This window comes from Pagrus major, chromosome 8 (genome assembly GCF_040436345.1).
Source record: "Pagrus major chromosome 8, Pma_NU_1.0".
Lineage (NCBI taxonomy): Eukaryota > Metazoa > Chordata > Actinopteri > Spariformes > Sparidae > Pagrus > Pagrus major.
In genome coordinates this window covers 21,613,846-21,758,024 of record NC_133222.1, presented here as the reverse complement: position 1 = coordinate 21,758,024, position 144,179 = coordinate 21,613,846, and the positions used below count along the sequence as shown (strand labels likewise).

At 40.9% G+C, this 144,179-nt stretch overlaps 6 protein-coding genes across 6 annotated transcripts in view; 4 read left to right on the top strand and 2 right to left on the bottom strand.

Moving 5' to 3' along the window:
• Window positions 1-13,455: 13,455 nt before the first annotated feature.
• On the bottom strand, window positions 13,456-28,441 carry tes (testis derived transcript (3 LIM domains)). Its single transcript, XM_073472932.1, has 7 exons — window positions 28,254-28,441; window positions 23,448-23,533; window positions 20,323-20,791; window positions 18,363-19,124; window positions 16,297-16,512; window positions 16,025-16,183; window positions 13,456-14,893 (listed from the first exon to the last, which is right to left on the bottom strand). Exons 1-7 carry the CDS (start codon window positions 28,278-28,280, stop codon window positions 14,702-14,704), a joined length of 1,911 nt encoding a protein of 636 aa, XP_073329033.1. The 5' UTR covers window positions 28,281-28,441; the 3' UTR covers window positions 13,456-14,701.
• Window positions 28,442-34,329: 5,888 nt separating this feature from the next.
• Window positions 34,330-42,518, top strand: LOC141000670 (carboxypeptidase A1-like). Its single transcript, XM_073471443.1, has 11 exons — window positions 34,330-34,423; window positions 37,373-37,454; window positions 37,624-37,758; window positions 37,881-37,988; window positions 40,055-40,156; window positions 40,305-40,406; window positions 40,519-40,629; window positions 41,014-41,104; window positions 41,585-41,784; window positions 41,885-41,969; window positions 42,199-42,518. Exons 1-11 carry the CDS (start codon window positions 34,359-34,361, stop codon window positions 42,384-42,386), a joined length of 1,269 nt encoding a protein of 422 aa, XP_073327544.1. The 5' UTR covers window positions 34,330-34,358; the 3' UTR covers window positions 42,387-42,518.
• A 2,247-nt stretch (window positions 42,519-44,765) lies between these two features.
• Window positions 44,766-50,189, top strand: LOC141000671 (carboxypeptidase A1-like). Its single transcript, XM_073471444.1, has 11 exons — window positions 44,766-44,854; window positions 47,050-47,131; window positions 47,301-47,435; window positions 47,586-47,693; window positions 47,913-48,014; window positions 48,149-48,250; window positions 48,363-48,473; window positions 48,634-48,724; window positions 49,199-49,398; window positions 49,597-49,681; window positions 49,872-50,189. Exons 1-11 carry the CDS (start codon window positions 44,790-44,792, stop codon window positions 50,057-50,059), a joined length of 1,269 nt encoding a protein of 422 aa, XP_073327545.1. The 5' UTR covers window positions 44,766-44,789; the 3' UTR covers window positions 50,060-50,189.
• A 355-nt stretch (window positions 50,190-50,544) lies between these two features.
• On the bottom strand, window positions 50,545-57,113 carry cep41 (centrosomal protein 41). The gene is made up of 11 exons (XM_073472287.1): window positions 57,031-57,113; window positions 56,647-56,710; window positions 56,478-56,525; window positions 55,115-55,176; window positions 54,707-54,773; window positions 54,472-54,616; window positions 53,338-53,504; window positions 53,190-53,257; window positions 52,936-53,050; window positions 52,415-52,630; window positions 50,545-51,947 (listed from the first exon to the last, which is right to left on the bottom strand). Exons 1-11 carry the CDS (start codon window positions 57,061-57,063, stop codon window positions 51,820-51,822), a joined length of 1,113 nt encoding a protein of 370 aa, XP_073328388.1. The 5' UTR covers window positions 57,064-57,113; the 3' UTR covers window positions 50,545-51,819.
• Window positions 57,114-57,713: 600 nt separating this feature from the next.
• poc1b (POC1 centriolar protein B) lies at window positions 57,714-103,202 on the top strand. Its single transcript, XM_073472231.1, has 12 exons — window positions 57,714-57,942; window positions 58,773-58,857; window positions 59,538-59,709; window positions 59,960-60,139; window positions 60,553-60,660; window positions 61,051-61,166; window positions 61,375-61,508; window positions 61,645-61,713; window positions 61,852-62,004; window positions 62,308-62,385; window positions 100,910-101,215; window positions 102,424-103,202. The coding sequence occupies exons 1-12, from the start codon at window positions 57,919-57,921 to the stop codon at window positions 102,580-102,582; spliced, it is 1,584 nt and encodes a 527-aa protein (XP_073328332.1). The 5' UTR covers window positions 57,714-57,918; the 3' UTR covers window positions 102,583-103,202.
• A 36,063-nt stretch (window positions 103,203-139,265) lies between these two features.
• The window catches only part of dusp6 (dual specificity phosphatase 6), a 4,978-nt gene continuing 64 nt past the window's right edge, over window positions 139,266-144,179 (top strand). The window contains exons 1-3 of the mRNA XM_073472789.1: window positions 139,266-140,299; window positions 140,621-141,055; window positions 142,597-144,179. The exon at window positions 142,597-144,179 is cut by the window's right edge and continues 64 nt beyond it. Coding sequence (XP_073328890.1) covers window positions 139,897-140,299; window positions 140,621-141,055; window positions 142,597-142,910 — 1,152 coding nt within the window. The 5' untranslated portion in view covers window positions 139,266-139,896 and the 3' untranslated portion in view covers window positions 142,911-144,179. The remainder of the gene's footprint in view (window positions 140,300-140,620; window positions 141,056-142,596) is intronic.

Sequence of the window (144,179 nt, the reverse complement as noted above, 5' to 3'; positions counted from 1 at the left end):
TCAATTCTTATGACCATACAAGGCAGCCTCACATTCCTGCCTCGGACATTTACAGGCTCTTAAACTTTGTTCCTGGTGCTTGCCAAAACTCTGGGGAGGAATTCTTATCTAGCTGGAGTACAAGAGACTTTTTATTTATTTCTTTTACTACATGGAAGGAGTAATGGGAGCATGATGAGTGGTGGCAGGAGGGGTGTGCGTATGAAAAAGGTTAATGGGAGCATAAAGAGTGGAGAGAAAATGAGGTCAAATAGACATATGGGAGTGTGAGTCTGGAATGGGAAGTTTCCTCTTAAAGGCCTGCTGACTCTGACTGGCTGATTGGAATCAGTGGAAAGATGATGCATACAGTACACGATGATATGTCACTATGGAAACAGTGCAATTGTTATGGGGATTTGGGTTTGGAGGAAACAGGATTTTCTAAGAGGTCTGCAGACATGGACGCAGGAAGTAGAGGTGTTGAGGGGGCTGCAGCACCCCCTGAAGCATTATTAAAACTATCAGTTTATAAAAAGAGATATAATGCAGACTAGCAGCAGAGAAAGAGAGAGAGAGATGGCTCATGCGAACGAGCAAGGAAGAGGGAGTGTGAGAACATGAACAGAAGTGTCCACATGATATAAAACCTTCCTTTGAACATCAAGCCGAATGAGATGCAGTCAGTCAGTCAAGTTTATGGACTACACCGCAGAGTCTCTGTTTACAGTGTGGCAGATCAGCATTAAATACGCTTATCTCCTCGATGAAACATCTGTATCCTCACTGCTCATAAACTGTGAGGACGTTAATCCCTGGAAATAACGTTTCTTTGTCGTTCCAATCACAAGTGGAAAGTTTTAAGTCATTCAGTTCACAGCTGACATTATTCATCTCGAGTGACCAACTGGTCTCGCTCCACTGTTTTATATGCCAAATGAACACGTCGGCTTCATTGCTGGCACAAACACACGCAATGTTTTTTTTACCCAAAGGAAGACAGAACCTATTGGACATTTGCCGGATTTACAAGAAGGCCCAAATAAGAGAATTTTTCATAGTCAGTGTGTCACAAAGCTTATTAAGCATCTCCGAACTCAATAATTGAGCGATTTTATGAGGGAGTCTGGGGGATTTCTCTCCCTCTTCAACTCCTTGCTGTTACTGACTGTGTAGTTGCATTGGCTGCTTTGTGTTTACGATTGCTGTCCGTGTAAAATGTTCTCAGATTGTTATCCTGTCCATTCAAATTAATACAAAAAACATAAATGTTTTGCACGATTTACATTGACGTCATTATGTAGACTAACCTCTCAGCACCGCCAACTGTGACTGACTTCCAGCCATAACAGAGACTTGAAGCATTAAATCCATATGTGGGGATGTTGGCATAAAAAGTGATTTAAACTGGATTCAAACACATAAAAAGTGTTGTGTTTTACACTATGGTTTTAAGGACATGATTGAGTGTTTAAGAGGTGTTGCTCAGATCACTCAAATCTTGACATCTTCCAGATACGATTCATCAAAATCCCACTTACACCTCCCCAATCAAAGCAAGTTCAAATCTAATATTTTAAATTCCCTTAATTTGGGTGGACATTTTTCTGTGCTCACACACTTGTTAAAGGCATCTTTTTAATGATGTCAAAGAAGTCATGATTACATATGCGGGTCAGTAGGTTAATCAACGTTAGTTTAGGGAGAGACGTTGGTATGTCAGCTTAAACTCCCCCTCACAGACAAACACATGCACCTCTTCAGTATCAGAGTGCTGTTCCATTTCATGAGTTAAGAGTCTCTTCTGTGCGTGAATGATTTTCCACTCCTCTGTTCTGCTCCGCCAGGCACAGCAGTGGAATCCCCTCATTAAAACCAGATGTAAAAAAAAAAAAGAAACAAAAAAAAGAGACAAATCCAAGAGGCTTTTATACTGACACTCGAAAGATAGCATTTATGTGTAAAACTGGAGTGCATGTAAACACCTACAGGGTGTTTGATGACACTGATGAAACACACACATCCATACGAGCACACACAGTCAAAATCCTCCGTACGACCGACCGTAAATGTCTTATTAGACCTCTTCTCACAACTCTGTGGGTATGTACAGCCTGAGCCTGGTTGATATCTCCTTCAATCCCCTGGTGCACCTGTTAAGGCAAGAAGATTTACACCTTATCATTCTTTTCACTTCACTGAGTTATGTGGCCTTATGTAATACCAGCCTCGGTCCTTCGTGGATATGGAAAGCCACCTTTAGTTACAAGGATCTGAGGGTACCACCATTGCTTTTATGTTACACCACTGCCTGCTTCTCAGTAAATGTAACTCCAACTCCCCCCACTGACTTTTGTACTAGCATTTATGTGTAAAATTTAGATAGGTGTTTCTCTCCTAATGTGTTCATGTTCACACCAATAGATAGTTTTTTTCTGTTAAGATTTGGCTAAACCGACGTTGTAAACAGTTTTGCTCTGAGTGAATTATTTCCCAACACAGAAACATACCCCTTAGCCTCTTTTAGCTTATTGTGTTGGTTTTATGGCATATTTGTTGTATAGTTCGGTCTCAGCATTCTCATTCACCTGCACCAAGCAGCTTAATTACAGTTTCTGACTAGCTTTGGAAGAAAAAGAAAAATCTAGCAGCTGAGGAACCAGATATTTTTCTCATGAGCTGCAATCAAAGTTGTTGTACAGTTGTTTTAGAAATCATACACTGAAAAGAACAAAATTGTTTTCACATTTTTTGATAAATAGTCATTATAATAATATTTACTATAGGCGGTTTGACTTTATAAGATGACACCGTGTTTAAAGTTTGTGTTTGTCAGCTTGTTGTGGAGTTGTTGCACCCAAGTGACCAAAAGAATCCATTAATGCAGTATTGAATGTTGGTCCAGCCTCTGTCAAGTTTGCCCACATTTGATCTGGAGAGTCACTTTAGCAAACCCGCAGAGCCAAATGTTGCAATAAATACCATAAATCTTAATGCGAGAGTCTTGCAACAAAACTATTGTTCATGAAAAATCACATTGTAAAGAAGATAAAGAAGCACAGAAATCTGATTGGATGTTGGATGCCGAATCTGATGACCAGAATGTTCACTCAGATTTTCAGCCAGAATTTTTTTTCAACTGCCATTTGTCTCATGTTGCAGGCAAAGTGAGCCCTGGGTGGAGGATAAGAGAAAAAAACAAAACAGAAATTAGTTTTGGGTAATATTTTTTGTTCTGTGACAGTCAACTGCAAACACATGATATGCTTGAATCACCAACAGACGAACTAAACTGTCCAACTCTGATGTGTCCAGCGTATGTAACTCAGTTTATTGTGGCCGTTCTGAGCAGAAGTGGAAAAAGTCGAGATTCTAAACTCAAGTTCTGCTACTTTGATTACTCAAGTCAGAGAAAGAGAGGAAAAGACAGTCTCACGAAAACTCATTGTTTCATCCTAGTAAATATAAATACGCTGTGTGCATGCTCGAAGCTCTGTACAAATGACTAAGTGATGTATTGTTTAGTTTTGGTCCGTGCTTGTGAGATCTCATTTTCATTCCTTCTAATTACTCCTTGGTTTTCGCCTAGTTCCACAAAAAACATGCACTCTTGTAAAGGTGAAATTGTAGACAATTACAAACTTAGGAAATAATAATGATTTTTTTTAAAAGTATTGCTTTTATAAGGATCACAGCTTTTTAAGTTAACAGCTGTTCATTTTGAGCAAACTGCTCCTTTGCAGTGAATAATGTGGAAAAAAGGAACTTTACATGTGTAAATGGTTGGAGTGAGTCATGCACATAAAATCATGGTTCATTCAGTACCGGATACTACATCCTTTGTTCTCAGACTGCTGTTGTAGTTGTCTAGCAGTAAATCAGAAAATTCCACAATGATATTTAGCGTCTACAAAATGGGTGCGCACATGAAAGTCAAACTCACATGGACACGTCGTTACTGTTGTTGTGGAAAAAAGACACTTAATGCTCGACAGTTAGAACTTTTAAATCTTAATTTTGTTGTGTGCCCTCTAATCCAGATACAGCAAAGTATTCCCATCACCATGTCATCATTTGATGCTGTAACCTTGAATGGAGCGCTGACTACGTCTGTGAGAATTCAGCCGCAGCTTTTTCCAGCCTACAGCATTGAAGAGAGGAAGAGTGTGGTTGACAATGGCAGGAAAGGGAAACTTGTAATGAGAAGTTTGGCTGCAGCCACGATGTTGGCGGTCACGACAGCGTAGGTAGGGCACTGATTTACACATATAAAGTGCAGACTTAATATAAAAGATTTGGATGCTGTGCGAATATATTGTGAAAGTAGATTTTTGGATTTGTACTGTTGTGCAGTTGAGGATGGCTGCAGTTCTCAGATGGTCCTGTTGAAAAAGCAGCAATAACACAACAATCCACTGTTTTCTGAAATAAAATCTTTAAAACACTGTATAATGCGCTCACATTTTGCACTTTAAGTACAAACACAGCCACCCAGTCTTGTCAACATCCTGTCAAAATCACTCTCACCAGGATTATAAAAAACCTGCTTTACAGCATACTGAGGTCACAGGATATGTACATGACCTGATGGATGGCTGAGCGCATCTGAAGTTTAAGTTCAGTCTCGAGAACTATTGCGACTCCAAGGTCATGGTTACATATACACTTCATTACAGAAAGGCACTTGTGGTAGAAATACTGCAAAGAGGCCCGTATTTGTATTTCAGATGACTCTAAACACAGCCTGTGCCACTGCCAACATGCCCAACTGAAACAAATATTGCCATCTGTATGACAGTCATTAACTGGTGAACTTATCATGAAATGCAAACAGTAACCAGGAGACCCAAAGTCAATATCAAGTAGATTCAGGTCAATAAAACACTGGAGAGGATGTTCTGATATCAACACTGAGCTCTGTGTAAATATCCTAGATAAGAATCAGTCATAAATTCTGTCCCAAAGTTCTTTCACTGGTGCCGTGAAACCTAGAGACAAACAAATAGTCCACTGTCACGCGGGCGCCAGGCTGCAAATACTCATTATAATGCCCAGCACACCAGAAACCACACTGCTGGACGGATGAAAAATGGAGACAACTTTGCTATTCTCAAATCGTTAAATTTCACCTGATGGTGCCATGTTGTTCCCGAAATCAAAAGAGTTACATCCTGCAGAAGTAGAAGTATAGATTTGGGTCAGCAAGATGGTTCCCATTCATTCAAACGAAAGTTGTTTTTTTGGAAGATATTAAACCTCCAAACTAATTAAGATCCATTTCAGAGGGGTTTCAGAGGGTTTGTCAGTTAGCCAGTAATGTTTGTCATGTTAACATAACATTAGGCATTCATGAAGCTGACAGCAATTATTTTTAGCCGTATTCTGTTGTGTATCCTGTTGTTTCCTTGTCCTCTTAGAGAATTTCGGCTGTGCCGGGAGCCATTGTTGTATAAGACATTGGATTATATCCAAAGAACGTGACTTGATATCAGCTGCTGCAAGGATCGAACATAAGATCCTTCAGAGTGCTCTCTAACTGCTAATCTGCCCCTCCAGAAGTAAACACAATCAAGATGTCTGGGCCTGTCTGAGCTGCTATGGCAACATTAGCTTCCTGGCAGACAGCATAGCTTGGATTCCTCAATCAACGGTCTGACTAATTGATGATTACCAACAAATACTGACCAGTGTTTCCAAAATCTGAACCACAGTGGAGCCACCTCTCTGTGTAAACTGACATTCTTAGGATGGTTTTTAAGTGGACTGAGTACTTAAAACTGAGCTTGTTAACATTGTTAATTTGTTCTAATTGTTGTCGTCTGCATTTTGCACAGATTTTCCTCTCAGAACGGACACAGGATAAAAGCCCTCAGTGAGTACAGGAAAATACTGAACAGGCAGGGTTATACTGTAGCCTGAGCTGTAAAGATGGAGATCTGGTAGACATTTGCACAACAGGTGTTTTCTCACTGACAGGCAGACTTTAGTAAACCCTCAAAGCCTTCCTACAGACTTCAAAAGCTCATTTAGTCCAATTTAATTTAAGAAGTATGTCCAGAGTGAAGAGTGACTCCTACTGGATTTATCAAAAACTTTCCAAAGTTTCCATGTAATGGAGCAGATCCACTGGGGGAAATAATGCTCGTTTTACTCAAAAACGATGCAGTATTTGAACGGTGTAGTTACCATGCAGTTGTGGATTGTGTTTGTTCCCAATGGTCTCAATGGGCAGTGAAGCCATTTCATAAACCTTGGCTTGTCACAAAGATGAGATTTATGCTTTATCAGAAGCATTTTATAACTGTATTTTTCAGTCACAATGCAGATTCAGACAATAGATTGACAAAGTTCTTCATTCAAATTTGTAGACAACTTGAAACTCCTTCCTCTTCAGGTTTTAAGCAGCATTGTGGCCAAATGTTTCCTTCTATCTGTTAGCCTGGCCTTTATATAGTATCAAGCTTTTGCACGCCTGATAAACAGGTACAGTGAGAGACGGACCATGATGCCAAAACTGGGATCACTATGTTCTGTTGGCCTCTAGTTGGATGATTTCAGCATGAAGAAGAAAGTAAAATTCTGCTGGATGCCATATTATCCACACACCAGCAGGTACCTGGCACCTGAAACAGCAACCTGTCAAGCCTTTTGGCATTGCCAGAGAAAGAAAGAAAGAAAGAAAGAATGAGAGCGATCAGGGAGAAAGGAATTGACATATGGGATGCGACAAAGAAAATCATTTAGCAGAGGTAATGGATGCTGAGGAGTAAAAAATAACAGTGAAAAGGGAAGATTTCATTCAAATCAAAGCTCTCCTGTGAGGATCACAGTGTTCTGAAAACCCAAAGACGAGGAGGATGGAGTAGAGGGAGGATCATAAAAAGATGTGTGTGGGAGGATGGTGAAGGATCTCAAATAGGAGAATAGGATGAGTGAGGAGTAGATCAAGGATCAAGAAGAGACTCTCTTACGTGGAGGAGAAGGAGGAAGGGTAGACTTGTGGTTGCAAAAATGGGGGCTAAACCACAACAAAGAGGCAACAGGAGGGTGAGGAGGACTTTAAAGTGAGTGTTGAGGGATGGAAAGTAAAGAAGAAAGAGGACAAGAGGATGAAGAAGGATGGGAAAATGAGGAGTTTACAAATAAGAACATGAAAGAAGTGAAAAAGAAATCAGAATCCAGACAGCTTCAGATGACATCACTGCTAAAACCTTTTACATGAAGTCCTGCAGTTAAAACAAACCCGGCAGTCCTCCTCAGTCACCTGAAATGACTCCTTTTTAAAGCCTCTGGCGGAAGAGCAAATGCAGCATGTCAGTAATCATTATGTAGCAGCTCTTGAAAGCAGTTGAACAATGCTGTGCTTCAAAATTACAACCTGCAGCCTACATCCTGATATAAATAATGTTTTGTGAATGCACTTATCTAAAAGATAGAGGAAGCAATTGCAGAATCTGCTGGATTGGCAGTTTTTTCTTTGTCAAGGCTTAGTAAAGTGTTTGGCCACCACAAACCCCACAAAACAGCCTCAGTGTTACCTAGAATAGCTTCTACAGGCCTCTGAACTCATCTGGATGCAGTGAACATCATTCTTTCAAAAGATATTCCATCATCTGGAGTTTGAATGATGGGGTGGAGAGTTGGGTCGCTCCCAAATCTGCCATAGGTGATCAGCTGGGTTGAGATCAAGACTCAAATGATCAGTTGTTCTCACAAATGTCCCAAAACGACATGTTTACAAGTGATGAAGTGGGTCAACAAAATTCTCACTTTAACCACTTAACCGTGATGGTTCCCTAACCCAAACCAAGTGGTTATTATTGTAACCATGAAGGTTCCTAACTCTAAGTAATTAACCCAACCATGATCTTTCTGTAACAAAGTCTTTTTGGTGCCTTAAAAGTGTAATATATAAGATTGTTGAGTTTTTTATTCCCAGATCATCAAATACTGGCGCTTTGGGTTGGTGGCCGGCCTGACCAAAGTGTTGGTAATTAATGACGTGGTAATGAGACTCAACAATCAGCTATCTTTCTCCAGAACTGCTTCTTGCACCTTTAACCTAACCAAACATTAACCATAGCATTGTAACATCAGAAAGCACTATATTGTACTGTCGATACTTCTATGTATAGCTCTGGAGGGCATATACGAGCAAGGTGTTTTGTCATTTAATATGGAGGACTTGTTAGCGACTGTGGAGATTATAGCATCAGCTTCACATCCAGCCACTGATTGTGGTTGAACATGTATGAAAGCACAAGAAACAAGAAAGAAAGTGGAGGACTGGCAGTCATCCACCGTTGTACTGGAGTACAATAGTGAGATGAAGAGCGAGACGTTGTGAGCCACACGTGCACACAGCTCATCTGACTGTATCATTGAACATGATCGCTCCTGTTGGCTGGATCATCGCCTCCTCTATAATGACATTCCTTAAAAATGAATCTCTTCTGCTCGCTTCCTCCACCCTCTCTGCAGGAATGTGGGTGGTGAGTTATCAGAGTTTCAGAGAACTGGCATTTGTAGCAGTTGTGTTTGAAAGATGCCCGCTGATGTTTCTCCTCGTCCTCAGTTAGGGAAGGCTTTTAAGATTCCATCGTACAGTACGTATGTGTTTAATCTGGGATGATGGAGCAGATGTATTTCTTAGCTGAAGTATGACGCCTCACCTTAACCTGCCATTTTGATTTAATCGTGGTAATAGCGTGTTTCTTATGAGATAATAAGCACTTGCAGTTCCTCCCCAAAATTGACTCGACAATGAAAAAGAGACAGCGTCTAAGTGTACTGTTCTGTACATCTGGTGAACACAGCCTTACTGAAAGCTGAGAATTGCAGATTTACTCTCCTTTCTCCCTCATCTTCTCTGATCTGGTCTTATCATAGTGATTTAAAAACAATCCCCACCACTTTTATCTTTGCATGCCTGAACTGCTCTCCTGCATAATGTTTCTACTGTTACAGGTATGTTGTCAAGGTGCTCTGACTCCTTGTCTCTGTACTGTTTGTTCCTTCAAGCAGCTGAAGCATATTCTTAAGTTAAGTATAATCACTGGTTCGGATTTTTGTAGCTGGGGCAGGGACTGAACAATGTGAGTTGATATGATCTTCAGGCATCTAGCCCTGTTTGGAAATGTCTTATCCACATCGCTGCTGCTGCTCTTTAAAGAGAAATACAGTTTTAAAGAGGTCAGGTTATGCAGCATTTTTGTGCATGTAAAAGGTCTCCATAGTGAAAAAGCCCAAAGTCCACACCAAAGGGAGTTACTCTCTCCCACTGAAAACACTGCTCCTGCTCTGCCTGAAACGCCTGGTTTTGAGTTGAGCCTTTACTTCCGTAACTTATTTGTGTCACTATGTAACAGGCATTAATCCATCCATCCATCGTCTATAACTGCTTATCCTTTTCAGGGTCACGGGGGGCTGGAGCTGATCCCAGCTGACATTGGCCGAGTGGACGGGTACACCCTGGATAAGTCGCCTGTTCATCAAGGTTTATTTTTGAGTTTGGAGTAGGTTCATCGAGGAAAGAACACCCACAAATACAGCAGACCTCATCAGCCGTCAAGTAGCAGGGGGTGTTTTTGGCCCTCTGGACTCAGGGAGCAGTCATTAGCCTGTTAAGGCTCAGCGCACCGCATTTAGGGAAGACGCGAGAAAGTGATCTTAAGAAAGCGAAACCAAGATGAGATTTACACTTTATCAGAAGTGTTCTCAAACAATATTTATGTGTTTTACAAGAGAAGAGACTGCAAAGAAGAAAACTAACCGTTTGTTTTTTTGCAAATGCATGTCTACTCAACTTCTCCACCTCCTATAAAGAGCCGCCACTTCCCTTAGCTTTTTGACTGTTGAATAAACCCTCAGACTTAAATAAATTAATTGTTTCTACAGTGAGGAGCAGTGTACAAAGCTCTTAACAAAGCATTGACACATTATCACCTCATGAAGTTGATATGACTAACATGCTAGTAAACAAAATGGCTTACACATGAGCAGATACAGAGCATACATTCAATTTAATTTGAGCCATGCTGAAGTTAATTACAATTTTTAGTATAGCAGCTTTAAATGCTGTATTTTCTGTAAATTTTCACCTTAAGATGAATAAAGAATATTTTCGTCAAACTTTTTAAGCCCTTCTGTGTAAAGAATGTCTGACTTTGGCGCCCCCCAATGCTACTAAACTAAAGTTGTACCTTGTAATCAGAATCCCCAACCGGGCCGGAACAATCTGGTGAACAGACCAGAAGAAGTAAATGTTTTGTCTCCTCTAACAGCCGAGGTGCTTTCTGACAAACACACATCAGTAGTGTCTCCCCTCTGATGCCTGCAGCTGATAATTGAAATAAGCAATTCAGATATGATTCCATGTAATTTCGCCCTGTTGCCTGTACTGTAAGAAGGTTTTACAGTACAGTCTATCAGTGGTATTTGTTACAGGAGCAAGACAATATCCTCTGACATAAAGATTGTTTCATGGTCCTGTCATTTTTGTCTTCTTTCATTTCTGTGTTTTAGTGGTTACTTTTGCTAAGTTTCCCTCCTGTTTTCTTGACCTCACCAGTCTGCTTTCCCTCCACACCTGTCTTGCATCTGTCTCATTAGCCCTCCCTGTTCCTGGTGTTTTTCTAACCTATCTTGTTTTCTTCCTGCCTGATCTTGTTGTGTTTCCCTCTTCCTTGTGTAACGTAATCAAGAAAGAATAAAACTAAATCCATTGCACTTCCTACCTGCTGTCTCCTGCATTTGGGTCCAGCTTGTCTGCTCCAGCGTGACAGCTTGGTTTATTCAAGGTTAACAAGTAGAAATAATGAGGAATGAAGTCTGTTTGTGTCTCGTGATCCGATCAACAGTACACTGTGTAGTAATTCAAGCATAAAACCATAAAACACATTTCCGCTTGGTAGTGAGCAGTCTGTGTTTGAAGTGTCTCCACACTGCCCTACGTAGCTGAAGGCTGGAGTAAAAAAGACAAAAATCAAATTCCAGTAACTTACAAAATATCATCTTGATCTAATCTCTTATCGCTCACCATTTGGCTCTGACTCACTGCTTATACAGTTTGGGTAGACGCTGCCCTACATTCATGCATTTATGACTGTGATTTATGACATGGATTCTCCAAGTGAAAACCCTGAGTGTGATTTATAAAGATAGACAGAAAAAAGACAAATGGAACTAAAGCTGGCGGAGGTCATAATTCTTGGCATTTGCTTTTGCCAAGAACCCAAACTGTGCCAGGTAGGTGGAGTTACTACATCATAGACCTCAGCGACTCTCCAATGATGACAGGCAAAATGTTCAAAGGTTATTTCCAAACACTTGCGTACTCTGTGGAGTTACCCATGTCTAATGCGATTGATATAGTGACTCTTAAGACCGCGAGGATACATAGGAGGAAGAGAATGCTGCTCTTGTCTGTCATCCAGGCCTATCAGTTCTCTGCTACACATCAGCATCATCCAGCTCCCTCGGGAGAACCAGAAACATTAATCATCACATGGTGTTGTTGAAGTAAACCACAAGCCAATCAACACTTCAGCATCTCTGCTCCGTTTTTCCATGAGCCAGCATGGAGCCGAGGAGCAAAACAAGATCGACTCCACCGAGGAGATCAGCACGTGTGATTGGATTCAAGTGAACTTAACACGACGCAAATTCCTACGAGAAATGAATCACAATGCAAATTCCTGTGTTAAACTGCAACACAATTCAAATTCAAGTATGAAACAAATCACATGCAAATTCCAACGAGCACACAATATGGCAGGAAGAAGACTCCACCCCTCTCTGCGCTGCTTTGTGAACTCCATTTGCATATTTGTCTTCAGAAAACAAAAGCTTTAATTCTTTGATCAACACTGCAAGTCTGATGCCAAGATATGACCCGGCATCCTGTGACGGACGGACGGACTGGAAAAGCAAGGAATTTTCTGACACAAGATAATTAGAGAGAGGACAGGAGGATGTTCGAGTCATAACCCCGACTGGTTGATCCCAGAGCTGGCCGGGTGGTTCGGTCACTTCAGGTCTGGCAGAGTTGTGGTTGAAAGAGGGGAAATAGCAGCGCAGCTTTGGGCCCAATGCCATTTAAGACAATGGGGCTTCTCAGAGATGGAGCTTCCTTGAATTGTGCGCTGTTTCCATACAGTGAATGAAAACACGAGCCCCTCAGAGGTGGTTTTTCCATCAGGGCCGGCCTGCTACAGAGTTCCCGTCAGAGTGTAACAGCTGTTACGTCAAGGAGAGCTCACTCTGAGCTGTGCTGATAATTAAAAGCAAAGAACATACAGGATGTAAAATGCAGGGAGGTGTCTGCTTGAGGCTTACTGTGTTTTTGTGTACAAGGGCAAGGATTCATTAACTAGTGATGTGGAATCTAGTTAATCGATATACTCAAGTACTGTACTTAAGCAGAATTTTGAAGAGCTTGTACGTTTTCCACTCCACTATATTTTGCAGGCAAACATTGTACTTTTTGTACATACATACGTACTTTTTTTCCCTCTACATTTATTTAAGGTGTGTGAAAACTTCTGGAAAATTTACAAAGACTATGCATACCAGATCCACTTGATTTTTTGAGTTTGATGTTGTCCTACATTTCAACACACAAAGACTGAGGAGCTGCTCACAGGTGCACACGATAAAAATAAATTGTGAAAGATAATGTAAAGTACAGCTCCAAAGTTCCTTAGGAAAAAAGGAACAGTATGTGGAAAGACTTGTTTCTTTCTCTTTGTTAATTGGATTAAGCAGCGGTCTTAGAAAGAAAACAGTACATGAATTTGTAGTGTGGATTCATCATACAGCTCTTCTCTCAGTTAGCAGGATCAAAGGTCCTGCACATCCACACAGATGTTGTCAGTTACTGATGAGATCTCTGCTTGGGCTGGATCTATGATGGGAAGAGCATGAGGTCACCAAAGATCCTTTTAACAGAAGACATCTCATAGTAGTAAAAGTACAGGTGTACTTAATAACAAACAATGGCTGCATTCAATTTAAGGAAGACTGTTCTAGTGTCCCGGTACTATGCATACTGGCTCACAGTAGGGGTCACCGGGACTTTTAATGGGGACATCATTAATGTTATTAGTTTCACATGTGCTTTTCTGGTTAAGGCAAGTCAGAATGTCTGTTGTGAAAAATGTTACATTTTAATGATTTTCTACATGACTGGATGTTGATTTCACTGGCTGCATCAGACCTGAGTCCACGAGACCTGTAAGGAGGTTCTGCTGTTGCAAAGGGGTGCACAAAAATAAAATAAATAAATATAATTAAAAAAAAACTTGCCAGGCAAGTGAGAGAGATGTCAATCAAGCTGTCTGTACATACACAGTGAACACCTGTGGTAGGTGGACCATGAGGGGCTTTAATTAGCAGTGAAAAACTCAGCTGCATAATACTGTATGTTGGGGATTTAGCTGACTCTCAGTTAGTTTTAGTCAATTAATGGGAAAAAGATCATTTAAAGTGCAGTTTATTGCTTGGACAGGAAAGTACATGGCACATAAAACAAATGACTGAAGCAAAACAGTTTTATGTGAAGCTATTTCCAGTGTTTTTCCTGAATTAAAGTTCTTGGTAACTGTGGCAAAACTGCCATTATTCCTATACAACAACTTTACAGTGTTTATGTCCATCGGGAGCCCAGTGGATGATCTAAGAAGACTTGGATGAAAACTTGCTTCTATGTGTTAATTTCTCTGCCAATTCTTAAGTTAATACAGAGGGAGATGTTTTCTGCACTCCATTATTAGTTTTTATTCAGCTTTTTCCCCTTTGATTTATACTGAATATATTTATTTTTTATATTGCTTTTAATAATCAAATCTATCATTTTACAGTGGATCCTCTTAACATACACATGAGGGACAATATTAGAAAAAAATCCATCATATTCTTGTCAATACACCACAACTTAACTGCAGGGCTCATCTTTGGATAGCAATAGTTTGTACAGGTGTACTTTTTAACTGGTAACTGGTGGTATAAACTGGAAGCTTTTCACATTGTTTTGTTCCCCTAAATACACTGAAAATACTACTCATACAACTACAGTAGGTGGTGGCCTGTAGCCAAATAAAGAAAGAAAAAAACTGCTGCATAATGATTTTGATCGCAAATAATATTACTGATTGTAGTTTGATCTGGAATATAGTGTACTGGAAGCAGATCAACCCCAAACCTGGCTGATATTGCTCATCATACTGCTGCATAGAGAAGAGTGAATATCAGTAGTATGAAGGAAGCAGTACAAGGTGGCACTTTCAATCAACAGTCACAGGTCAAATAACAGCGCTAATACTGTAAGACACAGGTTTAAAGTTAAAAAAAAAACAGAAAACTGGACTGCAACCTCCAACAAACACAAAATTAATCTCATCAGTAAGAAAAGAACAGTATTGAAAGAAGACAGCTGATTTTAAGGCAGAGGACAAACTAGAAGATAGAAGTTCAGGTGTCTAGCTGAGATTTATCAATACTGTGTTTCATCATTGGTAGTAAGAAAAGAGCGCCCAAACACAAATGGACTGACTATTATTGTACATCTCAATATTAGATGTATCAGGCACACCACAGTGCATGATCTCTGCCCTGATCCAGCTGCACCAGTGTTTGTTTTCCCTGCTCTGGTTCTGGTCTAAGCTCAATCTGTCCTGGTTTCACAAGTGGTTGTGGAGAAGACGGAGGGACTTGTTTTGGCCCTCTAAGCCGTGGTTTTCTTCTTGCACTCCACAGAGCAGAAGAGGAAGTTTTGCACTGCCATGAAGCGCTGGCCGATCAGGCACTTGGAGCATCCGGAGCACTTGAAGCACTGCGGCTCGGCGTGCCAGTGGTGCTCGCCGTAGGAAACCCTCTGGGCCTCGGGCTCTACTGCACCCTGGCAGGATGAGCATTTCTGGGATGAGGGAGGATATAATAATGTCAATATACACAGTCAGTTTTTAACATTTTTCTATATTCATTTTAATATTGTTATTGTTAACTTTGCATTTATTCTTTTGCCATTTTCTCAGCACTGCTGAATAAAAATTCCGTAAAACTACACTATGGCTCTTAACATTTCTAATGACACAGTCAGAAGTGAAAGCAAGTATTAGGCTTGCGGGGGATTATGTCAGATAAATCATGTAAACACCTGCCGAGTGCTTCACATTCTTGACTTTGGGTTGCAAGGGTTCATTTACAATCCGTCTCTTATGTTAGTTTTAAATAGATATCTGTTGTTCAACCTGTGTGAGACCCTTTTAGACCAAATTAATGACCTACAATATTTATTTTATATCGGATTTAGAAAACCGTCATGGTGGTTTTATTTCATCTTGAGTAGGTTCAATTACTGTAATGCTTTACAGGTCCTGTCACTCCAGTTCTCAAATCTTTACACTGGCTTCCTGTTTGTCAAAGAACTGACTTTAAAATAGTACTTCTGGTTAATAAAGCACTGAATGGAATAGAGCCTAAATACACCTCTGATCTGCTACATTGAGAACAATCCACACCTCTCAGTTGGTCTGAGAGATGTCTGCATAATGTCCCTTAGTCAAAACTAAATATGAAGAGGCAGATTTCTTGCTGGAAATCTTGAGATCTCAAGAGAACCCTCAGTTCTTTTAAATCAGGGGTTAATCATTTTCTGCTCACCAGCAGGTCATATCTTGTAGTGTAATTTTTATCCTCCTGTTTTAGCTTATTTGTATGTTACATTCTACTTTACTCTTTTTTAAAATCATATTTAAATGTAAATCTTTTTATATTGGCTTTTATGCTGCCTTGTGTTTCTTTTCTTGATACCTTTTTACAGTATGTCTTACATAAAGCACTTTGATTTGCCGTTTTTGTTAAACTTGCTTGTAGGTCTGAACAGGACTTGCATTTCTATGGTTGGGGGAATGATCCTAATTAGAGCCACTTAAACCAAAAATGCCTTCACTCAGAGATCTAAATTGTGCTTTGTATAAAAGCTTCCAGCAAACAAATACTAAAATTTCAACTATTTAAACAAACCCAGAGAAAGAGTCTGTCTTACCACAGCGTAGTTATTCATGTAGCACGGCTTGCAGACAGGCTTGTCATTCTCCATGACGTACGTCTCTCCAGCAAGGATGCAATCACACTCAAAGCAGCAGAAGTGCTTCAGATGCCAGTTCTGACCCTCAGCCTGAGTGTACTCATTACTGAAGATCAGCTGTAGACAGACAAGTATTAAAATGTAGATTAAATAGTGCTACCAACCTCAAAGAAAATTTTAATTAAAAACTTCCAAAATACTTTTCAAAGAATTGAGATATTCTCTCTCACCTCATCACAGCCTCCGCAGCGTGGCTTCTCACTGTCTCCGTAGTGGCGTCCACAGTAAAGCTTGCCTTTCTTCCAGAAGTAGATCATGTCCACCAGTAGTTCAGTGCAGGTACAGCACACGAAGCATGCTGGGTGCCACATCTTGTCATAACCGGGCCGCTCAGCGTAGACAGCAGGCTCGCCCATTTTCATCGGCTGCTGGCAGTGATGGCACGACTTGAAGAGAAAGAAGAGAGATGGTTGGTGGTGGATTTGGATTTTATTTCCAAACAAAACTGTGTCAGAACTGTCCTGATATGATTTCTTACAGCTGCTTTGGTTCAATCCAACAATTATGTTCTTCAAATACTTCTCAATTAGTTTACACAGAGGGTAATATTCTTCCCTTTGAGTCAAAATCAGGTCAGGTCTCCTTTGATCGAACAAAGATAACATTTAAGCTGAAAAACACAGTACTCTCTGAATGACACATTTCACAGGCAGAAAATTGAGGGAATTCCCCTTTATAACACAGATGCATGGGCACTGTGACCTGACCCTGGTGTTGTCAGTTAAGATGAGGTGAGGTGAGTTGAAGTGAAGGTAGAGGTAAGTAAACACAAAGTCATTACGACACTCCCTGCCTTTCAAAGAACAGCGTGTTGAACAGTCACGGATACTGTGCAGAACTAGGGAGGATAAACCTTGGAGAGTTATGAGAATATTAAAACATCATAAGAACATGAAAAAGACAAGGAGTTTGTAATAGAAGAGAGAGAAAGCAGTAACATGGAGAAAAATACAGGAAGAGCCCTCACTTTACCACAGTTACTCTTCCATAATCACTGCTGCTTCTTGTTTCAATATCAAATCTCCTTAATTCATGAGTAACAATAGAACTAACAGCAGGAATAAATCACAAGACTCCACAGCAAGAATTAACTGACTGCACATGGTGATGATGAGATTTTCAAAAAACTCTAGCTGTGACTCATGACTCACTGAGAATTAAATCACTATCCATCATATTGAATGGGGAAGACTGAGTCAGAGTTGGTCTTATGGCTCCACCTAGTGTCCTGTCTGGGAATAACAGCGTTTTATGACGGACTAATGCACTGGAGAAAACAGGGTAAATGATACTAAATTACTGTACCTTACTCATCAAGCTGTACATGGATCAAATATATATGGATTTGACCTGAAATATGGACTCCGTAGTGCTTACATGATGTTATTTTGGACAATACAGTTTATTGTCAAAACTGTCAAATCTACTGCCATTGCACATTTTTGTAACATGTTTGATAACCACATTTTAGGTATCATTGTATCGGTCGATTTGTAGAGATGATTAATGCTAAGAAATTAGTAAATCATAGTCCTGCTACATTAATTTACTCTATTTTCAAACTTTTAAAGTCCGTCAAAAAATGAAACAGTCTGGGTAAAAAAAAAAAAACACTCTTATGTGGATATATATTCTGTGATGAGGTGCTGCAAGTGCTTAATTTTAAGGGTTCACAAGCCAAACTGGTTGAGAACCGGCAGCAGTATCCTGTTACCCGCATTAAAGCAAAATGTTGTGCAATCATGTCTTGCTTGGTGGAAGAACAGGAACAGTCTTGACTGAAACTGGTGCAGATTGCTGCCAAAGCTGAGCAGTAACAAAGTATTGTTCTTTACTTTGTTAGTGCAAAAAGTTGCAAACAGCCTACAATTTCAGCCAATATTGCACCGATTTATTATCTTTTATTTTATTTTTAGAGTAAGCTACTGTATAGTACCCCCTGGTGGAAGGAGTGATTAACTGCGGCTGTACAAGGACACTTCTGCAGACTGGATGCCTGCTGTTATGGGAACTTGAACCTGAGGGCGGTTCTGTCTTAACTTTGAACCTGCTGCCGACTAAACTGTAGCCACAACATACTACTGTGTTCTTGCGATTCTTTCCTTGCATACATTAACCATATTAGTATAGAAAATAGAAAATATCCTTTCTAATATGGCGATAATCAAAATGCTTGTATAGTGTAGATGAACGAGAAAGTGACAGACTGATAACAGATTTAAAAAATACTGCTTACAAAGTTCTGCTGTGGGAGTCCAGCTTGCTGAGCTCCAGGGACGCCCATGGCTCCAGCAGTGGCAGTGGTACCCATGGCTCCTCCAGCTGGCCCAAAACCAGCCAACTGTCCAACCCCTGGACCTGAGAGTGGCCCAGCACCACCAGGTCCAGCTCCAATACCTGCTGCTCCAGGTCCAAAACCAGAACCAGCACCAGCTCCAACCCCAGCACCACCAGGTCCAGGTCCAGCTCCAGCTCCGCTACCCCCTGCTCCAGAACCAGCTCCAGCTCTAGCCCCAGCTCCAACCCCAGCACCACCAGGTCCAGCTCCAACTCCACTACCCCCTACTCCAGGTCCAAAGCCAGAACCAGCTCCAGCTCCAACCCCAGCACCACCAACTCCTGGTCTGAACCCAGCCCCTCCTGCTCCACCACCAGCTCCAGCACTAGCTCCCGGTGTACCAACCCCAGGTCCAACCCCTGCCCCTGCAGCACCAGGTGCACCGCCAGCCCCAACACCAGCTCCACCATGTTCTCCTGCCCGAACCAGAGCCATCTCTTCAGGCAGCATAACATCTCCAACTCCCAGGGCCTCATCCTTGTACTTGCGGACGAACTGCTGCATTAGCTTGACCTCAGCAGGGCTAAGCTCGTGGCACTTGGATGGGTCCTGGTCGTGTTCAGGCAGCTGGCGGGCCATCTGCTGCCGACGGTAAGCAGCTCCCTCTGTACCGGCCACCGGCCGTTTTTCTGGTGGGAGCAGCTCAATGTAACGCACCGCCTGCAAGTCAGAGGACAAATAAGACGACACGGTTTAGCTCAAAAAGGATAAAGAAAGATTGTGTGAAGGACAGACATGAGAAAAGTGCACAGAGAGAAGTTAGGGACCAATCACAGAGAGAGGAAGGGGACATTCTTGAAAAAAGACTTCTGAAACAGAGGCTTGTGGTGAGATAGACATGCAAAAGAAGGGTCTTCAGATACAGTAGTAGACTAAACAATCAGATACATGGCTTACAACCAGAGATTTAAAGTTCCGGTGGTTCAAGCAGGAGATGATTGAAATGTGAAACATCCCTACATCCCCTCTTTTAATTATTATTTATTAATATTACTATATTATTAAGATATATATGGACTACATTGACTGTTATTTGGACCTCTTGTGGACAAAGGCTTTAATTAGAATCCCTAAAGTTTCTTAAAGTGTTCTAAAACCTTATTATCACCGGAGAAACTTGTAAACTTCATAAGAAAAAGCAGTTGTTTCATAGACAGCAATGAAATTTATCTGTCACCTTAATGTCCTGTACAAAACTAGCTGTCATTGAACAGTCTCAGTCTTTTTTGAACAGCTGAATCAGGTTAAAAGCCACTGGAGAATACATGCTAAATACACACTATTTTGCCACGGTGTGTGTCACACTGACATGACTAAACAAAGGCAATGCATAATTGATTACAAAGCCTTTAAATAGAACAAACACCAACATGATATCACTTGTATAGTCACAGCAGAGAGCCAGCTTATGCTTTTCAGGAAAAAGTGAGGATGTTAAAAAAAAAAAGGCAAAAGTTACTTTTTGGGTGATTAAAACTGCATCCTCCAAAAATCTTGGCATTTGATTCAACCCATAGGTGATTTATAGTCCACTAACCAGTTCCTCGTTGTCACATAATATACAAAAAAATATATTTGATGGATAAAAAATGATTTTATTATCCATTAAACTGTAATATTTATTTTTGTAAATTAATTATTTAGCCTAGGTTACATATTAATTCCAAATTGTCCGACCAACAGTCTAAAACCTGAGGATGTTCAATTTACAATGATAATAAAACAGACAAAAGCAGCAAATCATTACATTTGAGAAACTTGAACCCTTTTTGCTTAATCAGTGAGTTAAACAATTAATCCATAATCAAAACTTTCTCTGTTACAATACTTTTAGCACTAGTTACTGTAGAACACTTACCACATACTTATTGGCTACTGGTGGTGCCCATTCATAGGTGACAGACTTCATTGGCACATCTTTAGGGACTGGAACTATATTGGCAGCTGTGGCGCTGACAGCAACTGGCACTTTGTTCGCCTTGGTAGGTGTGATGCTGGCTGGTACGGGCTGAACCTGAGCCGGAGTGCTTCTGGGTGCTGTACCTGAAGCAGCTCCTGCACCTGCAGGCTGTACATAACCAGCTGTGGCAGAGGGGGGCACCACAGTGGAAGAAGCACTTGGTGGTACAACGTAGGCAGTGGCAGGGCTCGGCAGAGTGATGGTCATCATGTTGCCCTTGTAGCTGGGGATGCCATCCTTCTTCAGCTTGGCGATGAGGCCGGTGTACTTGGTGTCCTCGAACAGCTTGCCTACCTTCTTGTTCTCCTCTGAGTTCATCTGCACGTTGTGCTCTGTGAGACCACATTTACAGTTTCGGCAGATTTTTCTGCAGAGAGGGAGAGGAAAACTCATATAACAACTGTTTGTTTTGCTCTGATTTACCAAACGAACATCATGCTGTATTGAAGAGGACTTGAAACTAGCAATTGAGACCATGAACTCATTAGGAAACTGTTTACTGAGGTAATTAATCAAGTGAGAAGTAGAGTAATGTCCTCAAAGCTTACATCTTGTCAGAGTCGCCCCCTGCTTTCCAGTAGAAAAAATGCAGGTTTAAGGCACTTCCACACTGGCTTCACATATCAGACATGGAAGCTCTGTCCATTTATTTTACTGTCTATGTGTTTGATTTAATGTGGAATTAAAAGTTTATTTTTGTGATTGCACATTCTACATGTCACATACACGCACAGCATAACTCTATCACTGTGGAAATGTCTTGAGTATGTCTCTAATCTCTTATATATAATCTCTTTTATTTTTTAAACAAACATGCTTTCTTTTTGGATTTTTCTTACTAGAACAATTATAATCTGCTACAACTTTGCTATGGCAATACAACAGGCTCAGTGTTTAAATATCTGCACTTTTCACATGCCTCAACACAACGTGCTTCATATTTGTAGAGCATCTGGGACATCATTTATGACTTCTAGGCATGCTTCAGCATGACCTGGCCCACGGGTTTCTCTCAACCGTGTCAAGCTGTTTAAACCGAGTTTGATTCTTATGGGTGAGAACAAACAGCAATGATGACAGCATTTATATTCTGGAAACATCTTGTAAACTGTGGAATATGCTCACTTTGAAATGGTGCCTGACTCTGTTTGGTAAAAGCTGAAGAAAAAACATTTTTTATATAAAGTGCCTGTGAGATACTGAAGATAATTCTCTACATTCTCTTTCAGTGACCTTGCCTTTCCTTACCTTACATTCTGGTGATGTTAAAAAGGGGCCCTGTGCAGTATTCTTGTAAATAAAAAATGTTGTAATCTACTGTATGTTTATCTAAGGAATTTTTTGCACATTAACATGAACGTTGCACAAGTATCTTTCTCTTTATTTATTTTAATATTTTATATTATTTGGTTTTTATTCTATTCTATATTTCTCCAAGTCAACTCCTACCTCATACTTTTTGATTTGTTTTGTATTGTTTGCACCCTGTTTGTTCCCTGTTTGTTCCATTTTGCTGCTGTGCCAAATTTAATTTCTCCTACAGGGGATCAATAAAAGGTCTTTATCTTAAGGATATAAATAACTTTTACATAAAGAACATAACCTAAAACATTTACTTTTACATTTTTTTAATTTTAAATGTAGAATTGTTAACATCCATGTTTACTTCAGTAACTTGCAGTCTTCTTTCATGAGACAAAACAGAGACCCTCTCATAAAAAATAGCTCTTACGGCTAACGCTCATTTTCAGAATCAATTGATCTGCTGATTATTTTCAATATTAATTGATTCATTTTTTAATCTATAAAATTGTGAAAAATGATCATCACAATTTCTCAGAGCCAACCAACAGTTCAAACCCCAAATCCCATTTACTATCATAAATGATAAAGAAAAGCAGCAAATTTTAAGAAAAACATTTAAGAAGTTTAAACCACCAAATATGTGACATTTTTCTCATATCTTTTAAGTTTTGGAGTTGAGCGAAGCCTTAAACTACGTGGAAAAAACATTACATGTGTTCAGCATGCAAATGAGGTCTATATACTGTATTCATTTACACTAGAGTATATACAGTCAAATACTGTAGATCTCTAGTGATTCGACATGGTTTTCTAAGTAAGTCCACTGTCTGACCATAAAACTAACAACAGTCCAACATTCCTTGCTGAATGTCAGACACAATAAGAAGCAACAGCACTGCCCCTTGGTGGGTCTTTGTGCCAGTGCTGTGGTGGGCATCAGGGCACCTGGTGTTGTCTTCAGGAAAACTAGCCAAGTATGGATGATTGTCCAGACAGAGCAGTATTTCATGAGCCATTGGGCCAAATAAACAGACAAAGGGAAGCAAAACACAGAACCCTGGGTAGTAGGCTGCTCGTACACTGTCCCACATGTTTTTTTCTGAAAGAACAGTGTCTAAACTATAACTAATGTGCATCTTTGTAGAGGCATGGCTTAGAGGAAATTCTCAGCCTCTAGTTACAATTAATTTATTGAATCTGGACTTGAGGCACCTAGTGGGCTCCACAAGGGCCTGATATTTCCCCTCTCTCCATCGTTTTTGTTGACAATAAGCTGATGGGACGTTGGACTCTTGTGTTCAAAGACGAACATGAAAAGCAGTTGTACTCAGGAACAGCATGTTCCTCTTGGGCCACGACTCCTGCTGCTCTCAGTGTATTTTTAATTAAGCAAAGTGATGTTATTGACCACTCAGGTCCCTGAGCAGACATTCTAATTGCTGTTCTTGTATTATTCCATGAACAATGTACTAAATAAGCATATCTTTATTAAATTTCCTGCTTCATAATTATATTCTTACTTAATTGGCAGCTGCCCAATAAAAACAGTTTTCTATTGTGGGCCACGAAGCAACTCCATTTGTGTGTTCAGTGCTCATTTACTTTAATTACCCAGATGTCTCTGGTCTACACAGGATGCCAGTATACTGAGACCGACATGCCACTGTCAAACTTGTCTCTGTGATGGTTCCATGTTGATTGACTGAAACTGTACAAACCTCCAGAAATGCAGCTCGAAGCCCTCGCACTTGTCTTTGCATTTCAAACAGGCCGCTCCAGCGCCAAACTCGTGCCCGAGGGTCATCTGTAAACACAGCAAAACAGGGAGATTACAATTGCTATCTAAGTTTTGTTTTGACTGCTCAACCACTGAAAGGGATTGCTGAGCTTCCCTAGGGCAGAGCATTCCAACTTTCAAGAAGCTATTATTTGCTCTTGGAGGAATTATAAAATAATTAACAAGATGTTTTGGTGGACCAACAATGGACCAACAGCAGATTGGGGATTCTCAGGGGACTCAGACACTGGACTGAAATCTGGAAGGGACAAGTCACAGCCGGATGGATAGACTTATGTTTAATGACATTATAACAAAAGTACTGGGGGAAAAAAAAAATCAGTTTTTAAGAGACACCAGTCATATTTGAGCAACATTTCTCCTAAATTGAATTCAGGAATTGAATCCCTCTAACTCTCCCTAACATCTGCATCTTTGTCCCTGACCTCAGTGACACACAATGCTCATGTCCACCATCAGCCATTACCGCTGTTTATGACCATATATGGTCAGCTATTCACTGTTGATGGAAGCTGTGTGGGTCCCCAGCAGGCACCCCTTTTGTCAGAGACATGTTTTTGACCCAAAAGACACTCAGTACTGAGGAATGCAGACAGTGACTCCCGTGTTAACGGCCATGGTGCCAAAGTTTCCGCTTCCATTACACCTTCCAGAGGAGCGAGACTTTCTCCCACTGGGAGCCATTAAGCAGCAGAATTATGGAGTTTAGCAGCACGATTTGTCCTGATCATTAAAGTGGAAAACACATCAGTGAATCTCAGTGAAGCCCAGATAAAATTCACAAGATTCTTAACTTTCGCTTTTGCAGGCAGCACAAATATAAGTGTAGAAGTAAATGTTTAGTTTAGCTGTGGAATGAAAGATTGACAAACTGGCCTTGGAAGCAAAAAAGTAATAGAAAAAATATTACTTCCGCAGTGAAGTAATAAGTAAATCCTGTTAAAGTCTTTGACTGAACCCTAAGCACATACAATTATCCACTTTCATCATGAGCAATTTATTTCTTTCTTAGTTTTTAACTAATTTCTTTAAAATGGATTATATCCCTTTCTATATGTTTTAATCTCTAATGCTGTTTTTTGTATGTCTGTATTTTAATGCATTATGTAATGCACTAATGTGGAATGGCTTATATAAATACATTTACCTTGCCTTACAGCGTGTTGCTGTAGACATTCCTTTTTTTAAAGGAATGTGTTTGGGGTTATAATAGATGTGAAGCACCTGATCAGTAGAAATAAGTCCAGGCTATCCTTTCTTCTTTTTCTCAAATACTTTTCCTAATAAGGCTCTATCATGCACTTCAGCTGTCATTCAAGGAGGAGCTGGGTTTTGTATGAAATATTTTGGTAACTGAGTGAATTTTTTACAGATTCCAGAACTTTTGTCAATACTGTGAAAAAATCTAAAGATGTTCTACAAAACTGTATTGTATATTAAAACTGTATATTATCTCTGTCTTACTTGACAAAAGAAGCCAATGTGTTCAAATGTTAACACTGTCTACACAGCAGACACCATCAAGAACCACTTTGTCTACATAAAACTGTCTAAAAATGGCATAAATTCTAATACAATTTGGTATGTGACATTCAAGTCCAAATTTCTGTACAAGACAGTTTTTGATTCTCGGTGCAATGAACATTACAGTCAGTACCAAAGACTGTTTATGTTAAAAACTTTGACTCTTGTCAGAGTGTTGTGAACTACAAACTTGTACTCCATCTTGCTTGTAAAGTCTGTAATCAGTCAATTTCACAGAATCTACTGTGTTCATTTTAAGACTGTCTGTATGAGAGCATCACTCGAATACCTCAAATTAAGTAAGTGTTTGGATTCAAAGTGAACAAAGCTAAGTGTTCACTACTTGTGGAAGTCTAAATATTTGTCTCTGCCATAGTGAGGACGACGGGCCATCTCTGGCTGAGGTCACTCGGTGTGTGTGACTTTTCTTTGGAACACAGTTTCATAAACTGCATTTACTCTGTATTATGACTAAGCCCGTAGGGTGATTAATTCTGGTGACAACACTCTGCAGAGAGGTTGTTCAGACACAAAGTATACAGTTCAGGTCCGATGAGTCATATTCATGAGTCATTTTGCTGCAGCAGGCCTGAGCTGCAGACCAGTGGCAGCTGTAATGACTAGTGGTAGTCACTGGCTATGGGGCCATTTTAATTTCAGAAGGCCACCTGCTCTCACGACACCATCCTGTTTCTGCTACATCAATAAGAAATTGTTTTTCTTCTAATGCAGTGCAGCTAAATGCCTTCATCTGATGACAGACAGATTCAAGGAGGCAGAGTTTAGTTTCAGTTTACAAGCTGCTTTTCTATATTTAAGTAGCACTTTCCCATTTCACACAGTAGTTGTTTTAAGTTTGGTTTCATTTCACAATACTGTATATCATGTCACAACAACAAGACGCACTCCTCTGACCCAAACTTCCTTTTTTTGATTAACTGGGTGGGGTGAAGATGATGAAAACATTCTGCTATCCAACAACATCAATCTTAATCTGTCATTTTATTTACGCCTTCTTGCCGTTACTTTGGAGACAGTTTTCTGTTTTGATTTTGTCATGTTGCACTTTTGTGACTGCTTGCCAAAAATCACAAATATATTTGAGCAAAGGATTACGTTATTCTTCTCTGTTGCAAATTTTCCCTCAGAATCTTCGCCTATGGCAACTTCAACAACCATTCAGATGTTTAGAGAAGAGCGTGACTCAAGATGAGGTCACAGCCTCAGAGTGAAGATCACCAGAAACAACTTAAATTTAACAAAATTGCAGTGATGATGATTTGCCAGCCTGTGCACAGTGTGCTCATAGTCGCAATTTATTACCTCAGCGCTCTTTTTGGAAGACTACATGAGCTTAATTGAGCATAATATTACCAAAACACACAGGTTAAAAGGGGCAGTTACATTTTGATGGTAATTACAGCAGCCTCTCACTGCTTGAGGCACTCCCGGCGACTTGCAGCCGCTGCAGGCTTATCTCCTCCAGGGATTAAAAGCAGATGTCCAACTGGGTCTGTCTGGGTCATCCAGCTGCGCAGACCCACTTACCAACAGCAGCTTACTGTATATACTGTATACACAAGGTTCGATGCACTTTACTTGAGTTGACTTTGTTTAGTCTAACTGATCTGCAACTGGCAAATAGATCTGCAGACACACAAAGACATTTTGGCTCTATTACAGGCTGGCAAATGCCAAAAATAGAGTCAAATGACCTTGTAGAAAGACACAATGAATGGTGAATCCTGGAATAGTACACATTGTGGGGAGCAAACTATCCATTAGTTTCATGCCACACACACAGTATGGGCATCTTCATGTGCTTCATCTAATTAGAACTGTTTGTCTCTGCATGTAAAGCAAGAATTACATGAATTATCCTAGAAACAAACTGTTTGGTACATACAGACCCCCAAAGCAGACAAGAAGCCAAAGTGATGAAAAACTGAAGTTGCAGCTTATTGAGTGATTGTTGCTGCAGCTTCACTACTCACGCATCGAACATCATCACCTATGGATCACATGGATGAGGTTTTTAACAGCATGGATTACCAACAATGCCTGCTGGGAAAATTACCCCTGAAAAGAGCCCCCAGGTCACCAAAAGTGATGTTTTGAACTACTAATTTCCAGTGTCACATCAATTGAGATGCCAACTGAAGTGCACATTGACCAATTCCAACAATGCATACATTTCCAATTAGTTACACTGTGACGGGGTCATGTGCAGACTTAGCAGAAGGAATCCAATGTATACAAGAAATGCAATGAATGCAACATGTGCCCAGCAACCATGTGCATCTAAAGGTAACTCTCTGAAATAAATTAACATCCGGTGGACTAACTCTGTCGACCAATTTTATTCTAATCCATGTCTGGAACAGTAAAAAACACTTTCTGCAGCATAACATTTTAAGCCACAAAGCAGACTAGATAACTTTCATTCTCCCTTGTTTAACCAAATTCCAATTCAAAATCCTTTAAGTGTGTATCCTCTTGCCTAAATGTTGAAATACATAATGAGGAATATATAACTTATATTCTTATAAGAACTACTGAGAGAAGCTCTATAATTCGGCAGCTGTATGACCAAAAAAGAAGCACTTATTCTTTGGTTTGCCCTTAACTCTCACGATGATTTTAGGTTTAAACAGTGTTGTTGTCGATATAGAGAAAAACGCTTGAATGCACACCAACAGACTACTAAAACATCAACACTGTATAAACTAGACCTGTTTCGTGCTCAACATGCTTGCCGAACTTTGTGATATATTCAATTCTTTTGCTAAATAATTGGTAACATGTTACAGAGCTTGTTAGTTTTGCTGATATAGAGGGTGACACTATGTTGTCAAAATTTCAAACGCAATTTGGCGCTGACTTTCTTAACGGGAAGTACTCCTGCTAAGAAAGTAAGGCAGCTCCAGAGATACTTTTGCGACCAAATCAACAGACAAGTGCTTGTTTAAATCTTTCAACTAGCTACTGGTGTCATGTTAGCTACATATTTATACCGTTTTATTAAAGTGTTTATCAATGAAAACGCAAAAAACATGTCTGAAACACGCTCGAAATGAAAGGTGCCAAGTAAACAACAAAGTCTGGCTGTGCTACTGTAACTTTTTCTCGCCACCTGCCCCGTGGACGGCACACCTTCTCAGGGCGTTCCCCGTCTGTCCGAGTACACTGGAGGACAGCTTACCTTCTTTACTTCCTTCTCTATCTCCATTTTAGCGTCTGTCAGCGGGGAGTTTACTCGGTCCAGACGAAGCGAACAACAACTAAAAGAGCTGTCAAAACAAACAGAAACCGGACCGGAGGAATAATGAAACAACCCGGTTCGCTGTCCGCTTTCTCCTCGGAGGTCCTGATCCGCACTGACGTCAACTCCAACAGAATGGACGAAAGGGTTTCCGGTCCGAGCTTTCAAAATAAAACCCTCGTTCACGGGGTTTACCAATCCTACGGGTACAGCCGGTGGAAATGATTAACCGACGAACCAAGACGATCAAATTATGAATAACAAGTATCAAAAACCGAATATTATTGAATGTGAGACAAAAGTAAAATTAATAAGATACAAACAGACTGTGTAGGCACACGTGTAGACTTAAAGAAAACAAGCTATTGCAAGTTAAATATGCTTTTTGAAATAAGTAAATTGCAAAATGACAAATAGCCACAGGCAAGCTAAATTTAAATAAGACATTTTCTAAATTAACAGCATGTACGGACGTCCTATGGTAGTCTCAAAATGTACTCATATTCATTGTTACTGCAAATAAATACATAACTAAGTAAAGAAAAAATGCACAAGTTCAATGTATATAGGTTTAAATACTGTAGAGACTGTGGAAATATTTCTTGTCCACCTACTTTATGTAAAAGGCTACTCACAAATGAAAGTTTTGCCGAAAACTAGAAAATCAAGTCACAGCCAGAGTCCAAACATGATCAGTGTTTAATATTTCTACTTTAATCCACTTAAATGTTCGAATACTTCACATCACAGCCACAGATAACCCACCAAAAGATAAATAAACTCTGTCAAACCCACTAAAAACATTTCAGATTAGTTTGTTGAGCAGCAGATCCATAATAATTTCTTCAGTTCTACCTTGCTTTTTATCGAAAAGGGTTGTCATTCTGCCATTCACATACACACATATCGGAGCAAGCTACCATGGGAGGTGCTGACCCAACAATCCGGAGTCATTTGGGTTTCAAATGTTTTATTTAGAAGATCGAGTTTCCTCACTTCCGGGAACATCTTTACGTCCTCCCTCGAGCTTGACGTGGCTCTTTCTCCGGAGGTCCCGTTCACTTTTCATTGATTTTCAAGGCGGCACTTGACAGATGACCATATTGACCAATAGGAATAGAGATAGCGGGCCCGATGGCGCAAGAGCACCAATCAGAGAGCAGCAGGGGGCGTGTTCTTGTCATAACAAAGGATGTGACCGTGTTTTGACAGATTCAACCTGCAGCAGCTCTGATTCTAAACTAGCTGTATTTTCCTCCAAAGTTTACTTTTTATTGCCCTTATATTGATGTTTAGTGTTTTTTGATGGTGCGTTATAGAAACAAGAGAAATATGTCAATAAATGTGGTTAAATTTGTCTTTGTTTTAAAAAATCATTCATTTTTTGAATGCAGTAGTAGATCCACATATTGGGACACGCCTTCGCACATGAATGCACACACAAACCGCACACCACAGCTGGTTTGTTTTGTGATCTGATGTTTCATGATTCCTGTGAAGCAGCTGTAGTGTCGCCTCAGCGACAGGAAACAATGTGGTTAGCAACTTCCTCTGTGAACTGCTGCTGGCCTTCTCAAAGGAAACAACACTGTCACTCCCTGTCAAGGATCCGGGTTGAATGAGTTTGGATGCTGTTTTTCAGCAACACTCTGCTTCACTTTGATGTCTGATCTTTGCTGTCTGGTATGAACATCTGTAATACAACATTTACTTAACATCTGTAAACTCTCAGACAGCTGTGTTCTCCCATTTCCAGAGATGTTGTCATTTCCTCTGAAGCATCCAAAACTTACCACAACTCCATCATGTAATGGAGCTGGAGGATTGTAATGACAAAGATACTGTGACCTGCAACTTGAAATGTGGAGAAAGTATCTGAGTCAAAAAAAGATGGGATTTTACCTCATGTGGCCCTGAAAATGAATATGTGCGTTTAGAGAATGGACAGATGAATCAACAGACATTATAAAGTCAAGTGTGACAACAGTGCAATGACGCCTAAAAATAAACCCACCTTATCAGCTTGAACCACAAAGAGTGAGAGTTTGTGTGTGTGTGTGTGTGTGTGTGTGTGTGTGTGTGTGTGTGTGTGCTGCAGACACTGTTAACATTCCTCTTTATTCGACCTTCAGTCTGTCTGGAAGTCTTTTCACTAATTAAAAGAAAACCAAGTTGTCTCCATGTGCTGATTTGTAAATGTTTATTAAGAATGTTTCTTCTCACAGCTGTTAACTGGCAGTGCTGTGTTGTCTCAAAATTGTAGGTGGCACCCTAGGCCAGATCTGAAAATCCAACTAACTGGGTGGATGTACGAAGCATCACCTGTTTAAACAGGACCAATATTTCCCAGTGGTGGAAAGAGTACCGGAAATCTGTACTCAAGTACGAGTACAGTTACATCATTGAAATATTACTCAATTACAAGTAGGTGTTAAGATAATACTTGAATAAAAGTACAAAGTATTCTTCTCAAACACTACCCAAAGTGTAATTAATAACTTTTAACTGCTGGTGTTTAATGCATTATCAATAGCAGGCATTCTATCAAAGGGGTTTCTGTTTCTCTAAATCTTCAGTCTGAGCAGTCTCCTGCTCTGTTCTGCTCAGTGGTCATGGTCACTTCTCCAAACCTGCACCTGCTGCAGAGTTTTGTTTGTTGTCCTTATGTCAGGGTTTTCATTTGCCCGTTTGTGGTCCGATAGCCTTATTGGCTACAAAAATGCGGATGAAAGGTTTAGATATAAATTCAAATTGTTCTCAGTGCTCAATTATGATGTTAAAAGTAACTGTGTAGATTAAATGGTGTAATGTGTTCTTAAGTACGAAAAAATACTCAAAGTACAACCCAAAAAAATGACTTAATGACAGAAATTTGAGTAGTTGTAACTAGTTACTTCCAACGCTGATATTTCCCTACTATTGCCTTAAAATAAAATAAAAAACTACTGTTTCTTGTTCTTCAGATGGGATCAGAAAAACACTCCTTTTGGAGCAAACTGACCCTCTTTTTTTCTTATAAGGAATTCACTCAAGTACACACCAGTGATCAGACTGGAATACTCTCAGCACTGCCAGCAATGCAAGCAGCAAACGACCAAAAACACAATGGGGTGTAGAGTTATGCTTCACGTGTCGTCGCTCAATTTGGCCTTCAAAGCACACAGTAATGACAGGCCTCGCATCCTGGTTACTTATTTACATTGAATGTGTGTTTTTTCATCTGTCGATGTGTACAGTCACTGTTAGACCGGCATACTAAACTCATTACAGCGAAGGCATAATAACCAGTAGATCAGAGGCAGAGTTGGACTGCACATTCATTGGCTTGTGTACACTTACTTTTTTTTAACTTGTATTCTCTCATTTGTTCTTGCGCACCAGCCTTAATGATATGCCTCGCATCCTGGTTGTTTATTGCATGCTGTCATGTAAGTTGGTAATGTGCTCTTCACCCTTCCCTGCCCCATTTCAGCTTTAACTAGTGCCTCTGTAAGGCCAAGTTACACCAAAGCAGAGCGCTTGTTCTGACATAATAACTAGTTGGTCATCACTGGCACTGCCAGGGTTTTTATATTGGTGGTGCTCTCTGACTTCATCACTTTAGTAAATAATACAGTGTGTCCTCGTTCAGATTGCTTCACACATTTTCACTGCATAGCAACAACAACACAATCAAAGACTTTCCCAACTGTTCATTAGATGTGCCTTTAGTTATGATGTAGTTAAAGTTATGGATTGCAGCATCAAAGCATAATTGCGGTCACTTTCAAACTGGACCCACCATTGTTCATCCAGCTGGATAATATTACTTCTCTGCTGTTCCATGGAAACAACCTCATGCCTTAATATCTATTAGAGGTCCATTGTTTAGGATTTGAGAGGGATCTATTGACAGAAATGAAATACGGTAAACAGAATGTTTTTATTAGTGTTTAATCACAGGATACTAAGAACTGTTGTTTTCTTCCCCTTATGAGCCTTCTTCATCTAGAGTGAGAGCGAGTCTTCTTCCACCGTCATGTTCCTACAGTATTCCAGAACGGACAAACCAAACACTTGGCTTTAGAAAGGTCCGTTTTTAGCATCATGCACACTTGGAAAGAGAGGGTGAGGCATGGTTATTCAGTTGGTTGTTATCTACAACCTCACAGCTAAATGCTAAATCCTACACACTGGACCTTTACCTGCTAAATAGTTAATTGAATGTTTATTTTTCTGTATTTATCTAAATCACAAGGAATATATAGGACTCCTATTTCACAACATATTTCTTGACTACATTCTTCACCAGAAAAGAGTACATCAAAAGAAGGAAGTTATATGTTCTCAAAATGCTGTTTCACTGTGACGAAAAGAGAATTTATACACGTCTGTAGCTGATGGCTTTCAGTGATACTTAAACCAAGCGGGTAGGACCTCCAGCTCCACTTTAGCACCACACATAGATGTGGACAAACAGGATACCTGCTTCACTGTAAGTCTCTGTGAATCAGAAACCCCCTAGCAGGTGTTTTCCACACCTGACTCGGTCTCGGCCTCTGTCTCTTTACTTTTCCTCTGCAGTGTCCTTATCAGCTGGGTTGCATAACAAAAACTTGGGACATGCACAGCGGAGGGATGTCGAATTAGTGAGTAATGTCAAGGATCGTTACTTATTGCTTACTTGCTGCTATCTTTGAATGATTACATGCTCAAATGTGTGATAAACATTTTGTGACATAAAAAGGTATACGAGGAAAGAACTGCATTTTTAGAGTGACTCAGAAATGTTGAAAATGTTATCTGATGTCCATTGCTCAATATTGAAACATTCTTGATGACTATACCCACGAAAATGTGACTGTTTGTAGAAGTAGCTGGATATTAACATTAATACTGAGTGTTACTTCTATGTGGGGTTTCTGTTTGTTAGTGTTGGTGTCACATTTTTTGGTGGATATCTCATTTTGAAATGCTGCATAAGCACCAGATGTGAATTGTTGCACTCTGACATCTCATGTTGTCTAAGTGTTTCTCTGCTAACATGCAGAGTTCACAGTACATGTATCACAGCAGCTGGTTTGAATTTAGCCCATAATCTGCTAGCTGAGTGCAGTTTTGCCCCGACAGTAAAAAGGAAGCTGAAACACACGGTAGACGGCCGAGGCTTCCTGTTGAGCAGTGAGATACCATCTTGAGCTGTAAACTGAGTTTAGATCAGCACTTCACATCTACTTCATTGTGTTGTTGCTTTTCATTTAATTTTCAAATGTTGCATGACAATAACAGCAGGAAGAAGTGACAGCGACACATTGACAAAATATAGTGGCGAAATAAAGACGTGCTGTGAAGGTCAGGCAAAAATCAAACAAATAATCATTGAAACCATAACATTTTGGGTAAAATGACAATAAAAGTATGAGCCACGTTTATTGATGAAGAAATGACCATAAAATGTTTAAAAGTACATTTCCTGGCATGAATAAGGTGTTTTTATTTGACACATAAGATAAGCAGAAACATTTTTTGTGCTAAAAAGACATTTTATATGAAAGAAAATCTTACAACAAGAGATGGGTTGTGAAATACAACCTGATAGTCATAATATATTGATAACATATTTGTAATATTCTCTGGTTCCATGCAGCTTCTCACATATGAGGTATTGCTGCTTTTATATCATTATAAAAAATAATTAATCTCCAGTTTTTACTCTTTATCATTCTTTATTATTGTAGCTCCAAAGCATCTGATCCTTCTATCTTGACATTAGATTTTATGTGTAAAGAAAGAGTCACTACTTATGAATACTTCAGGATATGGCTTGATGAAAAGTTGGCTTTTGATGTGCATATTGATAATGTATTGAAAAAACTTAGGTCAAAAGTGGATTTTTTTCTTCTGTTTCAACTTGTGGTCTGGTATCTTCGGGCTGGTGTGAGAACAGGACCAGCTGCTGACACACCTCGATCACCTTAAGCAAGGTCGTGGTTTGACACGTGAACTGGCACCCTCAGATATAAAAGCCTGCGTTCGCCCCCAGCCAGGTTCACACTGTTGGTCAGGATGAGGGGGCTGCTCGCATTCGCCGCGCTGTTTGTGGCCGTTCTCGGCAAGGAGACATTTGAGGGGTAAGTGAGGCCTGCCAGGTGTAAGTGATGTCTTTATACGTATGTGTGCATGAATGTGAAATTACAATGTATAAGTAATGTATGTATTGCACAGAATAAGATTTCAGTCTGTTTATTGTCCCCTTTTAACTGAAAATATCCAGTTATAGTAATATAAACTGGTTCAGATACCCTGTGATACAATAACTCCCTTTTCACAATAAATGCAATGCTTTTATTTTTGTGGGGAAGTTTACAAGGCCAGCACAGGAAACAATGTGCATGTATGATGCACAGTGTGACTTTTCTTTTCTCGATTACCCTTTGTGGTATCTAGTCATAAGGATATGATATGTAACATTTCTGCATTAAAGAGCTTTGTTATATGTTTGGAGGTGTGTACTAACATCATCCCAATTGTTTCCAACAAGGTTAAAAATTGTATTCAAATTAATGGTGCATTTCATTTGGTCGCCTGTCCTGTCACTTCAGAGGAAACATCAGATGATATGTCAGAGTGAGGAAGGAAGTCGGTGTAACGCGAGTACAAGTGCAGATATTTCACTCCATTATTGGAGGGAACAATAAACAGAAAACTTTCTTCAGAGCAATTCCTGAAGGGGACACCCCTGAATGTTTTAAGGACAACCCGGGAAATTTTCTAGCCCTGTTTGTCGCGACAAAACCAGGTGTTTTTACCGAGACCTCAGGACATCTACAGCTGGGTTTGTGGTGACTGAAACAAAGAGTTATTTTAAGCCAAAAAATGTTTTTTCTAAGCCAAACCAAGCGTTTTTTGTGCTTAAACCTAAAACTTTGTGATAAGAGAAAAATAGCACCTTTCTTTAAAGTTAACTTTTGCAAAAAATCTACTTACAATGGTCCGCCCATCACCAGCACAACGCTGAGAGATGCTCCACAGAGACAGGTGTGTGAGGTGTAGGTTGATTGGCAGTGGACCAAACCACTGGGAGGCAAATGGAGGGTGGGGGAACCAATCTTTAGAAAGTTAAAAACACATCGTTCCACTTGAATTAGCACAAGTGTTTTCATTGCATATAATCCAACCCCCCCGTCCCCCCGTGATTTTTGCCTTTGCACAAATAAAACTTTAAAACATTACTAAGATAAGATAGTTTTTCCTCAGCAATGGTGGTTGTTTAACAATAAAGACAACAACTCCCGTAATCTAATAATCCCGTAATTTAATTTAATGTTTTTGAGGGTCTGTCTTTGGGATTTCTGCCTACACCATAATACTATGGTGGTTTGAGGGGATTGAAATTTTGTTTACGACACTGACATGTTTGAAAAATACATTCTCAATCAAAAAGACTGCGAATTGTAACAAACATGAATATATGATGTATGCATACGATATTTGGAATGCATCTTGTGAAGATGAATGTTTGTTTTGATGATAAATACCAATAAAAAAGAAATTACAAAAAAAAAGAAAAATACATTCAGAACTGTCCAAAAATTCCATTTAATTAAAAATCTCAGACACTGTTTTTTTGTAATTTGGTTGAAACAACCCTTTAAAGAAACACTAGTAGCAATCCTCAGAAGGGGGCAACACCCCTGAATGTTTTAAGGACGACCGGGGAAATTTTCTAGCTCTGTTTGTTGCGACAAAACCAAGTGTTTTTTCCCGAGACCTCAGGACATCTACAGCTGGGTTTGTGGCGACTGAAACAGGGAGCTATTTTAAGCCAAAAAGTTTTTTTCTAAGCCAAACCAAGCGTTTTTTGTGCTTAAACCTAAAACTTTGTGACAAGAGAAAAATTGCACCTTTGTTTAACGTTAACTTTTGCAACTTTTGAAACCCCTAGCATTAGAAATGACATACTCTGCATTTAATTTGATGTTTTTGAGTGTCTGTCTTTGGGATTTCTGTCTACACCATAATACTATGGTGAGGTGAGGGGATTGAAATTTTGTTTACGGCACTGACATGTTTGAAAAATACATTCAAAACTGTCCAAAAATTCAATTTAAATAAAAATATCAGACACTGATTTTTTGTAATTTGGTTGAAACAACCCTTTAAAGAAACACTAGTAGCAATCCTCAGACTGAGCTATTCTGCTTCCTCGTGATGCTGCAGTCTTTCACACTCACCCACCTCCACACTCTCTTCTTCTATTGCTGCTAATGTGTGCAAAACTTCCAATTAATATGAGGTGTTTTTCAGATTTTTTCACTCACTCATGGCGGCTAAACCTGCTGCACATTTCTGATATAAACGTTCCCACCAGGTATAAGGAGTTTACTTCATTTGGACATAATTTATCTGGATAATTAATCATTTTGCATGTATAAATACTTCATTTCTATACATTCAGATATTCAGTTCAGTGATATATGGGGCGGCTGTAGCTCAGTGGGTAGAGCAGGTAACTAGCGATCAGAAGGTCGCTGGTTGCTCCCCTGGGCAGAACTGAGCCACATGTTGAAGTATCCTTGAGCAAGATACTGAACCCTAAAATTGCTCCTGATGTGCAGATGGCACCTTAAGTGGCAGCCTCTGCCATCAGAAAGGGCCCTGTGATGAGCTGGCAACTCGTCCAGGGGTGTACCCTGGCCTTTGCCCATAGAGTAACTGGGATTGGCTCCAGTAACCCCCGCAACCCCCTGAAAAAGGGGGATAAGGCGGTAACATCCCCGCGACCCTCACGGAAAAAGCGGCAGATAATGAGATGAGATGAGATGATATTCCATGTTTGGAATGCCACACCGGTATTAAAGCCCTAAACCCTGGTAAGAGCTTTGCTGTGCCAGTCAAACATTACAAACAACCAAACTTACAACACCTGAATTATCAACAACTGCTCCACTGTACAACTTCTGCATAGGCAGAACCAGCCAGCCTTGAGAAATCTTACCTCACCCTGTGTGAGCCAACTTTTCTCTTGGCCTGGCATATTGAGTAAAAGGATATAAAACATTGTGGTTCTCTTTTCGCAGGCATCAGGTGTTTCGCATTACTGCAAAAGATGTAGCCGAGCTGGCTCTTATCAAGGATCTGGAGGACATGATCCACTTCGAGGTCATTTACCATCCACTTACAATAATTTAAAGCTTCATTCAAGTGACACCCTTTTCTTTATTATCTTGATCTCCTTCTTACAACAAACCTCTTTGTTCCAAGCACTTTATGAATGAATTGAAAAGTGATTAGGCTTAACTTCTTGTATGATATCCGTGTTTTGTTTCAGCTGGACTTCTGGAGAGGAGTGACCGATGTGGCCTCTCCTGTGGATGTCAGAGTTCCCTTCCACAGCCTGCAGTCTGTCAAAATGTACCTGGAGACTAAGGACATTGAGTACGGCATCATCATCAAAGACCTGCAGGTACAGGGCCAGGCTTGAAAAGGAACAAAGCTAAATTTACTGCACTTCTGACATCTGACTGAATAATGATGTAACAAAAAAAGTCCTCTAAATCACATATCAATGATGTTATTGTCATGCAGGCATTGCTGGACGCGGAGCAGGAGGAGATGGAGTCTGCTGCTCGTGCTGCTGCTGGCCCCAGATCCACTGACAGCTTCGACTACTCCAAATACCACACCATCAACGAGGTTAGTACTCACACTTCCTCTAGCTGCTGGTATCCACTGTCTCTACTACCAGAAACAACTTTAATTAAACAGTTTTGACTTAATCCTCAAATCCAATGTATGACAAGAAAAAGTAGATTTTGTTTATGGTTGTAAAGTTGGAATACAAGAGCTTTATCCCTCAAGTGTGGCAATATTCCTGCAACTATTATAAATTCAACCAAACCCTTCCTTCCTTCCAGGGCTGGCCCGAGGCATAAGCGAACTAAGCGGCTGCAATCGAGAAAAAAAAATCGTTTTTTTTTTTTTTTTTACATATTAAATAAATAAATATAATAAAGTGACATAAATGAACGAATGAATGAATAATTCAAGAAAAGATTATTCTGATTTCATGATCAATATACCTGCCTACAACTGCTGTGAGGTAGACACCTCACAGCAGTTTGTGCACATAGACACTGCATCAAGTTGCATCCCAAAAATGCACCAGAATACAGGAAATAACATCTACCAAATTCAGAATGTTCTGGGGGAGGACCCCCAGACCCCCCTTCCCCCATTTGCACCCACTTTCGTACAAATAAGGTAGGGGGGGTCCTTATGCATCTGTGCCCAGGGGGACAGCAGTTCATAATCCATCGCTGTATTAATACAATTTACAATGTAACATTATAGTGTGACATTTGTGTCAATAATTGTCAAGCACAGGTGACTCCGCGGTGGAGTCAAATTCAAATCAAATTCTGCTTAGGGCCCCCAAAAGGCTTGGGCCGGCACTGCTTCCTTCCTTCCTTTCTTCCTTTTGATGCTTATCCATGGTTGGATTGCAATGGCAGCCGGCCAAACAAGGTAGTCCAGCTCTTCCAGGGGGATGTGATGTATTCCTAAATCAGATAAGGGAAACAGTATAATCTCTCCATTGTGTACCTCAGTGTCTCCTAACAGTTAGTCATGCCTGAAAAATCCTCCAAAGGAAGTTTGATGCCTGAACCACCTAAACTGACTTGAACGAGCAGTGGTTCTTCTCTAAGCGTCCTTCCAATGCTCAAGCTCCTTAGCCTATCTCTAAGGGTGAGCCCTGCCACCTGGCTGCTTGTTATCTGTGATTTCATTCTTTCGATCACTAGTCAAAGCTCTTGACCATAGATGAAGGCTGGGATATAAATCGACTGGTAAATCAATTCTGGCTCAGCTCTCTCTTCACTGCGGTCTGGCCCATCCATGACCACATTACTGCTGATGTCACACAGATCCACCTGTCAATCTCAAACTCCATTTTAACCTCATGGACAAGACCCCGAGATACTCGAACTCCTTCACTTGGGGCTGTCAATTCCAGCAATTCTAGACCCGAGGGCACAATCTACAGTTTTACAGCAGAAAACGGTTGCATCAGACTTTGCAGAGTTTGACTAAAAAAAACACCAGAGTTGATTCTGAAGGTCACCAGTTGATGACGCCAACATAACCACATCATCTGCAAAGAGCAGAAAAGCAATTCTAAAGTCACCAAACCAAACACTCTCCTCATCAAGCTGTTACTTGAGATCCTATCCATTAAAATCCTAACAGAATCGGTAAAACCCTGGCAGAGCCCAACACCCACCGAAAACCCGTTTGACTTCCTCCTGAGAATACGGACACAACTTCTCACTCAACTGAGCCAGGCTCTGCTTTCCCTTTGTGAGTCGTCTGATAGTTTGCAGGAAACTTCCAATGGGTAGTCCCTATCTGTATCTTCTTCTGTCTATATCCAATTCCTTCCACACGAAGGGTTTTGCCTTGGCAGCCACTGAAGCTGCGGCCCTTCTGGCCTTGAGGTAACTGGCTGCTGCTTTAGGAGACCCCTGGGCCAACCAAGCCCCAAAAGCCTCCCTCTACAGATTCAGTTTCAGAACTTGACCCTTGTGATCTACGTCAGTCGAGAACCTGACTTACAACTAGATTATTATGTTGCAAACCAAAATGATAGCACTTCAACAACAGGTTTAAACTCACTCAAGACTAGGCAGTGGTATACAGAATGAAGTTATACTCAAGTGATGCACATGAAATTGAAGACCAGGATCTTGTCTTTGGTTTAGATCTACAACTTCCAGGACATGCTGGTGAGGGAGAATCCCAACCTGGTCAGCAAGATTGTGATCGGTCAGAGCTACGAGGGTCGTCCCCTGAGTGTGCTCAAGGTAAATAAAACAAAGTCAAGCAAATAAAGATTCTATAATTATTTTTCAATAAAAGAAAATTATGCACCATGTAATTTGAAGTACTTTTACTGATTTATTCTTTGCATGGATTATTGTTTGACTCCACCTTTCCCTTCCTGTGTCCTAGTTCAGCACTGGTGGAAGCAACCGTCCCGGCCTCTGGATCGACACTGGAATCCATTCCAGAGAGTGGGTCACTCAGGCCAGTGGCACCTGGTTCGCCAAAAAGGTGCAAATTTGATAAATCTCATATTGATTTTGTTTTTTTTTCACTGTCTCTGCAGCTTCTAACCACTGACCTGCTGCACTGAATATTGTGTTCTTTACATTTCTGTGAGTAGATTGTGACTGCTTATGGAAGTGACCCCGCTCTTACTGCCATCCTCAACAAGATGGACATCTTCCTCCTGATTATGACCAACCCTGATGGCTTCGCCTACACCCAAACAAATGTGAGTCTCTCACAGATGCCATATTCAAGTTTTTGATTAATGATAATTTATGGTATTTTTCAAAGGCTTCGACACCCCTGTTTAGGTTCAAAGTCTTCCTCTGCAAAACTACTGTACACAGACATAGTTTTAGAATTTGATCGATTCAGTAGATGAGTTGTGTAGATGATACAAGAGCATTGTGGTTTCAAATGTCACATTTGCTCAGTCAAAATACAAAAAGACATCTAATAAAATCTGGAAATCTGTTACTCTGTATTTGTGCCTGTTGCGATCAAATAAACCACAGATAAATAAATCTGAGTTACATAAACACAATGGAAGGAAGAATTAATCCATAATATAAAAATGACAAGTAGTGATGAGTTACACTTATGTTTCCAGAACCGTATGTGGCGTAAGACCAGGAAGCCCAACCCTGGCTCAAGCTGTGTCGGAGTCGATCCCAACAGGAACTGGGATGCAGGTTTTGGAGGTAATGTCTTTCCCTTGTAGCTGAACTGTACCAAGGCACCACATTCTCATTATCAATGAGGTTTCTGTTTTGTAATTTTGTTTTTTGACCATATTATTAACTTTATTTCCTTTTTGACCTGTAGTTAAAGGTCCAATATGTGAGATAGTTGAATGTTGAGTCTCATTCCTACATCATCAAATACCGATTTGTTGGCATTTAACAACCTGGAAATGAGACTCAACAGTCAACTCTCTTTTTCAGTATCGCTTATTGCATCTTTAAAATTGCTACGTGTAGAATTTTAGTGACATGCATTCCTGTCTGCAGGTGTCATGCTTGATTATACCACCAGATGGTGCCAACGTGCCATATTTTTTATCCCTACTTACCAGGGCTTTTGACAGGATGGTCTGCAGACCATATGGCAGCGCAATTAAATAGATTTGCCAGAAATTGTTTTTTGCAGTTTCTCTGACACTGTTGTCACCCTTTATGTAGAACCTGGTGCCAGCAACAACCCCTGCTCCGAGACTTACCGTGGACCCAGGGCTAACTCTGAGTCTGAGGTCAAGTCCATTGTTGACTTTGTGAGGTCCCATGGTAACCTCAAGTCCTTCGTGTCCATCCACTCCTACTCCCAGATGCTCCTGTACCCCTACGGCTACACCAGGACTCCAGCCAAGGACCAAGCTGAGCTGGTAAAAAACACATTCTTTGACTTTTATGACTTCTTCATCCAGGTCTATGAGAAACTATGACTAGAAGTTTATATGTGATCATGGTAATCTCTTCCCACAGCACAGTCTGGCTAGGAAGGCCATCACTGACCTGGCCTCCCTGTACGGTACTAGATACACATATGGCAGCATCATCAACACCATCTGTAAGTTTCAGCAAGACTGCTTATAATATAAATTCAGTTTATTTTATCACATTTAATACTAAATATCAGTCACAATAACTTTATTTTCTTATTCTTACCCTTAATTTCATTATAACTGTAACTGCAGAAGTAGAGTTAGTACTTTAATCGCTTATTTGATTTATTTCAGATGTTAACAATAGGGTATTTTATATGAATATATCACGAGTAATGCCTGTTTCACTTTTAGACCCAGCCAGCGGCGGCACCATCGACTGGACCTACAACCAGGGCATCAAGTACTCGTACACCTTTGAGCTGAGGGACACCGGCCGTTATGGCTTCATCCTGCCCGCCAATCAGATCATCCCCACCGCCCAGGAGACTTGGCTGGCTCTGATGGCCATCATGGATCACGCTTACAAGAACTCCTACTAAGTGTGTGTGAGTGTATGAGTGGAAATCCCAGTAGAGAAGAGATTGCTGGCAAATGTCACCATCTTTATGACTGATATCACCATCATCCAAAACCACAAACAGTCAAATAAATGTGCAAGCTGAAAAAAAAAACGTTTCCATTTCTTTATGAGTTAAAACCTTCTAAATATAAACACACATTATTTTTGCACTTTAACATTTCACACCTGTCTTTATTTTATCATTTCCCCGCCTCTTAAAACTCACATTACTAAGATCGCCATCAATCAATCTTAAACAGATTTTTGGAGATATTTGTAACAATTAATAAATAAAAATAGAGTTTATAATTAGCTGTGACACAGAGTGGAACTTCATTCCTGTTTTGTTCTGATCTCATCCTGTCAATTTTGTGCCGATCTTAGTTTACTGTTGTGCGACGTAAGCAACAGCTACGTGACATGGACAGCGGAGGGATGTCGAATTAGTGAATAATGTCAAGGATCGTTACTTATTGCTTACTTGCTGCTATCTTTGAATGATTACATGCTCAAATGTGTGATAAACATTTTGTGACATAAAAGGTATACGAGGAAAGAACTGCATTTTTAGAGTGACTCAGAAATGTTGAAAATGTTATCTGATGTCCATTGCTCAATATTGAAACATTCGTGATGACTATACCCACGAAAATGTGACTGTTTGTAGAAGTAGAATTCAAAAGCTGGATATTAACATTAATACTGAGTGTTACTTCTATATATGGGGTTTCTGTTTGTTAGTGTTGGTGTCACATTTTTTGGTGGATATCTCATTTTGAAATGCTGCATAAGCACCAGATGTGAATTGTTGCACTCTGACATCTCATGTTGTCTAAGTGTTTCTCTGCTAACATGCAGAGTTCACAGTACATGTATCACAGCAGCTGATTTGAATTTAGCCCATAATCTGCTAGCTGAGTGCAGTTTTGCCTCGTCAGTAAAGAGGAAGCTGAAACACACGGTGGACGGCCGAGGCTTCTTGTTGAGCAGTGAGATACCATCTTGAGTTGTAAACTGAGTTAGATCATGGTGACATAAAGAGGTGTTGTGAAGGTCAGACACAAATCAAACAAAGAATCATTGAAACCATAACATTTTGGGTAAAATTAAGGTTAAAGCTCCTAAATTCTGACAATAAAAGTATGAGCCATGTTTATTGATGAAGAAATGACCATCAAATGTTTAAAAGTAAATTTTCTGGCATGAATACGTTTTTTTTATTTGACACATAAGATAAGCAGAAACATTTCTTGTGCTAAAAAGACATTTTATATAAAAAAAAATCTTACAACAAGAGATGGGTTGTGAAATACAACCTGATAGTCATAATATATTGATAAAATATTTGTAATATTCTCTGGTTCCATGCAGCCTCTCAAATGTAAGACATTGCTGCTTTTATCAGTTTTATATCATCATAAAAAATAATTAATCTCCAGTTTTTACTCTTTATCATTCTTTATTATTGTAGCTGCAAAGCATCTGATCCTTATATCTTGACATTAGATTGTATGTGTAAAGAAAGAGTCACTACTAATACTTCAGCATATGGCTTGATGAAAAGTTGGCTTTTGATGTGCATATTGATAATGTATTGAAAAAACTTTTTCTTCTGTTTTTAAAAAAAACAAAACAATTTTCTATTTGAGGCTAGAAAGAAATTTGTGCGAGGAATCTTTTAAAAATCTCTATATCTCCACCACTTGTCTTTTCAACTATAGCACTGGATCTACAAAACAGATTCTTTAAAATGCCCCCAGGATGGACTTGGAGATTGTTAAAACTATTGTTTTCTTTTTATGCACCATGAGCATGGAATGAGCTATAAAACACCATTACCTTAGCAGCACACCAATCTTTGAACCCCTTTAAAGGTCTTTTACAAACAGCACTGAAGTAAATGTGTTGCTGTTTTGCATAATCTTTGACTGGAGTTGGAAAGCCATATGGTTTATGCTTGTATAGCCTGCATGCCTACTCTCTTTTATGTTGCTTTAATGTGTTGTATGTGTCCTAACATGTGTAATTGTTTTTTATTTGAAACTGCTTAAGTTGCCATCTAGACCTTGTGACAAGAGATCTTATATCTCAATGGGGGAAAAAAAGATGATTACTACATAACAAATAAAACTCTTTATTGTGCTGTAATCAGCCCTTTGTGGTATAAAATGAAATTAAACTTAATAAGGAACCTGGTTTCTACAGAAGGAACCACAACCTGAAGCAACCTTCCTTTTTCTTTTGAACTGAATGCAACTTCAGATATGTCAAAAACATATATGGTGCAACTTGTGGTCTGGTATCTTCAGGCTGGTGTTGGAACAGGACCAGCTGATATAAAAGCCTGCGTTCGCCCCCAGCCAGGTTCACACTGTTGGTCAGGATGAGGGGGCTGCTCGCATTTGCCGCGCTGTTTGTGGCCGTTCTCGGCAAGGAGACATTTGAGGGGTAAGTGGGGCCTGCCAGGTGTAAGTGATGTCTTTATACGTATGTGTGCATGAATGTGAAATTACAATGTATAAGTAATGTATGTATTGCACGGGAAAAAAATTCAGTCTGTTTATTGTCCCCTTTTAACTGAAAATATCCAGTTATAGTAATTTAAACTGGCTCAGATACCTTTTTATACAATAACTCCCTTTTCACAATAAATGCAATGCTTTTATTTTTCTGGGGACGTTTAGAAGGCCAGCACAGGAAACAATGTGCATGTATGATGCACAGTGTGACTTTTCTTTTCTCGATTACCCTTTGTGGTATCTAGTCTTAAAGACATGATATGTAACATTTCTGAATAAAAGAGCTTTGTTATATATTTTGAGGTGTGTGTTGTGGAATTTCAGCTCGCTTGACCATTCAGGAGAGATGAAGAAGACTCCGAGACACCGATGACTGAAGTTGAAGTAGTTTATAAAACACGATCAAAACAGCGCATCTGTCTGCACAGAGCGATGTCATGTTAATCCTGACAAGTCTCCCCAATGTTCAGATTATATATACAGCTCAGAAAGCATCCCTCCCATACATGGTTATCTGTTTAACAACAAGGAAGGGAAAAGTTACTGCAGAGCTTCTCACCTCGGGCCAAGTGAGGAATAGAAAGAAAATGGATAGCAGACAGTAAGTCTGCTACTATAGATAGATCGAAGGTCAGCTTTAGTTTGTCAGGCATCTGTTCTGTAGACATATCTACACAGCTTCGCAAAGACCATGAGAGATATAAACTCATAGAGCAGATGTCACTATGCCCTCATCCTTACTTTATCGGGCCTAACATTTATAGAGGATACGTACGACATCCTATCTTATGAAGACAGAATGTCCTGGACAATTGTATTTTTCTTCCACAGTGTGTACTAACATCATCCCAAATGTTTCCAACAAGGTTTAAAATTGTATTCAAATTAATGGTGCATTTTATTTGGTCACCTGTCCTGTCACTTCAGGGGAAACATCAGATGATGAGTGAGGAAGGAAGTCGGCGAACATGGCTAAATGTAACACGAGTACAAGGGCGAATATTTCACTCCACTATTGGAGGGGACAATAAACAGAAAACTTTCTAAAGAGCAATTCCTGAAGGGGACAACACCCCTGAATGTTTTAAGGACGACTGGGGAAATTTTCTAGCCCTGTTTGTCGCGACAAAACCAGGTGTTTTTACCGAGACCTCAGGACATCTACAGCTGGGTTTGTGGCGACTGAAACAGAGAGCTATTTTAAACCAAAAAACATTTTTTCTAACCCAAACCAAGCGTTTTTTGTGCTTAAACCTAAAACTTTGTGACAAGAGAAAAATAGCACCTTTGTTTAACGTTAACTTTTGCAACTTTTGAAACCCCTCGCATTAGAAATGACATACTCTGCATTTAATTTGATGTTTTTGAGGGTCTGTCTTTGGGATTTCTGCCTACACCATAATACTATGGTGAGGTGAGGGGATTGAAATTTTGTTTACGGCACTGACATGTTTGAAAAATACATTCAAAACTGTCCAAAAATTCAATTTAAATAAAAATCTCAGACACTGATTTTTTGTAATTTGGTTGAAATTATCCTTTAAAGAAACACTAGTAGCAATCCTCAGACTGAGCTATTCTGCTTCCTCGTGATGCTGCAGTCTTTCACACTCACCCACCTCCACACTCTCTTCTTCTATTGCTGCTAATGTGTGCAAAAATTCTCAAACTAGGTGTGTTAAAACCAATTAATATTAGGTGTCAGATATTTTCACTCACTAATGGCGGCTAAACCTGCTGCACATTTCTGATATAAACGTTCCCACCAGGTATAAGGAGTTTGGTTCATTTGGACATAATTCATCTGGATAATTAATCATTTTGCATGTATAAATACTTCATTCCTATACATTCAGATATTCAGTTCAGTGATATTCCATGTTTGGAATGCCACACCGGTATTAAAGCCCTAAACCCTGGTAAGAGCTTTGCTGTGCCAGTCAAACATTACAAACAACCAAACTACCAACACCTGAATTATCACTCTGCTCCACTGTACAACTTCTGCATAGGCAGAACCAGCCAGCCTTGAGAAATCTTACCTCACCCTGTGTGAGCCAACTTTTCTCTTGGTCTGGCATATTGAGTAAAAGGATATAAAACATTGTGGTTCTCTTTTCGCAGGCATCAGGTGTTTCGCATTACTGCGAAAGATGTAGCCGAGCTGGCTCTTATCAAGGATCTGGAGGACATGATCCACTTCGAGGTCATTTACCATCCACTTACAATAATTTAAAGCTTCATTCAAGTGACACCCTTTTCTTTATTATCTTGATCTCCTTCTTACAACAAACCTCTTTGTTCCAAGCACTTTATGAATGAATTGAAAAGTGATTAGGCTTAACTTCTTGTATGATATCCGTGTTTTGTTTCAGCTGGACTTCTGGAGAGGAGTGACCGATGTGGCCTCTCCTGTGGATGTCAGAGTTCCCTTCCACAGCCTGCAGTCTGTCAAAATGTACCTGGAGACTAAGGACATTGAGTACAGCATCATGATCAAAGACCTGCAGGTACAGGGCCAGGCTTGAAAAGGAACAAAGCTAAATTTACTGCACTTGGTTTTGAATTTTTTTTTTTGACATCTGACTGAATAATGATATATAAAAAAAAAGAAAAGAAAAAAAAGAAATCAAAATATGAATGAAGTTATTGTCGTGCAGGCGTTGCTGGACGCGGAGCAGGAGGAGATGGAGTCTGCTGCTCGTGCTGCTGCTGGCCCCAGATCCACTGACAGCTTCGACTACTCCAAGTACCACACCATCAATGAGGTTAGTACTCACACTCCCTCTAGCTGCTGGTATCCACTGTCTCTACTACCAGAAACAACTTTAATTAAACAGTTTTGACTTAATCCTCAAATCTAATGTATGACAAGAAAAAGTAGATTTTGTTTATGGTTGTAAAGTTGGAATACAAGAGCTTTATCCCTCAAGTGTGGCAATATTCCTGCAACTATTATAAAGACCTGGATCTTGTCTTTGGTTTAGATCTACAACTTCCAGGACATGCTGGTGAGGGAGAATCCCAACCTGGTCAGCAAGATTGTGATCGGTCAGAGCTACGAGGGTCGTCCCCTGAGTGTGCTTAAGGTAAATAAAACAAAGTCAAGCAAATAAAGACTCAATAAAAGAAAATTATGCACCATGTAATTTGAAGGATTTTTACTGATTTATTCTTTGCATGGACTTTGGTTTGACTCCACCTTTCCCTTCCTGTGTCCTAGTTCAGCACTGGTGGAAGCAACCGTCCCGGCCTCTGGATCGACACTGGAATCCATTCCAGAGAGTGGGTCACTCAGGCCAGTGGCACCTGGTTCGCCAAAAAGGTGCAAATTTGATAAATCTCATATTGATTTTGGTTTTTCTTCACTGTCTCTGCAACTTCTGACCACTGACCTGCTGCACTGAATATTGTGTTCCTTACATTTCTGTGAGTAGATTGTGACTACTTATAGAAGTGACCGCACTCTTAAAGCCATCCTCAACAAGATGGACATCTTCCTCCTGATTATGACCAACCCTGATGGCTTCGCCTTCACCCAAACAAGCGTGAGTCTCTCACTGATGCCATATTCAAGTTGATTAATGATAATTTATGGTATTTTTCAAAGGCTTCGACACCCCTGTTTAGGTTCAAAGTCTTCCTCTGCAAAACTACTGTACACAGACATAGTTTACAAGTAGTGATGAGTTACACTGATGTTTCCAGAACCGTATGTGGCGTAAGACCAGGAAGCCCAACCCTGGCTCAAGCTGTGTCGGAGTCGATCCCAACAGGAACTGGGATGCTGGTTTTGGAGGTAATGTCTTTCCCTTGTAGCTGAACTGTACCAAGGCACCACATTCTCATTATCAATGAGGTTTCTGTTTTGTAATTTTGTTTTTTGACCATATTATTAACTTTATTTCCTTTTTGACCTGTAGTTAAAGGTCCAATATGTGAGATAGTTGAATGTTGAGTCTCATTCCTACATCATCAAATACCGATTTGTTGGCATTTAACAACCTGGAAATGAGACTCAACAGTCAACTCTCTTTTCCAGTATCGCTTATTGCATCTTTAAAATTGCTACGTGTAGAATTTTAGTGACATGCATTCCTGTCTGCAGGTGTCATGCTTGATTATACCACCAGATGGTGCCAACGTGCCATATTTTTTATCTCTACTTACCGGGGCTTTGAACAGGATGGTCTGCAGACCATATGGCAGCACAGTTATTTTTTTTTAGTTATTTTTTGCAGTTTCTCTGACACTGTTGTCCCCCTTTTTGTAGGACCTGGTGCCAGCAACAACCCCTGCTCCGAGACTTACCGTGGACCCAGGGCTAACTCTGAGTCTGAGGTCAAGTCCATTGTTGACTTTGTGAGGTCCCATGGTAACCTCAAGTCCTTCGTGTCCATCCACTCCTACTCCCAGATGCTCCTGTACCCCTACGGCTACACCAGGACTCCAGCCAGGGACAAAGTTGAGCTGGTAAAAAACACATTCTTTGACTTTTGTGACTTCTTCATCCAGGTCTTTTTTTTTATATTTCATGATCACAAACTGACTGTGGATCTCTTCTCTGGGCTCATCAGGGTCTCAGTCCTTGTGAATGTTAGAATGTGCAACAGCAATATGAGAAACTATGACTAGAAGTTTATATGTGATAATGGTAATCTCTTCCCACAGCACCGTCTGGCTAGGAAGGCCATCACTGACCTGGCCTCCCTGCACGGTACTAGATACAGATATGGCAGCATCATCAAAACCATCTGTAAGTTTCAGCAAGACTGCTTAAAATATAAATTCAGTTTATTTTATCACATTTAATACTAAATATCAGTCACAATAACTTTTTTTTGGCAATTCTGTTGAGACAGCCAAGTTGTACATTAAGGAATCAGATGTTAACAATAGGGTATTTTATATGAATATATCACGAGTAATGCCTGTTTCACTTGTAGACCAAGCCAGCGGCGGCACCATCGACTGGACCTACAACCAGGGCATCAAGTACTCCTACACCTTTGAGCTGAGGGACACCGGCCGTCATGGCTTCCTCCTGCCCGCCAATCAGATCATCCCCACCGCCCAGGAGACTTGGCTGGGTCTGATGGCCATCATGAATCACGCTTACAAGAACTACTACTAAGTGTGTATGTGTGTATGAGTGGAAATCCCAGTAGAGAAGAGATTGTTGGCAAATGTCACCATCTTTACGACTGATATCACCATCATCCAAAACCACAAACAGTCAAATAAATGTGCAAGCTGAAAAAAAACCCTGTAGTTTCCATTTCTTTATGAGTTAAAACACACATTATTTTTCCTCTTTTGCATTTCACACCTTTCATCCAGCAGTTCCAGATTCCAACCAGTCTGATACAGTAGTCACTAAAAACACAGAGAATGGTAGAGGCCCTCTCTAGAGCCAGTGTTTGGTTTGTATCCACTAACTAGACCTTAAAATATTTCCTTTTTTGTTTAAATGTTTCCAATTTTACCCAGATGTGACCAGCACAGGGTAAGAGCTAGCTTATCCCAGTCCCTCAAATCAAGTAGGTTTAGTTATAGAACAAAATAAAACATGTATTATCTCCCAACATTTCACAACTGCCGTGACAAAGACACTTCAGATACAGCAATCAGTTATCCATTTTATTTGACATCCATTTACAAGCAAAATCACATGATCAGATCATTAATGTGAATTAAAACTGATCGTGAAGACAAATGATTCATCACAAAAGAAAGGCCTGCGGACTAGTCCACATTCTCATTAAAATGCACTTCATCGGAGACTGTGTTAGTGTATCCAGGCAGAGGTGACCAAGAATCATACCAACAAAACAAAAGGCCACACATTAGCAATACTGTTTTTCAAATGCATCTATGGGTACCGACGTGCTGTTTGTTATTTTGTTTCATCCAGAACAAAAGACCCATTTCCATCCTTTAGTGACACTGTGACAAACACACTCGCACACAAAGAAAATCACAGTTAAGTAAAAGCATAAGTGGACAAAAAAGTTGCACATAAAGGCTGTCGGTGCTTCGTCAGTTTCAAGATCCCAATAAACATCATAACAATATGGAGAAAATTACAAAAATACAGCACAGCTTGTCTTCATTTTTTTAAAAATGGATCCAGCTCTGTAATGTTTTTTATATAAATTACATCTCACGTCATACAGAGATTCCCAGCATATCCTTCATACCACGTCAACATTCAGTTACTCTGTCTCCCGCAAACAAAGTGTAAATCTTTTCGGAATGCCATCAAAAAAGGATGAGAATAGTTACATGAAAAAAAGATTTGAGTGCAAAAAGATCCATCAGTTGTTAGATTCACAGACGAGGCACTGTGCAAACATTCACATACACACCATTTATTAAATATATTTTTTTTTTTAAAAACAAGACGCAACAGTGTGCCATAAAGTAGTTTTATAAAGGTTACCAATGAGTCTGAAATGAAATGTCTTTGTTCTGTTCTAACAGATTTTTTTTTTGTAAATTTCATACTGTTGTCCAGTCTTAATTAAGTCTTAGTTAGAGTTAAATTCTTTCAGTCCTTGTTTTTTTTAATGCAGTGGTAATTACTTTACCAAGGTGTGTGTGATTTTCAAAACTGAAACATACAAAACGTGCGGAGAATTCATATTAAGCAGCTGTGTCAGCAGATATTCTGAATTAAAATATGGTCAAGGACACACAGAAACACTGTCTATAGTTTGCTTTAACAAAGCAGTTTCCAACAGTACCGTGGAGGATTATTGTTCAGACTGGGGCCAAAGATGTGTTTCTTTACAGTTATGGAGTGGGGAAACGTAACCTGAAATAAATTGACCTTGTGTTGGAGGTATGTCTGTTTGTGTCTATCTCTGCAGTTAAGGGGGGGGCAGGGTGGTTTCATTTCCAGGGTCTACTGCTCTGAACCCTGGCGCTGTCCCTCCCAGTTGTAGAGGAACTCTGTCGACTCCGAGCGCTGGACGCTTTAGACTGCGAGCTGCTGGTTGAGATGCGGCTGGACATGCGGCCTGCAGTGAACACACGCGCAAACAATACTGAGGTGGAGCAAAGTGATGAGACAGAGCGAAAATGACATTTGTGAATCTAACTTAAGTTCATGCTCTTAAATGTTGATTTCTGACATCAATCTCCCTCATAACAGAATTCCATGGAGCAAAAATATGACATCTCAATCAGGATGGATGGATGAATGAACCCATTTCATGATCTAGACACAATTTTCTAGAAAGGACATGATATTCAAATTTCAAACTTCAAATTCATAGGAAAGTGTCTGATATATACACTTTCAATCAATAAATCAATCAGGGTTGCAACTAACAATTATATTCGTTCTTACTTAATCTGAACAGTATTTTCATTTATCAATTAATTGTTTTGTCACATAAAACTACGGAAATTACGGACGCCTAAAGCAGTGCTCTAACTTTAAATTGTAAAATGTATTTCTGAGTGTCTGTCAGGGTGCTCTTACTGTTGGAGTCACTGGGGATGAGGATCTCCTCCAGTTGGTCCTGGATTTTGAACAGCTCGTCTGATGTAAACCTCCACCTCCTCTCTGCTACCTGTGATGGCTGCTGTGGCGCAGAGCTCTTCTTCCCCTTCAAAGATGGGGGAGAGGACAGGCAGGAGGCTGGGATGGAGCCCGTCGTCAATCCTTCTGGAAATTTCTGAGCGATTACCTTGAGACCTGGGAGAAGGTAGCAGAGTGGGATTATAATCCTTGTCATAGATTAAATCTGCAACAGTGCTGCCCTTTAAATATTTTATTATTGCTTTTTTTTTTTTTTTACATGAGTTTAACTAGATTTTCCTGTCAACTATATAGTGGAAATGCTAAGCAGTGTTGACATTCATTTTGCCCAAATGTCAGCTGCAGTCCCAATCACAGCCACAACCAAACAGCTGTGGTAAATAGGATAATGGAAATGACCTCTTCACAATGGATCAGTTTACTTTTAAAGGAAGTGGACCAGATAACTTGGCGTGCATTACCTCCAGACAGCATAAACAGATTCTCAAATCCTCGTTCACACATGGTGGTGGCTGCCTGGCTGGCTATTCTCTCATCCTCATCATACACGATGATGATCCTCCCGGCTGCATTTTTCTACACAGTTTGTGGGTTAAGTTCAACCAACAGACATTTATAACTGCGTTTAAAAAAAGCCTTGACATTGAGTTTGCTCCATGAAAAGAAAAAGTCTGAAAAAACAGGACAGGGAAATGTGTCGTGTGTTGAAGGATACGTATTCCAGCACTTCTTTGGTGTAGGGGTTCATTGTCCGAGATAACATGGCAATGGGGAAACTGTGCGCTGCAAGGTAGAGAGATGATTAAAACAACGATTAGATTCTTGGCAGAATAAGCTTGTCGTTTCATGTTCTTGGCACCTACCGCCAATGATGTGGCAGCAGTCGTATTGGTCTCGGTCCCGTACGTCCAGCAGCAGGTAGGGGCAGTCGGGGTAGGGCCTGTCAGCTGGCTCGGGGCTGAACACTGGCTCATTCTTCATTCTCTGACTGGTTCTGTCGAGGTTCAGCTCTCCCACGCCACTAATAACACTGTAAGAGGTAAAACAAATGTACGTCTTTAAGAAATTCATCTTTTGAATTTTATTGGCCACTTGTGTCATTTCTTCATATTTCTTTCCATTCCTTGTTTGAACGTGGTCTGCTATGTACAGCTCTTTGGATCTCAAAAGTACCACACCAAACAAAGGCTTATCACTTCAAAATCCCTTGGTATTATTTTACTAATGTCTTAACAGTAGATAGCGATTATGTACAAGATATTAGTGAATTTGTTCCTTGAGCAGGCAGGGGTTGATCTGGCAAGTCACCAACCAGTTAACATGAAACCAGAACCCACAGGAAAAATGACTCAATGCAGCAGTTATAAGTATGGAGCTGAGCCAAACAACGCTATATACGCACACCACTTTCCCCTTGTGTATGTTTACCCCAGCGCTGCCCTACTTTCTCTCTCCATATGCCCTCCCCACAAGGTGAAGGTGACCTAAAAGCTCTGTCATTACAGAGGCCCAGTCTGTGCCCCCCCCTGAGGGACCATAGATAGAGTTACACTCCTGGGGTTCCTGTTCAAGCTGGAGGATGCAGGTGAGAGGAGGGGACGCTGAGAACATATTGAGGGAGGTTATTGTGCGGTGTACAGGAGGGTGGGCGTGTGGGAAAACCAGATGTCTTTAAGGGACAAAAAGTGGATGCACAGTATGTTGAGTGCAGATGCAGATACGGTGGTGTAGGGTTACAGGTGTTTGTGGTATTAACAGCAACATGTCTTTCCAGAAACAAGGTCGACTCCAGATTATAGATTATAAATCCTGTTAACAGTTTTTCCTGAAAAACAGGGACAAAAACACACTTTTTTTGAAAGATTGACAGTAAAGAAAGACTGACAGAAAAAAGGGATAGAGAGAGAGAGAGAGGGGGGGGGGGGGGGGGGGGGAAGTAGCCAGCCAGAATCTTACCAGGCACATTGCAGTTATGAACAATTCAGTGAGTACAGTACCTTAGGAGTGTTGACCTGGCAGTGTGGCAGAGTTCCCTGCTATCTCCTGCATCCTCGCGTTCTGAAGGAAGTGATGCCTGCGGGGAGCCGTTGGTGTGTTCAGAGAGACACTCGAGGTCTGCATCGGACACCACTGACAGACTGTCTGCAAATCGGCAGGAGTGGGAAATCAAAAGATCATCACCTGCAGCACTGTTAGAGTTAAATCTATTTAACATTCTGTACATTATGTTACCTTCTGGGCCGTGTGATTCGCTGTCATCACTTTCATTCAGGTCTGATACAGAGGCTACCTGAAGTATCTGATGTGAAAAACAAGTTTAGGAATAAAATATTCTTGTAACAAGAAGAAAAACTGCCAAGAAACTGGAGGTAAAAGTGCAAAGAGAATGGTTTCCTGGAGTCTGTAAATGAAGGTAACAAACCAAGCTAAATGAATTCAGAGCCGGCTGTCCAGAACCATTCACACAAGTAGCCTATTAATTATTAAGCCCTGTGAATGGATCAGGTTTTCTCACTGCATTCCAGCGGTCATCTCTAAATATAAGCCACATAAATAACTGTTGACTGGATTTTCCACTGAGTACGACATAAATCTTGCAGGATGTTGAAGTATTGTAAGGAAACAAACATCAATGCTTACCAATTGTGCAAACGTTGTCACCTTTAACCGCTTGAATATTTCATCTTTTCGATACCTATAATCTAAAAAAAGGGGAAAAAACAAATATTTAAAACTAAGAAATATTGTAGGAGGAAGGAGCCTCAAAGCTCTGATGACAGTCTTGAAAAATTCTTTTAATTTTAATTTTGCACCTTTGGTCCAAAAGTCCAATCACTGTGATTGATAATTGCAAAATCAAGTAAAACTGTGATAATAACTTTAGCCACTGAATGCAGCTGAACTACCCACAACTCACCTGGGTCTTGCAGATCCTCCCTCTCCTCATCCCCCTCTAATGCCTCACTAAACCTCAGCTCTACCCTGTCTGTCCCCATACTGCCTTCCAGCCAAAGCTGCCACTACTGCACCCAAATCAGGATGCTCAGACAGTTATATCTGTGCTAGGGATACTGGCATTATCCACGGTATGACCTCCCTAGCTCACACTTTCTCAAAGACCTCTGCTGGCACCTGACCAGCATGTCTTTGTGCAGTCACACAGGAATTATTGTGGACAGCAGTACAATCCTCCATTGGAGAGCAAAGGAATCGGTGTCACTTATCCCTGAGAAATCAGGACGGGTCAACACAAAATCACTACTGTCCACAAAGAACGTACTTAACTGGGAAATATCAGTGGGTTAGAACTTCTCCGGTTTACCTCTTAAAGTACACAAACACATAGATCCTTGGGAAAATCAAGTGCCAAGTTGGCAGATGTTACCTTAAGTGTACAGTAAACAGTTCTCATCTACATTAAGAAACAGACCCTTAAGAGGGTTTATTTGGCTGTAACGGGATCATGTGTGAGTTTTATACAATCCTGCCAAACTGGGCTATCTGATCCACCTGTTCACATTTGGGGAGAATGGAAAGTGTTTATAAAGACACCAACAGACTGAACTAATGCCATGTGTCCAGTAGTGAACAGAGGCATTATTCTGTACTTAGTGGGTCAAACTGTGGTCAAAGGTACTACACTGTATGTGTTCTTTTGGGAGACACTGAGGCTGTTCTTATAAATAAAAAGCCCATTGCCGATGTGAATATCAGACAGACAGAAGTCCACATTTGAAGACTTGGAAATGTGGTTCTGCATTGTACAAAATCCAGCCATCCTTATGCACCGGTTTCAAAAATGTCATCATGAAACACCTGCTTCTGATTCAAGTTTGAGTGAGTTTTCCGTATGACTATGAACGATATAGATTAAATTAAATATATTTTTGTTCAGAGGCCAGATTTAAGAAGACCAGACAAAACATACAACATGTGAGATAAAAGAGCACATCAAACAAACACACTTCCTCTGATCTGATTCCTCTTCAGATGAGTTACTCACTTTTTCTAATCTCCTCCAGTTTTTCCATATACTTTGAAAGGCTGCATCCTATTGATAAAAATGACAGCAACATAGTACAGAGGCAAAGGGTGCATTAATACATTATTCTAAGCATAACAAAGGCCAATAATCTATAACATTGTAGTACATCTGTTCATTGACAAGATACCTGTGTCCAGCCTTGTTTTGACATGTTGATACTTGGCGTTTTTCGGTATCCTTTTTCTCATGTACTAGAAGGAAAGACAGCCATAAGTTTTCGCTAGCTAGCGAGAGACAGGATAGCACATGCTAACAGTAGTTAAATTAGCCTGCAAGCATGGGAGCTTTTGGAAAGAGCTAGCGGTAAACATAATGAGTCTTTCAGGTGCACTCTCGTTGATGTGGTAATTTAACACTGACCACAGCTAACTAGCTAGCTTGCTAGCTAGGAAACCAACATTTGATTTTGTTTGCTCACGCTGTATTCAAAGTATGCTAATATCGATAGTGCAGTATTACCAGTTAGCGGGTAAATAAAACATAAATAATGCTGTCATATAACTAACATTACCTCTACATTGCCGATGCTCCGATTGAGCGACATCTTTTCAAACCGAAATGCCAAACATCAATTTCCAAGTTTAACAATCTCTGCGCTGATTTGTCAGTGCTGTTCCTCGGGCCAATCAGAGAGGCTGATACTGCGCCACTTCTGCTTCAGAGCAGTTTCATTTGATATGGCTGGCCAGTTGCTTAGCAGCGGGAGGACGCTCCACCTTAACGATATGCTGCATTCACGTGACCTAGAAAGAACCATAACGTATCTGGATGATAACAATTAAGAGTTCACAAAACAAAGTTCCCGGCTTGATTGCAACGCATTGGAAGTGCTCACACATTATATCGTTGATCGCTATCAGCCACCAAACGCTTACATGATATTCTTTATAAATTCTATTCATTTTGTAGTTATTATACTGTATTTGACTGTTTGCCGCTTGTTTCGAGTCAGTAAGCAGAGCCTTGATTTGACGGACGTAACACCAAATTCCCCAAATTCAACATTGTTATTTACAACTTGAATGTTGTCGCGGATGGTAATTTGAAGCTGCGAATGGAATTGTCGAGTCGGATTGTCGCATCTACTTGTTTTTCATATGTTTCATGAACGCAGCACCACTCTCTCCGTTGCCACAAGTGGCTTTAGCTGCAGGAATAGCGGGTGTTTTATCCGGCTGTTCATGTAAACACAATTCTCAGTTTTCATTCAGAGTGCATACAATTCAAAGTAAACTGAGTTTGCAAAAAGACTGTTGAACGGAACAGCGTGTTATCTGAGCTCGACAGGTCAGGTCTGAGACTGTCGCTGAAGGCGCACAGTTTGACAGTCATGGAAGTAACGTTACGCAGCAGCGGGGCGGCTAAACTTTCCCTCTGGCAACATTAACTCTTTCAGCAAATGCCCATAATGGCGTCTGTTTTGGTAAGTAAATCTGTTAACACTTTCAGAAAGGCTAATGAGTAAAAGTGGGTTTACTTTGACAGCTTGCACTGGTGCTAATAGTAGCCGAGTCGGCGAGTTTGCTAGCTGCCTACCTGCTAAGAGGATTTGCTGAGGGGGGCTGTCAAAACACAGCTTGGGTCCTCTCTATTAATTCATTACAACATAATAGACTTGCTTATTAGTAAAAATCGACTTTAAATTCTTGTAGCTCAGTGTAATGCCTCTTTAATGCATTTCCTAAACACACTTGTTGGTCTGCTCGGGCAGGCAGTGTCTCATTCTGAAGTTCCTGCTCAGCCCTCCACCACAACAAACACAAGCTTTCCTCAGACCAGACTTAAGTCTAAACAGATATTACACAGCAGTTTTTTTAAAGGGGCACTATGTAGTACAAATTCAGAATGGTTTTTTCTATAAATGAATAAACAAGCTGTTCTCAGAGGAAAATAAGGTCCCAGAATACTGTTTACACTGTTTGTCTATACACAAATATAAACAAAGTAAAACAGTATGAAATTGTGTTGTCCTTTAAGGTCAGTTTGTTTAGGCATAAACAAATCATTCAATGAAAATATTTCTCTTCTGGTTAAAATTACTTCCTTTTTCCACCTTTAAGTGTTTACTCAACAGTTCTCTGCCAGTGCTCATCATGCTTCAGACAGAAAATGTAAAGTCAGTTTAACATGGTGGATGGTGGAAGTAGACATAAGTGTAGTCTCAATAGTCAGAGGAAAAGTTTTTGTTTCATTACTGTGCTATCCAAGGGAAGACCTGACTTTTCATTTTGTTGTTGCGACCTTTCCTTGCAGGAGGATCCAACCCTTGAGAGACACTTCAAGGGGCATAAAGATGCTGTCACCTGTACAGACTTCAGCCCAAACCGCAAACAACTGGGTAATTTCTGCTGACAGTAAAAGCTTTGCCAATTTAAAGATGCTATTCAGGTGTTCTATCTGCAGGCAGTTGCCTGTAATCATATGCCATGCTTTTGGCTCACAGAAGGGATGAAATAATGGATTAGCATCACTGATGAAACATTTATTTTCTCACTTGGAACAGTTGACTTGATATACAATTATGTAATATAGTAATCATGACAGTATTATATAGTAAAACAATCAGTATGAGACCCTTTGCAATAACCATGCAACTTTACATTGCAAGCTACATGTAAGTGGCTTGTAAATGGTGCTTCATTGTCAACCTACTGCAACAGACCTACAGTAGCAAGCACTGACTGACAATAATCAGGTTAGCTTTATGAAGTTTAAGATTTTCTGACATTTTACCTCCAACTGATCTATTAGTTAGTTTTTTCCTAGAATGGTCATCTCGTTTTCTGTCATAGCGATGTATTCTCTCTGTACTTTGATGGTGTATAATGTTCTCGACAAACACATTGATCTTTGCTGAAGTTTAACCAGAGACTGTTTTAGGAAAGTCTCTTTTATTACAAAGCTGACCTACCAGAATGCTTGTGCTCGGATTAGACTCTTCTGTCATATGAGACACAATTAAACGTTGACAATACATACTGAGCTCACTGTATTCACAGTAATAACCTCTCCCTCTAGCCTCAGGGTCTGTGGATAAGACCCTGATGATCTGGAATCTGGCTCCAAAGGCGAGAGCTTTCCGTTTTGTTGGCCACCAAGACGCCATCACTGGGCTGCAGTTCTCCCCCTCTGGTAACCTGGTGGCCACTTCATCCAAAGACAGAACTGTCAGACTGTGGACACCTTCCATGTAAGCTCAAGTCATTTTTCCTTTAATCAGGAGCTTTTTATTTGAGTAGGGTAAGTGGACTGTAATATGAAATGTAAAACAAATGATCTTGTGCACAGTTGAGTGAGTCACATTCTGAAAATTTGACTGTAACACAGTTAACTGGCAAGAAAGTCACACATACCCTGAAAGCTGAGGCTGCATGGCATGTATGAGTTGGAGAGGCTGGGTTTTAAATCAGTTGTTTTTGTTATGTATCTATGTACTGTAGAAAGGCAGAGTCTACAGTGTTCAAAGCCCACACGGCCGCTGTACGCAGTGTTGCCTTCTCCCATGATGGCCAAAGACTGGTGACAGCCTCTGACGACAAGTCTGTCAAAGTGTGGAGTGTTCAACGGCAGTGCTTCGTCAACTCTCTCAGCCAGCACACTAACTGGGTGCGCTGTGCCAGGTATGTAGCAGCACCACATCCTCAGTAACATCTTCTGTTGTAGTGTTTGTGTGTGTATCTTATAGGTTACCTGAAAGTAGCTTTAGCTCTTGGTCACTTTTTGATATTAAGTTTTGCACTGCTTGCCAAGAATTGTCCAAGAACAAACTGAATTATAGAACTTGATGACTTTTTTACAAACCAAAATATTAGTTCTATACTTTTTAAAATGTTTTTATACACATTTGGCTCTCGATTGTTCTCAGTACCTTTTAAATGTTTTGAATGAGGCGATATGTGAAATTGATGATGGACCAGTAGATTGTCTACAATGTGTGTGTAACCTTATGAGTTTGAAGCAGGGAAATGCTGAAAAAAAGTTAATTTGCTCTCACTTTGTATAACGAGCATTTTTTGTCTTTTCCTCATGGCAGGTTTTCTCCGGATGGGCGGCTGATAGCTTCCTGTGGAGATGATCGCACTGTCCGGCTCTGGGACACATCCACCAAACACTGCATCAACTGCTTCACTGATTATGGAGGGTAAGTTTTAAAACAATCTGGCTTTGTGAACTGATATTCTTCTTAGCTTTAATTTACTTTGAGCCACTTAATTAAGTTTTTTTCATGAGGGTGTGTGTATTTGTAATTGGCACAATCTCTGGACATATTTTTTTTTCCTTTTGTAATGCAGGAAAGACCCAATACATTTCCTAACATTTACCGTCATATTTATCTATGTGGACCAAAACCTCACTGAAATAATTATAATTTTTAAAAAAGCTTAAAAAAACTGATGTACAAGCTAAATAAATGTTTAGTTTAGGCACTGCTTTGTCTCTTCTATACATGGCATCATTGCGAATTATTGACACACCGGACTGTTAAACTGTTGCAGGTCAGCGACTCCACTGAGTGTTTTTGTTTTTCCAGATCAGAAACGTTTGTTGATTTTAACCCAAGCGGCACCTGTATAGCATCCTCAGGAGCTGACAGTTCACTTAAAATCTGGGATCTACGAACCAACAAGCTGATTCAGCATTATCAAGGTATGTCAAAATGTCAAAGCTATAATAATGCCGAATATCCAGTAGAATTATCCTCACTAATGTCTCTAAAATGTCACAGACTGTAATTGTGTTCCCAGTTTGTCAGCTAAGGAGTTGGCTAACCCATTATCCTGCAGCGGTTCTTTATGCAAATTTCTATTGATGTGTTTTTGTGTTGCCTGACTTAATTTTGTGTCTTTGGTTTCAGTCCACAGAGCAGGAATCAACAGCTTTTCCTTCCATCCATCCAACAACTACCTGATCAGTGGCTCCAGTGACAGCACTGTTAAGATCTTGGACCTGCTGGAGGGACGCCTCATCTACACCCTCCATGGACACAAGGTGAGGCTACAGAACAGCTCAGATCACTCACAGACAGCAGACCAAGAGAAAACACCATCAAGGATTTTTGTCCTCAATAGTGTCTGTCATGGCAAGGTTTTCTTTATTCACTTACATTCCTTTCTTTGTTTTTTAGGGCGCTGTAATCACAGTAGCCTTTTCTAGGGCTGGAGATCTCTTTGCCTCGGGGGGAGCTGATGGTCAGGTTGGTGTTTCATATTTATAAAATGACCCCCATTCTCTCAATAGCTTGTAATTTCAAGGTTATACTTTTAGTTTTTGTAGTAGAAAGCCTGAAGGGAACTTGGGTCATTAAAGTTGTGCTGGTCCCTCGTTTCCCCAGGTGCTGATGTGGAGGACAAACTTTGACACCAAATCCTACCAGGACGTCCTGCAAAAACACAGCCGGAGGTCCACCCCTGATCCCCCACCACACGTGACTGACATCCACCCCAGAGGACCCCACCTTCATCACCCGCAGCCCACAGCCATTCAGGTCACTTTAGTTTTGCCCTCAAATATAAATTATTTTTAGTAAGTTAGTCAAGCCTGTGCTGACTTTTGTAACTGGTGTATTTTAAGAAAAACCACATCATCATCAACATCATCTAACATACAAACTAAAATGAAAAACTATGACTGGGCAAGAGCAGGAATAAAATCAAGATATATTCATGGAAGAAGTATCTAGTGAAAGCAACCCAGTTCACAGTTGCTGTCAACACATAACATCTATGAGTTCCTAAAAAAATACAGGTGAGAAATCAAGAGATGTATCGACTTTTCTTTCTTTCCACAGATCAGTCCGACAGTGGCAGATACTCAGTCCAGTGATCCACATGTCATAGAGTTAGGCGAAGCTGTTCACAGCACCACGGTAAGCTGGTATATATAAGTCTACAGTAGAATAGGCACAAGAAGGCAAGCCACATCCCAAATCACACTTATTTATTCATGTTACTCCACTGGAAAAATCCAAAGATTTTAGACTGAATGGCAAAAGGAAAAAAAGTCCCTCCAAGAGGATATGAGTGCAAAGCAAATAACTTGGAGACCATATAACATTGAAAGTAGTAAAACAAGAGGAATGTTTACTGGAAATCCACATCAAAAAGTGAGATATGCGTAAATGACGCATAAGCATCCAGTCCATTCAATCCACAATGACTCCAAAATTGTTTTAAAGTAGGCACCGTGTGGACAAAACAGGGAAAAAAGCTGTCTTTAATTATTGATTCATTGATTTTATTTTCCCGCCCACCATTTCTCTATACGCCTACACTGAAACTGGAAAGCTCATGGTAAAACTTTGGGCCTTGATTCTTCAAATAGATACGGTTAACATAGTTAGATAGTTCTTACCATTAAACACAGTGGAAGATTTGTGTGATTTATACAGCTGTATGTAGAGGCTACTGTTAACAAAGCACTTGCCAAAAAAAAAAAAAAGACTTGGAGAGTAAAAAATGCTTGGGGTCTCAAAGTCACACAGCTATGTCACAGATCTGTGTGGATTCCTACATTTGGTAAATTTGAAGCAGATCTGTCACGTGAGTTGTGTATCCAGCTGATAACTAGCTGATACTCACCAAATACCAGCATTGCTGCTTTCTAATGGCTGAAATGAAAAGTTTATGCCTGTGAAAAATACTCATTACTGTTGATTGGACACGTCAACAGATTCATGGTTGTGTATATTTATGGTAATGTTTGATGACCACCAGGTGGCAGTGCAGACCAGTCATTAGTCTTTCCATCCTACTGCAGCACTCACATCTGCCTCAGAGGAAAACATCCCATTCACTTATCAGATTCAGTGATGCCAGCAGAGAGCAACCCTCTGTCTTTGCTAACAAGAGATCTGTCTAGCATCATTCAGAATCACACTACTGCTGTAATCCTCAAATTCTGTACGTGCACACATCAGAGCTACTGAACACGGCTACAATTCAGTGATTTCATTGATAAAATACTGGATTTAGTCTAATTAAAAAAATTTGGATGTAGCATAAATAAAAATTCAAGCTGCATTATAGTTCAGTTCTGTAACCCTGTTCAACATCTTTCCTTAAATCAGCCTTATGTATCTATTTTTCATTTTTTTCAGATTCAGCTGTATAAAAATATGACGTGTTAGACTTTCAAATGAAGCAATGGGCTTTTGTTGACCTGTATAATTTTGATTTTGTCAGCATTGCCAACACAACCACATGTGGCTACCGAACCGCTCTGTTAGGGCAGCAGTGGGATATTGTTTTTGCTTCAGGACACTACGCATTTATTCCTCCAACTTTTTCAGCTTCTGCATTTTTAATTTTTTTTTACCCAAGAACCTTGTGAATGCCACGCTGTCTTTTGTAGATCATCTCTTTCTGTAGTTTTTATTGTTGCCAAGGGCCCATCTGGGGCGGCTTGGCAGTGACCTGGCCTTGAACTTGAGTAGCAAGTTCACATCATGTTGCAAGGTAAAATCCTGTATGTGAATTAGTGCTATCCGCTTAGTCCACAAATGCTGATCCTGGATAAATGGTTAGACGCATGAGATTGATGTAGGTGGGTCTTAATGCACACATTTAATGAATATTAGGAAAACAGCATGCGAGAGGACGACTTGTTTAGATGTAAGGCTATCCACTGCCACATTAAAAAACAGAGAGTGCTAGATCAGTAAATTGCTCATGGATGTGCTTACCTACACTACAGTTTTCTGTGTATCTCTACCAGAATAGTTCACTGGCAAGAAATGTAGTTTCTAGGCTGGTAACTCATAAAATGCCTGAATCCTAGTTCCTAAATATGCATTCATCACAACATTTGACAGTTAACATGCTACAGGTTGCTATTGTGATCTCTGAATGATGGCAGTATGATCAGCTTCCTGTCTTCCTTCACACAGCATCCCGGAGAGGTTACAAATAATTACTGCCCCCTACTGTTGTAAAAAAATATTACAGTGCATTTTTTTGATACTGATAAGTCTGAGGATTACAGAATAAGGACAGCTAATACAGACTCCTCTATATGTTTTGCCTATTCTGGTGCTTTTTCCAATCCGTCATGATTTAGTGACGTGAACTGCCTTTAAATATTAAGACATGAACAAATTGTAATGTGGCTCTCATTGTAGCCAGCCATCACTCACACAGAATGCTTGAAACCTCCATCCATATGCACGGTACACCTAAAACAAACATAACCGTAAATCATAAAGCAAAAATGTCTTAATAAATACAACATTATCAGTTCAAGTGTATATATACTGAATGCAACCTTTAATGATTCATAGTAATATTTATATTTATACCATGACAAATGTGCTCATGTTTATATATTCATAAGCAGATTGATGTGAGTTGGGGCATGTTTTCTTTTTGGATATGGAAATCATTTCTAAAGTGACATGGTGCACATAATTTTCCTTCAGGGCTGTGACTTTTTTGAAACTAAAAGTCAAGTAGTATGAAGGTCTTTTGAGTTGAGGGGCTGATATGAAAAGATGTTGTTTTTATTTACGATTTTCATTTTTATGGGCATTGCTACAAACTAGGAAAAAAACGTCTCCTTATCCCCTGTTAAACCCCAGAAGAAGGAACATGAAAAACTCAGTCTCCATGAATTATAGCTCCTATTGCAGCAGTAGTTGTAATTTTTCTTCAGTGTGCTGCCCTACTTGTCTTAGCGTCTCCTTCTCTGCCGTTGGCTGCTGTGTGGGAGGAAAGACATGAATGGACCAAGCCAAGTGGAAGTCATTTAGAGTCAGGATGGCCAAGTCAGATAAGTGTTTTTTGTTCAAGACCGCAGTAAACACACAACTGCAGAACAGCCATTTATGACTTGAAATGCTCTGATGTTAACATGGAACTGTGTTGATGAATGGGAAGAGGAAGGGACTAGCTTTAACTAGCTTGGAGTATCAGATGGATGGGTAAATCTAGAGACAGTGTAAAGTAAAAATCCACAAAATATGTATTTTAATGCATGCTTCTTGCTGTTTATACTCATTTCATGAAGGTTTTTTCATTTGTATGCAAATGTTATGCCAGTCTAAACGGCAAACATAAATGTGTCTGGTAGCTCTCTTTTAGAAGAAGTTGTCTGGCATAAAGGAAGTGTCCACTTATTATAAAGGAGATTCAATCAAGCCAAGACAATTTTATTTATATAGCCCAGAATTACAAATCACAATTTGCCATGAAGGGCTTTACAATCTGTACAGCATATGACATCCTCTGTCCTTAAACCCTCAGATTCAGATTCAGATTCAGATAAGGAACACCCCCCAAAAATCCTTCAATAAGTAGTTACTCTGCACTGAAACCCTGCAGTATTAAGCAGTTAATATCTTAGATGAGGACAAATTAGAAGCTGGGAGAAATTTGCAAATGACGACAAAACGTTAGTGTCATTATTAAACATTCTGGCGCTTATTCTGCTGTAGTGTGCATGTAAAATCTCTTAGTTTAGCACCTAAGGCGTGTTTTTTTGGTTGCACTGTTCTACCTGAGTCTGAGAGGATCCTTCTCAGATTTGGCTCCTTCTCTCCCTTGTCCTCTGTGCGTCTCCATCCTCTTTTTCTCCTCCTTCTTCTCAATGTTACTGAAGGAGCTCGTCTTCGCTTCCCTGTACGATTCGCCCGAGCGTGTCTGAATGGAAAAGCCCGTGAGAGATCAGAGAGAGAGAGAGATGGGGAGGAATAGAGATCAGAGAGATGGGGAGAGAGCACAAATCCACGTGCCGGTGCCCTGGCCCTCGGGGGCCCCAACCAGGGAGCAGCAGCCGCAGCAGCCGTGGCTCTAATAATAGACTATCTGGAGTTCTGCCTGCCTGTTTAACTCAGTGACTAACTCACTGCACCCCGGTGTCACACACATTTAATACATAAACATCAGTTTTATCCTTGCCATAAATAGCAAGATGAATACTGGACCCTAACATGCTCTGTCATGGTTAGGGTAAAAGCTAAATGTGTTAAAACTTAAACTGCACACGCACACACACACACACACACACACACACAGCTCCTGACTCATTCATGCACATCCACGCAGCTTGTTTAAGCCTGTGTGTATATAGGTATGTGAGAGCAGTTATATAGTGGATATGTGGATTTGCCGAGTTATGTGTGAGTGTGAACTCGGGGTCTGTTTATGTGTGTACATGAGTCACAGTGTATTGGAGTGTGAATGTGTGTGTGTGAGAGTCATTCCTGTTTAGGACGGTTCAGAGCAGGGAGCCCCCAGTGCTACTCCTCCTGTCAGCTCTGATTCCCATCACTGAGGAACTCTCTCCTCTTCCTCTTCCTCTTCCTCTTCCTCTCTTCTTCCTCTCCCTCTTCCTCTTCCTCTCTTCTTCTTCTCCCTCCTCCTCTTCCTCTTCCTCTCTTCTTCCTCTCCCTCTCCTCTTCCTCTTCCTCTCCCTCTCCTCCGGTGATTTCCTAGTCATTTCCTTCTCCTTCACCGTCTTCCCCTCTGGTCATTTCCTAGTTCTTCCTCCTCCTTCCACTGTTGTTGATGTCCTCAGAGTGCTTTCCCTTCCGCCCTGCATCCGTGTTTCCCCCCATCACCCTAATGGGTCCGTGCGTAGGTGGAAACAGGAGAAGGAAGGGACGGGAGATGCAAATGGCCCAAGGTGGGTGCGTGGGCGGCTGGATGGGGAGGTTCCTGCACTCAGTTCCTGCTACCATTGATGACCTCTGTGTCCTGTATTTAGGGCAATCTCCTCTTATTACGTCTTTTTCTTTAGCTTTTTCTTTTGACTTCAGTGGAGCTAAACTTAAGTCTCTTGGTTCAGACACTGATTTTCTTTTGGGTAGTTGTAGTCTTGGGTGTTTTTCGTGGTGTGAGCAAGGCCATTTAGTCTAAGTGAAGGGAAATCTTAACGCTACAGCACAAAGTCATAGATACATCTACAGCATGGGTTCAAAATCTGGCGGACAGCCTTCTCAGAGGAGTGGAGGCTGTTACAGCAGCATTTTAATGCATGTGGATTTAGAATTACATGTTTAATATTTGATTGTCCATATATTTGTGGCCATGAAGTGTAGTTTGTTTGCCAAGAGACTGAATGGCATCCTTTTTCCTTTTTCCAAAGAAACAACCAACCATCCCGAAACAAATCGACTAACAGCATCTATAATACCCAAACAAACAAACTGAAAATCTGTTGTTGACAAAACAAGATATTTCAGGTTGACCAAACAACTAACCAATTAATTGAGAAAATAATCAACAGATCTGTTGACAATCATAATAATCGATAGTAGCAGCCCTACATAACACAACTCTATTCAGGAAGTTTGTACGGACAGGGAGGTGATGTCAATAATGACGTGATGACATTGATGTGGCATCAGCTGTGGCTCTGTCCCCATCCTCCCTTTCTCTCTCTCTCTGCATTAGCCATTAAGCTCTGCAGCGAGCTAGCGGCACAAGCAGGGCTCAGTGCTTCTGAATGGAGCGTTATCAGCAAACACTACGTCATTACAGAGCTGACGGGCCTGGGGTGGTGACCTCACTCTCCATTGACATTACTGGGCTTTGAAAGACACACTAGTGGCCATATAGTGACGTATCTCATCCACGCCAACAGCCAAAGCTGCTGCCTGTGTGTCCTTGAGCACTAAATTCATGGGTTATGGGGCAGCAAGCCTCAAAAAGAATAACAAAAATTGTAATGTAACTGATTAACTGTATCCTTAGCATAAGTAGTTTGTTGTGCACTTCTTTCAAAACTAAGAGAACAAACTGTGAAATTGATTTTTTTGGTGGTAGTGAAGCAAGTTTGTTTGTTAAAGTGTGTGACTGGACATCTCTCAAAATGTAGAACAGCCTCTCAGCTGCTTGAGTCCCTCCTCTTGTTGAGTGGCAGCAGAGAGTAAGCGACGACATGGAAAGTGTCAAACCCATTGCACTGAGCAGATATCAAGTCATCTGTGAAACACATGAAGAATGGCAAGCGTGAAATGAGGCCAAGCGAGACAGCAGAGTGTGTGTGTGTGTGTGTGAATGGTGTATCTGTCTTTATAAGGACTCAAATGTCCAAATAGGTAGGTTCATATAAATCCTCCAGAGGAAAGCATGTTGCCCGGGTTTTTAAGTGATGTGTGTCTTGCAACTGTTCGGGTTAGTTCAGTTTTAAACACGAGTTTAAAAGAGTCAAAGTCAGGAGTCAGATTGAGGTCTAGTTAATTAATGTTAGATACATAGTGTTGTTGAGAAAGGTTTTTAATAATGCTGCTGATAAATGGTCCTCAAAGCTTTATCTGTGTGTGTGTGTGTGTGTGTGTGTGTGTGTGTGTGTGTGTGTGTGTGTGTGTGCACATGCACATTAAAGAGGTGATTAGATAGCAGAAGGTTAGATTTTGTTACCTATGCCATCTCTCGTGTCCCTGCAGACGTTAGCTGTGACGCCAGTTTGACCAGACAAGGTGTCCTCTACCGACAGGCCTCCTGTCACAGACCTGTGTGTGTGTGTGTGTGTGTGTGTGTGTGTGTTCTTTGCGGTTGTACAGCCTTCCATAGTGTTTGTGTGTGTGTGCGTGGAGTAAATTTACTATGCTCTCCTGCCTGCCTTCATTTTAGTGACTCTATTCATGTACATCCATTAACTGTGAATATTCATTATAAGGCCATGCATGTTTGTGTAATTTCAGTGTGTACTTGTCTACTTTTACACAGACGGCCCCACCCCCACTCCTCTCCAGCTTCCTGTGCAGGGGAAGTACAGGATATTGAATGGCCCGGAGGTTGAGATTTAAGTGCTGTAGAGGAGAACACGAGTGACAAGACACGACGGAAATGAGCTAAAGATAGTAACAGCTCTGGGAGGGGAGGGGGGTTCACTTTCCACCAGGACAAGGGCTCCCAGAGGCTGCATAACACCCTCACACTCACACACATGCCCGCACACAAACACGCACTGTTACACTCAGGCAGACACACTCTGTGTGAAAGCACAATCAGACACATTCATTCATGCTGTATTCTCATACGCTGACTACTACTCACATAGTCACCCTGACATGGCAATGGGATTTAACTTGCTTTAAGTGATTATTTTGATAATAACAGTGACTTTATTTGCTTCATTCAATATGAGTGAATCAGGCGTAGTGTCACACGGAGAATCAACAACCAATTTTGCAGATCTGTGTCTTTTAAACTCTTGGCTTATTGTTTTGGCTACCCAGCATACACATAGGCAACATTCAGACCCAAAAGTGTTTGAGGTGTTTGAGTGTAGTGTTTGAGGCTGTGTCCTGTGCAAATAAGGAGCCAATGCTTTCCAGACACAGTGCAGAGTGGTTTATAATCTACAAGACAAGATTTTACTACTCTGGAAAATGATCATGGCAGCAATCATTTAATCTTTTGTCTTGGCAATTGATTGGCATGATTGACATCAAAATACTACAAAATAAAATACTTGTAACTGAATTAGCAGAGCCACTGTGTTAGCGGTGATTCTTCGATAGTACTGCAGGGATCGGGAAAGGCGTGTCACTAGTTTAAGACACACCTTCAAGCAGGTAGCCCAGTTGTGGTGGAAATGCAAAATCCCGGCCACGCAGAGTCAAACCGAGTAGAGCCAGGCCGGCAGATGTAATGTAAAAACAGCATAATTGGTTTAATCGGCCACAAGCTTGAAGACTGTCAAGATGGACTTGCGAGCTCACATGATCATGTGAACTTTGCATTGTGGCAAAAGTTGAGCCATCAAAAAATAATCGTGGCAGGACTTATTGGAAGACATGTTTTATTGGAGACCTCTGCGCCAGGGTGGCAGATAGGCCAACTGTTTGCCAACAGCCTGCCACGAAACTACATAGTAAGGAAGTAATATGAAAATAATAATAACTCTCTGGAGTTAAAGTCAAAACGAGAGCTAAAAGTTCATATTGGATACAATTCCAGTGGGATGCTCGTGTTGCTGTAATTCTGTTGGATGTGTTAGTAGATTGTTGTTTCTCATACAGCCAGTCTGGTGTGTGAGTTCCTCCTTCTAGTGGGCAGACAGCCCTTAATGCAGCTGTAAGTGTCTGACACCTTGTGTAACTGGAATATTACATGGCGCCTCCTGCCCAGTCGATCGCACCAATGACAGCGGAGTCAAAGCGGAAACCCATCTCGGGACACCGCGGATGTCCCGTAATGCTGTGTTTTGCTGTGAGACTCCCTGCGGCGGCTCCAGTCTCCTTGGCACTAGCATGCAAGTGTTCAAAAACTTGATCTTCCTCATCAAAAATACAACAGGAGGGCAAGCCTTATCACTAATTCAGGAGGATTCTCTCTTCCGATTCCCATACGTCCTTCCCCTCCTCACCTCTCTCACCCTTCCTTTTTCTCCTCTTTCTCTCCTCTTGTAACTCTTTTTCTAAACCTTACACAACACTCACTTGTAGGAAGTGGGTGATTAGTGTTGTGAGTTTTTTCTAGTTCTAGCAAATGTGCTATTTGAATCGTTTTTATGTAATTGAAAATAAAATATCTTTGGGTTTTTGTAATGTTATGAAATAATTAATTGGTTTATAGAAAAAGTGAATACGTAGCACAGAGGTGAGACACTTAGAGGCATGTGACTGGATGATGATATGGTTCTGGTGGGATCTGGAGCAGGATCTGCTTTTAAACTGAAATGCGAACAAGAACAAAATCAGGCCCATGACTCCGAATCAGTATCAGACAATAATTTACTCATATCCAGTCCTATTAAAATACTTCAAGGGTGATTTGGTGTAAAATTCCTGTGATGGGCAAATTCCTATGATGCCATTAAAACGCCTGCTTTCAGGCATGTTCATGTCCATCGCAGTTTTTCTCATTGTAGCACATTACAATTATTTCTGAGCTGCTTACCTCCATTCCACTCTAAGGGCTTCCCTCCCTCCAAATCATCTCCGCCATCCTTCCACATCCGACCAACACTCAGCCCTCTAAATGTGCATTCTCAAGGGTACAGCTGTATCCTCAGGGGCCTCTACCGGGAACATGCTGACAGTCGGTCCGTGTAGGAGACTAAAAATAGCCAGGCAGGTCTATTACAGGTAGCAGGAACACCTGAAAGGCAAATGATGATGTGTTGTGTTTTCAAGCAGGGATGCTTGCTGTTATCCCTGCCCGGAGAAATGGGAGGATGCTGGGATGAGAGACAAAAATAGAACTTGGATAAGAGCAGACATGTTGTTGTCATTTTGCCTGTAAGTTCTTGGCAAAAACAGAAAGAGAAAAAAGAATAGGGCTGCAACTAAAGATTATTTTGTTTACTGATTAATTTAAAGATATTTTTTTTACAATTAATTGAATAATAGTTAAGTCTACAAATTACCAAAAAAACTGAAAAAAATGCTCACCACAATTGCCCAGAGCCCAAAGTGACACCTTCAAATTGCCTATTTTGTCCACTCAACATCCCAGACACAAAGACTCTTCATCATAAATGACAAAGAAAAGCTGCAAATACTTATCTTTGAAAAGCTGAACCAACAAATGTTTGACATTTTTGCTTGAGAAATGACTAAAATGATCAATCAATTATAGCTAAATCATCATAGATATAATAGATTAAGTGACAAATCGTTGCAAAAGTTTATTTTTTAATGTTTTCCAGCTTGCTTGAATCTGTTTTCTCCTTTGGGCTTTGAGTTTGTAAATGTCCCTCTCTATTTGCCTTTCTATTCTCTAGTTGTAAGCCCCAGTAAGGTTTAAACTAATAGGAAATACAAAATATTTTCATTTGTATTTATTGTCTCTACCTGTCACATTTAAGCTACAAAGTGTAACATTCTGGAGAATGATAGTCGATTTCTGAGTCTCATCCCCATAAATAAAAAAAACACCCTTTGTGTGTTGACATGACTTTGCCTACTGCCACCCCTTCAAGTCTGCCAAAAAAGGCAAATTTCTTACATGATGTTGTGGGATTTCCATATTTGCCATTAGTGCAACAGTAAACTATAAGATGTTTGACATTTAACTGTTCTCTTTTGGCAAAAACACATGATTTGCATCTCTGTTTGTACCACAGCATCAAAACCCACGCTGCCATTTATGGCTGTTTTCCACTGTGTGTTTGTTTCAGTCGCAGTTCCAGTAGGTGATCTATTTAGGAATGATGTTTGTTTGGATAGTTGCACTGAGACTAATGGCCAGTTATAGATCGATTTTAACCAAAAATGTAGTTGATGTTGTTTTAAAGCCGGCCCAGCTCACATATTAAGGTCACATGATTGTATTAACTGCATTTAGGTTTGTCTAATGGTGGTGGACAACTGCAGCTACACCAATATAAAAGTGTGTATGTGTGTGGAAATAACAGGCTACCTTAATATCTGGCAGTGTTGCTCGCTGATGCTATTTTCTCCCTGAGTGGAGGCAGAGAGGATGTGGCCCGGTGAACTGCGTAGGCAGATCAGACGCCTCATGGCTGTGTTGCCGGCCAGGCTTATTTCTGTACAGCTCATCCAGGCTCGCAGAAAAACAAGTTATTGATTTTCCAGAACATTTTTTTAATGTGTTTTCTTTTTTCCTCCGATTGAAAGGCATCTACCTGCAGACCTTGACTGACTGGCTGAAGGTTAGCTAAGACAGAACTTTACTTTTTGTGGTCTCCGTATGTTTAGGAATCGATTTTTCAATGCCATTTTTAGCTGGCTTGTGGGTTGACAACTGTTGTGTCTGTTTGCTGTACAGTATAAGATGTAGCACTGGCTCCTTTTTCTCTTAATCTGTGCTCTTCTATAGATTATACTGCCAGGGTTAGGTATACGAAACCGTCAAACCATATTTTGTAATCAAGAATGTGCTTGAGCATTTTAGTCTGACTCTACAAGTATCCATACATGTGTCTTCTTTGCACACGTGTGTATGTGCTTCACTCTGTATGTGTGAAATCCTTGTACACACGTGTGTCTGTGACAGGAGGATTACTGGGAAAGGGCTAGGAAAACAAATTCATTTCCTGTGAGTTGAGAAAGCCACGGGGTCACGATTTCTCTCCGGAGGTGCAGCTGTAACCCAGCACTGCTCAGTCCCAGGTTAAACCCCACCTCCTCTTGCTGCTTCCCCCCTCCTGTTAAGCTCATAGTCCACCTGTTAGGAAGTCATTCATCTCTCTGTTCCCTGGAGAGGGATAACTGGATCCCCCACCTCTGACCACAGCCGCACTGATGGATGGCTTTAATGGGCTTTTATTGTTTGATGTATCCACTCACTTCCTCTTTCTTTTCCAAATCTAATCTGCTCTCTGTATATCTCTTTACTCTATCTGCTCATGACTTACCTTTTAACTTGATTTTCTCTTTTGTGTATATGTTCCCATTTCCGTTTCATATATGCAGCATTACAGTGGGAGATAGTTCTGTTGCAGAGATAAATAGGACTTTAGCTTTTAGTTCAAGGATGGCCTCTGACCTATAGGGCATTCAACAACCCCCCCTAGTCTTAAATCTCCTCTAAGCATGTTTTTCCATTTTTCTGACTGTAATCCAATCACATAAAGTCAAAGAGCAGGAAATTCTTTGATCAGCCGCAAAATAAGTCCCTACATAAAGAAGTCCTTGAATTGGGGGTGCTCTCAAATAATCCAGACTACAGAATAAACCAGTGTTGGGAAGAAAAAGACAATCACTGACTAGTGATGTGAATCTTCACTGGCCTCACAATTCAAATGTATTATGATTCACCTCGTTGATTTGATTGCACAACAATTCTGGATGCATCGTGATGCATCTCAATAATAACCAGTTAGTACAAGCCGTTAGATTAATCTAAACTCCCTTTTTATACAGAAAGTCCTTTTCAAAAGTCAGACTACAACAGTCTCTAATGTTAAAATCTGTATCTTTTCAATGTCATTATCTGTGTGACCCACCACAGTAAATAAACATTAAAAAAAAGAAAATGTAAATCCTTCTGCAGTGCATTACAAGTGTGCTGTAATCTGCAACAATGAGGTTTACTTATTATATTCTTACTGTAAGACCACTGCACTGGCACGAGGGGGTGTCTGCTGCAGTGGTCTCCAGCTGGAAACGCAGGGTTGTTCAGCAATGACAAGGATCCTATATCGACTTTTGCTGGAGTGCAGTCCTACAAGCACATGTTGCTGGGTCGACTTTATGGTCGGTTGTAAACGCAGGCTAACATTACCTGTGAATTTACAACACATAGGTCAGCTCATGTATCATTTTCCTTATAAAATTGCTGAGGATTTTAACACAGTAGCCACTGTGCACACGGCTTAACATTATTTGGCTCTTTGTTTCAGTTTTTTTTTATTGATTTTTGATCTTTTGAGAAGCCTTTGTCTTAATCAGACTTATCCTGTGAAGAAATGCGTTTTTTTTGCCAAAAGCGTGATTTTGGTGCCCATATAAAATGTTATATTGATTCAGAATACTAACAGCTTTTGTTGCATTACTATTGTTTTTTGTTTGATTGTTTGTCAAGGTTCAGATTTAACATACTTTGTTTAAATACGCTTAAGTGGTTTGTGGTGGCCGTGAGCCCGGTATGTGTGGGAACATGAGAAAGGTTAGGTCGCTAGCATAGTCTGAGAGGGGGATCAGGGCTAGCCTTGAGCTCGCATTGTCTTACAGTGGGACAATTAGCAATTAGCAGTGGGGTTATTCTGAATGGCAAATGAGTTTCCCACAGGTGCTTTGCAGTCCTTTTGGTATTAGTGTAAGTGCTAAAGCTGATTAGCGGGCATTTGTGCAGCAATGCAGCTCAGTCTAATCTCCCTTATGGACGCTCCCCTGTTTTGGCAATTTCCTTTGAGAGCCGCCACCTTTGAAATTGTTGTTTTAATATTTGTATGAAGATGTTGGTGGTTTAATGTATTATGTACTTTCTTTAGTAACGGTGCATATTCAGGGCCATTCCAATGTTTTGTGCCCTCACTTTGTACTTTCATGCTCTACCTTTCATATGAGTATCTGCAGCAGATGAACTAAAAAATATAGAATTTTCTGTGACACTGAATTACCATGTCTGTTGTTTGTCCATCCTCCCTGGAACCCTTTCATTCCCCCTGAGTTGTTTACCTGTCCAGTAATCCCCAAGTGGGCTCTCTCTGAGATAAAAAAATATGAGTCATGCTTAAGGTTGGATATGTGTCAAGATTTTATGGAAAGATTAACCTCCCCCTGTCCTACATACACCTAAGCTCTCCATATGGCAACACATTTCTTCCTTGAATAGAAATCCTGATTGTCTTTTAGTACAGTTTCAGTGTAAATGATAAAAAATAAATGACTGCAGGGTGGGCGAGGACCAGATATTTTTAGAGCAGCACCACATATTCTACAGGTGTACAAACAATTCTCATCTCAAAAGACACAAAGATAAAGAAGATAAAACCTAAAAATGTATTTAGCTTCTTTATGCTACATTACATCACTTTCCCAATGGATATGTCTTTGTTTTTGGGTACTCATTCTTCTACCCACGTTTATTGCTCTTGGTCTCAACACAGTTGTTTAAGTATTAACTCTCTGTCGAGCTGCACAGCGTTATGTAACTGCCATTCAGAAGAACAGTACAACTTGTGAATGGCCTGTGTTATGGTTGGCTGCTTGTTATTACATTATTGCTTGGCAGTTCATGCATGAGTGTGATGCTGCAGGGAAAAATGTTAAACATTAATAGAAGATGCTTAAATTGTCTCTTTGCAGTTTCAAGTTTGTAGTTTCCACTTGAAAGAATGATTCCAAATAATTGTTATTCAACTAATCAGAAATAGATTAACCTCATTGCAAGGCTGTTGAGAGCTGGATCTGAGTTAAGATTTTATAAGAACCAAGACTTACTAAAAAAATGTGTTTTTTTGGGAGAGTCAAGTAATGCTAGCTCGTCCAGCTTATGTGTAAACACCCACCATTCCACTTGTTCATGGAGGATATTTATGTTCATATAACCAAAAAGCTCAATATCCCTTTTTGTTTGTGACAAATTACAGTGTTTTTCAGCTTGATTCTGCTGTAAATAAAGAGGGAAATAATTCACTACTGTTCATCTTTACGGCAACGACCTAAAAGTAAAGATTAACATTGCACAACAATGCTTCTCAAAGTGAAAATGACATCCTAAGATTAATTCCATAAGATTCACATCATTGACATTGAAATGCTGTATGAGTCAGCTGTAGCTGAATGCTGTTTTTAAAAGACCCTATTATATAGAAACTATATAAATAGAACAAGCTCAACATAAACGTCCTCCCTCTGACCCACCACAGTTCTCTTTGTGAATATGTTCACATGCCACCTTTGTGCTGCAAGTCCCCTTGTGACCAGCTATATTTGAACACTTAAGTGAGCCTAATGAAAGGAAGTCACCCATTTATTTCCCTCTCTACAGTAAGTTATTCTTAGAAAGTCCCTATGCTGCTCTGATGAATCAGTTGCACCACTTCAAAGGCCTCAGTCTGAACTGACAGCCACGGGCCTTGTCAAGAAACATTCAGTAATCTTGTTTCACACAACAGGGACTATGTTTGGAATGGCTCATGTGAGGCTTATTGACAAGAGATCTGGTCAACAAGTGACGCAGTGATGTCCCTGAATTTGGCATGGATCTATTAAATCAGGGCTGTGGCCGAAATTCCTTTCTATCATTCGATTTAGTATGCTAAAACAGTGTGAGATATTTTTAGTATGTCCCAAACTTTAGTATGAAACCAGTAGTACTTGAATTGCATACTATTACAGTTTGCAAGCACAGGACACTCTGCTGGCATTAAATATCCACAATGCAATGCAGTAGTGACAACAGCAAAAAAAAACAGACAAAAGCCAAATTGACTAATGCAGCTCTGGCGTACAGTAAATACGTACATAGTAACACTAACACAAGTTTAAGGTTTCTCTTTACTGGTGGTTATGTCTTTTTTAAATGACTTCATTGTTGGCATGGGTTTTCACTGTGACATGTATCCAATCGGCAATTTTAGAAAAATTCGACTTGTTCGACATGTGTTTCTTTCTACGCCTCCCTCCACCTGCACCTCATCCTCTTGTTAGTTTAGTTCATATTTAAATCCAATTTTAGGTTCAGTCTTTGTCGAGACATCTGTTGTGTTTGCCTGTTTCTTGTGGTGCTGTGATCCAGAATAAAACTTTATCCATTTTACCTCCTGCCTGCTGTCTCCTGCATTTTGGTCCACCTTCTCTGCTCCAGCATGACAGACTTTAGTTGCTTAACTCTGCATCACGAATGTCTCTCCTACCTTCATATTTGTTCTTCTTCTCACATAATCACGCAGAAAGACAGTCCTTGGACCCAGAATTAGATTAGCAGGCATGATTCTGATGTCTTAGTTGTGGCACCTGAATGTTCGAGCATGTGACCTTCCGGTTACCAGTATGGTCTCCCAAACCAGTAATCTCACTGCTGCCGCTCCTACAGTAAACACTCTACTTTGTTCCCTGTCTTCATCTTTGCTGTTCTCTTGACACCTTCTTCCATCCAAACCCTCTCCCTTACTGTCTGCCTTTGCTGCCGTTCCTACCACTCATTGTAGAGCACAATAGCCATGGTGTTTTGAAATGCCCAGGAGGAAACACATGACAGCCTGTTGATCCACCTGTTTCAGGAGAGAGTGGGCTTGAAGGTTTGGCTTGTTAGACGTTAACCCCTGGCCCTTGCGGAGGTGGTACACTGAGACTGACAAGAACGGCTCCACTGTTTGAAATGTTTGCCTTGTCTCTCAAATCTTTCCTCTGGTTCTCAGAAGCTTGCCCAGTAGGACCTCTCCTACCTCTGGAGTCTTTCCCTTCCTCTGCGAAGTCTTCTTTTAAGCGTTAGTATGCATGTCTCTCCCTCCTTGAAATAACAAATGAATTCAATATATCATAGATTTCCCAACAACATGAAGACACCAACGCGCCTGAGTGCAGCTGCAACTGTGTTTTTCTAGGCTGTGTTCGGGTGCACATTATCTTCTTGTGTCTTCTCATGTCTTAAACGTTTCCAGGCTCACTTCACTTGAACTTCTCAAGGGACTGGATGCAGAACCAGGGTCATACTTAAACATGTGAGTGTGTACTGTATGTCGTTTAGCATCCCCACTGATAGTTTGCATGCATGTGTGTGTGGTCGAGTGGTTTAAAGTTAACATGTTTGAAACAGAGCTTAAATGTCAGTTCACGACTTTCTTTTGTGATAATTAAACCAATAATTTCTACATTGCTCTTGCAAGTACTTAGGGTTTTGGGTTAGTTTTTGGACTTGCTAGTTCTATTAGCAATTTAGCCCAAAAATCATGCAATTTTGAAAGTTTCAAGGATGAAATTTGCACAAAACCCAGCTAAACTAAAGAACCTGGCCACTCTCCTGCACAGGGCTTGAAGGCAAAGATGAATGAGGTATTTTAGCAATACACACCGAGTCTGATGTAACCGTTCCTTGTGCTATTTAGACTGAACGCCTACATAGAAACCTGGCTTTGATGTTAGAGGAGGTGGATGAGCGCAGGGATGTCACTGGGGTTACCAAAAACACCTCCTCTGCCAGCCAGTCTGATCACATCTCCAGAAATTCAAAAAGTAGATTCTTCTTCCTCATAAGCACCAACCCCCACAACCCACTTCCAGCTCTGCTCGGCTCTGAGCTCACCTATACAATCGTCGACACAACCCTGACACTGCCATAACTTTTTACTGATTGATAAACAAGTCTCTCTTCAATGAATTTTTTTTTTCTGTTGTCAATTCCTGATCCCTAGTCTGGATGGTGACAATGTTCTGCTTCGGGAAATGGGACGAACATGGCTTTTGCCGTTGGGATTAATCAGCTTTGGGCACAATACTAAATTGCTAATCTCTTCTCTTTTTGGCAATCTTGTAAAGCACATAGTATGCAGGCTTAACGGTTTGCAGACAGGACTTCCTTTAAAACTACAGACAAATTAATCAGGAACAAATCCTTAAAAGATGTTAAACATCTCAGCTGAGGAGCTTTGTTTGAACTGAGGTCTGCAGCTTTAAGTTTTTCAGGAATTGATTTTAGGTCACATTGTGTCTGATTTGTCACAAATGTAGTTCCCATTGCATCAAACATATTAACATAACTCATTCATAGGTATAATATGTAGTATTTTGACAGTATAATATCTAAAAACTAGACAAAACCTTTGTTACATATATTTCTTAGTTTTTTGTGGTTACATTATCCTAAATGCTTCAAGCAATGTTTAAATCCGTAATTTTACCAAGGTAATGGTGTGTGTCATGTGGTTGCCTGTTGCTATAACTTCTGGGGGAATATCAGATTATACGTAAGAGAGTAACTAAGGAAGTTGGCGAATGTGACTAAGCGTAACGTGAATAAAACTAAAAAATATTAACTTGTCTGTGCATTTAAAAACTATTTAATGTCATATCATAATGTTCTCGCTGGTCCTGTACTTCTGTTTGTGTTTTTCACCATGTCCATTGTCAACTGGAATTTTAGTGAATACTGCCTTACACACACCTGAACACTCTGCATGGTACTTCCTATTCTCAGGACATCTATCATGGTCCTCATGCGTCCCATTGTTTGATGTGTAAGGTCCTAGCAGTGGATGTCAGCCTAATTTAGTTCTCCCAGCCAAGGTCCGATCTGACCCCTCAGTGCTGCCATGAGGCTCAATGTGAGGGGAGCAAACAAAATATCAAAAGTTTCTTTCAGACACTAATCTAAACTGTACTACCAATTTTGTGTCATGTTTGAAGAAGGTAAAACCTGCCCAGGACATGACAATGTTTCTGTAAAATATTCTGTATGTCTCTTACCCAAGTGTCAGAAATGCAAGTACAAAATTACAACACTCTGACGTAGGACAACAGATGCAAACCAATCATGATCAATGAGGAAATGACACTGCATGTGCTGCACTTTGACATTTAAGAGCTTAAGTTTCACCCTAAAGAAACTTTTGTGAGACACACAAGCTTCTGCTTTTATAGAAATAGCTGAGAGGTTGCCTGATTCTAAAATAAGAGAACCACTCTCTGACAAGACAGCTAAGTGACATGTTGCAGTAAATACATTTCTATGTTGCCTAAGCTCACATGTCAAATGTCAAAAATCACGTGAGCAATGGGGCTCCATCCATAGTAGGAGGCAACATGGCACCTGGAACTTGGATCCTGTGTGAAAGCCAAAAACAATTACTCACAGATGAATAAGCCCAAGATTACAGATTTCATGTCTAAGGCCTAAAGCATACACAAGAATAAAAGGCCACTCCATATATACACATATCTTTTTCATGTCATGTTTACCTCAATGCACATTCTACAAATTTGCAAGCGCAGAATTGCTGCTCTGATGCATGATTATCATTATGAGCATCCACACCAAAACAAAAGCTATTTATAATATTAATAGGTGTGCAGCTGTGAAGATGCACACATGCATATGGAAATATGTGGACAGACATGGACAGATGAGCCTGCTTGTTGTTTGTCTCTGATAGAAGGCTGAGAGGCAGCTTGGTTCTACAGGACCCATGATGACAGACCACAAAGCCCACCTGTGGCTGCCAGGGCCTGGGGTAGCTCTCTCTGCTGCCTCCTGCCTGTACTATGAAGGGCAGAGACCCAGCAGGACCTCTAACCCCCCAGTGCTCCAACTGCCAATCAAGCATCCCAGTAAACCCCCACCCCCCCTTCCAGTACTTCCTCTCTGCGATGGCACTCAGTGGTGGCAGTGCTAGCTGCTTTCTCTTTGAGGGCCTCTATAGCCCAATCAGCTGGCCTCTCTTGTCATTCATTTAGCCACCTGCTATCAGTGTTTCCCACAGGTTGGCATTTTGGAAGGGGACTGTAGAGAGTTATAACTGTCTGTGGATCGTTGTTGACATTTCAGTTAGCAAGCCCAATATGTCATTTTCGGCCATGATAGATGAAGATGGTTTCACTTTATGGCTGCAACATTAACTATTAAACTCTCATCTAGTGCTGCTTCTGCTTTAGTGAAGTGGAAGAGACTGCTAATTAAATCAGAATACTTCCTCGACATGGTGTTCATACAAATGCTTGTGTGGGCAGGGTGGCTAACCTAATTTGTCAAAATGATTGCAGATCCCAGTTTACTGCTGCCCGAGGCTTTTTAACCTGTAATTGGTCAGTCATTTTATGTGGTTAGTGGCTGACTTGATATATTTTTTAGTTCACTACACTACTTTTAGTAAACCTCTATATTAACACCTCATTTGAGGGAATATGGAGGTTGTGGCTGTTCCCACTGTGACCTCCTCCATCTTGCGTGGACTAGGCCTCTAATTTCCTTAAAAAAAAAATTAAAAAAAATCAGTGATAATGATATGGTGCAGAATTGCACAAATTGAAAATGAGGCTTGTTGAACAGATTAATACATGAAAGGAATGCTGTAGCAGCAGGTGGAATTGATTGGTTGCGTTCTGGTTGGGTAAAACCAATGCCAAATCACATCGGCTTCTCTTGACCCTTTCAGATTGTTAATGGGTTGGAAAGAAAGTCCAGACTGGCATCTCTGGAAAAGGTTCTTTCTCAAAGTCTCAGAGCACAAACATACAGCAACTAAGAGTTTAATACAGCATAAAAATGTCCTTTTAATGCATTGTTTTTAACAGCATTTTGTCCTAATTGTGGTTATCAAACACTTGGAACAAGGATATGTAACAGTGTCAAGATATTTTACAGTTTAATAAACTTCACTGGGAATTTAATTACTAATTATTTAATTTTTACAAATCACCTTATCTTTTTTGTGTATTATGATGCCTAAAAAAAGATTTCATATCAGCTGATATCAATATTGATATATTGATCGGGCTATAATTTGTAGTTAGGACTTGCTTGACATAGTCAAGTTATTCTTTATCAAGTTTGCTAATACTTAAATGATGGCACCTGCCTTAATGGGAAATGTGGGAGGATGTCTGTTGGTTTATTCTATGTATCTTCTTCCACTGAATTATACACAATGTTGGCATTTAAGACCTACATTTGCTTTATTTTTATGTGTTCTTGCTCACTCATTCAAACTGATACGAAACCTATATGTGCCTACCCCATTTCAATGACTTGTTCTCAGTGTATCTGCACGATATTCATTCTTGAGTGAGGTCAATGAACCTTGAAATTTCTTTCCTTGCATTAAGCCTCCTGCTGCCTTATTTCATTGCCACGGATTTTGATTTTAGCCAGCATGGGTATGTGTGGGTGGGAACGTCCATTAAAATGTGAATAATGTGGGTAAATCTTACTAAGGGCTTTAACCCTCTAGGCGCCAAAGTCGCATTATTGCGACAGGCAACATTGCTCATTAAAACAGCCTGTATCTTTAAATCTACTGCCTTGTGCTGTTACTGCTTGCTACCACTAGATAGCCAATAGATTCAGCTTCAATCCTGACGTCATTTGGGGGTGTGTTTCTATGCAAAATACCTGAGAAAAAAAAGTTTGAAACCCGACACCGGCTGTCGGAGCGGCAGCGGCTAAGCGGGCAGAGTGGGAGAGGAGAGAGCCGCGGAGCGGTGGCGGAAGTGTGCTGGACAGATCGAGAGACAGATAGCGATTTTTGTAATAAAAAACAAAATGCCCAAAAGACTTTACAGTGTGGATGAGGTGCTTGCACAGATCTTTGCTGATCGCGATTCAGAAGGGGACGATTTGCCCTCTGATGACGATCGCTCGTCAGAGACGAGTGACTGACGATGCTGCAGCTGCGCACACTGTCACATAAGCAACACACGCTGATCACTGCGAGAGTTTTCTTTTCTTTTTACAAGTTAGATTAGGACATTTACTCCTATCAGATTCCTGTTCACTTACTCTGAGGATGAGAGGATGAAAAAAAAAAAATCTACTGTGTAAATATGTTCAGAATTCCGTTTTACTGAATTTTACCTGGTGACATACAAATTAGATTAGTAAATTTACTCCAATCAAACTCCTGTTCCTTTATTTTGAGGATGAGATGACAATATAAATATTTTTTTTCTGTGTAAATATGTTCAAAAATCAGTTTTACTGAAAGTTACTTTCAGTCACCTGGTGACGTCACAATATGCAAATTAGATGATTAAATTTACTCCCATCACAAACTTTAGGTCATTATGAATATTTTTCTCATTTACACTATGAATTTATCTCTCATCACTTCCAAGCTACAGCCTTTTGAAATCTTACAATCCAAACGGAATATTTTCCTAAATAAACTCTGGCGCCTAGAGGGTTAAAATGGGCTAATCCCATACAAAGCCACAATGACGCTCATTCACTTCCTCACTGTGAAAGGATTCGCCTCCACTTGAGACTTTGGTGGGAAAGAAACCGAAGAAAAACCTCTGGTTGGGATATAAGTAACTGAACTTCTCAGCGAAAGCCTCATTTCCTCTCAAACAAGAGATTTTTCTCAGGAACCTCTACTTTGCGATGTCAATCCATTCAAAGCTCATTTGAAAGAATGCTATAGTAAAGCTATAGCCATAAATCATCAACACTGAAACTGTTCAGATTGGTTAAATATAAAGTGTTTTTCCTTATTGTCCTTTACTTTTACCTAATGCCTCATGTAGAATTCAAGTAAACCTTTCACAAGACAGTTGAACCACTTTGTTTTCGTTTTCCATGGACAGAACCTGAAAGATATTGGTGCCTTTAAAACATGAAGACACACCACAAAACTCGGCCCTCTACCCCAATATGAAATGCATGAAAACTTCATTAAGATGTCAAGAAACTTGAAACTTATGTCATAGCAGAGAGTTTGCAACTATCTAAATATGTTTTAACTTTGTGGCGATGAGAATGACCAAAGAGCAGATATTAATCACAAACAATGTCATCCCATTTTTGTGTCTGGGCTGTTAAGTCAGAGGGCGTTCTATTTACATGATTAGCAAACGGTTATTGTAGGGTGTACCCATACATACAGGGAATAAGATAACAAAAAGCCGCTGCCAGTTGGCACGTAAAGGAGAAAAAAGTGGAAGTATAAAGAGGAAGTATAGTACAAGATAGGGGGTAAAATGTGGGAGTGATGAAACAAGAGGAACCAAAGTTGCTGACTGACTCATAGGATGTACAAAGAAGAAAGAAAAACCAAAGAAAGACAGGAACCGAAAGTTACAGGAAAAGCCCCCAAAAATGAACCCTGTTCTCTGGTGTCTGGGTTGATGACCTAAATTGTTGGTCTTCATATGATTTTGTCATTCTTTGCTCTGTGCAGGATCGTTAGTTCACATTTCGGCAGAAAGGTCAATCTTAAATATTATCCACATGTGCAAAATTGATTAAATCTATCCTCTAATAAGTGGGCTCAGAGTGTCCATGACAGTAAACATCCCGCAGAAGTGTCCTTGAGCAAAACACTGATTATTTCAGGGGGGCTGTTCTGCTGCCGACCCTGACCTGCGACCTCCCCGGGGAGCAGTTAGAAGAAAAAAGAGGATTACGTAGGTTGAGAATATTACAACACTAAGTGAGAGCTAAAGAGCAGTAGAAATTCTTTCTTTACTACTTAGTGACCTTTTGTTTGTTTAGAGCATCAAGGCCCTGACAAATCAAGGCCATTAATGGGTGTTGCCCTGCCATTGAGCATCTGTGGCTGGCATCAGCTACAGTTTAGTTTTTGCAATGTCTCATTGGACGCTTTGTTTAATTGAGGATGTTAAATCGCTTGAAGAGGAGATCAGTGATTTCACTCAATAATAACCCATTTTTCCTACAGGGATGGCAGGCAGTTTTTTCTAATCACTGTCGCCAAGTGCTTGCTCATGGGGGAATGTTTGGACTCTGTAAATGAAGTATGGCCCAGACCTACTTTTATTGAAAAGTGTTATGAGATAACTTTTGCTGTGAAGTGGCGATATATAATTCAAATTGAAACAAACTGGAAATTTCTCTTGCCAAGTATTTGCTCATGGGGGAAACTTTTAAATAAAGATAGGATGTGACGAAAAAGTGTTTCATTGGTCTGCCTTTGCATGACGTCCTCTCAGAGGTTAGTTGTTATGTTAAGGCCATAATACAAGAAGATATGGCTTATGAATCATGGTAGGGGAGGCTTCCTGGCACTAAATTTACAGCCAACAAACTGACATTGAATGAGCTTGTTTCACCGAGCATCCAGACCACCGGAGACTAAACAGGGCTCCAGACTCTGACATCAAGACATATTGAAGGCGGAGGCATTTCCTCTTGGCCATGGCAACAGTTCAATGTAACAGGTGAAGGGAAATGTGCAAATAAAAAAAAATCTTAAATGCATTTAACAGTGGCTCCTCACTTCATGGGAAACGCATTTACCAGCATCCGGACCAGGGCTAGAATTTTGTGTGGGTGTATTTGTTAAGGTGTGATCATGTGATCACTGATGTACCAGGTGTGACTGTGGTTAAGGCCTCCAAATGCACATGTCCATGTTAGAGTGTATTTGCTCTGTGGGTGTTTGCAGAGTGAAATACAGCCTACTGAGGAAAACATGATTCTACCACCTCAACCATACTCTTGTTAAATGTCTTACTTTTCTCTGTCTCTCTGGAGATGGACCTGAAGTTTGTTCCCACAGATTTCATAGGCCTTCCAGAGCCACAACTGACCTATATTTGTCTTGTTTTGACCTTAATGGTACATTTAATCTTACGTAAAAACAACACCCTGCTTGGTGTAGAAATTTCAGTGCCCTTTTGTTGCCATGGTCATAATCCAGGTGAGTGTAGGTTATGTTTGCTTTGTCCTCTTATCTTGGTGTAAAGAAAGTCGTGACAGGTTTGAGTGGTGTTTGGCGTTAATGATCAACATACTTTGTGTTGGGTAATAGTCTGCCGTCAGGGAGAACTGCTGTTAAGTATGTCTGACCTTTGCTGGAGCTACACAATGGCTTAATACATTTTAAGAGGTAGAGTGATCCTTTAGTCTTCATGATTTCAGGCCAAGCTCTTTCATTGCTCATATCCTCAACATTTTGATTTTCAAAAAATAAGCTGATAATTGATACAAGAGCAAGCAATCTCGGATGTTCATCACAGTTTCGGACATAATTTTTCAAAACTTATCTTCATCTTCTGGTATGGGGAGGGCAATGTCGGCTTGGTGGCTTGGTATACTTAAATGAATATTTTCTTTGGCATATCCAGAGTAAACAACATAACTCACACATCACTCTGTATGACCCATTTTCCAAATGCTTTTCCGGGTCAGTCAGGCATGCTAAAACATAAAGATGATTTCATTTCAATAAAAAGAGAACAGCCTCCCTCAAAACTTGAGGGATGAATCTTTGTTGCCTAAAAGTGAAGTAAACATGGAGCCTTTGAGTGGAAAATATATATGCGGACGGGAGCTGTGGAAAGCCATAATAATCAATTACCCACCACGAGGGAGGGCTGGGACATAACCTTCTCGGAGGCAGCGAAAATTTAATTTCCTGCCCCTTGTTGGTCTGGTAATGCCATGTTAATAGCTTCCTGCTCTCATGCATTATAGCCACACTGCCACACATGCTTATTTATTTCCGCGACAACATGCCTGCCTGACCTCACTGTTACATGAATGACCCATTTTTATTTACATACAAACATGTACAAAACCCACCTTTCATATGATGCAGTTGTAATCATTGACAAGATTTCAATAAACGGTTCAATTATCTGCCCTTTTGGTGAACATGTGGAGTTCATCTGCCAAAATGGATTTTGCAAATCTACTTTGTTGTTCAAGTTTGACCTTCTGTACTTACTGTAGCTGTGTGCTTGTAGTCTGAAAGATAATATGGTTGAACTATGAGTTTGTTTAAAACCTGTCTGAGCACTTAGAATTGAAATTGTTTAAGTATCTAATGGAGGTTTTTAGTGTTTCTCGCCATTAAGCGTTCTGTGTACAGTATAATAGAAGACCAACAAATGTCTTGAATGCACTTTATCCTCATAAAACACTTACAAAGCCAGTTCTAAAACATGATGTACAAAGTGAACCAGCTTTGTAACACTGAAAACCCAGAGTTAACCCTGAAGTTACCGCTCGCTAACCACAAATCCTGCTTCACAGTACAGGCTGTTGCTCTGTTTAAGTTTGCTTGCCATCTTTTTTTTCCTTATGCTGGCACGTTGCAGCATTTCTCAGCATGTCACCACCACAATTACAATAGTGTGACTTGTCGTAAAAACTGTAGTAGTATTAAGGACAGATATTTTGTCATATATTTACACCTTATTAGAACATTAAGTTTGACCCATTCAAAACTTTGACCCTTTAAGAAGTGAAGCTTTCCCTTTTCCCCCAAGCCTTGTAAGTAGTGGCAAGGAGTTGTGCCTGAAACTCCCACTCTGATAGTATGATACCGAAGCATGTAATATTGCCTTCCCTTCCTGAAAAACAGTCAGTCTTTGAGATAAATGCCAGTTTTGTTTACATTTACATCAGGGAATGTGATGTGACCAGAAGCTGATGGTAACCCTCATATTTACATGACCACCCTCTCCTAATGCAGGAGTGTGTCACATCACCTGCGTGCTTGTGCACGCTGTATTCCTGCACAATCTACAAATGAAATGGGCACCCACTCATCCCGACCATAGTGCCAACAGTGGCACATTGTAATGAGTAAATAAACTGTTAACCTAACCAATGATGGCCAAATCTATGGAAAATATGGCTGTAAATATATTAATTTCCTTTCACACATAAAGCAGAACAACAGTGATTTCCTTTTTTTTTTACTGCTGTGTCTCATCTGTCTTGTGTGTAAGAGTGTATTGATGTGCCTGTTCATGTATGTGCGTCTGTGTTTGTCAGTGCAGGTGTGATTCTGTGTTCTTGTATATGTGTGTATATCTTCTGTTACATCCCCTAAAGGAAAGCTTTTCCTTTTATGCTTTTCATGGGAGCTGCAGGAAGCTTAACCTCTGTGTCCCATGATGATGACTCATCTTTGGCATGATGTTATTATGTAAGCGGATAGAGTGTCCTCTTAAAACCCGGCACAGGGTTACCAGATCATAGGCAGACACTTTTATAGAAAGGCAGGCAGGCTGTACAACTTGCATTAACACCTGGCTGACTGTAACTGAGATCTGATTATAGATTCACTATGACACCTGCACATATGGTTGTCAATTCTGATCTCATTTCAGTTGCAGTCTGTGCTGTGTACAATCACGGTTGTTTTATTAGCAAGTCAAGTCAGTGTTATTCACATAGCCCAATATCACAAATCACAGTTTGTCTCAAGGGGCAGCACTCTGCACATAGGTCCTCGATTTGAAATAGGAAAAAAAAAAAAAAAACTCTCAAAACAAGTCTTTTCAGCGGGGAAACATTCCGGGTGCAGCTTGGAAGCTCATTTCTGCAAATCACCATGACATGGTTTGACTCGGAGCAGCCAAATGTGCCAATGGTGGAGTTGCAGAGCTATTTCGAGATATTGCCTTTGACTTCTGTGTGTTTATGATTTAAACATTATTTTACCAAAGGATTGCATCCAACCACTGCCACTGAAGCACACTTTCACAAGTATGCTGTCCTTATTTAACTAACTCCCAACCAGACCTATCCTTCAGATCATGTCTTGATTTGAACTAACCAAGGGACTGTAGTCCATTCATCCATCCATAAACATTAGTCTGTTGTTTTTGAGCCAGACAACTGGTGATAATGAAGGCTTTTCACCAGGCAGTGGTCCAGATCACGACTTGTGCTTCAGTGCGACTCATTGCACTTAAAGCAGAGGGGATGGATTTAAGGTGTCTTCAGACCAGACCAGAAGTAGAACATGAAGAGAGCTCTTGGGTAGTTGTTTTTGTTTTGCAGGCCCAAAACAATCCACTCCGTGTTTCCACACCAACACTCCGAGTGCTTGACCGTATTTAATCAACACTGAGCAATCATCTTTTTTGGAGAATGCTTTCAAACAAAGCCCTGTTGTCAGCACGGCATCCATTTTTAGCATGAGTGGAAACCTGTAACCCTCTCAATGAAAGTTCTGTGTTCTATCCATTTATCTACAAAGGACTGAAAACCTATTATACTTAGTTCAAATGTACTGATTCATTTTTTGCAACTTATGAAAAACAACACAATAGGCATTCAAATATATAAATAGCATCCCTGAGGATCTTTTGAGATCTTACTAATTATCTTCTGGGGGCTTTGAAGCTTATCAGATGTATTTTGTCGACATTGGAGGGCAGCATAACAAGCCATAATCGCAGCATCAAAATAACATTGCGAACATGTTCACTATATCAACTTTACAACACTTGGTTTTGTACAAATCCAGCAGACATGTAGCAACATTAGCATTTATTTGGAGTCATGTTTATGGCCACCTGATGAGTTTTTGTCCAGTATTCTTTCTCCTTTTGGCTCTGTTTTGGTCTCCACCAGCTCCTGAGGGTAATCCAGCCCCAGAACTGCTAGTTTGGAAACATTTCTCTGTGGGTCAGTGCATCTTTTATAAAGAAAAGGGTTTTTGGTTTATACTAGTAGATGTTTACTGGTGAATGCATTTCATACTCATTATGAGGGGCATTTGCTGATTATTGTTTTCTGATTTTTCATGAGGTCCATCATTTCCTCCGACAACATTATTAACATCTTGCTGTGGCGTATGAGCGATTGATTCGAGGGATGATATTACACCTCTCTCTCCATTTCTTTATTGCCTCTCTCTGCCCGTTTCTCTCTATGAGCTAAGCAGTGCGGGTCGATGAGTCATCTTCATTCTTGGTGGGATTCGGCAACAGATGCTCACTCATTCATCCTGCTGAAGTGGGTCAGAGTGCTGAGTCCATCTTCACACTATTAAACAGGTTTCTCTTTCTTTTCGATTGCTTTATTTCTACATCCTCTCAGACGGTCTCCTGTCGCACTTTGTCTGTATTTCTCATTTGGACCCAGTATCTTATATCCTGATGGACTACCAATAAACACTGGAGATGGACTACAGTTCAGTCCTGCATCTCCCTTGCATTTGAAGGGACCACAGGAAGCTAATACATGACATTTGTTTTGGGCTAAGCAACAGTACAAAATTGTTTGACCTTTTTAATTCGGTCACACACTTTGTATGTCACACTGAAATGACAGTTGTAGCCTACCTAATCTGATAAAGTCATCACAAGCTGAAGACTGAAGGTCCTGATTCAAAACTATAAAGCTGATAAACCCAAATTGTTGATAAGGTATGGATGACAGTTTATTGAGAGAATGTGAATCCTAAAATTTGCCTGACATCGTCTGTGTCTCCACGGTTGTACAGAAGTTTTACAGAGTGATGCTTCTTTTATCTCATAAATAGTCTTTGACTGAGTACAGACACCTGGTTGCAGAGAGTGCTGTAATCCAACAACAGCCATTATTTTGGCCTGCCATCAAGTTACTCACCAAATAGATGGTAATTGGCGACAGATAGTATGTCAGAGATTTTATCACAGATTTTTTCACATTTTCACACTTGTTTTCACTCACATATGCAGTAAAATGCTTGCTGTGTTAGAGCCAGGCTGTCAGTAAGGAGACCAGCGATGCATCAGTAACAGGCTGAGATGGACAAAATACAGTCGGTACGGTAAAAAGATTTTGTGATTAGCTTTATTTTTTCCAATACCAATCCATTAATATATACCATGATCTGCCCCATGACGATGATACTTTTGGCTCAGGACATCTCTAGTGTGTAATAATGGACTTATTTCCATGGCATTGTGCCGGACGTACGTTTTCACAACCTAGACTACACAATTCATTTAATCTATATATTGTAGCATCAGAGTTATACATAATTCTGTATCCATCTCATAATAAAACCCTGTCATTTCCCACTCTCTCCCTTTTTCTGTCTCCATCTGGCGATGTTCATACATCTCAAGAATGTGTCTTGTCTGTCATCGGCATTGACGCCACACCTTCCATCCAGAATTGGCAATTATGCATAACTTATCAAATAAATGCTGACACTGTCATACAGAGCCAACAAGGACCCTTGTTACATAAAACCTCAGAGTGGGGAGAATTTGTTATGAATGAATGGCTGCCACACTCCATTCATTCAAAACAATTTTATGGAGAAATTATTCTTTGGTCTGGACATGAGATATGAGAATACTTGCATGTGTTCTTCCAAACTAGATACGAGATATCCGGTTCAGCTGCCATTGAACCCAGGCAGGATGGTGCTGTCTTTTCTTTTTTTTACTGCTTGTGGTCGAGGTGTTTACTGTCCCCATTCGTGTGTCTGATGCGGTCAGAAAATGCACTGTATTTAATGGCAATTCACCGCCAAGCAGGATATTTTTGTTTCACTGTGTGGGTGGCTGCTGTGCGGATGTCACAGACAGACAGATAGGGGAGAGAGAAGAAGGGAGGGAGGGTGAGAAATAAAGAGGATGTATCCACTTCCTCAAAGCCACATGAAAACCATCAACGTCGCCGCACCTCTGACAAAGATCCTGTTGGAGGAGATCAGTGGTTACAGCTAAATCATAATTACATGGCTTGTATCTGTGTGTATGTCTTCATGTGACTGTGAGCTTCCCTGATTTCTTTGTCTGCATCTGTTTTGGTGTGTCAATTTGTCCATATGTGGGTGAGAGCATCCTTAACTGTGTATTTGTGTTTTGTTTGAAGAGCAACAATGCCACGACGTGGGGTGTGGATAGTGCTAGAGGTCGATAGGACCTTTTACAAACTATTGTTATTGGGGCTGGCTTCAGACGTTTTAGATCTCCTGCCAGTTCCACCTTGCACCAGACTTCCTGTTACAGGTTAAAGGTCAGGTGCAGAGGATATTGTGTGTGTTTCTGTACTTTACCGCACAGGATGCAGGTTGTTTTCTTTAAAGATAGTTCTATTGGATTCTACTTCAGGGGTCAGCCTATATAAAGAGTACTAATGCTACTGCTAGTCCAATTAGTACTACTCATTCTAGCACCACTGTTCCTTCTGCTGCTCTTACTGAAAATACAATTGTTTCTGCTCCAGCTACAAACATGTACTAAACTAAAACTGTTACTGCAACTGGTACTGTTTCTAGTATTTATACTAATGCTCATACATTTTGCCTTTTTTTCACCGTGGACTCTGTTACCCTTTTCACACTGGACAAAAAACCTGCTAACATCTGGTTTAGGCCTGAGTGAAAAAAGGTACAATCGGCATTCATTCCTGGGTCAAAAGACTCATGAGGATTTATTGGCTCTAGCTCCAGTCGACAGTGATGGAAAGGTGACTTCCTAGTGGACATGCTTATTTTTCGCCCTTTTTCCAGCATGATGCTTTGGTGCTTGTTGAAGTTCCAGATAGTGGCACGCAAATAGTTTTCCATCCGTCTCCAATGAAGGAGCGTTCACACATCGTTCGGTCAGTGCTGAGTTTAAAAGAGAGATTCAAATAAAAGATAAAAGAAAATAGGCTTACCACACCTCCATGCTACTGTCTACTGTTCCCTGTTTTCCGGCACGTTTGGGCATGGGTCATGTCACACACCAGGAAGAAACAAAACAAAAGGCAATCTCATCAACTGGTGATGGAGAATGTGTCAATCACCTATTCTTAGTGGGCTTTTAAAACCCTACATATTTGTGCTTATTTTGGTAAAAAAAACAACAACAACTATATATTAGTACCCTTGCTGAATCAATGGAGTGGCCCCATTCAAATGAATATGGTACTGTGTTTTTCACACAGTGCTAATGATGATCTGAACACTGTCCTAAAGCTGCTGCTGCTGCTGCTGCTGCCTCTGAAACTACAGCTACAACCACAACCTGACTGCAGTTCACTGTTTTCTTATCATTTCTGTAATTTCATGCAGCACTGTTGCCTGAAGGGATCATTTTAGTTTTTGTTCCACATCTGTAATACAGTCTGTATCCTTAAAAATGCATTGCATAAATTTGTAATGAACACTAGAAGGCATGAGCCGGATCGAATTGGGGTTATAGAGAGATGTGACGGTACGTTGAACTGTTGATATGTCTTATTTCCTGTGTTCTCTCGCAGCAATGTGGGCCCCACAACCCTCAAGGCAAGGTCCCTGGCAGACTGACTGTGACTTTTGGGATGTTTAGGAGGTCTCTGGTGTTAAAAACACAGGGTCATCGGTGGACCTAGCTGAGAATAAAATGATTGTCGACATGATTAAGCTGTTAAAGTTGTTAAAGTTTGGTGTCTGATACACTCATGAAAGTATCAGTCAAACTGGCTACTCTGGAACTTATTTGTCATCTCATTGGTACCTGAAACAATGCTTTTTTTCATGCAGTGCAATTTTTGGTCTTAACACCAGCTTAGTTCAATAGGGTCTGCTCTATGTGGCTGCATGTTGAGAAAAGTACTGCTGTTAATCAAGGGAGGGATTCTGGAGAGTGACTGCAGCTGTGTGAGTTGTGTTTGGGTATGTGGTGGTAGCTGTTGATTGAATAATTGCTTGCTTGTGTGTGTGTGTATGTGCATGTGTGTGTCTTTTGATGTGGATGGCAGCCAGAAGTGTGTGTTTTACTGTCCAGAGGGCAACCATTTGCCATTTGCGTGTTTGTCTGCTAAAATATAAAAGTGAAGCTAGGGTGGAGGGTCAGCACCAGCTAATTTTTTCCTTTGATCCCTAACAAGGATTTCCTCCCTCCATGGAGCCTGCTTTATTAATGACATTATACGGCATCCTGTGACCAGGAAACACTCGGTCACCATCACAGGACCAATTTCAGTACCAACAGTCTAATACAGGAAAGGAGTGACGAGGTTACGTGGTGGGTTCACACAGAGTTGGACAAATAAAAGTTTAAGGCAGATGCCAATATTCCATGTCCATTAAGTTCTAACTTAACTATTTTCTCCACAAGGTGGAAAGGCTTTGAGACGTCAACAACAGCTTTTGTTAATGTTTTTATTTTTTATTTTTATGTAAGATTGTTCCATTATAATTAGTTAAAGTAATTACCAAATCAAATGAGTGTGCAATCATATCCAGCACATCAAGCGTAGATGACGAAAAGCAGCAAGTGCCAAATTTTTGCTTTTCACAAACACCACTTACTCAACAACAACGTCTTTGAGATTCACTCACATTTTAGTCCAGCTCATTCTCAGTCCTTTCTCAACATTCATAACCTCCCAGTTAAAGCCATGCTGCAGTGTCACCACGGCAGAGTTGATAAAAGGATAGAGAGAGGACATAAAGCAGTGGTTTATTTACAACTCTTAACAGATGGAGCCTGACAGTTTCTAATAGTCCGTTTCCTGTGTGCACCACAGCGAGTGAACCACCCGCAGACCTGTTTGATTGGCTGATTGTTTGAAGCACTCACACTACTCTCCTGAAAGAGCTCACTCTTACAACTAATTAGGTACAACTTAAAGAGATGTCTGTATGTGGATTTGTGCCTGTGTGAGTTTGTGTATTCATGTTTAGGATTAGTAAACGACCAACCAAAAATTATATCAAACTCCACCAGATACACACAGTAGCATCAGAATTCATTATGTGTTATTGTGTATAGAATTGATTACCAAAATAATTTTAAGTCATTTTGATCTTAGGTTTTTGAAAAGTGAAGTCTGAGAATTCAAAGAAGCCACTGTATATCATGGCATAGTAAATTGTACGTGTTACTCCTTTTAATAAAGACCAGTCAAAACACTTGCACTTTATCTTAGTTGCAATTCACTGCAGGTTTCTGGGTGACTCAGCCATAGTTACACTGCTCATACTGCTATGAAGTGCAGCTTAAAACCCAGAATTAAAGGTGTCCACCATTTAACAGGTTTTTGGTTTTTATGCTGCTCATAAGCACCAACTGAATCTAAATCAACAAACTGACCTTAAAGGACAACACAAATTCATAGTGTTTTTACTTTGTTTATATTTGGCGGACCCTGCCACCTTTCTAGCTTCAAACAGTGTTCTGGGGACCTTATTTTCCTCTATTTATTAGTCATGGAAAAATAAATATTTCTGAGTTTGTATTATTACCTCATTAATATTATATTGTATTGTACTAATATTGAGTTTGAATTTCTTCTCCAAAACTACATAGTGCCCCTTTAATGTTTAGATATTGCAAAACCGAGTGTTGATGATAATAAAATAACAAACACATTTAAGTGTCATTTGAAAGGCAGGTTTCTGTGGTGGTTAACGGTTATTGCTTGTCTGCTCACGTGTCTGCTGAGACTTTTACCTGCATGTCACCTTTACACACTTTTGCCCTTGAACAGCTGTTGTTTCAAGTGGGTATTTTATTAATTATTTAAATTTGAATGAATCTATTAACCTTGTGTCGCATAGGTTGTCACTCTATAGTATTTGTGCAGTCACGCTTCCAGCTGAAGTAGTGCTTATAACATTTAGCGCATAATGGTCAGCATGTAAACAGAGCTAGTGTTTGGCATCAGCAGGGCAGACAGCTCAGTGTGAATACTAATCACGATCACGATGCTCGAGAGCCCATCTGTGTCCTCTTCAGTCGACAGGAGGCTCTGACCAACGTGACAGACCACCTTATGAGGTGTGCTCACCCTGCTGATTTATATTTACAATTTAGATTTTAGCCATTTAGTGTCACTCAAAAAGTAAGCCTGACCTGCAGCAACAAGTATGGAGTCACATCCCCCCCAATAAAAAGCGTACCTATGCTTTTGAATATATGCACAATACTGGAGAACTTGGTATATATTTTTTATTGACTATAGCTTCATTTCAGAAAAAAAGATACACACCATTTTCATAAATGGTATCGACATCTGGCAAAATGATGGTGAAAAATTTAAATGTAGCACTGGAAGATCGTTCATGAGGAGGATTTTCACTCACATCAGGCAGGTTTTTGAAGATGAGTATGTGGCTTCAGGTGGGGAGCGTGGGGGGCAGTGAGGGGAGGCGCAACATCAGAGAGGCCCTTCAATTAAGATCAAACAGCTTTTTTATGTAAGGGTCACAGTATCCGAGGTTTCCTGCCAAAAGAGAGAGCAGAGCTAATTCTGGTGCTCATGGTAATCATGTTTTTGATCAGACATCTGTGATTTGATTTAGAAATGGAGGGGAGGTTATTTTTGATCTGTTTTCTCTTCAGAGTCCTTTTGATCGTTAACATCACAGATACTGTTAACATTTCAACATAGGCTGCTCTTCTGATGACATTGCCATGTTGGTTAAATCTGCTGCAGCCACGTGAAGCTATCAACAATATTAGCAAAGAATATTCATCGATTTACACTCGATCATCTGTCAATGAGCAACACTTAAAAATAGGGATGCAACTAACGATTTTTTTAATTAACTGATCGTTTAGTCTCAAAAATGTCTTCAAATTGCTTCTTTTGTCCAACCAACAGTCTAAAACCCGAAGACTCCTCATTTATCATCATAAATAGCAATGAAAGGCAGCAAATCCTCACATTTAAGAAGCTGAAACCAGCAAGTGTTTGACGTTTATGCTTGAAAAGTGATTGAAACGATTTATCAATTATCAAAATAGTTGGCAATTATTTTACTTTCAACCGACTAGTGGATTAATTGACTAATCAAAGCTGCTCTGATGCAAAATAAAGACAAAAACTGCAGCAAAATGTGGAAGCATTCCAAGTATTGCAGTAATAATGTAATCAGCATACACTGTGAAACATTTACTTGACTTACTACACAAAGCATACCCATTATTTTGAATCCTCGTGACCTTATAACATTTCAGCCTCTGTATCCCACACAATATACAACAGCCCTTCGTTCCCAGTGCCACATTGTTGACAACGTGGACATTGTTGCCCCGCCATCATCATTGGGGCACTGTCACGTCACTCCCACTGCCCCTTTATTATCACGGCGGCTAGCTTCTGCTCTGCCACCCCAGCCTTACCACCCACTCATCTCCCATCACACAAAAAAAACCCTGGCTGGCAGCACGCCATCACCACATTCCCGCCACTACTGACCGCGGTTACAGCGAGCCATGACCCCTTACATTCCACAGAGCTTAGCAGAGATGATTTTATCTCAGAAATGACCCTCATAATTATAAGGTTCCTGTTTTAGATATCAGGCTTTATCTCTATATGCCTTGAAAGTATTTTGATTAATCTCATGTTACACTTGGATTACTGGTGCTGTGTCCTCACAGAGCTTCTGTCTAATATGCTGGCCATCATGGGGCTTTAGTCAGTACATTTGATTAAATGAAGTAGTATCACTTTATAGCTGCATGTTCTCATGATTTGCACATTCTTCTCAATTCTCAATATGTCAGTCTCATTATGCTTCCTTTGAATACTCTTTATTTACTGCTGCTTCTGCAGGAATCAATAGTTTCACATGATCCATAGTGGGTGTTCTTTTATGTGTTTGAAAACGCCTGTGTGTGTGCATTGATTTGACACTCAGACCAGCCGGGGTACCCCGCCTGTTAAAGATTTGATTGCACCCAAACTTCCTGGCACAGAGGGATGGAGATCCGCATCTGCTGAGCGTAAATGAGCTGAGCAGATGTCGGCCAGATGTGGCCAAGGACGAGGGGGGTGGAGGGATGAAGAGACGAGAAAATATAGAGAGAAATGAGCATAGATGGCAGGGGAGACTCGCCATCCACACACTGACGGCTTTGTTCACGTCTACTCAGGAGTTAAGAGTAACCCTCCCTCCTTCTTCCTTTAAAGACACACTCATACACTCCTCCTCTCCTCCCTCCGTCCCTCCTTCATCTCCTGCTTCCCTTCACGCTCTCTTTGAAGTGAAGACAGTGCGCAGGAAGCAAGCCGGAATCGATTGCTCCATGCATTAGGCCAGGAATGTGTGACACCCTCCTCTTCCTTCCTCCTCCATCCTCCTGACACATCCCTCATTTATTTCCCCCCCTTCTGCTCCTCTTCGTGCACTCCATACACCACCTGCCCCCTTCCACCTTTCACATAAGGCCCTACTATTATTTTTCGGGCAACGTCCAACTTTTCTTCTCTTGGTGCTGTTTATGAGCAGAGTCTAGACACTGATCTGAGTGCAGCTGTCATGGTTGTGTCATGGTTAGGGCTGTTTTTGAGAGTGAATGCTGATCTGAAGCAAATGCAGAAAGATTGAGTAGTTTAGACATGATAACTTGATTGATCGGCCATTCATTTGAGATCAAATTAGAAGTTGGTAACCCGTCATTTAAGCAATTTATCAACCACAAAATGCCAAACATTCACTGGGTCCAGCTTCACAAATGCTGGAATTTGTTGCCTCTCTCTCTTTAAGGTATTTTTGAATTTAAAAAATTTTGGGTAGAGCGTGCAACCAATGTACAGAGGCTCTGTCCTCACCACAGCGGCCCAGGGTTCGAGTCCGACCTGCAGCCATTTGCTGCATTTTATGTCCCCTCTCTCTCATCCCATTATTTATCTTCTCTCAAGCTGTCCTGTCAATAAAGCCATGAAAAGGCAAAAAAAAAATATGGGTTTTTTTGGGGGGGTTGATCGGACAAAACAAGCAATCAGAAGTCGTCACCATTGGCCCGTAGACTAACTATTTTCTGACAGTTTAGATCAACAATTAGTCAAAAACAGAAAAAAAATAAATGAAAACAGTTGTTATTTGATGTCTGTATTCAAAGTGGAACAAAAAAACAATGCTAATGAGTTGTTAAGAACCAATTGTGAACAGTAAGTTTTATACAGATGAATTTAGATTTTAAATGGGGTTTTGTCTTGTTACGAGAAAGTCAACAGTTTGAACCCAAAACTACCAAAATATTGTATCCTTCAGCAACAACAACTTCGGGTCCCGACCAGGCCGACGATCAGCCCTTGACCAATGTCAGGGTCTTCCGTGAGCATCTGTGGCCCTAGTTTGGCACTAGCCTAATCGGCGTTTTATCTGCCGATAGAGCGTGTTGCATGTGTGGCACAGAGCCCATCTGTGAGAGAAATCACTTTGATTGGCGCTTCAGCTTCACGAGTAGGAAAATGGAAGTTTAAAAAAACTGAAAGATCCTTGATCACAGTGCTATCCAATATTTCACCCTTTTAGTATTGGTTCTCCTATTTTATAGCCTAGTCAAAAATCTTAACAATGATTTGTATATCTGCTGTCCTGAGACTTCCAGTTACCCTCTTTTGAATGACTAATACAGACTACCGCCACCTGGTGGTATGGAGTCTTATTTCCTCTCGCACAGGCGCAGAATTTAGGAGGTAGTTGTCTGTCGTCTGTAGGCTTTGGTTGAGACAAAGACAATATGAGATGACTTATAGTTCTTTGATGTCAGTCTGGTGTGTCCGGGCCCTTAGAATACATAGAATACGGTGTCTCTACTGCAAAGCTACTGATGTGCATGTGTGAAACTATTTAAGTGTAAAATCATGCTCAGTCGTCTCTGCCCGGATACAAGATAGACGAGGAAAATATGTGCCTGGTCAAACTGAACATCATGTTCTCTCATCATCATGACAAATATAAATGAAGCAGATTTTCTCTTTTTTGCTCTGTGGCTATAAGTCTCCCTGCCTTAGAGTGCATATTATCTTGTGAACTTGTCTGTAGTTAGTCCATCAGTCACAGAGTCTGTTCAGTCAGTAATCCAGCAGTGTGAGTCATACACCTCCTTCAGTCTGCCAAGTTTAAACAGGCTCAAGGCCTGCTCCACTGACAGAACAATGAGGCAGGAAGGATGTTGGCTAACACTGCATAGGACTATGTATCACTATTGCATATTAGCCAGACTAATTAATAACCCTATGCTTTATTCTCCATCCCACTTTTCATTTCTCTACATTTCAAACAGGGCAGTAAAATAGACTATTTTGGCCTCGATGGGGTGTTATTAGTGTTATTATTAACAGCTGAAGCTTTAACTCCATCCGGTACTTACACTTCAACTGACGCTGCATAGGCACAATCAACATTTACTTCATAACCAAAAGTTAGAGCAAAAAACTTGTGTGTTGCCAGCTAAAATTACCTTCAGCACTTTGACTTTAGGGATCACTTCATCTTCCTTGAGTGCTCCAGCGTCAGTTCTCACATCAATCCCTCCAATTTCAGTCATTAAACATGTTTCTAAAGCTCCAAAAAAATCAACATTTTAGGCTGTTTCAAATATCTCAGCTGCAGTTTTATAGTGTGGGCGAGCACACTGAATTTGACCTTTTCTAGTCCTATCTCCTAAATTGCTTTGTGTACATTTCCAGCAGGTTTTTGAGGCAGGCTGGACACTTACAGGCTTCTTTAATGGGGTTATTATTTTTGATAGCCCACTGCTTTCGGTGCCATGTCCTCAATTAAATGTCAGGATGTCACAGTGGTGATTTGATTTAGAGTCCGTTTCTACTGGAACACAATGCGTTTGATGAGTGCAGACCCGAGCGCAGCACTTGTCAAAGAAAACACCTGAATAACTAAAGCGCAAAGCACTGAAAAATCAATCAGCTAAAGAGTAGCCTTTCTCTCTCTCTCGCTTTCATCTCCAGCTCTCAAACGGTCGGACACACTTTATGCCCACGCAGGCTGCCGCCAACAGTCCCCACTCCAACGGTTTGCCCCCGCACCACATAAGCAGGTCAAGAGTGGAAGGATGGATGGGAGATGAAAGTGCCGGTCGGGCAGGTGTGACTGCTGGGAGCCAGACTGGGGCAGGCAGCAGAGGAAGAGGAAGGAGAGAGGAAGAGGAAGGGGAGAGAGGGCAGACGCACCCACTGGAAGTTCTCTCGGGTCATCCATCGAGTCTGGACTCGACCCTGCGGCACATTGTTCAACAGTTGGACATTCTCACGCAGGTCAGTTATTATTAAAGGTCTGAATTGTCGTCTCAAGTCACAAAACCTGAAAGCATAGCAAAGTGTTGAGAGTTAATAATCCTGTGTCTGAAAGGTTTAATCCCAGTGTCAGGTCACATATACCGATCAAAATGTTCAAGATGCAAATTTTAATCTTGTGTTTTATTCCTCATGAGAAAGTCAGTTGAAGCAGGTTATTAATCCCCTCCCTCAAACTTATAGCATCTGAAGCCAGGTCAAATAAAGACACAAAACAAACACAGAAGCCAGTAGAGGTTTTATGGTTTACCTGTCCCCTTCTGCACCTGTTTGAACAGGTGTCACCAGCAGCTGAACAGAGACAGAGTAGGCTCATGATTTGTCTTGCTGAAGCAATGTTGCTTCAAGCAAATTGCTGGAATATATGTATTCACTGCATTGTGTCAGTCAATAATTGAGTCATGGCTTAGTACACTCAATGACTGCAACTTGTCCATGTGTCCGATTATTTCAATTTAAAATAACCATAAACACACAAAAGGCCAAACTGCCAGAAAATAGAACTTTTCTGGGGTTAAAATGTTTAAAGAAGGAATACAACTATGTCTCACTAAATTCTTTTAAATCAGGTTTACAAGGAGATACAAGGAGTCATGAAGTATTGACTCTGGTCAGCCAATTTATCAGGGGAATCTGTAAAGAGTGCCTGCATTTTCTAATAAAATATCAATATTTGGCAATAATCAATAATCATTTAGCTACAGGAACCGATACAATATATTTCTGTATCGATTTTTTATCCAACCCCCATTTGACCGGAGGATTTATGTGTTAAATTTATTCAAAATCATTGTTTTGGTGAGAAATGTTCTGCTTTGCATCGTTAAAAAAAAAAGTGATTAGAAATAAAATATAATGAACTGTAAAACAATCCAGACTTTCAAAACATTTTTTTTTCCGGACTGTTTTTATCATCATCGAATTATATAATGAGAGGCATTCTGATGAGCTACCCTCAGCTTTAAGGCCAACATCTGGCTGCCCTGAAAAGACCCAGATGTGTCACACGAACTAAAAAGCCTCTTCTCTCTCTCTTTAGCTCTTATGTTGCTGACAGGATTGATTTCAAGGCTCTCAGACTGATCTCTTTTGAGTTTCTTCTTCTGTAATTATTTTCTGACTGCTTTATAATTATACCCCCCTCCCACCCCACCTCCTCAAACACACAGACTGTTTCAGTGCTGGAGGAGCGTCTCACCCTGACTGAGGACAAGCTGAAGGAGTGTCTCGTCCACCAGTCCCAGATTCTGAATGATGTGCGATCATCAGAAGGGAGTCGGAGGACGGAGAGTGAGGACACGGATGGATCACCTGTTCATTTCACTTGAGGATGACCTCGCCCTCCGTCAGACTGCAGCACAAGCACACACACTGAGTGGTATTGTTTAAATGCAGGACATGAGTGTGTGTGTTTGTGCCTATGTACATATGTGTGATTGTGAATGTCCACCTTGGTGGTCTCTCTCAGGGGTCAGTGGGTTAATCAGGATTTGGGCTGGGGTGTGTATGTGTGTGTGTGTAATAGCAAGATATTTTTTTCTCCACGTCTGTCTTCACCTCTTAAGGATATCCAGCTGTACAGCCAAGCACAGTCTGGCTGGGACATTCCACTGTGTGTGTGTGTGTCTGTGTGTGTGTGTGTGTGTGTCGATATGGATGTTATATCCAATCGGGACAGCTGCAGCTATGAAAACAGACGTTGCTTGTCTGCTGTATGACCTCTGTCTGTGTGTGTGTGTGTGTGTGTGTGTGTGCGTGCGTGCACAACGTGTGTTTTACATGTGTACATTTGTGTATTAGCACATGCTTTAGGAGTTGGTTGCTTCTGCAATAACATCTTTCACTGTAATCTGCATCTTTGCATATTGCCATGTAATTTTAAAACCAAGCGGTGCTACACATGTTGCCTCAGATACACATCGTATGAATATGATCTAATTTATATGAATAAATGATACACTGTATTGCACTAATATTATTATTGTCTGTATTTCTGTCCTTTTTGTTCAGAAAAGGGCTGATAACCCCCCCTCTTTTTTTGAAGAAGAACATTTTAGGAAGAACCTGATGAAAAAGGTGTCTGCATGACTAAAGAATCTATAATATCAGTTTACGGCCCTTTAATTTTGAGCACAGTGAAGTCGTGTTTGTGTATTTTAATCCCTCATTTTATTCTGAAGTCTTTTATGGACATTTTGTAAGTCGTACATAGTCATACGTAAAAAAAATTACATATGTGCACCTCACCATATGGAATCCCAATAGTGCCAGGAAATTCAAGAAATCACCTTGACCGATTGTCAGCCTGGCCGATTATCGGATCTGATATTCAGCATTTTTCTGATTATTGGCGTCAGTGTTTTTTTGTTGTTGTTGTTGTTGTTTTTTATTTTAAATTTTGAATGCCAGTTAAATAAATCAATATAAAAAATTACCAATTAGCCTCTAATGCAGCATGCAATCTACAAAGTAACTAGTAACTAAAATTATCCAATAAATGTAGTGAGTAAAAAGTATAATGTTTTCCTCTGAAATGTAGTGGAGTGGAAGTTTGAAGTAGCAGAAAATGGAAATACTTCAGTAAAGTACAAGTGCCTCAAAACTGTACTTAAATACTGTACTTAGTAATGTACTTAGTTACATCCCATCACTGCTACAGTAATTCTAAATTATGATAGTAAGTCAAAATCTGATACTACAGTAATAAGTGTATATCTTAGTAGGTTAGAGATACTAAAATGACACCATGAGATAGTATGTCATTGTTAGGACTTAGTATCTCATAAAATACAGTATATTTATGTCGACATTGGTATCAGTTAGATTTAGTGCCTCAGAAAGATTTTTGACTTAAAATATGTCATTTTTCACACACTGTAGTATCGCTTACCTTGTAATTGACCCTAAGTGTTGTTATCATCATCCCTAACAAGTTTTTTTTATCTTTCTGTTTGTAGTGGGTCTCCATGCAGCCGTGTAACTCTTGCTTGTTATGTGGTAAAGCTTGTTCATGTGATACGTGTCATTGTGCCTCTCGTCTCCACCAGAGACTGTGAAATGTTTTGGCTTGCGCTCGCCCAGCGTGGAGACTTTAGCTGTTTATGTTTTTCCAGCGGCGGAGATGTGGTGAGCGATGCGGCCGGGTCGGGAGGAAGCTGTAAAAAAGCCACACAAAGGGGGAGCTCTCCGCTGGCTGCTGTTTGCTCTCCCCACCACATCCTTCGCTTCCTCTCTGGCTTTACTGGTTTTTCTCTTCCTGCATCTTTTTCTCCGTCCCAGTTTCATAAAGTGGTGCGGCCTACCGAGATTCTGTCGGACTGTGGGAAGACCCCGGGTTTCATGTGACTATGATGAGATGTGTAAAAGGTGAAGTACACAAATGGAAACATTAATTTCAAAAGAAAAATCAGAATAATTTTAGAACATCCGCCTCTTTGTGCATCTATTTTGTTGTATCCACATAGTCATTTTAGAGAGCACACTCACATTTTTCTTCTTGGGAGTTCCTCACATTGATCATTCTTTCAATACAGGGCCTACCACTAGACAAGAGATTAATCTCAGTTTCTACTACACAAAGGAACAGTTCACCAAAAAAGGAAAATTCCGTCATTATCTACTCACCCCCATGAAGTTTTTTAGTCAACAAAACATGTCTGGAGCTTTATAGCAAAACAGCGTTGCGCCATTCATCTCAACAACTGCATTAGATTGGTTGTTTTTATGTTTTACAACAAGTCCCCAGCTACTTAGGTTGTTTAGGAGAATGGTGCAACACTGTTTTGCCGTGAAGCCCCAGAAATGTTTTGTGGACCACGAAAACCCAATTCTCCATCTGCATGGAATTGAGTGGATGATGACTGAATTTTATTTTTGGGTGAATTTATCCTTTAATCTGTATGACGATCAGGTAAATAAGGGTTTAGTAATAGATTTTTAATCTACAGTATATCACAATAATACATGAATATTTGATATCAATATAAATCACTATATATCGCTAAATGTATATGAAATTACATAAAATAATCAAGTTTAAACTAAACTCCTCACTTGTGTTGAACAAAAATGAACAAACTAACATTAAGTAAATTGTCTTGGAGTCAAATTATACATATTTTCACAGCATTTATTCCAACTTTTCTGTGAAATGTAGAAAATATTTGAAGATTTAGTATCATAGCTTTTATTTAAGATGCAACTCAACAAGATATGTCAATGAGAGGCAGAGTGAAAAGACTACATGACAAAATGTTTTCGAAAATGTTTTGAATCAAGCTTTATGCAAGCTCCACCGATGTGTTCTGGGTTCGTCCTTTCAACCCTTTAGCATGTCCTGAAGCCCGAGAAAGACCCACTAAGTGGACCTTGTGTTGAGATTGTTTTGTCGTACTGTTTCCATGAACAATCGATTCAACATGGACGAGAAGTCCTTAAAGCACTCAGAAACATAAAAAGTATTTCAGATTTTAAAAAAGCACTGAACAACACATGATGATTATATCTAAGACTGTATGTGGGTTGTTCTTATAAAACTGAGCTGAACCCAAAAGTGCCTCGTTGAAAAAAATTAGAATCAGCCAAAATGACCTCACTGTGCAGAAATGTCCCCTGGAGGCCTCAGACTGTTTCTATATAAGTGGAAACACAACAACAACAACAACAAAAACACACAAACGAACTCGGTTGCAAAACATCTTGTGTACAAAGGCAGGAGGGTGAGGAGAGTCACAAGCAAACGTTTAACGACCAATTTCCAGCTTCACTTCCACTTCTATCTCATTAAGTGCACACAGGCCTTGTTTTACAGTGCACAAACACCAGCGCGGTGTAAATCCTTGAATGTGTGTGTGTGTGTGTTTAGTGCATTGTGAACATGATCCCATAACCTGTTAATAGCTTCCTGGAGGAGGAGCTTCCTGTTGATATTGAGGAAGGAGCTCTTACAGGCGGGGCTGTTGACTTGCCACCGGGCGAACTTGTGCTCACAGTTTACTGCTGAACTGTGTGTGTGTTTGTATTTTATATGTTTGTCGTTGAGTTATGGGCAGCTGAAGTATTAGTGAAAGCAACGTTCTGATGCCTGTTAGTGTTAAACAGAAATATATTGATTTAACAAGCTGATGTCCACCTTTCATCAGACATCAGTCATCAGCCGGCCTTCGTCTGCTGCGGCTGTGATGGATGTTCACGAAAGAAACATAAAATAAACGTATGATGAGCATAGAAATTTAGAAATGTAGTTCTGATTTGTGTGATTTTAAAGGGTCAGTTCACCCAAATTACATAAAGCATTTTCCCTGTTCGCTTTAAGGTGTCTTGCCATGAAGATTGTTTTAGTTTTATGTCTAGCATTTTAGATATGTCGTAATTTAGATACAATGGAAATTTGTTTGTGATAACGAACGGCAAAGAAACAATATCTCAATACTCTGAATTATCTACGGATAAAAAACTATATTTTTTCTTTGGAATGACTCCAAAGAAAATGAAAGTCTCCCCTATAAAAACTGCTGAGCTATGATTGGGTTAAACGGGCCCTTTAAGTGTTCGACAATGTTTAGGGTTGGTTTAAAAGTTCTCCCGCAGGGTAATGGGTCAGATAAGTCACCTTCTTGCTAAAGAGCTTGTAATTCCAGAAGAATTTTATTAGTCTGCATTTCAGTGGAAAGTGTTTGTGTCCCTCAGGGGTTCTAGATGCTGTTTCACAGGTTTTTCCAATCTGACAAGAACAAAATTCTGGCTTCTGACTGCTTGTATATATATATATATATATTTACCACACGTGTTAAACTTGTTGCCTCACAGCGAGCGCTAGACGGAAGGTAAACATTATTTTCTGCTCTCAACTGAATCAACAGACCCTCTTCTTCTCCTCATCTTCCTCCTCTTCTCTTTTCCGCCGCTTCCTGCCTTTCCCTGAAAAACAGGAGGATTATCTTTTCGGAAATTCCCCCTTAACCCCCTCCAGGGGATGAGGCGATAAACGGAGGCCAGGGACAAAGGGGGAGGGAGTGAAGAGAGAAAGAAGAAGAGGAGGAGGAGGAGGAGGAGGAGGAGGAGGAGGAGGGGGAGGAGGACAGGCAGGAGGAGAGGAAGACCCTGCACCCACGCCTATTGAGTTACAGTGAGTGTCACTCTGAACTCAGGATATGGCCTTAACAACAATTGACTGTAGTTTATCGAATGTGCACACCTATTCACACACACACAGTGACACCTGTTCAAATAGGTGCAGAAGGGGACAGGTAAATAGTGAAGCCTGCACACTGTTCAACTAGTGGCGTTTCTGTTTGTTTTTAATGTCTCTGTTTGACTTTTCTTCAGCAGGAAAAAAGCCGCCTGTTTGCCAGAGAGGTTTAACAACCTGTTTCCATCGTCTCGCTCATAAAACACAAAAGTAAACAAGTTTTCACTTTTACATGATTGGCAGTTAAAGTTCCTGCTGCTGATCTGGTCAAATAAAATCCCTGTTTTTTGGGGGGGTTTTTGACAGGAAAGGTCTTGTGGTACAAACTGTAACAGCTGAAACACAGCGATTCATGATATGCACCTCGAACTGAGCTACGGTGCAAAGATAAACAGTGACCTGCATGCTGCATCAAGCACTTGTCACAAATAGTTGACATTATCGCATTTACTGGAAAAGTGCAACCTAAACCCTCAAACTGCCACCAATGATATGCATGCCGATATGTTTAAGCCCACTTTCCGTGCACGATAACTTTATTCAAGAGCTCAAGGTCTTCATGACTAGTGTTCTGGAAAATATAGGAACTGTGGTTTGAGGGAATGACTCACACTAAAAAGGTAATTCACAGCACAAAATAACATCTCATGGTTATTACAGCTTTTAAATAAGCGTTGGAAAATGTTATCTTGTTATCTAACTGACACTTGTGTGTGTTTCATTCTCAGGTTTTTACATTGTCGGACTAGCACACATTCACACCAGAGAGCCGCTGAATCATTGACAGCCTTCTGGCATGAATGTGTTTACATATTTGAGGATATTGAATACTCCACATTATCAGCTATTGGACGTGTTAACACAGGAAACTGGCAGTACAGTTTAGCTTAGAAAATGTTGACATATCAGCTGAACTGGAGTCTTATCACTGTAATATCACATTATTATTAATAACAAAACTCAAAGGACTTTGTCTCGGTGATGAACTGTCTGTCTAGAAGCAATATCAAAGAGTTTACATAAACAATGCCTTTGTCAACCCAGTTTTGCTCAAATATAATTTTTTCCCAGCTGTAGTGTCTCTACTATTCCATACAATGGTTTTTATGTGGGGAACAGTTATGAATGTAACATAGTTTCCCAGCTAGGAGGGCCTGTTTTGGCAACTTAAAAGGGAATTTGGTAATATTGAAATTACAAGTGTAAAATGAAGAACACCCAGTTTTCATAAATATTGTTTGGAATAAAATGCCATATAGGATTTGGGGCCATTGACTGTAATACATGGACATGAAAAAACTGTTTTATGCGCCAGGCTTTAAACATGTTTATTTCTGCTGTAAAGTTGGACATTTAACATGGGGTCCTATGGGGACTGAATCAATGTTGGAGCCAGCCTCAAGTGGCTTTTTGAGGAACTGCAGTTTTTGGCAAATGTTTTTGCCCAGGAGGTTGCTGCATGTCGACACATATTACATTTCAAATCAATGACACAATCTCCACACAAACTGAACTGACACTTGGTTTCTTACCAGAAAATGTTCCCCTGAGATACGTGTTATCATCACCACACTGGTCGTTGTTTGCTAATGCTTACAACAACACGTATCACTTATTGTTGTCTTGATAGAACATTTACAGAACTTATTGTGGCCTGCTGTAAGTCGTCTACCTCTAGCAGTAACACCTGCGTGTAACCAGGTTACACTCAGGTCTCAGCTTTCTATCGTCATGGGCTCTTCATTAGTCAAGTTTTTATGCTGCACATTTTTAAGGGACACGCGGCCCTGAGCAGCAGCAGCAGCCTGATGCAGCGTAGCATGCCGGGACATCTTTGCAGACTGGTCTCAGCTTAAACACTCGTGGCCTGTTTTTACAGGGCTTAGCGTGCTGAAAGCTTATCTCCGGTGAAAAGGGGGAGCGGTGGATTAAAAAAAAAAAAAAAGTGAGAGGAAAGAGAGAGCGAGCACAGGGGAAAAAAAGCTGACTTCCGCACGGGGAAGGTTCAAAGGGACCTCCGCTCCTGCGTGATCTGTTTGTTGTCATTTGATCCCTGAGTTGATTTTCTGTCTCTCTTTCGGCCTTCCTGTTCCTCTCTTTCACTCACAGGAAACAGGAGGACACATGTACACAAGGCCTCTGGCAGCAGGTTCACCCTTTTCCCTTCCTTTGTGGGCCAATAAAATGCTATTTGTTTCTTCTCCAACTTCCTGTATCGTGGACACAAAGTGTACTGAGCCCTAAATAGTTTCACTTCCATGACATATAACCAGCTAATGTTCATAAACCGTTTTACAGTCCAGTAAGCCCCAAAAGGCCACAATAAAGCACCTTTTATTCATATTATGATTTTCTAGGAAAAAGTAATTAACTGTGTTAAGCGCTGGATGCCTTTTCCTACTTGCATACCTTTGTTTAAGATATTTACATAACATGTCCGGTGACCATGACTGTGTTCTGTATGTAAACAGTTTGTGCCACAGCAGAGGGCAAACAGCTATCTTAACTACCTCTGAGCGCTTGCTTTGCATCAGCCAAAGAAGAAACCTAGTAAGCAATGATTTGGTGATTTGCAAGTAAAAAGACCAGCTAAATTTTGTTGACAATGACCATTGTTTCTACTAGATGTGTCAAAAAAGTTATTTTTTCAAATTAAACCTGAATGTGTTTGACCTTTAAATCACCATATTGTTGCTTACCATTGACTGTATAATATATGGATGGATGCCAATAATAAAGTGCCTTAAACTTGCATTCTTTCTAATAGCGAGCATTAGAATGGTCCCATTTAGAGTAAAATAGACGATAAATCAGGGAATGGTGTGGTTAACTTGTGATTGATTGATTTTACCGTTTGGCAGTATGTAGGAACATTTTCTTAAAACCATCAGAAATAGGTCAAGAACATGCACCCATATGCTATTTTTTGTGAATTGCTGGGAGATTTGAATAAAACGGCATCCAAAGCTACTCATTCTGCTGGAAGCTTTGACTCTATATACTACTGCATTAGGGGGGAGCTGTAATGCAGACATTAACTAGGCTGCAGATTCAGCATTTTTGGTAGCAGCACGGCAGGACTGCTGTTAGTTATGTAAACAAAGTGTAAACAAAGGAAAACGTTTCAAGGCCATAGTAGACCTGAAATAAAGTTTTGACCTGCAATTTGCCCACAAAGACTCACAATGTAAAGACTGATCTGGTCATGTCAGTTAACTTTTTGACTTATTCCCAGGAAACAAGGAGAAAAAAAAATCACAATTCCCGCCAACTCCCCTCCCATAAAGCTGCCGGGCTTCCGACATGGCTCAGTTTTCAGTTGTTTTATCTGGTTCCTTTTTCTGTGGAATAAGGGACCAAACGTGGGAATGGTCTCCCTTCCTCAGATAAGGAAGTGGTGTACTTCCTGGCATCTTGGTGTGTTATTGGTCTACAGCCATATAGGTCGAAGGTCACTCTAGTGGATCACACATCCTTCCTTCCTGGCTGACCGCAACCTGTTTGGTGAGCGGGACTCCTGTCTCGGACTCCAGTAATGTATTAATGTTGTATCAAGAGAGAGGACTTCAATATTTTTAAAGCCCCAATCATTCAATAAGTATTTGACCTAAAGATGGAAGAAACAACAACTTTTTGTATGTTTATTTATTTTTTATGAAGTTTTCCTCGAGGCAGCATCCAGTGGCCATTAGAGGAACTACAGCCCAAGAATCTAAAACAGTGACTTTCGATCAACTTACTACATCAACCTGCTGTGTGTGTGTGTGTTTGTGTGTGTGTGTGTGTGTGTGTGTGTGTGTGTTTTGGCCCCAGTGGATTCGGAGGAACACAGATTTATGGGAAGTACCATCTGGGTAGTGGTGGCAGCTCTGACCGGCATATCCTATTTACCCTTCACACACACAAACACACACAAACTGTCCCTAATTCACACATGGTCAACATAATAGTCATCACTGCTGCCTTTAGTACAAATCTCTTTTCTGACCATGTAATACTTTGCTAGGATTGGTTTCTTTTAGTTTAGTCTGTACAACTTGTATTTATTTTGCCTTATTATTTTACTGACGCAGGTTCAGACAGTTGACACATTCATATGCACAGTAATGCTGCCAATACTGCACATACATATATCTGATGCTCTAACTAGAAGTCTTTTCTTAGATTTGTACCTTAAATGGACATTGGCATTTTTTGTTTCTCTGTATTACTCATTGGGAGCATGTGTATAATATTTGTCAGTATTTTCTGCTGCCGACTGTATCAGCCAGTTTTCATCCACCCTGACGTATTCCTCTGACATCAATGGATGGCACTGCATGAAGAGTTTGGCTGAAGTCATTTCGGGGCTTTACAATGAAGTTGCAGTCCTTTATGCTTCATGAGAAAAAATATTCTTTGTGAGTATTGAGGATGAGTTCAGGAGTCTCGCAGGCTGAAGAATGAAGCTGCTCTGTAGTCTGGTGGTACAGCAGCAGATACTTCTGTATCTTTCGCCAGACAGCAGCAGAGTGAACAGACTGTAGCTGGAGTGTGTGTCGTCTTTTAGTATCATTTGGACTCTGTGCAGACACCTTCACAAATTCATTGATGCTCTGTAGATGGGTACCAATGATGTTCTGGGCAGTTTCACCCGCTGTAGAGCCGTCCTGTCCTCGGCCGTGCACGAACCATGCCAGTTTGAGATGTTTCCAGTCAGGATGCTTTCTGTTGCTCCTCTGTAAAGGCTGACAAATTCTTGGCACTGTAATTTTGCCTCCTTTAGTTTCCTTTCCTCCTCCTTTCCATGTCTTCTTCCTTTTCCTTCCCAACAATCGCTCATTCCAGGTCCTCAAATATCAAGACATGCTGTAATTGTAAATTGAATATCTTTACTGTTGGTCAGACAAAACATCTGAATAATTTTGTAACACGTTATACAGTAATTGATTTATCAGTTAATCGGAAAATAAACAGCTGCAGCGATAATGAAGATAATCACTTGATGCAGCTCTAAATAAGTAAATCACAGAATTCCAGGAATGCCTTCTGTCAGTTGGCAGATGTGATAAGACCTCAGCCAGGTAAACATGCTTACTAGCTTTCTATTGATAATCTCAAACACAGTGCATGCTGGGACATGCAGGCCCTGAGCCAGAAACCAAAGGAGATACAGATTTCTTTTTTGTCTGAAAGAAGTGTAGTTTTAATGAACTATACATTTCTAACCTGGCTGATGACATGATGAGCAACCTAAAACTATTTATTAAGTTTGTATCTGTATATCGACAGCCGTCCTCTCATCTGCTGTGTGATTGACAGCCGGACAGGTCCTGAACGCGTGATACTCTCTCGTCATGTGAGTAAGTGTGTCACTTGGATCATCTCCGTCCCTCTGTCTCTCCTTTGCTTCCTCCCATCCCTTCCGCCCTCTCTCATCATGCCTCCATGTGTCAGTTCAGTCATGTGTTTGGCTGCAGACTCGAGGATCCTCTTCTGGTTAATGGTTTTTTCTCTAAGCCTGCTGTCACAGCCTGTCCCCGAGTGGTCCTCCTCTGAGGTGAGGACAGCAGGGGATCACTCATCACACTTGTTTTTTACTACACACTCCTCTGCTTCACCTGCATGTTGACAAATCAGAGGTGCTTAATGATGTTAAAGGTTTAAGGGCAGTAAGATGAAGACAATTTCCCTCAAGGTGGTTCTAGTTGATACCACTAGTTGAGAACAAAGCTACATGTACAAACAGTACATTAAAGAAAGATGTTTGCTTTACAACTTTCCTAAAACAACATTTCTAGTCAGAGAATGGTGACTCAAAGATAAATATTTTTGATGTTTTAAAAGTGAGTGAGTTTCTTGCAATATTCTTACCCAGGCATCTGTATAAATCTTCCCATAATATATGAAAAAGCAGTATTTTATTTATATGTAATTGTGCTACGAGGAGTTTTCAACTGGTTAAGAAATAGTCTCAATTTAATACTGATGCCTCAGTATGACATGACCATCAGTGAAAAGATAAGCTATTATATAAGTTATTCACCGAGGTGGATAAGACATAAAATTAAAACTATTTTTCATAGTGAGTGCTTAAAATGAGACTAGAGAAAAGTTTACTTTGTTTTGCCATAATTTTATCACAGTTATTAATCTTACATAGCCTCAAATGGATAATTACCTCACCACCATGCAACCTGCAAAAAGCTGTTTTAAAAAAGAAAAGTAGTCAATAAAATAGCTTTCTACGTGCACTAACCAGATCAGGATTTTTGTTGTGTCCACAGGGGGCACCACAATCAACAAATAAATCAAAAATGTGGCAGTTTTAAGTCAAAATCCCCCCCCTCATTTTAATTCTTGTAGTTTCTAATTTCGTCTGAATGCTGTCCAACCTAAACAATAAACTGCAATCGACACCTAACATATTACATTATGCAATTTTACTTTAATTTAGATACTTTTATTTAACACTGTTTATATCCAGTGAGAAAAAAAATATTAAAAAATTCCTTTGAAATTGTTTCACAGAGACCCAGGACTCCCAGCTGCTCAGCAGAGTAAAAGACTGCTTTTTTTGTGAAGAAGATGCATGCATGATGAGTAGGTTGAAATGAAACAAGATAAAAACCTGTTAAAATCCTAACTCCACAGCAAAGAACTAGACACCATATTAACGGCCAACATGAATATGTAAATAAATAGCATCTAATGGCCACTAGCATTTTACATTAACAGTCTGTAGTTGCTAATAATTCTGAATGGATGCTGCGGTTCACTTTGTCCATTCTATGACTTTCAGCACCGCAGTAAGCCAAAGTCCTCTATTCAGCATTTTAGGGCCTCTGGGTCATCCCCCACAATGCACCTCCGGTGCAGCCCGCTTCCCAGTACGTGACAGTGAAGTCGCCTGTCATCAGACTGCCCTGATCCCTCGTTTCTTTCACCTTCCCTTATCCCTCCATCCTTCTTACCTTCGCTGATTGGATTGACGGGACACCTGCCTGTTTTCATTCTGCTCTTATTTGAAATGCTTTCGCTACTGTCCTTCCCTGCTGTTCTGTCTTGTGCTGTTTAAACTCATCTCTACAGTCACTTATCTTATTGTCTGCTTTTCTTCTTCTTTTTTGTATTTTCTTGTCCTTTGTGTTTCTTATCATACTCTTTCTTCTCTTATAGCTACAGTTAAATGGCACTGTAGATATAAGGCAGAGGCGACCATTCAGTTAAGAACATAAGAAACTGTGTTCTCTTGAGAAGACATCTGTTTTTGTCAGCTTGCTACAACTTACTCTGATGTAAATAGGTTAGCCTTAAACGGAAGGGGAAGTCATTTTTTGTGGGTTTTACATACGCCAACAAGCCAACTGTGCATCACTGCCTTAACCAAGAATACAGCTGTCATTTCCGCTGTGCAATTAGATGTGTTTTGGAGATGTCAATGTGTGTGTGAATCCTCCAATTAAAATGATAAGAAAGAAAACAAAACATGGGTGCACCACATTTTATGCTCTGTTTACTTGGTCTAAGCATGCTGGTTGCGGACAGTATGAAACGCAGTAAATCATGACTCCGAAAGTGCAATGTTCAGCTGGACTTTTAGTGATACTGCCCCTGTAGGCCTTTCTTTCCCATTGCAGCACACAGCAAGTCCCCAAAATATCAAGAAACACAGAAAAAAAAACCTTTTTGTGACATATGTTGTTTGTCTCAAACTGACCTATACAGCTCAGCAAAATCTTGCTGCTAAATAACAGAGTTTTGTGCTCAAATTAGAGATTTTTATAAGCAAGAGTTTTTTCTTCCTGTCTGATAAATAGTTTGTTGACCTCTTAATCACTCCCAATCTGCTCTCCACTGATTTTACTAAAATAAGACGAAGAACCATCAGTTGTCCCTAGTGGATCATCTGCCTCACAGTGATGAGTGTAAGCAACAACCAATACAACTACCACTAAATAAAAATGCTAAATAAATACACAGTTTAATAAATATCCTGATTCATTTGTTAAACAGTACCCTGGAGTTTTGTTTTAAATGAATAAAAGCTTTTCATATTCAGTGTAAATGCAGAAACCCAGTGAAAGATCTAAACAAAAAAATAATTCATCCTATTACCAAGTGTTCCAAAGACTGATATATCTCATTCCTCTGTGCCATAGAGCTTATTGTGCCAAACCTTTGTTCTCGATGACATGTTCCTTCATTACCATGAAAATTCATGCTGTGGTTTATTTTGATTCAATCCCACATACACCGTCCGGCTGCCAGAAATACTCATGACAACACCAAATGTGTATTAAACCACCCCTGAAAATAGTCCTCAACAAATGCACCATTCACTTCTGTTTGTGTAATTATTGCTAAAAGCTACAGTGCCCAGCTGTTTTAGGAGTTTACCGTGCCTTTTTAAAAATGGAACAGTATATTTGGGAGCCATTTTTAAAGAATTACGTCCTCAGCCCAAATGAGTTTGTTGGCGAGAGCCACAGACAGGATAGGGAAGTATGGAGAGACGGGCTAACTAACTTTTGGTTTTGTAATTTTCATGGGATTTGTTGGCCAGAAAAAATATAACATAAAGGCAGCCCCCTTTAATGACCATTTACAAAAACAATAACCTTTCACCGCACTAGATCCCCTTTAATAATCCTGATGTTTTTGTTTGTGTGTGCAAGTGTTTTGGAAAAGCCCTACTTCCTCAACATCCACTCCAAGCCTCTAATCTAACGACTTGCCAAAAGAGAAAAAAAACAAAAAAAACGTCTTCCCTCCAGAACACAACAGTGCCCCCCAACTCCCACCCATTCTGCTCCCTATAATCCCCACCAGGTGTTGGCGAACTCAAGCCTGCACCCCTTCACCCTCTCAGCCCTCTCCTCCTTCCACCACTTCATCATCCCCCCATTCCCGGAATCCGACATTTCTCCTTCGCCCGCGAGGAGAAACGCTTTGTATCTGGCAAACACTGTTGTTATTCCCTCTCTTCTGGCTACCCTCCTTCAAAGTCCGCCCTTCTCACCCTCCTCTCCCTCCTCTCCCTGTTCTCTGCACTCCTTCCACCCTCCCCGGTCCTGGGTCCGGATGTCCTGTGTCCATCTGTCAGCACGTCTATCCCCAGACTGGAGAAAGGGAGGGAGGGGAAGAGAGGAAGGAGATGACAGACAAGAGAAAGCGAGAGGAGCAGCCAAAGGGCTCAGATGAGACGGCCCTCACTGTCAAAAATGGCTCCTATCTTCTCCCTGAAATGATAAACAGGAATTTTTATTCGCTCAGTGAACGCCTCATGTCAGGTGACTTGCAGGAAAGGACCCAGCCATCTTGGTCCTTGCTTTGCCAAAAACAGAAGACCCAGAACCTTGAGTCCTTTGAAGTTCAGTTTTATCTGATGGTTCGCCAGCGTTTGTCGACAAACGGTTTTCCAAAGAGCTTTCCGTAAAAGCAGTTTTTGGAGAAAAGGTGATCTTCCCATGGGAAGATGAGAGTGTCTTCCCCTGTTTTCCCCTCTGAGGCCTTGATTTCACGCATCATCAATCCTGACCTGTGTAACCCAATAGGAACCCTTTGTTCTTTACATCAAAGAGGTCCCACTGGACCAGAGATCAATCAGCGATTGATAGCACAAAGCGGATTCCACCCATTTGGAAAGCCATCAATACCATGACTAAAGGAAGGGAATCCCTCTTCAGCGAAGTGATTGATTTGATTAGGCCTCTTCCGCTCCAGTTCCCAAGATAACCGTATTCTTCCCCTGCCTTCACCGCTTATACATGTGGATATTTTATTATCAAGATATCTCATTTTCATCTGGCTGTTTTATCCCTCATGAACTCTCTGATGTTTCCAGATTGTTCTGGTTTCCTAGAAACGTATTTTGTCTTTGATGACTTGTTGCATAAAACCAACATCTGTCTCAGACAACAGTAGAGCACAAGTTTTTCATTAAAGTGATGAGATCGTCTTCATAGCAGAAGCACAAACATACGACTAAAGGAAAGTAAAATGGAGGCTTACTTTAGTAAACCTTTCGTACAGACCCAGTTTCCTTCCTGTATCTAATGAAAGACTTGTGCGCTATTTGTTATTTTCTAGCGGTGGCCTCCGTTCCTGTCATACCCAGAGTCTCACCGTGCAGTGTCTCTCTTTGCTAAACAGGCTGTAACCTCATGACCTTGCAGCCGGTCTTCCTGAACATAGAGGGGAAATGGGAAAGAGGCCTGTGTTGTGGCTAAGTCATGATCAGGCGCCAGGAAGGCAGGAAGTCAATTTTTCACATAAACACTAAAGATTCAGCACTTTCAAGCAAGATACAGAACTGTTTGTTCAAATGGAGCACATAAACACACAAAAATGATAATGATAAGCATGTAATCGTGACCACACAAAATATTTGATGAGAAGTAAGCACTGTGAGTACCCAGCCAAGCCCAAAACTTTATCTTGAAAGTTACATCACTCTCTGCGGTGTAGTTGAGTGAATGTTGGTGTAGAGTAAAGAAGAGTAAAGAAACCAAATGCAGCAAACAGAGAAAACTTCTTGAAGGAAACTTGGGCAACTTTTATTATAGGTGAGGAACAAGGGTTTAAGTGCTTATAGCTGAGTGAAGATTTCTGCATGCCAACCCATTACTGGCAAACCAGCAAACTAATAGGCACTCCCTGAGCAAGCCAGAAGGTCTTCACAATCAAATTCTATTAAAAGGTCCCATTTCGAAGATAGTTGATTTTTGAGTCTCATTCCCAACTTGTCAAATACTGACCTACAATCCCACATCACAACCCTTTGGGATTGGAGGTTGGGTCGGCCACCATCCCAAAGCATCAGTTTTTGATGTGCTAGGGAAACCAACGTGTCAGTACAAACTCAAAAATCTACTTTTCTTACTAATGGCACCTTTAACCTCAGTTGGCTTCCAATTGGTTGAAGGATATAGTTTTGATATTGATCAACTAAGGCATTTCAGGGACAATAGCATTACTTCCAATTTACCAAATTTACAAATAGGTCATTAAAAACAAACTTAAGTCAACATCCACACCCAAAGATGTATGAATTTGCATTTGCTTGGAGGTTCTCCACTATAGGGATCAGCTTTCAGTTGGTAGTGTGTCTGGCTTAGCCCTGTTACCCAAGCTGTTGACTCCAAAAGGTAAAATGAACTGCTCTACTGTTTTCTGAAAGTATGTGGTTGATACAAAAGTTAAGGTACAGTAAATTTGTGAATCCAAATCCTTTACAGGCATCACTGTTTCCCTTCAAGTTTAAACATTAATCCAATAACATTTAATTCCTTTTGACCTTAACTTAGAAGTTTTCCATAGGCCGGAAAAAGTAAATCAGAAAACACAGGCAGCAGGATGTCTGATCTCCTCTCAGTCGCACCCATCAGCCCTCTGTCTTGATTGGCTCTCCACCCTCCTGGGGGCCTTCTATAGCCCATACAATCTCTCTGGCTGTAGTACAGTAACCCCCGCCCCCTCCTGTCCTGGCAGCTTGTTGTAGTGTGCTGAGCGGGCAAAAGGCCAGCCAGCAAGCAGCCGGCCATGGGACGGTGACGTTTGATCTTCAGGGAGGCACCGTCAGCACTGAGCCTTCCTCGGCTGAAGCGCTTTGTGCTTAAGTGGCATTAGCGGGAGGGAGATCCGTTAAGACACCGCAGCCATGCACGAGACCTGTGGGCAGCTGGCCCTGTGCATGGCTGATGGGATTGAAGGAGCCAGGGTGTGCTGGCTACGCCAGGAGTTAGGTCGGACGGGGATATGGGAAGGGGAGAGTGAAGCCGAGAAGTGGGAGGGGGGGGGGCGGTTAAGACTTGGTATGCCAGCATTGCCAACTCAGGCCCAGTCAAATCCCAGATATAACCGGTGCAAGGGTAGGAGCGCCAACGTCGAGGATTAGGCCTCTCAGCCACAGGGGGGATGGAAATATGTGTGGAGGGAACAGAATGCATGTGTGTCCTTTGATGAATATGAGGATGAATACCTATAAAGGGAGTTGTTTATGGAATGAATGCTTGAGTGCATTATGAGCTAAACGTAAATGACGACAATGACGGCTGGTTTATTTTATTTTGACTTTACCCGCATTTGTGTGTGTGCTCACGTGCAAGTGCGTATGCGTGTGATGTGGCTCAGTGTAGTGACAGTTGGTGGCCCAGGTTGCCGAGCAGTGACAGTGGTAATCGCTTCATCTCGGGCATTTGACTAACGGATGTCAACTCTTAGTGTAAAGCAGCCGTCTGCCCGCTGTCGTTGTGTGTCACTGTCACAGCTGCTGGAGCGCTGAAAGGAAATCTGCTGTCATTGGATTTAAACACACCCCATCTTTAAGGAGTAGCATGTACTTTAGGCCTCAAATGAGGTGACTTAAAAATGAGATTAAAGGTTGTTTAGTGTACTCGATTGCAGTTTGATATAGTTCCGTGTCAGTTGAATGCAATGTAGAACAGTTTCACAAATTACAAAACAAGTTTTGAAAGAATAAAAAGCAAAACAAAAAAGACAAAGAAATTGAAACACTCAATAACTTACAGACATACGTACATGTAAGGGGAACATGATGTGACGTGTATTGTACAAATATGGATGGTAAGCCAGTGAGCATAGAGACTGTGTCTCAACATGTGTAGGTGAGACACCACTGGATATCTCTAACAAGATGTCAGAACATTTTGAGCCATGTTTGTGGCCGGGGTATATCTGATGAGACCATCAGGACATTTCCGGCCGTGTTTGTGGTGACAAAAAATGATCTTTTCCTAACCCTTACCAAGTGGGTTTTGGCCTAAACCTAACCAGACCATAAGCACAGTGTTGTCACAACATAGAATTCAAAATTGAGTCTAAAGAACTGTAAAGTTGCAACATAAAGAAAAGTAAAAATTGAACATATCCTTGGTTTACAGATATGCCAACATTTATTCTGGCAATGGAGTTGAAAAATGTTTCAGTTTTTTGTAACAGGATTTCCTCCCGCTAGTTGTTCCAAAGTTCAGCAGCTCTGACTGCAATTGTTGGATTACCTTTTTTGTGTTTGATCTAAACTTTGGAACAGTTAAACGGAGTACACATCCTCTTAGCTGCAGCAAATTAACCACTCTCTTCAAAAACTCTAATTATTGTTTATCTCCAGAAGCGTGTAAGACTCCCGGCTTTGTGTCCACCGGAGTTCCTCGAAGCTCATTTCTTCCCCGCCGCTCACTCGGTCAAAGGTCACCCCCTGTGCTAATTGTTCCAAAGGGGATGGAGTGTAGTGAGGCCTGTTCTCCTGGACTGACTCCAGACATCAGAACAATGGTGGCCCACTGTGTGTGTGTGAGTGAGTGACAGCCTGGGTGGCCCACAGCTACACAACACTGGGGCGTAGTGGGGTCAAGTCAAGCAGAGTCGGTTCTTGTTTTGCTGTGTAGAGCAGACCTCATACCTTTTGCTAACATTTGCAGAGCACCCAAAACCCTCCAGAGAGTCGTGTCAAGGGCACTCAGACTGAGAACTGGAGTTTGGTGAACATGAGATGTGAAAGATATTCAGGGCTTGCAGTGCAGAGAGGAACTCTGATGTAAAACAAATATACATTGGACATATAGTATACCAGTCATTAAGTCAGAGTGAAGTATGTCGGATTTGAAGTCCGAGTCTAGTCAGAGATTATGATTTCTGTAACATTTCTTTATTATGCAGAGAAACATGGACTTCACAAGGATGCAGTTATGTTAGTGACAGACTCAATAGATAAAGGGGGCTAAAATATAACCTGTAGGTTAGAGGGGTGGATAGTGTCCATTTTAAAAGTCTGGCTTGCCTTATCAATGTCGAAACAGCAAGACAGAAATCTCATTAACTAGCATTTTAATCAGTCTTGGAACGATAAACATGGTCGAATATTCAGTCTACATTCTGTAACATTCTAATTCTTGGTAGGTGAACATTTCTTTCCTGTCAGAGCTCATCATTAACATCGACACTTGGCAAAGAAACAATGGAGATCATATCAAAGCGGTAATGCCAGGAAGATAAGTTGGTAAGGAAAAGGAACAGGACTGTGATCGAGCTTACATGTCAGATATTGTAAATAGCTAAATGATTTCCAACCAGCATATCCAGGATTAGCCTGTTTCTGCCAAACTGCATGAAAAAACTCACTTTTCTTTAAGATAAGCAATGATTTAGAGCAGTTATTCAACTGCTCACCATAATTATCGCACAGCTGGTAGGCCCATTCACAGTTGTGTTCTGATTGTGTTCAATTTACTCAACACAGATAAATGAGACTGTCAAGATGATTAATTACTGCCTGCTCCACTCAGCTAGCTTTTAGTTAGGTCTACAGCAAGGTGGCTATTCTTGTTGTCCTGTTAGCCCTGCTGGCCTTTAGCCAGCTGCTCCTCAGTGTATTTTTTTTTTTATAACACAGAATATTTACCTGTCGAAAAAAAACGCTGGTTGGGACATGGGCAGGACTGCAATCATACTGTAATCATAGCTACCATGTTAGCTGACCTAGCAAACCGCAATGAGCAAATTCAGGATCCAGTCTTTGAGTGTTCATTAGCTTTTGTTTGCTTACTGCAAGACACACTGTCCTGTCCTAACACACAAATGATTTAAACAGTTATTTAACTGCTGACATAATCATCACACACCTGTGGCTTTAGCCCCGGTCACAAAGGCTCCATTAGGTTGGTTGTGTATCCAACAGGATAAGCCCACACAAGAGTATCATCAGACCTTAATTTAAATTTGGAATGCATGGTCTATGACCAAGCTATTACATACAGACAAATTATATAAACTGATCAATTAGTCTGTCGGAGGAGCAAATTTGTTTTTCAATAAATGTCTTTGGTAGAAACACCCAAGGCTAGCGCTACAGCTCTATGTTTTCAGAAGAAATATACGCAGTAATCTAGTATCTCCTTGTTTTGCCCAAAGGCCCTGAATCTAAAGACCACTGATCCTGCTCAAACCACACTGTAACAAACAGTGCTACTGTGTGTGTGTTGATAAGACGTCACACATCTGTGGCCTGCAGGCAGTGTGATGTGTGTCAAAGGGTCAGCGAGGGTTGTGAACAGAAATCAAAGCAACTGTGCTCATGTGAGTTTTTGACATTATCTATTCTTGAACGACTTGTTGTTCATCAAGGAATCAGTGTTGAATCAATAACAATGAGTTCGCTACTCAAATCCACTTTCTCTATACAAAAAGTATGTGGACATATGTAATTGTCGAACATCTCGGTCTCAGACTGTTGGCATTAACTTGTGGCTGTGACATCCTCCACTCTTCTGGGAAGGCTTTCAAACCAGGTTTTGAAACCTGGCTGTCGGGATTTTCTTCCATTCAGCCATAAGAGCATTAGTGAGGTCAGCCACTGGTGTTGGGTGGTAAGGCCTGGCTGGTAGTCAGCCTTCTAATTCATCCCAAAGGTGATGTTAGGGTTGAGGTCATGGGTCTGTGCAGGGCAGAGGAAGTTTTTCCACACCAGTGCTGGCTAGTGTACAGTATTTGTAAAATAAATTCTGATTTATAACCAGCCTGATTTTGTATGTTCACTATGTTCCTGTAGTATGTTTGGGTGTCTGTATCTCTACACATCTACCCTCTGAATGTTTTGGACAATGAAAACACAAGATTAAAAAAGGATTTGCATTTCGGGGCCGCAAAATGATACACGGATGTATTAGGAGTAAATGTTCTGTACACTTTGACTTCTTTTCAAAATCATATGCACACACATTCACCTCCAGCCGCATTCAGTCGTTATGCAGGTTTTCCTCCTCTGGTTTGTCCCACCATCCAGATTCTCATAGTAATAACTGCATCACTGGCCTAATTACAGGGGCCTCCTCACTTAAGGTCACACAACAACCAGCAAATCAGCAACAAACAACCACATAATGGCCCTCATCCTGCTCGCCATCCCATCATCCTCAGCTCTGGGGGGTCATTACCCACGCTGCTTCAGGGCCTCCTTCCTTTCCCAGTGTTTACCGCATTCCTCCCATACTTCAGCCTTACTTGCATGGGAAGCTCCAGACCATGCGAGCATATCTGTGCATCTGTGTGTGTGTGGGACTGAAACAGCTGTCGAGGAGCGAGGGGTCTTGCCTGAACTTGCGCGACTCGACTCATTTCCTGACTTGTGGTTGCTGGTTTTTTGGTGGAGGGATTGCTGGGATGTTATGGAGGCTGAGGGAGGCCACGCGGCGCCGGAATGCAGCAAGCTCAGACATCATCATCTGCTATCATGCGGAGTTTGTTGTGTTTTGTTCTGATTCTCAATACAGGCACCTACTTGTCCTGATAGAGTTACTTATACTTACGTAAATGGTAGCTTGTTTTCAATGGATTTGGCAAAAATGTTGCATTACTTTCAGTTGTCTTACAAGCTTCAGCGTATATTCTAATTAAAGCTGAAGCAAGTAATCGGTTAGTTGTCAACAATTAATGTTAATCGTCAATGTTGATTATTGTCAATCACCAACTATTTTGATAATTCATTAATTGAGTTCCTTTTTAAGAAAGAAAAAAAGTCAAAATCCTCTGATTCCAGCTTCCTAACTGTTCTATGTAATAATTCTGGTTGGCGCAACTGTCACTTAAACAAAACTGGCATTTAACATGGTAAGGGAATGCTAATCCGCTTTCTAAGAGCATTTGGTATGGCATGTCATATATTCACTAGGTTGCAGACTTTTCGAGTGAATACTAACCAGTGAGGGACTCAGTGAGGGCAATAAAATAAAATAAAGGGCACCAGCTGTATGCAGTGGGGCACCAGTGCAAAGAAAGAACACCTTAGAGGGCACTTCACCAGGTTTTGTCCACAGTTTGGGCACGTTAGAAGGCACTTTATAATTTTTTTTATCTACCATAGGGGCATCCAAGAGGGCAGACCCCCCCCCCATTCTTAGTTTAACTGGTTTGTGCCTCTGTAGTGGACAGTCAAACTTGGACACTTCATTATTTGGACAAATATAGAAGAGAGATTACATTGTAAGCATTACACAGCTACGGCTGGAATCTCTGACCTGTGATCAAAACAACAACAATGGGTGTCGTTGTACTTCTACCTTTTTGTTTAAGATTCATTTTGTTTTCTTCTGAAACATACTAATCAAACATAAACAGGAAGTCATAAAAACACTATGAGACAATGTAGAGTAATTACTAAAAACACAGGGAGGACGTCCCGCTGCCATTTAACTCCAATGTTCCTGTGTTTAATTTTCCTGGTTGTTTTTCAGGAAGAGACGAGACAAATTTAATTACATCACATTGTGGTTGAGGTCGGAAGACGCTGAGTGCTGCTCCGTCTGCTTGTTTATGCTGCAGTTTGAATTACAGTGACACAATGACCCTTTGTGTTGCTGAGTACTTATGATAGACCACCCTGTTGTCTGGCTGTAATGCATCAGAATCTGCACATTTGCACTTGTTTTAGCAGCAGCCATTGGCCAGTTTAGGTGCAGAAGGCTTCATTAGGTGAAAAACAGTGTACCCATGTTCGAAATGCCTGATTAAATCACATCAAGTTGATTTTAAAGGTTGTCCTATATTTCCCTCACTTTTTGAGTGCTAATGTTGATAGATTTATCATAGATTCTCAAATAAAAACTGGTGTATGCAAATAATAGCTGCCTACCAATAAAATTGGATAATACAATTAATTTGGTACACTATAATCTAAATGAAACAGAATACTAACTGCGATGTTTCACATTAAAAGCCTCGCAGGAAAGGGAGAAATGATGCTGGAAGGCTTTTAATGTGAAACTCTGCAGTTAGTAAGCGAGGACGGCATTTCAACAGAAGCCGAGAGCAACAGATAGTTGAGCAGGATATGATAATATCGTTGTACTGATGCAGATGAAGCTGTAGGAATGTAAATTGTCCCGATTGTGGCAAGACAACAGGGAGATGTGCCCAGTTCGAATGAACTGCAAATTAAAATGGGAGCAGATCAGAAAAGAGTGACTTACAAAAACATGTTAGAATTGGAAGCTAATTGTGAGGTAAAGACATGATATACGTTTTTCACTGAACGACTATCGCGACCAAAATAATTCCCAAAAATGATATCATTGTGATATCTATAGAACATTAGCAAAAAAGAGTCAAATTTAACTTGTAAGGAATCCAAAAAACTCTTTGACGTCTGTATCTCCTCCAACATGATTTTGCACAGCAGTGGTAGCCACACACTGTGTGTAGCTTACTAGCTAGCTACAGCATCTCTTCTTCCTTTTTTTTCCAGCATTAAGGTGCTATTGTGACAAAGCGAGAACAGAAAGAAATTGAAATTATTTAAGAAGCACTGGATTATTTACAAGATATCAAGTGTATTATTCACATGATATCAGTATTTCAGTTTGATCTGCCCGTTCTTATCAGAAAAACAACCATAGACGTTGACTGGGAAAGCAGCTTATTACACCCACATTTACATTTCTTGTTAGGTGGGGACCTCTAGTGACTGATGATAAGTCATTATCATGGCAGCAAAGGAGGAAGTCAGGTGAAGTTATATAAAGAGAAACAGAGTCCGCTTATGGTGCAGACCAGGGATGGGTGGTGGGGATCAACAAGCACATGACTTTCACCCAAGAGACAGCTGTTCATGTCCAGTGTGAAACCAAAAGTCAACAGTGAGTTATTTTAGCTTACTAAAGTGACGTCATGTACATAACGTAACTGAAGTTAGATACGTAATGTAATTATTATAATTATTATTTCGTAAACCTAACCAAGTAGTTTTCTTGCCTTAACCCAACAAAGCTGCGACGGTACAACGAAGGTCCGGTTTAGCTGTCGCTAGTACACTGCAATGGTCATGTTGTTTTGGAAGTCACTGGAAATCGTCCTATTCAGTTGTTGAGGTATATGGATGTGGTGAAGAAACAGAGCCATGTCTCTAATACAGCCCTGTTTATCTCTGCTTTGGAGGTAAATCTTTGAGAATTTACAGTGATGACACTCTGATTGGCCAGGACATCTACAGTGAGTGTGTACATGTCCAACGTCTTGTTTTGACGGATTTGTCTGTACATTCAGTCCACTGGCTGACGTCCATAAACGTCTGTACAGCTGTTTGGAAATTGAAACATGCCTGCTCCCTTCCCAGTGGCCTGACAAGGAATGTCACTGATGTTTTGCTAAGAGAAACAAAGTGGATCCAGGAGAGAGACACAGCCTTTTTTGGACAAATTGTTCCTCAACTCCATACAATAGTTTCTCTCCCATTCTGCCTCTCTCATTGTCTCTCGGTGTCACTCAACCTTTTCCCCTCTTCCTCTTCCTCTCTGTGTTTTGCTGTCTTTCTTATTATCACATCCTCTTGAAATAGAGTCACAAAAATGAATTGAAACACCACCACCAACCACACACATACAGTACAACACACACACTCTTTGCACAGCTCAACATTGCGAAAGTCCCTCCATCCCCTCCCCATTAGTGTTTCCTGTTTTCCTCATGCTTGTTCTCGTCTGTTTGTTTGCGGACCCGCTCTCAAAGGACACCCTTCAGTCCGACGCTTCCTGTTTTCACTAAGCTACAGAAGTCGAAAGTGCAGGGCAGCAGGAATTTCTGTCCACTTGAACCAGCAGCAAAACACCTGGACTCTTCCACTACCTGCTCATGGAAAATGAGTATCTTATCACTGTAAATCATGCTTATTGGCTACAACTAAATGCAAGTGGACAACTGAAACCGTAAATTAGATTTTGTTTTTATATTGTTTGGACATGTTACCTTTCAAATTGTGTATCTGGCACAGTTTATACCGACACAGATTTAAAATCACATTCATTCTGTAATGTAATTCAGAAAGATCATCAGTCACACTGTAAACATCCATCAGTGTTTTTCAGTACTTTCCGCAACAGTAGATTTGCTCATGCTTCCAAAATAAGATGCATCTCGGCGCCAGTCCACTTGTTTACTTTTGGACACCAGCCAGTGTTGTGAGATGAAAATGGCATTACCCTGAAATAATGTATGATACTGTTATAAATACAGTTGGGCCATGAACAAACTTCAGCCAATGAGAGCAGACACTCGCCTCCATCATCCCCCTCTCCTCTGCTGTTATCCACAGTAGCTCTCTGAACCCAGTCTGATATCACGCATCTATATGGAGAGGGTACAATAAAAGCATACAAGCTTGTAAGTATTTGTAACCATGACGTTGTTAATAAACCACGCTGCCCAAAATCATCCTCTTGCCATATTTTTTTTTTTTTACCTAAAACAGGTTTTGTTTATGGTACTCCCTGTATATGCAGACGATGTGGTTATGTTTTCTTTCTGCGCTTCTGTTCATTAGCTCTCTTTCATTTCCATTCAGAAATTCTTGACTGGCACAAGGACTAGCCAACATGGCAGAAGACTGCAGCTGATAAGAAACTGCAACTCCATTCAGTCTAGGTATGGCTCCAAACAAATTAGCACATTGTAATGCAAATGTATAGCAAGAGAAAGCTGTGAATAAAATGTTAGCTGACATATGAAGGACATGATGAGTGAGAGAAAAGTTGGATCTGTACGTGTGAATGCAGAGTGACTGACAGAAATGGGCCAAAGGCAGAGGGAGGTGGTCACCCAGTGAAGGGGAAATCCTCTGTTGGTCTCTCTTTATCAGGCACACAGCATATGAGCGTGACACGTAATTGTAGTTGACCAAGCCCTCCACACAATACCCAGCCTCTCACGTCTGTTGCAACACACTCACCCACTCACAGATACAGGAGCAGGACAGCAGTGAGGCGATGCTGAGCAGAGACAGAGTGATGGAGCTGTTGATAACACTGGAGCCGCCATTGTCTTCACAGAGCTCAGAGCAGGGTGTGTGTCTGTGTGTGTGTCTGGGGCTGTCACGAAACAGCTGGAGGGAACCTCCCTGGAAATCAAAGCGTGACTGAGAGTGTGTGTGTGCTCTGACAATGTGATTTACAAAAAATTGCTTAGAATTAAACCAAAAGCAACACAAGAAAACACTATAATATAAATTATGACAGTAATTTATTATTTTATTTTAAAACAATCAGACAAATCATTGAGAGGACACTTCATTCTGGATATTGTCTATGGGCAAGTGTGACTTCACAAAAACACAAACTGCCCTTCACACCACAGGAAATGCGTGTGTGTATGCATGAGTGTGTGTAAGAACGAGACAAGTTTGCACAACACAGGAAACATGTACGCCTACATGTCTGCGGCTCCGTGTGTCTGTGTGTGTGTGTGTGTCACCCCTGTGTGCTCCCCAGTCCCTGAGGTGATGTAGGTGTAAATGGATCTTAGATTAACATGTTAATGGTCTGTGGATGGGTGGTGGAGACGGCAGCTGACAGAGCAGCAGAGATGAGATCTCACTGTGGGCTTAAAAAGGGCTGAATCTCCACCTCAGTGATGTAGATACATGTGTTCTCTTTTACATGTGGAAAGCTTCCTTTAACATATCCATTTTTTTATTGTTCTGTAAGCAGCCATGTTTTGAATGAAGGCTTCTTAACCTAAATCAAGTATTTTTGTTCCTGCTCTACATTATGAGCAGGAACAAGATCACATTAGTGTAAAAAAAAAATCATTCCTAAGCAGCTTGACTCCACAGCTTTCTCCTACAGAGTCAGCCTCCCAAAAACCCACAGCCTTCGTCACCGAAGCGCTAAAAACCGGAGGACAGTGTTCCCAGGAGAACAGCATGTACAGAATGAGCTGTCAAAGACATCGCGTGCTGCTCACCTGTGAGTGTGTGTGTTTGTGTGGGTGTTGCTCTGGCAAGCGTTCTTGCCCTGTACAGATAGTATCAGTGTGATAAGAGGAGGAAGCATGTGGTTGTTATCTGAGAGCAGGAGCACCAGCAGCCCCTCCTGTTTAGTCTCTGCTAATCTCAAACTCTGCTGCAGCCCAAAGCCTTGGAAGGAGTCCTTCTTCATCACTAACGTCTCCTCGTTTTCATGCTGCGCGGTCTTTCTCCTCTCTGACTTCACGTTGTTTGGCTTTCACATTGTCTTGTCTGGCCTTTACACTGTGTGAAGGCCTCTGAAGATCAACATTTGAAGAAGTTCAACTCTTGATAGAGATAGCTGCAACTTCCTGTCATCTTGCCATGATGCTGACTGCGGCACATTTAGGCCTTGTTTACACCAAATATTGACATGCAATCTGTATCTAGATTAGAGTCTGACTGACACTGGTTCTTTGAGTAATACATGTTGATATTTGAGACTTTAAAAATGTACAGCAACAATTTATCAGCATAATTCATAATATTTGCCATGACAATGTATCTGGAGGGGTTTCATCTGGATATGGTACCTGGATAACATCTGGTGATCATAAGCCTCCTTGTTCCCTTTATTCAGCCAGTATCACAGTCTAGTCTGAATGTGCAAATGAAGTAAGCAGAGCTGGCTGACCTTTTAAGAAAAGATGTGCATCCCTAGTCAGCAATGGTACTGTATCTACTGATACCCCTCAAAAACCCACCAACACCCACTTACAACTGGTCTTTGTCTCCCACGTCAAATGGCTCTGCAGTAGTCACGGGTGTTTGTCGGCTCCGGCTCTAAAATCACAACATCATCCAGGTGGACACGCTAATTATTCGCCCCTAATCAGGCGTGATGCTATGACGTGTGTCGAAGTGACCGACAGTGGCTTGTTAATACTTTTTCATCTGTCTCTGGTCCAGCAGCGCTTGAACCTCTCTCATCATCACCTCCTGAAAAAACACAATGTGTCGAATTCCGATTGTTATGGAGACTTTTTAAAACGCGTTTCAACGTCCTCTATATGTAGTCTGATGAGGTATCTGCTGCTTTCTACTGTGTCCTTTATGTGACGCCGTGTTGGTGATGATTAACGAGACACATAAGAAAAAAAGACCCAAAGGCAAACTCATCTACGGCCAATGGGAAAAGAGTCAATTGCCTATTTTTAGCAGGTTTACCTACGTTTAAAAAAACCTGCATACACAAGCTAATTTTGGTTTAAATGTGGTATTCTCTATTGCCCAGGAAAAAAGGTCTGTACAGTAGTTTTTCAATGAGCAGCTTGAGCTGGCAGAGAGATGTAGAGTTAGCTGACTGCAAAATTTTTGGGTAGATTTTATCTTCGGAGTGGGGATAAACTGTACGGATGTAATTTAAACCTGGTGAGATCCGATCATAGCTCATGCCCCATTGCCTCCAAATGTGTTTTGGCCGATCTGACAGCAATGTTTTGTGTGTGAACTTACACCTGCGTTGACATGTTTTCCATTATCCAAATGATCCACATACAGATCGCATACTAAGAACTCAATGGTGAGACGCATTGTGTTATGTTTAGGGAATTTAAACAACCAAGTTAATAAAAAAAACTTAACGTGTGTTTAGTCATTGTATCCATCACCGTTCTCACTAAATACCCAGTTCCTCTTTGAGGCACAAACACAAACAGACTTCCTGCATCAATCATGTGCTAACTTTAGGGATTTTGCAACGCAGCGATATATGCAGACACTCTCCCACTGTCTGCCGCTGTCTGTTTCTGTCGTTCTCACACAATAAATTCCATGATAAGTCACACTCACTTCCTGAATATGTGTCATATGCACACGCTATCACACGCACACACAACACAGACAATCACACAGACAGGTCTAGCTCCAGACCTGATTAGTGCCTGTGGTGAGTCTTTGTTTGAGGACAAAGGATTTCCCCGTCTGAGACGAGCAGCCGGTGGCAAAGAAACAAGGAGGAGGACAAGATTAGCTGGTGAATGAGAAGAGAGGGTGGGGTTAGAGGGGTGGGACGGGGGGGCAGATTGAAAAAAGATGGAGGTTAAGAGCATGAAATGGCTTCGGCTCCTACCTTCATGATCCTCCGTCTGATTTAAGTTTGAACACAAGTTGGATCCTGCTAACCTTTGTGGAGAAAGCATTTCTACTGAATGCAGTGTTACAGATGTTTTAACATGTGTGCCGGAGTACACCAAAACAGAAACGTCAATGTTTTTTGGTTCCATGAAGACACAGTTTCTATGAACCAGCAGGTTTTAACCAGAGCTAATGGAAAAATAGCTGTGACCTTTAAACTCCCTGCTTTTGGTCATCTGGTAATTGAAGCTCATTCTGCCCACTCATCTTCATCATTTAGTCAATCATTAGGTCTGTCAATATGGAAATGTGAACTGATTGAAATGTAAATGTATGCAAAGAAGGGTGAGACAGGGGAAAATGAAAAGGTGAATCTTTTCAGAAGCTGAGGAATAACAAGAGGAACACAAGTTTTCTTCTTGTTCTTTAACCTGACACCCCTGCCACACTTCCAGGTGACCTTTCAAACATTTTTTGGAATAAAAATATTACAATACGGAAAAGAAAAAATCAGCAACACCAAGACCAGCAACACAACAAAATGGACATGAAATCCATACGGCTGTATGGCTGTGGGGTATGGAGGGGAACAAAGAGAGGAAGAAATCAGGGGTTTTCCAGGAGGAGAATACAAAGACATTGAGACCAAACAAGGCAATAGCAAACATGTCAACAGATGATGGGACCAGAGAAGTTAACAAAGGATATGGTGACGTGCTCGGACTGGTATGTGAAACAGCCATATGAAGTCGTTGGATGGATGTAGTTTTGTGTTGTCAGTGAAATATGTGAAGTCGGTCGTGTCTGAGGCCTTCCGGTCTCTTCCTAGCCACTTTTTTCTCACAAAACTGAAATTGTTGCCCATCTACAGAAATGTAGAAATAGTCCAATGAAAACTACATAACTGTGTCATTGACTATGCTGTCATACGTCACAAATGATCACAGGGAGGGTCAGAGGTGACATCTCTGCTATGTAGAAGTGCATCAGCCATGTTTGTGAGATGTTGACAATCTCAGCAGAATATGTGAAATGAGTGCCTCCCAGTCAGTCATTCGTTACTTTTTTCCCCTCAATGCGTAAATTGTCAACTTCTCACAAACATGGCTGATGCACTTCAACATAGCAGACATGTCATCTCTGTCCCTCCCTGTACTAATTTGGGCTGTACATCAGCTAGTTAATCAGAATCAGAATTGGCTTTATTGACCAAGTACACATATAATACATTTGACTCTGGTTTAGACAAAAATAGACATACAGCTAGAAACAAGGACAGCAAACAAATTTGACCAGATAAGGTAAAGAATGATCAAATAAAGTGAAGAATAAGACGTGTGAGTGCTCAGGACTGTATTGTACGGTAGCATTTGAAGAGAGAGCAGATGTTTATACAGTATATTAAACACACTGGCTGACACCATAAAAGTTAACTCCACAGAACTGTATACAAGTAAACCATTCAGTGTGTCGTTGTTGTTGTTGTTGTTGTAAACAATTTAAGTAGTGCAAGGAAAATAAAGGATAAATAAGTTACTGGATAAATAGTGTCAAGATCTGATAATCAATCAAAGATGACTTATTTCTGTGGCCCTCAACTCTCTATGAGATTTCTCATTTTGGTCAATAATTGCAAAGGTATCGCAAACCACCTTTATTTATGTACATATTTTACCAAATGCAAATACATAAAATAGTGATTTAGTTGACTTTCTCAGTGCAGCACTGCAACTACTGTTTTTGAATACTGGCCCTGATGAACCACATTATCTCACCAAGATGTTGTCTGTGATGCTGAAATGTGTCGTTTAACAAGCAAAATAAATGACAGGGAATAGATTTCTATTGTTTAGGCATTTCAGATTGAACGAGAATTTTCTGAAAGTGACCAGAGGATGCAAGTCGTTCTCAGGTGTGAACTTTGTTTTCAGATTCATGTGGACACATTAGGACACTTGACACCTCCATCAGGCTGATCAGAGCAGATTTCGCCCCAGCATGTAGTGACATGCAGCGATTCCATACAAACAAACGATTTCGGACTCATTTTAATGTACAGACACTGATCGCAGATTTCATGAGAGAACGGAACAAAGAGATAGAATGAAGCAGAAAGGGTGAGAGGGGAAGGGAAAGAGGGGGCCAAGGGCAAAGGGGAAAAAAAGAGGCAGAAGAATAGGGCGAGCAGCAGGGAGGAGGAGGCGGTGAGGGAGGGAGGGGGCGTTTGCTGGTGAAAGAGAGCAGAATTCATTTGAAGGTGAATAGAAACAGCTTGGCTCCTTTCACAGGGACTTCTGTCACGCTGGGGGGAGGAGGGGGGGCGTTCCACAGGGGCCAAAGGGCCAATGTTAACGCCGGAGCTGCCACACACTTCATATGCTAACACAGCACAGAGAGACACAGACATGCAGATAATAAGTGAGGAGACTGGCTGCCGGGTGAGAGGGAGTCGTCTGTTGAGAGAGAGACGGATAAATGCAGATATGTTTGTATTTGGTAGACAGTAAAACAACCTAATATTTCACCATATTCACAGGCCCCAAGGCAAAACCAGTTTACAACTGCGTGGTGTGGCACCATTATGATTTCCTTCCCGATCACAACAACATAAAAACCCAACTGCTGTCAACAATTTAACTGTTTTCTGTTAAATGATGTGTTTCATTTGAAGGCAGTAATGCGCCTGCTGCAAAATTTTGCAAACTTTCACATGAGTTTAGTAGACTTTGATAGCCCCAGTTTTGTTTTTATCCTGTCTGTAGACTTTCTGGCTTGAAAAAGGAATCATAATCGTCAAATCAAACCACATTCTTTCTTGGCATGAAAATGGAAAAGTTTTAAGAGGTTGCACATCAGTGGGAAAACAAAAATATCAGCATCAGCTTTAGTTGTGAAGATGGAACAAAGAGCAAGAAAAAGAAACATGTGTTTGTGCTTACATCTGCGGATGTGACACTTAACGTCTATTTGGCCACTTGCTGTACTCTGGTCTGGATAACTGAGCTATATGCACTTGTTGTAAACTAAGTATGAGCTTTTTCAGATTATTTCACTTCTCCTGTACATATTAAAGGAAAATATATAACCTAAAAATATTCACTGCATTCACCAGATAGCTGCAGTTATTCTGTATATGAAGATTTCACTTGCAAAACATATGAGATATTGTGAAAACGTGTGTATGAATGCCATTTCTAATCACCAGAAGAAAAACACCTGAAAGGTCCAGCGTAGGATTCAGGAGTATGTATTAGCAGAGATGGGATATAGTATTCATAATTATGTTTTCATTAGTGTATAATCACCTGAGACTAAGGACCGTTGTGTTTTGGTTACCTTTAGAATGAGCGTTTTATGCCCACCAACCTAGGGCAGGGTGAGGCAGTGACAGACGGCGCTAAACCCAACACACTGATCCACCCAAGTTGTTTACTTGTTTTTTCAACCATCATATGACACCACTGATGTGGAATGTAAATAAACCATCAACCCTCCTATACCCGTGTATGGGCAGATGGGTGCATTCCACATTATTCCAGTGAAATGAGATGACTCTGCTAAAAGCTTTGGAGAATGTTATCAGTTCACTGATACAGAGCTGCTGGTGTCCGAGGTGTGAGACGGACGAGAAGCGGCAGAGAAATAAGGCTGGCATCTAAAGACGTCATCATGACCGAAACAGTCAAGAGGTTTAACAAGAAGTCCACACCCAGTCATCCCAGTGCATTGTTTACAGGAAGCTACCATGGAATCTAACCTCGCTGTCAGTGAAGGTTGCATGTTTGAGCTACTTTGTAAACCACCCACGACTCATTCAGAAATGAGTCATGTGAGGCCGGTTCAGGTCCGACTAAGGACCTGAACCGGCCTCAGCATTCTGCGCGTGCACCACAGTCCCCACGCCGGGCATTGACCCGGATGTCGTTCATGGCATAAATCCGTAGCAGGAAGCTGGGAAAAACAAAAGAAGAAGACGATGACGAGGGTATCAACATGAGGGATAGCGTGCATCTCATTTGTACTAAAAGTAAAGCGTAGAGTTCGTACGAAATGTATAACGCCGAAAAGGTGCATATCGCCACCTACCGTGGTGGAGTCGGACATACTTCTTTCGATAAATCGATTCTCCCCTGGTGTTTGTATACAGGGACAATGGCAGTAGCCCAATTAATTGGCCTAATTGAGCTGTGACCGTAGCTCGACTTAAGTGTGCATGGAAACGTACCGAGTGTTGTAGCATAGCACAAGTAGATGGAGTCTTGTTTTAAAGTGGAAACAAACAACCAAATAAAACAGCATAAAATGGCCCCATATGACTCGTTGAGGGTAATCCAAGTCTCTGGAGGCCCCAAGATCCCATATTGATTTGAAAAGACATGATTTACTCCCTCAACGTATGGCCAAGGGTGGGCACCCACTTCAGCTAGCACTTTTAGCTTAGCAGTTAAAGTGAAGATTTTGGCTTAAAACAGGGTCTAAATAACATCGCTTCAAATTAATTTAGGACCTGATGGCTTCTGGAGTCTTGGATTATGTCAGACGAGCTGTATGGAGTATTTTTTCACTTCTTTTTTTATTTTCCTTCTTTTTCTTCTTCTATGTTTTAAACAATTTACTCTCTATTGGCATGTGGATGGATGTGGATTTTTCATTCTTGGGTGAACTGTTCCTTTAAGTTAAAGTACAGAAGAATTAGCATAAAAATACACTTAAACACTTATATACCAAATGCAAAAGAAACTGTAGTACTGTTGTATTTAGTTAGCTACATCCAATTACTGATACTTAAATATTTTATATTTTTGGCAATTTTCTACTTCTACAGGCTATTTCAGGGTTAAACAGCCTTTTTCTTTTTTTTTCAGGCAGTTTCTTACTTACACACATGCTAGATCATGAACCAGGCCTAATAAACTGATTACAACCCTTTTCTTTGACGTTATTACCTTTTCCATGATCTATGATGTAACACCTGTGATGTGCCATTGAGCACTGACTTCCACCTGATGATCACTGCGGTTGCTTGCTTTAATCTGATGAAGGTGTTTATGGTTGTCCTGCAGTCTGGAGCTAATTACACCTCCTGAAGTCTGAACATATTAAATCAACAGGTCATCAATTAAAAAGCCTTTGTGTGCGTTTACGGTCGGCTGCGAGGCGCAGATGGCGATAAAACCACAACCGCTGGAAACGCTCCTTTTGTTTACTGTGCAAACGCATTTAGTTTGGGTGTGGAGGCCATTAACGGACCGATGGGAAGCAATCAGCGGCCCATCACTCTGTATGGACCGGCGCTCCGTGTCTGTCCGCGTTAAAAGGGCGTGAAGGACGCGGAGATGCCGGAGATCCGGGTGATTCATGTGAAATGATCCCGACACTTCCGTGCGCACCACTGTGTTGCTCTGTACACGTGCGTGTCCTTATGAACCTGGAGAGTTACAGAAATGTATCTCACTGAATGTAAACAGCACGGAGGCCTCAGCTGCACATGTTGGAATAAAGGTAATCTCTCCGCAGTTCTCTGTGGTTTGTCTAGTTAGTCTGAGAGAGAGACAGGCAGATAGAGAGGGTGACACATTGATGTACCACCACCCACACAAACGACCCTCTTCAGTCCACTGAAGGCTGCACAGACAGAAATAGCTCCGCTGCTGCTGCTGCTGTCTGCTCACAATGTCACACAGCAATATTATTCAACTGGGTTTATTTCTGATGATCTAGATTAGAAAGATGAACAAAACACTTCAGTGTCTGCACTGAACAGACAGAGGGACAATATAATAACACCATAATATAATACATACTGTATACAAATCTGTTCGGAGTATGAAGTTATTGAGAATTAGGGCATGTGATTTCAAAATGAGCACTGAATTTAGCTTTTTTGCTCAGAATGCATAGGCGAGTGTGTGTAAAAAGGCAGTATAGTTAAGTGATGGTTTGTAACTGAGTACATTTACTTAAGTACTGTACAAATTTTGAGGTACTTGTACTTGAGTTTTTTCCATTTTCTGCTACTTTATACTACCACTCCACTACATTTTGGAGGCAAATATTGTACTTTTTACTCACTACGTTCATTTAATAACTTTACTTACTACTTTTCGGAGTATAAGCTGCATCTGAGCCAAATTAGTGCAGGTTTATTGTTTTTGATACCTAAGTACCATTAGTATCAGATACAGTGTTGTAAATCATACCCAAAAGTATATATATATATAATATATATTGTGTTAGAATGAGTGATAAAAGTGAAAGTCAGCCATATAAAAGTACTTGAGTAAAAATCAGATCAAATATTCATAATTTTTTTGATTATTAAATACATTTATTAAATTTAAAATGATATTACTTTGGCTCTGAGGCAGTATGCATTACTAGAGTAACTAGTAACTAAAGTTATTAAGTTAGTGTAGTGGAGTAAAAAGTACGATATCTACCTTTAAAATGTAGTGGAGTGGAAGTATAAAGTAGCAGAAAATGGAAAAACCTTGAAATTGTACTCAAGTACAGTACCTGAGTAAAAGTACTCAGTTACATCCCATCACAGATAAAAGTGCAGTATAGCATGTATAAGCGTCTCTATATATGTAATCCTAATCCATGCAGGGCCGGATCAAATGGACATATTTTGGTATTCATATGAAATTGGTTGGCCATATAAGAAAAGTAGAGCTAGAGAACATGCATCTTTAAAAATAAAAAAAATACATATGAAACTATATAAATATAATTTTAAACCAGGGATTCTTTAAGCTTTTTACATCTCAAATATTTTAATGTTGAATATGTATGTAAACAAGTTTGTTAAACATTATTTAAAGTAAGCAGTCTTCTCTCCTCTGACTGGGCCCCCTAGTGGCACTGAGGCATGTGCCTATCCTGCCCAGGCAGTGTCTCACAACAACAGGATGTTATGAGGACACATGACAGGAAGGCGTTATTGCTGAAGTTAAAGACATGCAGATGAAATGAAAAAAAGTGTGTCCTATTGAGAGACGGAGTCGGAGCACTGATCAGGCACCTGTTGTTGTTTGTCTGACGTCTGACCTTCCAAGTGAAAGGAGAGTTTCTCCACCAGCAGGGTGTAAGCTTTTTAAATGTCTTGAAGATGTCGGTCTCCTTCATGCAGTTTTCCAGCAAGAAATCAGTCACACATACAGTATTCTTTTTATTTTGTCAGTAAGGATTGTTGATCCACAATTCAATATATAAATGTGTTATTTATTGTACTTTATTATCTGGTGTTATGATATTGTAACAACAGGGATTTTTTTTTATTTGAGGCATAAGTGTTACTAAAAGGTCTCAACTTTAAAGGCACACTATGGCATTTTGGGGAAGAAATTTTATTCAGAAGCCAAAAATCTTCATTGATTGATTTTCATGACTGAAAACACAATTTCATGTTGTTTTTACTTTGTTTAGATCTGTGGGATCCTTCTGAGTAGCCACTTTTCTCGCTTGAAACAGTGTTCTGGTCACATTATTCCCTCTGAGGAAGGCTTGTTTATCCACTTATGGAAATATATGAAAAAAAAAAATATTACTTTATTAATCATGTAAATATTACCTTAGTGAGTTTCTGAGTTTCTTTTCCAAAACGACACAGTGCACCTTTTAACTTTCAGACAAACTGAAGAATGTAAAGCCCATTATTACAGGCCTGTAATATTATTATTATTATTATTGCCCAACATCTCCTCTTTCCCCTTTTCTCTCTCAGTCTGAGTAAAGGCCTCTCTCCCTCCCCCTGCCTCCCTCTCTTCCTTCCTTCTCCCCGCAGTTCTTCTGTTTGTTTGCACTCACTTGATCCGGAGCGGAAATTCCTCTCCGTTTTTGTGAATGACAAACTCATTAACAATTCATCAACACGGGCCGCTCCATCCGGCCCCCGTTTCCAAGGCGACCGCCGCTGGGCCTTCTCTGATTGGTCGGCTGACATAATGTATCCAATGAAACGCCTCCCGATTGTAGCCATTCAGCAGCCTGGCGCCGCAGAGAGCACATCCAGCCAGAGCCTGCAGAGCGTCTATTCACACCGCAGACAGGAGGAGGAACAGGCGGCATCCGCAGGCACAAATATACGCGCTTACCCCGCATGCTTGACATCCACTGATACCCCGTACTCCGCCTGTCTACTCTGGATCTCCACAAAGGAAGCTCTTGGAGGAAGAAGAGCTGCGCTTGGAGCCGTGGAGTTATATAAGAGCAGAGGAAGCGTCAGCCGCGTCGCAGGGCCGGTGTGACTCATTGATAAATAACACGGGCTCTCCGGACAGATGCATGAATGACTGCCTGTGTGAGCAACCCGCAGTCAAGGAAATCTGTGAAGGGTCTCCGATCCGGCTCGTCCTAAAGCGCACGGGACTCTGACGCACATTTGGAGTGAGAATTTATTGTCTATTTTTTTTTGCATTTTGACTTTTCTCCATTTTTATTATTATTATTTTTACATCATTGCCCTCAGTCGCTCGTGTTGCTGAGGGCCCTCCGAGCAGCGGACTAAAAACAGAAAGCTCCAGACAAGATCTTTTGGTTGCAGCCAGAAAGTCTGCAGCTCCCCAACACCTCGCTTCTTCACATCACTTTTACTCCTGCCTATAAATGCTCGACAAGCTCAAGCCCGTCGTCCAGCTCGACTCGGTAATGGCGATCAGCAAGACGGTGGGCTGGCTCCGGGAGCAGCTGGAGACGCGCAGGGACGGCCTGCTTGTGATGGACTGCCGGGCCCAGGAGCTCTACGAGTCGTCGCACGTCGAGTCGGCCATCAACGTGGCCATACCGAGCCTCATGCTCCGCCGGCTCAAGAAGGGCAACCTGCCCGTGCGGTCGCTGCTCTCCGACGGGGAGGACCGGGAGAAGTTCGTGCGCCGCTGCAAGACGGACACCATCGTGCTGTACGACGAGTACAGCCGGGAGTGGAACGAGAATGTGGACGGGGGCTCCGTGTTGGGTTTACTGCTGAGGAGGATGAAGGACGAGGGCTACAAGGCCTACTATCTGGAGGGTGAGTGCGGTTCATTCACATTTTAGGGCTCCGCTGCTGTTCATTCACAGCCGCAGATTATTGCGCAGGGACGGAGGGAGGCGCTTTAGCGAGATTGTAATGTGGAATCTTATTCATAAACATGTTAGCTGTAAATGTAAACGGCAAAATCACCTGAATGACTATTTATGTTGTTGTAAGATAGACATGTAATCCAAGGCGTTGTTTGCAGATGTTTCCAAAAGGAAAGCGCAGCCAGATGTGTCTGAATTCCAAGTTAAGATATTTGTCTGCAGTGTTTCTGCGGCCTTGTATTCATTAGATTTCTGTCACATCCTCCAGGTGGCTTCAGTAAATTCCAAGCCGAGTATCCAGGTCTGTGCGAAACCAACCTGGACGGCTCCTCCAACAGCAGCTCCCCCACCGCCCAGGTGCTGGGCCTCGGCGGGCTGCGCATCAGCTCTGACTCCTCGGACATCGAGTCCGACATCGACCGGGACCCGAGCAGCGCCACTGACTCGGACGGCAGCCCGCTGTCCAACCCGCAGCCCTCCTTCCCGGTGGAGATCCTACCGCACCTTTACCTGGGCTGCGCCAAGGACTCCACCAACCTGGACGTGCTGGAGGAGTACGGCATCAAGTACATCCTCAACGTGACTCCCAACCTGCCCAACCTCTTCGAGAACGCAGGAGAGTTCAAGTACAAGCAGATCCCCATCTCGGATCACTGGAGCCAGAATCTCTCGCAGTTCTTCCCCGAGGCCATCAGCTTCATTGGTGAGTAAAGCTGCAGAGCTGAAACCACACTGCAGCTTCTCTCAGGTCTCTGAGTTCATTATGTGCTCACTCAGGCTGCAAACAACGATCATTCTAATTAATTATGATACATTTTTGAGTAATTTATTTGTAAAACAGTGGAAATGATCCAGTATGACTTCATAAATGGCTTGTTTTGTCTGCACAACAACCCAAAACTCAAACATACGAGGTTACAATGACACTTAAAGGAGAGAAGCAGATAATTCTCACATTTGAAAAACAGGAACCAGCTTGTAAATTGATTACTCGACTAACCATTTCACCACTCTTCACTTCCATCCTCGCTTGATGACCCTATGTGATTGTTTTGAGTACATGTAAAACAAAGTGAAGGGGCAGAACCAGATAGTCAAGGGGTCATAATCTTATTAATGTGATATGTCTTATCACTGCCAGGAAGTTCTTATGTTCTTATTGTGAAATTGAGATTAGATGAGGTGTCCCTGGCTGTGATCTTATCAGTCAATCAGGCGGGGACACACAGAGCGGGCAGATTAAGGCCATTGTGTTGAGGCAGAGGAATACAAGTCTGCCTCTAATGGCGCACAGGCTAAAATGCACTGTGTACAAAGGATTTGACTTCAATGGAAGACATCCTGGCCTATCTCTTGTCCCGGGGCTTGTGTAATTGCAGCACAAAGGGCGACGTTGAAACAGGAGAATGGGGAGAGTGAACAAGGGGAGGGTGGTAATTCGAGCGCAACAGGAAGGAAGTGGCATTGAAAGTAATCTAGGACATGGCGTTGCCCCCCCTCCCCCTCCCATCTCCCCCCCCCACATTACAAAAGGAGCCATTTACAGGCCCTGTTGACATCCTGTTCGCCTTGACAGGGTGCCCTCATGACTCCTACGTTTACACGCCCAAATGGCACCATTGTCGGAGTAACCCTGGCGAGCGGAAGAATGGTTTAATAGACCGTAATAGTCAATTTCCCAGCCGGCTACTCTAGGCCAAAAAACGAAAGAATGTCGGCTCTGTTTAGGCGTGCTACCGCCGCAGCCCCTGTTTGTTGACTGACACGCCTGGGAGATAGCTGGGATAATAACTTCCGCCGCTCTCCCTCCCTGGACCCGCTCCAACTTCCAGCACAGCTTGACTTAAATGTCACAGATGTTTATCGCTAGTTTTGTTCTCTCCGTGGAGAAACGGGCTGCACTTTTTACCTGTTGTAGAAGGACAAGCGCCTAATATGTGCAAATAATGCCCCCTAAATTGCTGAAAATGTAGTGTGTATCTGTATCTGTAGCTTTTCTCTTCTGTATCATTGTACATGTGGGGGTTTGGACTGTTGGTTGGACAAAGCAAGCAAGATTAAGATGTCAACATGGACTTTTCTGACATTTTATTGACTTAACATTTAGCAAACGTTTCAAAAAACCCTTAATCTAGTGGTCGTTGCAGCCTTAGAAGCAATTTCATAAACCATGTGTTGCTCTCAATCTGTTGTTTACATCTGGAAGAGGTCTGTAACATTCCCTCCCTTTCCTCTTTCTACCAGATGAAGCCCGAGGCCAGAAGTGCGGCGTCCTGGTCCACTGCCTGGCCGGCATCAGCCGCTCAGTGACAGTAACGGTGGCCTACCTGATGCAGAAGCTCAACCTGTCCATGAACGACGCCTACGACATCGTCAAGATGAAAAAGTCCAACATCTCACCCAACTTTAACTTCATGGGCCAGCTCCTGGACTTTGAGCGCACATTGGGCCTGAAGAGCCCGTGTGACAATCGCATCGCGCCGCCGACCCAGCAGCTCTACTTCACCACCCCGACCAACCACAACGTCTTCCAGCTGGACCCCCTTCAGTCCACGTGAGGACTGCTGTTGCCACACCTCTCCTTGCTGGAGGTTTAACGGGCCTCCTGTTGGAAACGCTGCAAAAAGCTTCTCTTTTTTCCGTCGTCTGGCGTGGGACAGTCGACTGCTGCTGGACACGGTTACTGGAGGGCCAAAGCTGTCTGGCCAAGACGCAGCTGCTGCTGACTGAATGAGGAGAGACAGTAAAAGAGACAGACAAGAGAGTCATTTAAAGAGTGCAGATTCTTACTTCAATCTTATATCACTGTTGGACTCCTGAGGTCTTTTCACTCTTTGTGTCATTGTGTCTGAGGCAACAGCTGTTCGTTATGCTTCAAAGCTCCTGGGCTGGTGTGCCAAAGAGACGTGATTGTTCAAAACTGGACAGATCTATAAATGAAACCCTTTTTTATGTTTGTTTTGGGGTCTAGCACTGGTTCCCCCAAGACGTCAAGACGCGTTGTCTCCTCCGTCTTCTGTGAAGACTTGCCTGTGTGGGGTTGAAGCACCCCAGCTTTAAATGGCACACTATATACTGGACTCGATTTTACATTTGTGGAGTCTTTTCAAACATTTATACATTGTGTATATATCTTAATATAAGAGACAATACAGTAAAAGCCTTGCTCTAGTATATACCCTTTGCAACAAGTGGGTACTGAAGATTCTTTGTTTCATATTCTACTTTTATGTAAGCAGACAAATTGCATATTGATCAGTATGTTTAAGTTGATTATGCCAAAAATCAAGTAGGCTTTCTAAGAATTGTGCAAAAATGTGTACATGTGTAATATATTTGATAATCGCTTTACGTGTGAATACAGCCGACGGGCCTTGTTTTTGCACCCACCCACTCACAAATCAAAGTCACCTTGGTTGTTTGCCTTACTTTTGCGCCCAGAGGGTTCTTATTGCGCATTAGCCTTCAGAGAAATTCATCAATTTTCTCAACTCTACAGCATCCCAGAGATTTGGTTTTAATTTTGCACAAAAAAAATCAAGTCTTCATCAGTTTTTAATTTGGCACCACATAAAAAGATGGAGTCAGGATGGCCAGCATGTGTCTCTGAAGGTTAATGTGGGTAATCCTGGTCTGTGCACAAGGGTTAAAAGTCTCTGACGTGTGGACAAAGTAGGAGGCTTTGTTCACCTTGCCTCTTCAGGGAAAAACTCTGTGAAATGCAGTTTTTATTTGTCAAGATGAGAGAGAAAGTGTTGTGTTGCCCCCTCCACAGAGAAGGCCTCTTACCAGAGGAAGCCATCTTGGCAACCTCTGCCAACCCCCTC

Excerpts from the sequence above, each read along its gene's own strand:
- tes (XM_073472932.1), bottom strand. The coding sequence starts at position 28,280 with ATGGAGATAGAGAAGGAAGTAAAGAAG. Across the intron at positions 20,792-23,447 it reads TTCGAGCTGCATTTCTGGAG|AAAAATCTGCCGAAACTGTA; the intron begins GTTTGTACAGTT and ends CCCTCTCTGCAG. Across the intron at positions 16,513-18,362 it reads GACTCCCACAGCAGAACTTT|TCGTGCCATCACTGCCAGCA; the intron begins GTAAGCAGTATT and ends TTTCTCTTCAAG.
- LOC141000670 (XM_073471443.1), top strand. The coding sequence starts at position 34,359 with ATGAGGGGGCTGCTCGCATTCGCCGCGCTGTTTGTGGCCGTTCTCGGC. Across the intron at positions 41,105-41,584 it reads CTGGGATGCAGGTTTTGGAG|AACCTGGTGCCAGCAACAAC; the intron begins GTAATGTCTTTC and ends CCCTTTATGTAG. Across the intron at positions 41,785-41,884 it reads CCAAGGACCAAGCTGAGCTG|CACAGTCTGGCTAGGAAGGC; the intron begins GTAAAAAACACA and ends CTCTTCCCACAG.
- LOC141000671 (XM_073471444.1), top strand. The coding sequence starts at position 44,790 with ATGAGGGGGCTGCTCGCATTTGCCGCGCTGTTTGTGGCCGTTCTCGGC. Across the intron at positions 44,855-47,049 it reads GGCAAGGAGACATTTGAGGG|GCATCAGGTGTTTCGCATTA; the intron begins GTAAGTGGGGCC and ends CTCTTTTCGCAG. Across the intron at positions 48,015-48,148 it reads GTCCCCTGAGTGTGCTTAAG|TTCAGCACTGGTGGAAGCAA; the intron begins GTAAATAAAACA and ends CCTGTGTCCTAG.
- cep41 (XM_073472287.1), bottom strand. The coding sequence starts at position 57,063 with ATGTCGCTCAATCGGAGCATCGGCAATGTAGAG. Across the intron at positions 55,177-56,477 it reads ACTGGAGGAGATTAGAAAAA|ATTATAGGTATCGAAAAGAT; the intron begins GTGAGTAACTCA and ends CCCTTTTTTTAG. Across the intron at positions 52,631-52,935 it reads TCTGTTTATGCTGTCTGGAG|GTCTCAAGGTAATCGCTCAG; the intron begins GTAATGCACGCC and ends ACCTTCTCCCAG.
- poc1b (XM_073472231.1), top strand. The coding sequence starts at position 57,919 with ATGCCCATAATGGCGTCTGTTTTG. Across the intron at positions 57,943-58,772 it reads CCATAATGGCGTCTGTTTTG|GAGGATCCAACCCTTGAGAG; the intron begins GTAAGTAAATCT and ends CTTTCCTTGCAG. Across the intron at positions 61,714-61,851 it reads CGGGGGGAGCTGATGGTCAG|GTGCTGATGTGGAGGACAAA; the intron begins GTTGGTGTTTCA and ends TCGTTTCCCCAG.